The following is a 144,179-nucleotide window of genomic DNA, read 5'->3' on the forward strand; positions in this document are numbered from 1 at the left end:
CTATAGTACTCAGTAGGATGAGGACTAAAGCATTTACTAACCCACTTTGAGGGTGGCTTTTCTTTCCAGCTGATACTACCATTTAGCAATCCCCCCGTGCTATGCAGCCAGGAGTGAATGCTGGATGGAAAACCAGAGGTAGGAACATTATCAATTGTTGTTCCCTTTTCTCAGACTCAGACTTGTACCTTTAAGAATGTTACTGGTCTGATGGCCACCTTTTAAAGTACTCATGAGGTCCCCCTTTCAGGTGAGCCTTCCTCCTATTCTTTAGGAGTGAAACAGAAGCTGGTCAAAGGACTGCTCATGCTCTCTCCAAGACAATGCTAAACAACTCTCTGGCCTTTTCTGGAAGACATGGTTCTTTATTACCCTGGCAGTCAGGCCTGAGCTGATGTAACTATGTGACTTTAGACCTGGGCACTAAGGGGTTTGCTGCAGTTTGAATGTCATTGCTATTGGGAAAACTTAATTAATACAAAATCTTCTGGCACCCCAATAGAGAAGAGAAACTGTTTTATTATTAAATAAGCGTAAACCAGAATCACAATCTGCTAAACAGATAGCTGAGAGAAATCTCGCCCTTTTAAATAGGCAAGCAGATAAAACCCATTCCATACATGTTTTCAAGGTAAACAATGGCTAGTCTTTGAGTAAGAGGACTTGGCAGCATCATTTGTCACACATAGTTCATCCTAAATTCACTCGGCAATTGGAGTGACCACTGTGTTAGCTAATAACATTTATCCAAAGGACAAATAAACTTCTCAAATCTTTACGACAGGAGATAGTTTTGCAGGTTGAACTAGGAAATGGCTCTATCTTCCTTGATGGTTACATTTCAAGGAGATGGCCCCAGGTCCTGAGAAAGACATGGTTGGGTTGTAAAGGTGGCAGAGCTTTATCTACCCTTTTAAAAAGGATTTACATACATTTCAAGAAAGAATTTATAATGACAAACTTTCTAAAGTAACGTTCTAAAAAAGGGAGTCTTTTCCCTTATTTTCAATAGGGAGAATTGTTTCTTATTGTAATGCGCATTCCCACCTGGACCAGAGGGTTGAGGTCATGGAGGCTCCTTACCCCCTCCCCTGCCCTTGGAATGTGGGTTTGACTTGCCTTTCCTGCTCCCAGAGGCTGCTCTGAGGACATAGCCTTTGATGTGAGGTGATGTTGAAAACGCCTGCAGGTATACACAAGACTGAGCCCAGTTAGGGCCGCTTTCTAAGATTTGGAGGGCTTGTGCAGGGACCCATCTCTCTTGCTGTCCATTCACCCAAGACAAGCCTCATATGTAAGTTGCTTTTGCTATTATTAAAATTGCTACCTACTGACATGGAGTGGCCTGTCTCTTTCTTCAGTCTCATCCTGCCTCTGGGACAGGGGGCTGGTTTCTGATCCACTGTTAGAGCTCCCGGGACAGCTGGGAGCTTCCACTGCTTAATTGCCAAGCTGATTGAAACTGATTGTCACCCTCTTCAACTTCCTCCCCTGAGGCAGAAGCTGTGGGCCTTGGTTTCATCAAAACACAACTTTGTAAACTTATTTTGGACATTTCATATTAGGTGTCTGTAGAACTCTCTTAAAAATATGAAACAGCACCGAGCTTAATTTCTAGACAATGCTTGAGCAAGGCATTTTGCAGGTATTTTGCTTTTTTTCTTCCATGGGGAGTTTATCTTCTGGGTGATAATCTTGTTGAACTTGGGGCATCTGGGTGGCTCATTTGATTAAGTGTCTGATTTCAGCTCAGGTTATGATCTCACGGTCCTGGGATGGAGCCCCGCATTGGGCTCCCTGCTCAGCAGGGAGTCTGCTTATCTCTCTTCCTCTCCCTCTGCCCCTCCCCCTGCTCATGCTCTCTCTCTGTCCCTCAAATAAATAAAATCTAAAAAAAAAAAAAATCTTAATAGTTACAGCCTGTGGTTCCAAGAGAAAAAAAAAAAACCATTGTATAGTGATTTCAGGGTTTCCCTTAACTCTGGGTTACCTACTGCTCAGTCCCTAAGTGCAGGATCATAGTGAGAATTTTCTGTTGTTTTGTATGTGCCAGGCCCTGTTGCAAGTGCTTTAAATATATTATTTCATTTAAGCCTGAGTAAAACCTTTTGAAGTTAGCACTCTTAATACCTGCACTTCACAGATAAGGAAATGAAACAGAAAAAGTTCTTAATTGGCTAACTGTGACACATCTAGTGAGCCTTATAGCTCTGCCCGAGGCCCAGGAGTCTGACTCCCACGTCTATGCCCCACTAACACAGAGAACAATGCAATGGCTGACAGCTGGAGCCCCAGAGCCAGCCTGGGTGGCTCAGACTCTGTCACTGTTAGTTATTAGCTTCTCAGTTTGCCTAATTGTTCTGTGTCTCAGTTTCCAAATGGGGATAAGAATAGTATAAACCACAAATGCCTGTGAAGACTAGGACACACGCAGGGTGCTGAGCGCCGCCTGACACACAGAGAAAGTTGAGAAATATTAGCTTTCAGGAGTAATACATCCTCAGGCATTGAAGTCAAACCCCTTGGTTCCTGCCTAATTGAAATAACTCCTTACATTTGGAAGTGGCCTCTTTTTTTCATGCCCCCAGTCTATTCTTTAGTCATGCTGAACAGTGCTACAAGTTCTCTAAATTATATTTATGCCACTGCCTTTACAAGATGGCAACAGCCTCGATGCTCATTCGTTCAGCAAATATTTGTGGAAGGCTCACTATGTACCAAGCTTTTGATAGAAGGGTGGCTTAAAAAAAAGACACTCACCTCCACACCCTAGTATATAAAAGAGAGGGCAAATGATGTGAGGGTTGGTACCTTAGTGGGGGAAGACAAATATGGAAACAAATACTATGAAGACAACAAGCAGTTTTTTGGCCGTCACCGATGGGTTATATATACTACTGAAATGAATGGCAAAAACACATTTTGGGATGTGGATGGAAACATGGTGCCCCCTGAATGGCATCGCTGGCTTCCCTGTATGACCAATGATCCTCCAACAACAAGACAACCTATTGCTCGTAAATTCATCTGGACAAACCATAAGTTCAATGTGAGTGGCACTCCAGAAAAATATGTACCTTATTCTACCACTAGAAAGAAGATTCAAGAGTGGGTCCCACCTTCAACACCTTACAAGTAAAGACACTGGAAAACCGTTTGAACATGTGAAATATGGGGCTCTTCATGCAATTGCACTTTTACTGCTTACTATTCACTTGATTAAAATTGTTTGATTTAAAAAAAAGAGCTGCAAAAGGAAAATTCGGAGCTCTATGAAAATGTGTAGTAAGGGCAAAGGTGATGGACCTGGAGCTGGTAAACTTCGGGGCCCCTTAAGCATACAGCCCTTCCAAGATGCCAGGGCCATTTATTTTCCAAAATTTGCAAAAGTAAAATATCGTACCATTAGTGGTTAGGATAACTGTTTTCATTCCTACTTTTATTTGTCTTTGTGCCCTGCTCTCTCTTTCCCTCTCAGAATCATGAGAAGGGTTCCAGGTTTTACACAGGCCTTTGGGGAGACCTCTCTGGTATTCAGTTCATAGTGGTTATTTTTTCCCTAGCTGGCTTGTTCTCTTGAAGTCCAACCCTCTGCCAAGGTGTACCAAGCTTGGTGCATAATCAGTTAAGCCAAGTACCCAATGTCTTCCCTGCCTGAGTATATTTTATGGCTCTTCTCCTCTGACTGGTGGTAAAGTGTGGGTCTACCTAAAATGTGTCCAATCGCCTTTCCTTCCCATGTATAGCATAGTGGTTGTGGTAGGCAAAATTTTAAGAGGTCCCAATAATTGCTACCACCTGGTATTCACCCCAGTTATAATCCCCTCCCTTTGAATACAGATGGGACCTGTGACTTGATTCTAGCCTACAGAATATGGCAAAGGTGAAGGGATTTTGCAGATGTAAGTAAGGTCCTAAATCAGCTGATTTTTAGTTCATCAAAGGAGATTACGATTATTCTGGGAGGGCCTCACTTAATCAGGTGGTTATCCTTAAAAGAGGGACTGGAGCCTCTCTGAGGTGAGAGATTCTCCTTGCAAGCTTGATAAAATAAGCAGTCACCCCAAGGAAGCTCATATAGAAAAATTATAAGTGACCTGTAGAAGCTGAGGGTGGCCTCCAGCCAACAGTTAGCAAAAGCTGTGGGCCTCAGTCATACGGGCACAAGGAAATGAATTCTGCCAATAACCTGAATGAACTTGGAAGCAGATTCTTCTCCAGGTGAGTCCAGATGAAAACATGGCCTAGTGGACAACTTGATGGCAGTCTTTTGAGAGCCTGAGCATACCTGGATAGTCCTAGAGTCTGTCTAGGACTATCTATGAGCATATCTGGATTTCTGACCCATAGAAAATGTGACATAATGAATATGTATCATTTTAAGACACTAATGCTGTAATATCTCTGTGGAAACAAGATAGATTCCCATCCAAAATTTAGTTTGGATGTTAAGACTGATGATGCCACATACACACACCACACACCATGAGAATATAAAAATGTTTATTATTTATGTAGTGAGACTGTTTGGGAGGACAGAGCAGCCCTCCTGAGCTGATTTAAAAATGGTTTGACAGAGCAAGTATTATGGGCTCAATTGTGTCCCCTTCAAATTCATATGTTGACGTCCTAACCCCTAATACCTTACAATATGAGAAATAGATCAAATCATCTATTTTAGAGATAGGGCTTTAAAGAGATAATAAAGTTAAAATGAGGTCATTATGGTGGCCCCTAATCCAATTTGACTGGTGTCCTTATAATAAGGGGAAATTTGGACATAGAAATGTAAAGAAAGAAAACCATGTGGAGACAGTGTAAGAAGGCACCATCTATGAGCCAAGGAGAGAGGCTTCAGAGGAAACCAATCCCACCAACATCTGGATTATCAGATTTCTAGTCCCCAGAATTGTGGAAAAAAAAAATTTCTATTGGTTAAGCCACTGAGTCTGTGCTACTTTATAGTGGCAGCCCTGGAAAATTAATACAGTAAGGAAAAAAGAGTGGCTTGGGGGGTTTTATTGTGGTTAGGGGCTGGTTAGGGGTCAGAGTGTGGGTATCCATGTGTGAGAAGGGGCTTGACTGCAGCGCCAAAGGAGAGAGTTATCTGGGCTTTTCTGTCCACTTGCCCAGCTGACCCAAGACATAAGAGAAAGGGAGGTATGAGCCTTAAAATTTACCAGCAGTCAACATCAACAAATGAGGACAGATTTTTGTTACAGCTAAGGTGGTGGTAATTTGTTACATTCGAACAGGAAAAAAAAATACAGTGGTAAAGAGCTCAGGCTCTAGGGCTTAACTGCTGGAATCCCATCCCAGCCCTACCACTTAAAGGCTGTGGAGCTTGAGGCAAGTTCCTCACCTACCCTGGTTTATGCCTCTGGGAAATAGGGAAAAGAATAATAAGTCTTATAGGGTTGTGAGAATTAAATGAGGGTGGTGGATAGTGTGGCATCCCATTCTTAGATCCCTTGGGCCTTACCACTTCAAGGCAGCATGTATACCAACTACAGTGCCTACATTTCTTTTCTTGAGATCTTTCACTGAAACCCTGAGGCCAAGTCCACAGGAGAGAAGGTCTGGAGAATCAACATCTACACCTAGCAGCCCTCAGCCATTGAAAAAGGAGTGGTGTGTAAATACTCCAGCTCCCTCATTTCTCAGGTGAGATTTCTCTGAGGCAAGTCTGTTAGCCCATTCAGGCTGCTATAACAAAAACCATAGACTGGGTGACTCATAATCAGAAATTTATTGCTCGCAGTTGCAGAAGCAGGAAGTCTGATGCTAGCATGGTCAAGTTCTGGTGAGAGCCCTCTTCTGGGTTGCAGACTGCCCACTTCTCCTTGCATCTTCACATGTTGGAAGGGATGAGTTAGCTCTCTGGGGAGTCTTTTATAAGGGCACTCATCTAATCACTTCCCAAAGACCCCACCTCCTAATACCATCACCTTGAGGGTTAGGGCTTCAAACTATGACTATTCAGTCCATAGCAGCATGTTTTCTCCATCTTCTTCCAGAGTTTCCTCTGTGGTGTTAGCACTAATTGCCCACAGTGTCTGCTAGCTGAATAACTTATCCTGTATTGCCTGCCTCTTTTCCCTACTGGTGATTCCCAAAGTTCCCAAATGAGTCACTTGCACCGGATCCTTGTTCCCTGATCTGCTTTGGGGGGACCTAAGGTGAGACAATGAGTTAATACTGTAAAGGCACTGTCAATGCCCTCCAGCCAGAGTCCACCAGGGACACACCTACGATCAAACCAGTTGGGTTCATTAATTTTTGCAGCAAGGAAGGACACCATAGTTTACCATGGTGTGTCTAAGTAAAAGGGTGTTAGAAACCTGTTACAGGATTTGGACTTTGGTTGGACGACTAAAGAGATGGTGTAAGGAAGTAGGCGGTTCACCCTAGGTTGGATGCTGTCAGAAAGCAAGGGCAATTTATGAAGGAAGATCTGGAGTGGATCTGGAAGGAAGATAAATTTTATCTGGAGTGAAGGGATACTAGAATGAAGTAAAAGCTGTAATTGGTAAAGAAGTAGTCACTCATTTTAGCCACGAGACAGGTATTTTGGTGGGTAACAACCGTGATCTTCTCTTTGTGCTTAGACAAAGTTATAAAGTTGGCTTGCTTTGTCTCACCTTCTGATCTCGGAGTCAAGTGGTGAGGTTGGTATTCTGTGAGATGCTTTATATTTAAAAGGAGATTAGCATGGACTACCTGTGAGTGCCAGGCCAGGTTCTGAATGTCTGCTTTATGTTCTTCTTTCTCACCACTTTGTAAACTCTCACTGTCACCTATCATCAGCCTGAGCTTGGGGCTTCACATCCATCCTCTTTCAATCGTCACAATAATGCTGAGTCAGGTATGAAAAGTCACATTTTAGAAGTGAGGAAGAAAATGTGATCTGAGTTTATGCAGCACGTCAACAGGTACCTGACATTAAGATGGAGAATGATGTACTAAAGGCACGCCTTGGCTTCTAACCTGTGTATTACTCCCTTTGCGAGAAAAGCAAAGGTGGGACCCTAGGTCAAAGCTCAGCTGCCTCTGGGCGATAGGGGGCAGCGTGTCCCGCGGAAAGTCAAAGCCGCCCAGAAGCTGCACGTTTTGTTAGATTTCAAGCGCTTCGCCCCTGGACAAGGGAGGCTGAGTTTTAAATCCAAGATGTTACTACTCTGATGATGTATGATTCGGCGCCACACCAACCACGAATTAGACTAGAGATACGGGGCGCGGGGCGTCGCAGTCACTGAGAGCCGCCCCGGCTCCCCTCTCTCTGCTCCAGCTCCGGGCCACCCCAGCTCCCCTCTCCGGGTCCCAGCCCCGGCCCCGCCTCCGCTCTGGCCCCGCCCCCTGCTCCCCGCTCCCCTTTCCGCCCCAGCGCCTCGCGCCCGCCTGGCCCGGCCGAGCTTCCCGCGCCCGCTAGGCCCCGCCCCCGCCCCCTTCCCCCGTCCCCGGCCCGGCCCGGCCCCGATCCCGCCCCCGATCGGCCCCCGCCTGGGCCAGGCCCTCGCCCCGGAGCCCCGATCGCGCTCCCGCTCAGCCCCCGCCCCGGCTCCGGCCCCGCCCCCGCTCCACGGCCCGGCCCGGGTCTGCCCCGGCTCCGTAACCCGGCCCCGCCCCCTGAGCCCTGCGTGTTTCCCAGACCAAGTCCTGGAGGTCCAAGATGGCGCTGCTAGGCCGGGTCTTCCTTGTTCGGGGCCACGGTTCTCGGCGGGTAAGGCGACGCTGGAGGGACTGAGGGCCCGGCTCGCCCCCAGCGAGCGCCCTGCCCGTACGGGTCTCTGGGACGGCGCCCGGGGGCGCGCACAGCGAAGATTCGACCCCGGGATGCGGGGAGCCAGGACAGGGGATTCCGGGGGCGCGGGGACCCGCGAGGGAAGTGGGAGCCGGAGGATTGGGGTTAAGAAGGAGCAAAGTCACATTCTGCTGTCAGAGAAAGTGTGTGTGAAGTGCATGGTGTGGCTCTCAAAGTTTTCATGTCCCTGGAAGCTTCAAAATTGTGTGTAAATAGGTAGAAAGACTGGAGGACACTGCACACGTTGGCCCTTTGAGGGGTGGGAGAGGAACTGGGGTGGGAGTGGGGTCCGGAGGGAGCACTGGCCTTATATCCTCATATGAGTCCTTGTTTTATGAGGAAAATCCATTCAGGTGTTAGTGGTGCAAATTAAACATATAATACAAACATATTCACTTAATTTTTATAAGAAAAAAACCCAAACCCAGCTGTCTAGACTCCCCTTCCTAGAGATAAAGCTGGGAGAGTTGTATCTTAGGCTGGCTTCCGCCTCTATCTCCCCCATGCTTTGGGAGAGGCCACTTTTCGTTTTGTCAACTTATGTATGTCCACTGGACCCAGAGTCTAAATAAATAATGCAAATGAAGACAGCTGGAGAGGATAAGAAAGAGAAAGGAAGATACAGAAAACAGTAATATCCAAGACAGTCCCTTCCCCCAAGCAAATTAAAAAATCTTAATAAACTAAACTAAACCAAAAAGTTCAATTTCCTTAGCCGGGTAGAAATTATTCTGCCAGCCATGAAAAAAAACCCTTTTTTAGTCCAACAGAATGGGCAGCCATGGTGTTCTTTTTGAAAACCGAAGACAGTAGTTACAAATGTGAACATGAGGAAATAGTATGGATAAGTCTCTCAAGTAAGAGAACTTTCTTTGAAAAAGTGGTATTTGTTCAACACTAAGGTTTTGTTGATACTGTTTTCCTGTAAAGATTTTGGTTATAAGTCATTGTGAAAGAAACCTGTGTTTTCTGGCTTCTTCTCGAACTTTCTCTGTGTACAACAGCTCTGTGAGGTAGAAGAGCCTTCAGAGGTCATCGTCTCCCCTACCCCTCAACAAATCATTAGGACTGTAGTAATAGGGTCACACAGACCATACCCCAACTCTTCTGACACTATTAGACAGTACAGTATGAGAGGGAGAAAATGAACTCATTTAAAAATTAACTGTAATCTGACAATTTTGAAATTCTTTTGCTTAAGAAAAATAGAAGTTTTGAGGATCAGGGTTCAGAGCCAGCAAAGGCGCCTTTTGGTGTGTTTTGTTTTCCTGGCACATGCAGCCTTGGGTTTGAATTCCTGGGAGAAGCATTTTCACATCTGTGAAGTGGGAGGTTGTTCCAGGGAACATCCTGTTTTTGTGGGCAAATACTAGTTATTATAATTAAAACTCCTAATTTGAGGATATTTGTTACCAAGAACCAAGAGAAATGTTTCATTTGTTAAACATCATATTTATGAAGTGTTATATTAAAATTGTGCTGTTTAGCTAGTAGGCCTCAATTCAGTGCAACAAACATTTATTTTGATCTCCACAAAGATCATTATAAAACAGTTTTTGCAAACTGGCTCTGTGCCCGGCCCTGGGGTTGCAAAGATGGAAAAAAAAATGACCTCTGCTCTCAAGTTGCTCTTGGGAAAATGTGCACACATTAAGTTGTTTATCAGGAAATGCTAACTAAGTGCCTATTAAATGTTGGGCATTCTTTGGAGATAACTTGGTTGAAAAGGTATCTGTACTATCGTTAAGCCTCATATATATTTTTCAAGCTATGGATAATCATGAGTGGACATGGAAATCAATTTTGTGGAGCAAAATGCCTTTAAGAAAAATAGAATAGAGTATGAAATACCAGAATTCATCTCATGTAGTAAGGTTAAGTTTACTTTGTGAAACCTGTTTTTTTTTTTTTAATTTCCCATTCTTCCTTTTGTGGATTAATTATTAATGTCTGTGATGCACACTGCCATACTTCCTTTCCTTTTGTTTTTATCAAGAGATTATAATAACTTTAGGATTTTTATAAAAATGATACCTGACTAATATGAATTCAGGTAATATGGTTAAAAAAAAGTAACACAAGACCCTAAACTGGCCACCCAGAAATAACCAGTCTTGACACTTGGTGAACATCATTCCAGGTGTCTGTGCTGGTAAAAAGGATGGGTGCATAGGCATAATTTTGCTTGGATGGATTATGTTTGTTTTCCCCTTAGAACTGAATCAACATTGTTTTCATTGTCTTCTAACACTGAATATTGTCAGGGAAAAATGGAAGGCCAGTGGATTTTTTTTTCCTTGTGTGTTTTGAGTTTTCTTTCTTTCTGAGCTTTCCTATCTGAAAAGCTTAAGAAATCTTTCTGTACCCAACCTAAAATTCCAGAATAGAAGCTTCTTGGAGGCAAGGATTTATATCCTCTTTGTTCACTGCTGTATTTCTGGGCCTAAAAGAGTGCCTAGCATAGAGTAAACATGTAATAAATACCTGTTACATGAATGAATGTGTGTACTGTGTTGCAATATAAAGTGTATTTTTTGCTCTGCTTTATAGAATACATAAATGTCTGAAAAACGGTAGTCTAGTAGGTCACACAGGATATGAGTACTCTGAAAATGCAGAGGTACGTTAGAATGCATATATAAACAAAATGGTGTGTGCCTGGAGGAGGCAGGGAAGGCTTCATGGAGGAGGTGGCTTCCAGGGCTGACTTTTAAAGGAGGACTTGGAATATATGGGGCCTCAAATATGATCTAGACCTAAGGAATAGCATATATCAAGAAGTGACGGAGCATAGCCTATTTCTAAAAAAAAAAAAAAAAAAAGTTAATATTGTGGAGTTTAAAATACAGGGTCAGAGAAGAGTGCAATGGAGATGAGACTGGAGAGGTTGCTGGGGTCAGGGCATGGTGGGCTTCACTCACTCATATGGCAAACTGGGCATTTACTATGTGCTAGGCAGGGTACTAGGGATATGAGGATGAGAAAGAGCTGATTCCTGCTCTCGGGAAGCTTATAATAGAATGACATTATGGTATAATATGGTAAGTATTATGATGAGTGTTCTTGATCTCAGAAGAGGTCCAAAAATAAAGCATCTCTCTTCTCCAGTTTGGAAAACAAAGAGTAAAGATAGAGGCCAAAGTATCACGTATTACCATTCCATGTGAGAGCCAACTGGCCCTGTTAACTGGACTTTCTGAATTAGGCAGACTTGCTGCCTCAGAAGGACAGTAGAATTGCTCTCTGAGGGCAGCTAACTCTCAAGAGGAGGAAGGCTGAAGGCCTACTCGTGCCCAATTATTGTCTCAAAATGTACCAGTCAGATAAACTATCTCTGGAGACCAGGAAACTAAGGGTGTGGAAAGAAGCCCGGACTTACACTAACTGAGCTCCCCTCTGGGAAGGAAACGTCAGGACTGGGGAAGAAGCATTTCCCACTCCCAGTGGGAGGAGTGTACAATTTTTATGGAATATATTTTGGGGTACACATCTAGGCTGAGACCTGAAGGATGAACAGGAGTTAGCTGAGGGGAGGAATATTGAGAAAGTACTAGGTGGGAGAGTGGCTTGTGTAAAGGGCCAGGCTAAAGTGTATAGGTAGAGGGTAGGGAGGCAGGTGGGGAGAGGCTAATGAAGCTAATGAGCAGCCAGTGTGCCACATTAAAGAGTGAGAGCTTTGTCCTGACAGCATGGGAGTGGGGGTAAAAACAGAGGCATGTAATCAGATCTGGGTATTCCTCTCTTCATGGTGGCCTCAGATAAGGAATGGCTGTAGATGCAGAGAAACTCAAAGTCAAGTGAAAGTGATACTTAGGAGGTAAATTGAGAGGCCTTGGCAATTAGGAAGATTGGGCCATATTGAGGTGATATAGCACCATCACAATTGTGAGCAGGGAAGTAATATTACCAGGTAAGACTTGAGATAGGGAGACGGGAAGTCAAAAGTGATAGGAGTCTGTACTATGGGCAGCATTAGAGCTATGTAGGACTAAGACAAACTGGACTTTGTGGTTTGGATGTACTCTGAAATTAAGCCCAGATTTCTGTCTTTGGCCCTTAAGCTAAGGGCCATGCCACTGAGAGAGGGCACTTACCAGGGGTACTGGTTACAGGGATGGAGATAAGAATGTTAATTCTGTCTGGGAGTGTTAGGGAAGGCATCGGAACTCTTAGAACTACCTTTGAATGATGAATGTTGAGTAATGTGGGGATCGATTTGGTATAGATAGGAAGGTAGGAAACAGTTTATGTTTGGGGAACCCTGTGTATTTTGTTTTCCTGAGTGCAGATTTCAAGGGGGTAAAGCAGAGGGAAAAGAGGCTGGAGAGATGGACAAGAGTCAAGTCACAAGGACTTGACATGCTGTGTGAAGCTAAGGAATCGACTTCATGCAGCTACCAGGGAGCTATAGATCGATCTTAAGGTGAAAAGTAGCATGAGCAGATTTGCAGTATTCTGGAGGGCAGCATCGCAGACGGGCTGGAGAGGGGAGACACTGGAGGCCAGAGACAAGAGATGACAAAGTATGACCTCTGTATTTGTGGGTGACAGGAGATACGGACCTGTGAAGTCAAGTGGTGGATAGAGAGGAAAGATACCGACTGGGAGGTAAAATATGTGGGACTGGAGATGAATTGGATGTATCAGGCGAAGAGAAAGAGGCCTTGAAGGAGTCACTAGAGGGAGTCCCATAGATGAATGGTGGTTTCAGAGCTCAAATATGCATGTGAAGAAATTTCAAAACAAACTTCCTCCCAAAACTATAAAGCTGATTTTAGAATATTAAAAAATATGTACATCTACACAAAGATCATTATAAAACACATCAAAAGGGGAGGGAATTTCTAAAGTTAGGGTTGTCTACAGCCCATAATAAAAGGCATTCCGTCAAGGTTTGGCAACCCTTTGTTTTAAAGAAAATTCCAGGTAGAAAATGATTAGCATTCTCAGCTATCCTATGCTGTTCTCTCCCTGAGGTGATGATTCACCTTGGAATCAGAAATGCCTGGGTAACCTTCAGTTTGTTTCCTGGAGTGGTGGGGGGTGGGAGGGATGGGGTGGCTGGGTGATAGACATTGGGGGGGTATGTGCTACGGTGAGCGCTGTGAATTGTGTAAGACTGATGAATCACAGACCTGTACATCTGAAACAAATAATACATTATATGTTAAAAAAAAAAAGAAGATAGCAGGAAGGGAAAAATGAAGGGGTGGAATCGGAGACGAACCATGAGAGACCATGGACTCTGAAAACAAACTGAGGGTTCTAGAGGGGGGTGGTGTGGGGGGTGGGTTAGCCTGGTGATGGGTATTAAAGAGGGCATGTACTGAATGGAGCACTGGGTGTTATACGCAAACAATGAATCATGGAACACTGTATCAAAAACTAATGATGTAATGTATGGTGATTAACATAACAACAAAAAAAGAAATGCCTGGGTAAATATAAGTAAGTTAAGAGTAATGGGACAACTATACTTTGGTCCCTTCCAGTCTGGAGAAACACCCACGCTGCATTGCATCAGTGGTAGAACTGCAGGCTTTGGCAATTATTGAATAATGTTGCCGTTTACATTTAGCCCTGAGTTATTTTCTGTGCTCCAAAACTGTATTTCCAACCGCAGGTTAGGTGTGTTCACCTGAATGTCCCACAGGTGTTGCAGGTATGGCGTCTCTAATACAAAACTCAATGTCTTCAATCCTCCAACTTGGCTCTTCCTATGTCAATCCTGTCATTTATAGCAGCACCCAACAAGTAGCCATGTCAACTCTCCCTTCTTGCTCACCACTTCCAGCTGGTTGGCTTCTGAATTCAGGCTGGACTACATTTTAAATTTGTGTGGAAAGTGTTGTCTTTATTTCTCCTGCCCTCGTTACTTCAACCCTAGACCAACACCTGTCTGACTGGTCTCTGTTTCCTTTTAGCTCAGAGTTAAATCTTACTTTCTAAAACACAAAGGCAATGCAAAGAGTAACAGAATACTGAGGTGTAAGGGAGAGAGGTGGAGAAGTCTCTCTCAGCTGAATGGACTTGATGTTTTCAGGAAAGTGGGGGGCCTCTTATCTGCCTTTGGTGAAATAGGTCAACATGTGCTGAGGTTGGCTTTGAGGCAAGAAATAATTGGACCAGACAATATTAAGTACAGTGATAATTTATTATCTCCTCATTTTTGGGGCCCTTCCTACCAGGAAGTAATTTCGTTTGCTAACTTCCTACCCCTTCTGATGATGGCATCCAGGTCTAAGCCATCATTACCTCTTGCCTGGCCTGCTACAGAAGCATCATTCCTGCTTCCAACCTTACCTCCTACATTCCTTCTCAACATAGCATGCAGAACAGTATAGAGTAGCCCTCTAAACACATATGTTTCCCCACAGCGTTTATTAGCTTTTAATATGCTAAGTATATATTTTGTTTAATTTATCCCCACCCTCTAAAAATAATCTCTCAAGTAGAATATTGTATCTGTTTTGCTCACTGCTGTATTGCCATTTCCTAGAAGAGTGCCTAGGGCATAGGAGATGCTCCTTAAAAACTTGTTAAAAATAGATAAATGAGTTAACTCCATACCAAATCATAATATGTTTATCTCTAATATTTTTTCATATATGCAAATTCCCAAACCAAAACAAAGCCTTTTTAAGAACAGGGGTGTTATTTTTTTGGCTCAGAAAAGATAGTCATGTTAGTTATGACTAATGTGATGGGCATCAGTGAGTTTACTCAAATGAGAGGTAAGCAGGAGTGAAGACCCCAGTTCAAAATTTCAAACTGCCTGCTAATTTATCTCCTTGATTTCATCTCCCTTTATTGGGAAGTATTCGTGAAGCATCTGTTTGGTCCACATCTAACTGCAGGCAGGTAAGAACTGTAATAAAAATGGGAAATATACCCTGAAGCTCAGAGCAACTACTTTTTCAAAGACTCATGTTCATTGCTATAAGGTGTATCATTACTTAAAAATGTAATTTCTGTCTTGCTACGGGCAACAACTACATAATTCAGCCTAGCCACTGCAGCTTGGAGTCCAGCTTACTTTCTTTTATATTTGCTCAGCCTTACCTTCAAGTTGCTGTGGCAATGAGATCTGTGAACTGCAGAAGCTTAGAATATCAGTGGCCTCTGTGCAGTGCCCTGCTTTAAGTGAAGGAGAGGGTAGAGGTACTCAAGCAATCCACACATGCAGAGAGCTTGAGTACAACATGGCCTGTGGCAAGCCATAGGTGTGGGTAGAGTTTGGGCTCTTCAGTTCTTTTACAGTCTGTAGGATTGCTATTGGTATTCGTGGGCGGGACAATTCTTCATTCTGCAGCACTGTTTCTGTGCTGGAGCATCAAGTAGAGCATCCTGCCCAGCTCCCTCTTGTATTTCCAGATGGTTCCAGCTAAGAGCCACCTCCACTGTGCTGAAGTGGTAGTGGTCTAGACATTGAAAAGTGCATGCAAGGCACAGACATGTGCCTTCTAACAACTGGACAAAATACATTGGGGAGTAGTTACTGGAGGCTTACTGTGTGCACAGACTATCGAGTTGCATTGAGAATGCAAAAATACCCATTTTTCAAAGTCATCCTTTGAAAAATAAGGTTGTCAGGTCTTTACCAAGCTGACATTTTTATATGACAGTCAAGGCCCAGTCTGCAAAGCTCTTATCCTGTGAATTTGAGTCAGGATAAATTTATTCTTTTTTTTTTTTTAAAGATTTTATTTATTTATTTGAGAGAGAGAATGAGATAGAGAGAGAGCATGAGAGGGGAGAGCGTCAGAGGGAGAAGCAGACTCCCCGCTGAGCAGGGAGCCCGATGCGGGACTCGATCCCGGGACTCCAGGGTCATGACCTGAGCCGAAGGCAGTCGCCCAACCAACTGAGCCACCCAGGCGCCCAGGATAAATTTATTCTTTTTTTTTTTTTAAAGATTTTATTTATTTATTTGAGAGAGAGAGAGAACGAGAGATAGAAAGCACGAGAGGGAAGAGGGTCAGAGGGAGAAGCAGACTCCCCGCTGAGCAGGAAGCCCGATGCGGGACTCGATCCCGGGACTCCAGGATCATGACCCGAGCCGAAGGCAGTCGCTCAACCAACTGAGCCACCCAGGCGCCCAGGATAAATTTATTCTTAAAAAATATTCATGTTAACCTAAACTAACAGGTACTTAGAAACCCCACAAAAATAGATATGTCATGTTTCATTTTCCTTAGAAGTATAGCTCACATATAAGTGTGGAATATATAGTACTTACACTTTAAATAACATTCTTCTAACAGTGATCATATGCTAGTGTTCTTGCTGTAACTTTGTTTTCCTCTATACCCTTATTATATTGTGTGCTTGCATATATGATTTGATTTTGTGGTAACTAGTTTTTTAAAAATATTTGCTTATTTGAGAGAGAGAGAGAGAGAGAGAGAGAGTGTACAAGGGGGGTGGGGGGGCAGAGGGGAAGCAGACTCCCGCTGAGTGGGGAGCCCTATGCTGGGCTCTTGATCCCACAACCCCAAGATCATGACCTGAGCTGAAACCAAGAGTTGGACACTCAACTGACTGAGACATGCAGGTGCCCCTATGTTAACTATTTTTAATAAAAAACTAATTTGTGAACCTATCCAACACTACACAATACAAAAGGATATGTAGTGACTGTACAGAAAGTCCCTCTCCCAAGAGATTAGTGCTATGAATAGTTTTTTGTGGATCCTTCCAACAATTTTTGTTCATACGTCAACATATGTATGAAAATATTTTCATTAAGAGACACCACACAAATGGGAACATTTTATATATATTTCCCTACCTTGGATTATTTTCCTTAACATGTAATGCCTTGCATTGTTGGTATTCAACAAATATTTGTTGAGTGATTGAATAACCATATATTGTTATTAGAATAGAATATATTCTATTAAAAGATACACAGTATTTTGTTATATGGTTGTACCCTAATTGGTTAGGTATATCTGCTATTGAAATGCTGATAGATTGTTTTCTAGTCTTTTTGATTACAAACAATGCTTTTGTATATTATATGTTTGACTATTCTGCATCCCTTGCATTTCTGAGTCCCTAGAAATGAATTTTGAGATATGCTCGTCAACTTGCAAAAAGCCAACTGGGAATTTTGATAGGAATTGCATTGAATCTGTAAATCAGTTTGGGGAGTATTGCCATTTTAACAAAATTAAGTTTTCCAATCCATGAACACAGGGTGTCTTTTTATTTATTTAGGTCCTCTTTAATCTCTTATGAGCTTTTAGTTTATAAATCTTATACTTTCATTACATTTATTAGTAGGCATTTTATTCCCATTGATGTGATTGTGAATAGAATTGTTAATTTCATTTTCATCTTAGTGAATATCTTTGAACATAGCTTTTCCCTCCCACCCAAATGAATGAATATATCTGTCGGATTAATTCCTAAATGTGGAGCTGCTGGGTTAAACGGTGTGTATATTTTGGATAATATTTTGATATATGTTACAAATTGGCCTCCAAAGAAGTTGCCCCAACTCCTATCAACAGATTTTAAGAGTGACTTTAATAAGCTATTTTTTGTATTATGTATTATGAAATTTTGAACCTTACCAATCTTGTGAGAGAAAAATGATACCTTCTTTAATTACATTCACCCAGTTACAAATATGGTTGTATTTTTTGCATGTGGACTATCTTTTTAAGGCCTTTGCCCAGTTTTTCTATTTGCAAATAACTTGTTAATATTCATATATCAATAGATTTGGATTTGGGGGGGTTAAACTAATTTTTAAGATGGCATAATTTAGAGTCATTGGAAGTGACTATTTCAACTTGATGAGACAGAGAGCTGGATTTGTAGCCATAGCTCCATAAGACTCTACTTGTCTGCACTTGTGTACTTTTGATGGCTTTGGAGTCTGGCCAGTCAGGTTACAGGCAATAAAACAAGCATTTACTGAATGTCTAATTGGTGTTAGAAACCCTATTATAGTAATGAATGGAGACTGTTCTGTCTTCCTGGGTGCTCACAGTCTGGTGCAGAAAACTGAGATCCTGCTGGAGGGAGGGATTCATTTGGCCCATTTTTAACAGACACATGTTCAAAAGTGTCAACAGTTTTTGACACTTTGGCTTGGTTTTGAAGGCTGGTTCTGTTAGGTTGACAAATGAAGTGGGGGCAGTTCAGGCAGATGATAAATCAGGAGCAAAGGCCAGAAGAAAGTTTTGCAAGTTTCAGGAGTGCTGCGGGGTTGGTAGGTATTGGAGTATACTTCTGAGTGGTGGAACTGGTTAGAAGTAGGGTCAGGAATGTAGGTTGAAGGTAGGTTGACTTTTCTACTTGAATGTCATGCTAAAGAGTTTAATTTTTGTATTTTTGACTCTGGAGGACATCAGTGTTGTTGTTTATTTATTTTTAAGATTATTTGAGAGAGAGAGGAAGAGAGAGCAGGAGTGGGGAGGAGGGGCAGGGGGAGAGGGAGAAGCAGACTCCCTGCTCAACAGGGAACCTGAGGTGGAGCTCGATCCCAGGATCCCGAGATTATGACCTGAGCTGAAGGCAAATGCTTAACCAATTGAGCAATCCAGCACCCCATGGACATCAGTGTTTTTGAGGTATGGGATTTTAATGTGGAGGCCCAGTCAATTAGTAATGGTGACAATCATGGTAAAATTTCTAAGAGTTATTTAAATATTACCTTCCTTAGCTCCACAAATTCTGTGTGAGGGTCTGTTAATAATGATTTTTACAGATTTGAAACTCAGTTTTCTTAATAGTATACCTAGAACATTAAACGATTATTTTTACATTGGTATAAAAAAAAAGAAAAATCATTTTTCCCCTTTCTATTGTGTATTGGATTCTTGGGTTTTATTTAGATGAGGAGTCATGTACTCAAATGCCTCAAGTTCTGGATGGCCCTATAAATGACAGTGGTTGCCCAGTGAAAAGGGTTCACTTTACCTGTGTGTGTGGGGACTGGTTGGAGCTCAGGTGTTGTGTCAAGGGGGCATTAACTCAGTCTTTTTTTTTTTAAAGATTTTATTTATTTATTCATGAGAGACAGAGAGAGAGAGAGAGAGAAGCAGGCTCCCAAGGAGCAGGGAGCCCGATGCGGGACTCGATTCCAGGACCCTGGGATCATGACCTGAGCCGAAGGCAGACGCTTAACCATCTGAGCCACTCAGGCGCCCGCATTAACTCAGTCTTATTAGAAGCTGGACCTAAGTGTTGCTAGAGCTTCTGATTTTTATCTGAATTCTCCCGGTATCCAAATTTTGGCTCAAAAATTTTAAAACACTGGGCAGGCCTAACAAAACATCTGGCTTGGATCACCAATCTGCCTTTATTGTAGGCGTTTATTCTAGCATTCGAGACCAGCCAAGATACTTAGGTAATTTAAGATTAAATCTCAATGCTATATAGTCTTCATCCTCTAGGGAAGAGACAGTCAAGACTCTTAAAAGAATTGCCATTCTGAGGATTAGAAGTATAATCACTTTTCATTAGTTTAGATGCTATCATTTAGGATCACATGAAGGAGGAAGATACTGTTTATATGATGTGGGAGAGTCATGAGTATGGAGCAGAAGGCAGATGATAGCTGGGTTTTTTGGGGGGAGGGGAGATTTTAGAACTTCTGATAAGTAAATTTGTTTGCCAAAATCAAAGACGTTAGAGAGTTTTAAGAATTTTAGATTTTAAAGCTGTCCAGAGAAAGACAAATACCGTATAATTTCACTCATATGTGGAATTTAAGAAACAAAACAGATGAACATAGCGGAAGGAAGGAAAAATAAAATGAGATAAAAACAGAGAGGCAAACCATAAAAGAGACTCAGCTATAGGGAACAAACTGAGGGTTGCTAGAGAGGAGGTGGGTTGGGGGGTTGGGGTAACTGGGTGATGGGCATTACAGAGGGAACTTGATGTAATGAGCAATGGGTGTTTCATGGAACTGATGAATCACCAAATTCTACCCCTGAAACTAATAATACACTACATGTTAACTAACTTGAATTTAAATAAAAATAAAAAAATAAAGATGTCCAGAGAAATCAATCTTGATATGAAAGATATTTATTTTCAGAAGACAACTTACTTCTAGAAAAAATACAAAGCAAGATTTGAAAACTTAAAAGTCTATTTTGTATCCACTTTTTATGACTCAAAAAGGCCAAAATGCTATTTCAGGTTATTCAGGATCCTTCTTTGTAGAAGTAGGAGACCGAATAAAACATGATTCTGTGAGGTCTGTGCATACCTATGTGTCTTAATATTGAAATGAACAACTTGTTTTTAGGCAAACAGATGGATTGAATTTAATTTTTAATAGCATATATGCTATGAATTATCAGAAGGTAATATGAATTAAAATAGCATATCAATTTCTTCACTTTTGGTTTGGTGGGAGAAATCAGTATTGTTTAGATCAAATAAAATACAACAGGTAAGCCTGTGCTATGTAGTAACCTAATACCTTTAGATACTAAGAATTATTATCAAAGTGATTATATTTTTGCCTCTATATTCTTTCTTCTATTATTGGGGAGGTTGGGAAAATGTTTTAAGATAAACAAAAAAATGTATATGCAAATATTTTATTTATTTACTTAATTTATCTTTCATAAAGCACCACATCATATTCCCTATACAAATCAACACTAAATAAATAAAAATTCATTTTAGAGCCTTGAACAATTAGAACACATTTTTTTCATTTTTGGAATGAAACATTTCATCATTATTTCATCCATCCATAATGGAAAATGACAAACTCACCAGCCTACTTGTGCAAATTTCCTGATTCATCATCTTAATGTAATAGTCCTGGAGGTGGTGGCAGCCTTAAGTAAAACTGCCATTTATGTAGAGAAAGATTATTATTGTAGGTTGCTTGGATTATTATGCTTTGGCAAAAGGATACAAAAAGAAAATGCTTTGTCAACATGAAGCTAAAGGAACTACAATGACCAGCATGGAACATAAACAGACTTACAAATTTATCTTTACCAATTATTTTATACATGTTTTCAAATTCTGTCTTTCAACAACACTTTTTCCTGATTATAAAAGCAAATCATACTTATTGAAAAGATTTTGAAAATACTAAACACCAACCAAACAAAAAGCAAAAATAATCATCCATAATCTCATCGTCTAGAGATGATAACTGTGTAAGGAAAGTAGTGGATGGACTCTGAAGTCAGACACATCTTGGATTTGAGTCGTCTTTTCTACTTACTATTTGTCTTTAAAAGTTAGTTACTTGACTTTTCTATGTTTCAGCTTTTTCATCTATAAATTGGGGATAACAATAGAATTTACCTTATAGGATTGTTGTGAGGTAATACATTGAAAGTCTTTAGTAGACCTTTGCACATGGTAAATATTGAATCTACTACTTACTGTTTTTTTGTTAGTCTTTTTTCCAAGCATATATTTTTATTTATAGTTAAGGACATGTATACTTTTTCCCCATATAACATTGTATCATATGCATTTTCTTGTGTAATTTCCAGTTGATAAACAGCCTTATCCTAAATCATTGACCACATTACCAGTTGTTTCTTTAGGCTAAATTTCTAGATATCCTAAACCAACTGATGGCAGCCCGCTTAGCTTACAGGAATATTCTAGCAGGAAATGATAGATTCTGGAGTTTTAATTTCCAACCATGACCTGATGGGGAATATCATGTGCCTCTTTGGTGTGATCATTAAGCTCTGTGGGAGTTCAGTGAGTAGTGAGGAAATATATAAGATGCCGATGAGGGAGGGCTCTGGAGCCTGTCAGACCACATTTGAATCTTGGTTTTGTGACTTGGGCAATATTTTTAACTTCTCTAGGTCCCTCCTGTCCAGTGAGGTGTAAAAATAATATCTATTTCATAGGGTGGTGAAGATGAACTGATTTGATATCAAATTCTGACATATGGTAAGCACTTAATGAAATTAGCTCTTTATTGTTTGTTATGTTCAACACTTAAAGTTTGTTTTTATAATTAAATGTGAGAGAATGGCAGTGGTTTTCACAAGTAATGTGAGAATGTGAATTGTAAGACATAAGATAGGGCAATACAAATATTTTTAGTGTAAAATGTTGTTATTTTTCCATTTCAAATGTAACAAATAATTATCTGTTCTAAATTTATTATCCAGAAGATAACATAGGAAGAGGCATTTGATTTAATAAACCTTATGAGGAAATTTTAATAATTTTTTCAGTGATTCAAAAATGGAATGTGATTTTTATCCAAATTATTCTTGTTAAAAGATGAATATGCTTTATGTTATTTTTTTTGCATCTTTTTTTTCAGAGTGCATCTTTCAACTAGGATCTTTTTTTATTTTTTATTTTTTTATTAGTTTCAGAGGTAGAATTTAGTGATTTATCAGTTGCATGTAACACCCAGTGCTCATTACATCAAGTGCCCTCCTTAATGCCCATCTCCCAATTATTCCTTCCCCCCACCCACCTTCCATCCAGCAACCTTCAGTCCTTCAGTTTGTTTCCTAGAGTTCCGCATCTCTTATGGTTTGCCTCCCTCTCAATTTTCATCTTATTTTTCCTTCCCTTCCCCTATGTTCATCTATTTTGTTTCTCAAATTCCACATATGAGTGAAATCATGTGGTATTTGTCTTTCTCTGACTGACTTATTTCACTTAGCATAATACCCTCTAGTTCCATCGGCATCATTGCAAATGGCAAGATTTCATTCTTTTTGATGGCTGAGTAATATTCCATTGTGTATATATACCATCTCTTCTTTATCCATTCATCTGTTAATGGACATCTGGGCTCTTTCCATAGTTTGGCTTTTGTGGACATTGCTGCTATAAACATTGGGGTGCATGTGTCCCTTCATATCACTATTTTGGTATCCTTTGGATAAATACATAGTAGTGTAATTGCTGGGTCATAGGGTAGCTCTGTTTTTAACCTCCATACTGTTTTCTAGATTGGCTGCATCAGAGTCCATTCCCATCAAGAGTGTAAGAGGATTCCCCTTTTTCCACATCCTCGCCAACATCTGTTGTTTCCAGAGTTGTTAATTTTAGCCATTCTGGCCAGTGTGAGGTGGTATCTCATTGTGGTTTTGATTTGTATTTCCTTGATGCAGAGTGATGTTGGGCATTTTTTCATGTGTCTGTTAGCCATTTGTTTGTCTTCTTTGGAGAAATACCTGTTCATGTCTTTGCCCATTTCTTGATGGGTTTTTTATTTTTTGTGTGTTGAGTTTCTTAAGTTCTTTATAGATTTTGGATACTAGCCCTTTATCTCATAAGACATTTGCAAATGTCTTCTCCCATTACATAGGCTGCCTTTTAGTTTTGTTCACTGTTTCCTTGCTATGTTGGTGCTTTTTAAAGTTAAATTTAAGCAGAACCCCTGTAAATAATAATACTAGCATTTATAAAGTGCTTGGCATATACTAAACAATGGACTTGGTATTTTACTTATATTTACTCCTGTGATGCTTACAGTGTCCTATGAGTTAGGTTCTTTTATTGTCTCCATTTATAGAAGAAACTGAGGCACAAAGAGGTTAAATCACTTGCTGAAGGTTATACAACTAATGAGATAATTCTGTCCTATGTAATCTTGCCCCAAAGACCATGCTTTTAACCATTCCACTATGTTACTTAACATTCCAGGACAAAAAGAGTCATAATTGATTAAATACAATACCGATATGTTTACAGTGAGTTTTTAACCCAAGAATTTGATTAATAATAAATTCAAGAGTAAGTTTTTTGAAATTCAACTATTTTGTGGAAATGCATTTATGAAAATTTCAATTAATCTTTTTTTCCCTTTCAGTTTTTCAGTTATGGAACAAAAATACTGTATCAAAACAATGAAGCTTTTTGGTCTAAATTCTTCCTACCCCTTCAAAAAGCCATGCTGCCGCCTAATAGTTTTCAAGGAAAAGTGGCGTTTCTCACTGGGGGAGGTACTGGCCTTGGTAAAGGAATGACAGCTCTTCTGTCCAGCCTAGGTGCTCAGTGTGTGATCGCCAGCTGGTAAGTCACACTCAGCGAGTTGCCTGGCAAGAGTCTATTATAAAACAATTCTGTGCCATGATTTTGAAAACACTCTTTGCCAGAGTCTTTTGTTTTTCATCTTAATTTCCTATGAAATATCCTTTAGATTATTTAAATAAATTTCCTTGGAAAAATCAGTTACAATTTGTAATGATAGAAATACAGATGGACCGTGATTTACATTGATTCAATTTAGGATTTTTCGACTTTACGGTGGTGTGAAAGTGATACATACATTCAGTAGAAACTGTACTTGAAATTTTGAATTTGGAACTTTTCCCAGGCTAATAATATGTGGTAAGATGCTCTTTCATGATGCTGGCATTGAATCGCAGCTTCCAGTCAGCCACTCAATCATGAGGGTAAACAACCGATAACACAACTGTTTTGTACCCAGACAACCCTTCTGTTTTTCACTTTCAGTACAGTATTCAACAAATTTACATGAGATATTCAACATTTTATTATAAAACAGGCTTTGTGTCAGATGATTTTGCCCAACTGTAGGCTAATTTAAGGTAGGCCAGGTTAAGCTATGATGTTCAGTAGCTTAGGTGTATTAAAATGCATTTTCACATGATGGTATTTTAAACTTATGATGGGTTTACCAGGGATGTAACCCCGTTGTCATGTTGAGGAATATCAGTAATGATTGATTGTGGAACTGATGATGTATACATTTCCCAAATTCAGTGATAAAATTTTTTTTCTTGTACCTGAAGCTTAAGGTTAAAGTGCTGTGTTGAGGCTGCTCAGTAGGAGTGATTATAGTTCAAAGGATAGTTAGCCTTGTACTAGGATAATGGATATAATCCTTCCATTTTCTGTAAGATGGGCTGATGTTTCAAAACATCTCTTGTAATAAATGTAGGAAGGATAAGGCCATGTAGATGGAATTTCTTACTTGGGCATATCCTGGGACCCTATAACTATGTAAGTCTAGAACTTTAGAGACTGGTCAAAAAAATCTACACCTTCTTCCTATTTGGAATAGTGTAAAAGTTTTAGATAAGCTGAATAAGAATCTGAATGACAAGTCACTATGTAATTTACAAAGGGCCAAAGGAATTTCTTTCAGATGTTTCCTTTAATGCAAATTGGCCAGAACATTTTTTTAAATATTATGATGTTTTTACAGATATTAAAATATTATTTTCTTTGTAACACTACATAATTTATGTTTATGGTTTATTTTTCACATTTATCTCAAGAGTATAAAACAATGCATATAGTGCTTTTTTATCCTTAAATTCAGTCTAAAATCTAACAAACTTTATACATATCAGGTTTTATATAATATTAGTTCACCTTGTGTTTTCTTTCTAAAGGAGGCTCGGGCAGGGGAACAGAAATTATTGTAATTAAGGAAATAATTTTATTTATTTTATTTTTCATGTTTCAAGTTTTTATTTAAATTCTAGTTAGTTAACATGTAGTGTAATATTGGTTTCAGGAGTAGAATTTAGTGATTCATCACTTACATGTAACACCCAGTGCTCATCACAAGTGCCCTCTTTAATACCCATCATGCATCTAGTCCATCCCTCACCCACCTCCCTCCATCAACCTTCAGTTTGTTCTCTATAGTTGAGAGTCTCTTATGGTTTGCCCCCCCTCTCTTTTTTTTTCCTTCCCCTATATTCATCTGTTTTGTTGCTTAAATTCCACATGAGTGAAATCATATGGTATTTGTCTTTCTTTGACTTATTTCTCTTAGCATAATACTCTTAGTTCCATCCACATTGTTGCAAATGGCAAGATTTTATTCTTTTTGATGGTTGAGTAATATTCCATTATATATATGTGTATATATATATACACACACACATACATACATACATACCATATTTTCTTTATCCATTCATCAGTTGACAGACATTTGGGCTCTTTCTATAATTTGGCTATTGTTGATAATGCTGCTATAAACAACAGGGTGCATGTACCCCTTTGAATCAGTATTTTTGTATTAAGGAAATAACTTTAAATCTGTGTGTAGATATAAAACAACTAGTCTAAAAGTAAATAATTCAATAATTGAGTATTAGATATATAAAAATTGTACAAATTTAACTTTTAGAAAGTGAATTCATTCAAACTGATTTGTTTGTAGATATAGCCTTTGTATTTTGTCAAGATTGCATCTGTTTAAGCTATAGATTCTCTTTGTTTTTTAACGTATGGAATTAAAAAGAAAAAAATATGAAGTCATTTCAGAACTCATGCAAAGTACTGTGTGTTTATTTCTAGGAAGATTGATGTTTTAAAAGCGACTGCAGAACAAATTTCTTCTCAAACTGGAAATAAGGTACATTAAAAAGAGTTATTTAAGGGCGCCTGGGTGGCTCAGTTGGTTAAGCGACTGCCTTCGGCTCAGGTCATGATTCTGGAGTCCTGGGATCGAGTCCCGCATCGGGCTCCCTGCTCAGCAGGGAGTCTGCTTCTCCCTCTGACCCTCTTCCCTCTCGTGCTCTCTATCTCTCATTCTCTCTCTCTCAAATAAATAAATAAAAAAAATCTTTAAAAAAATAAAATAAAAAAATAAAAAACAGACATAAAAAAAAAGAGTTATTTAATTCAGATTTAGGAATTAAAGCATGCTTAAATAACTTATTCATGTTTTTGGTTTAAGAAGCTTGAAAAATTTAGGATTCCTTTTTCTCTCTGATATTTTTCAGGTTCATGCAATTCAGTGTGATGTGAGGAATCCCGAAATGGTGCAAAACACTGTGTCGGAATTGATCAAAGTTGCAGGACATCCTGATGTAAGTGTAATGGTGATGAGGCCAAAGTATGAGGTGTTTGATGTTGATGCCACCCACCAAAATGCGCTAAGGATGCACTAAGGAAATAAAATATTGATGTGAGCAAGTGCTGTGTTGAGAAGCATGTATTTTTTTGTCCTTAGGAAAGAGCCAGCTTTGCTTAGAGCAGGGAACAGATTAGGTGAACTGCTACACCATTGCCTTTCGGAAATACTTTAAAAATGCATTTACAGTCATAGAGAACAAACTTGATTTCACTTTATTTAATAAGATTATGAAATAAGAAGAGCAGTTATTCAAGAGCACAATACCTAGTTTAAGTGATGCATGCTCTTTGCTTTTCCTAATAACTTTTGATTATCTCTATCAGTAGAGGAGAATGATACAAGTAAAGAAATCTATAAGATACTCCAAATTTTTCCTTTTAAGACCTGAGATGTGCATGTGTATTTTGCTGTTTTTTGGTTCACATATTGGAAAGAAGCAATTTCCTCCAGTAGTCTCAAAGAGAGCACTGTTCTAAATTAAAGATACTTTCAGACAGACCAAGAATACTGAATCTGCTAATAGAACTAGGTAGAATCTTTATTGATAGTGAAGAAACATGTTTATCAACCAAGAGTTTCATTGGGTAAATTAAGCCAAACTGTCACCAGAAATTAAAAGACATTTTGAGATTCCTTGAAATACAGTATAGACAAATGGTAGATATGCTTAATCTGTATTTGTTTTCTTAATGATAGATTCTACCCTAATTTTGAGACAGGGATTAGGATTCTGAGATTTGGTAAATAACACAGGAGATTTTCACAGGCTCAAAAAAAGTAAAACCAAACCAAATCTCATGGTATTATTTTATAGCAGACTATCAACTTTAGCTTTATTGTATTATTTGGGTTAATAAGTTTCAGAAGTAAAAACTCTTCAGGGAAAATGTTCTTCCTTATCTAAAAAATTCTATTATTTGCCTTACTCATTTATTAGATTGTGATAAACAATGCAGCAGGGAATTTTATTTCTCCCACTGAAAGGCTCTCTCCTAATGCTTGGAAGACCATAACTGACATAGTTCTAAATGGTACTGCCTATGTGACACTAGAAATTGGAAAGCAACTAATTAAAGCACAGAAAGGTATGTTTATTAATTTTTCATATATTTATCGGGTCCACACTGCACACAGGTTCTATGATAAGCCCTGGAATATTTTCAAAAGTCAATAGGACAGTGTCAATACCTGTACAACTTGTAGTCTAATGGAGAAGAAAGATACTAAAATAATTACCACATGCTATGATATGAGCTATAATAAATACATATTTTGTGTGTATTGGAAACCCTGAGACAGGAATGACTAACTCTCCCTAGGGATGATTATCAGGTTGAGGAACAAGGTACAACTTGGGCTGAATTTTCAAAGATCTAGATGTGGAGAAGTGGGGGTGGAAGGAAGGTGGGAGGTAAATGTAAATGTCCATGGAAAGAGGCCTGATGGAGGAGAAAAATGAGGTTTAGGGATTGATGACAAATGTGATGTGGTTAGAGATGAGGAGGGAGAATGGTGGGAAATGACTATTTGGAGGTGGGTTGGGTGTAATTAGGAAAGTTCCCAGTACCAAAATAGAAAATTTGATTTTAATTCTGAAGGAAATGGGGAGTTATTTCCTTATGGATTTCTCTTGAAGGTGTTTCATGAAGAATGTGACTTGATTGGAAAGGATACTGGCAACAGTGTGGAGGATGGAAAAGATTAGGGAAGCCATTCCGAAGGGTTTGACTTTTCTCTTGGCATGTGGCTGCGTGACATGCGGGATAAATTAGGAGACATTTAGCAGACAAAATCAACAGGCCTTACTGATTAGGTGAGAGAGTTTGTGCTGAGTGAATCGTTGGGATGATGATGACATCAGTGTGGTTGAGAACACTGGGGAGAATAGATCTAGAGGGAAATTCCTAGAACATTTTTGTTTAGTACTATGTATAAACCTTATAAAAGTTGATGCAATATAAATAGTAAATATATGTGTAATATATGTATGTATATACTTATATGTCTAGAATCAGTGTATACATGTTCATTTAAGGGACACTTACTGATGACTTTTGTGTAGCAGGTCTTGTATGCCCAAATGACGGAGATGGACAAAACTCTTTCCCTGAACAAGGGGAATGGGTTGGTTTGGGACTTGAAAGTTAGGGGTATTTCTCAGGGTGGAGAGTATTCTGGGCAACGAAAAGGAAGAAGAATCCTTGTGTTCCTTGAAGGATGTCCTTTGGGTCTTGAGGGAAGAGAAGGCATGGAGCTGGCCAGTTTCCTTCCTCTGGTCAGAAGTCTTTGCCTCATTAGATTCAATTTCTTCTTCTTTTTTTAAAATTTTTTTAAAAAGATCTTATTTATTTATTAGAGAGAGAGAGAGCACAAGCAGGGGGAGTAGCAGGCAGAGGGAGAGGGAGAAGCAGGCTCCCCACTGAGCAAGGAGCCTGATGCGGGGCTCAATCCCAGGACCCTGGGATCATGACCTGAGCTGAAGGCAGACACTTAGCCAACTGAGCCACCCAGGTGCCCCATCAATTTCTTCTTCTTTACTGTGTGGATAATTTTCAAGCCAGCTGGAGAAAGGATGTAGGAACAGGCAGAAGGTTACTAGAGAGGTGCTAGCTGTTTCTGTGCATGTATAACCTCCATCCTTTCTCCATGCACTCATTGAAATCGAATCCCCACGTCCCTCATTCCCACTACAGCAAAGTGAATTATCAGTTCCATTTGGAGTTTCCATGATTTTTGTTTGTTTGTTTTTGATTTTGTGGGTGTTTTTTTTTTTTTTTTTTTTTGGTGGCTTTTTTTTCCCCCCAGAAGAGATGGATGATTGGGAAGGGAGACAGAGAAGAATGGGCTGCCTCTTCTCCCTCTCTTTCTCTGTCCAAGGATCCTTGACCTCTGTGTTTCTTCTCTCTCCTTTTGACTCTGTCTAATTTTCTCTCTCCTTATCTCTTACTCATTTCTGTATTTCTTTCTCTGTCTCTGTCAGTTCTTCACTCTTGGTTCCCTATTTTGCTCGGTCTCTCTCCTCTTTGTGTTTCTCTGCCTCATTGTCTCTTTTATTCCTTCGCTGACTCTTGATTTCTGTCTGACTCTCCCTTCGTTTCTCATTATTGTCTTTCATTTTAACACACTGTGATCTATTTTTATTCACCACATTGGATTAAAATTCTATGGACTTCATTAAAAATATATTAGCTAAGACTTTTTAAAAGATGGAAGCCAGTTTTTATTCTTCCAAGATTCCTGTCAGTTATTGATGCCATAACCTGACAGAGTTTGAAGGACTCGTACCACTAGGCTCTGGAGAGTACAATGCACAGGGTCTGACCTGGTACTAGAGCAACAGTTAAGGAACTCAGGTGTTAATGATCTCTGAAGGATGTCAAAGAGGAAGTCAGTTCAGGGGGTAGGCAATCTATGATAATCTGTGGTCAGAAGTGTGTTTGCTGGTCTGGAATCTAAGAAGTCAGTCAAGGTAAGATATCCAGGGAAGTCAGACTAGAGAAGATAAGGGTGCCAACAACTGAAAGATAGACATTTGCTTGCAGGAATTGTCGATGACATACACTCGGAGAGTGGATAGCAGATGACGGAGGGTCAAGAGAGCAGTGGCCATAGCTAGAGAAGCTAAGAATTAGAAGGACATTATTAAACTATGTTTATAAGTAGCATTGATGCAAAATTAGTAATTATGAACAAATGAAAGATTTAGGAAACTCCTAAAGACATTAGCCCAATGTGCTCTTATAACCACAAAGGTCAGTAAATACGTGACTGATCCTTATTGAGAAGGATATTGAAAATATTATGCTGAGGTCCATTCATCTCTAGGATATCATGTATCAGTATAAAAATTAGTGAACAGTATGGAAAAGAATACCTAATTTTATTAGAGAATGAGAGAATTTGCAATGAGAGGAGACTACAAGAGAGACTAATACGGTGTTTTATTTAAATCTAGTCACAAAGGATAGGTTAAATATTAAATTTTTCTATCAAACCCTGGATCATTAGAAACAAGAGATACCTCTTGAAACTCACAAGAGGTGATTTTAGGACATGTAAGAAGTATTTTTTAAAAAGATTTATTTATTTTTTTAGAGAAAGAGAGAGTGTGGGTGGGGTGGGACAGGGGAGAAGGAGGGAGAGAATCTCAAGCTGACTCCCTGCCAAGCATGGAGCATGACTTAGGGCTCGATCCCGAGATCACGGTCCAAGCCAATATCAAGAGTTGGATGCCTAACTGACTGAGCCACTCAGGTGCCCCAGGACAGATAAGAAATACTTTCTTGAGGTAGCACTAATAATACTTTATACTACTGTGGTACTTTTTAATTTACAAAATACTTTCATATTATAGTATACAAACAGTATGAAATCAAGATTATTACAAGCTGATTAAAGAAAAGAGTAAATCAATGAATAACATAACTTGCATGTATTAATTTTAGTTTGCTAAAATTGAGATACAATTTATATAGTGAGATCCACAGATTTTATATGTTCAAATTGAACTTTTGATAAACTTATACACTTAGGTAACCATTGCCCCAACCAAGACATAGAACATTTCCACTGCCACCAAAGGTTCCCTCTTGCTATCTTCTACTTACTCCTCACTATATATATATAGTATACTTTTTTTTTTTGAGAGAGAGAGCGAGCAAGCCTGAGGGAGGGGAGGGGCGAGGGAGAGGGAGAGAGAGAATCCTAAGCCGACTCTGTGCTGAGTGTAGAGCCAACAATCTCATGACCTTGAGACCATGACCTGAGGCAAAAATCAATAGTCGGACACTTAACCAACTGAGCTACCCAGGCACCCCCACTATCTTAGTTTTTAATCCATTTTTATTGGGTTGTTTTTTTATTATTGATTTTTAGAAATTCTTTGTTTAATCTGGACTGAATCCTTTGTCAGATATAGTATGTATTTAGAATATTTTCTCCCAATCTGCTGCTTCTCTTTTCATTTCCTTCTCACTATCTTTTGGTGATAGTGCAGAAGAAACTGCATTTTGACAAATCCACCAAACTGTTTTCCAAATTGGCTCTAGGAAGTTGCATTCCCAACAGCAATTTATAAGATGCATTTGCGCCACATTCTGGCCCACACCAGATCGGTTCTGTTACATTTTAGCCTTCCTCAGTTTGTGTAGTGGTCCCTCGTTTGTGATATTAACTTATATTTCTCTAGTAACTAATGAAGTTGAGCATCTTTTCATGTGATTATTCATCAGTTGTATAAAGTCTTTGAAGTGTCTGTTCTAATCTTTTGTCCGTTTTCTTATTAGGTTGTTTGTCTTCTTGGTGTTGAATTGAAAATTTATTTAACATATTCTGAATATAAATCTTTTATCAGATGTATGTTTTGCAAATATCTTTTCTCAGTCTGTGATTTGTCTTTTCATGTTCTTAACAATGTCTTCTGAAGATAAAACATTCTTAATTTTGGTGTTCAACTTAATGAAATTTTTCTTTTATGACTCATGCTTTTTGAGTCCTAACTAAGAGATCTTTCCTTAATCCAAGGTAACAATTAATTTCTCTATTGTTTTCTTCTAGAACTTTTATAGTTTTCACTGTTACATTTAGGTTATCCATTTTGATTTAATGTTTGCATTTGGAATGAGATAGCAGTCAAGGTGAATTTTTGGCATACATCTGTCCATCCTTTTCTCAGTGAAATACTTTGGTCCTATTGTGGAAAATCAGTTGATGATATAAATGTAGGTCAATTTCTGAGCTCTCTGTTCTGTTCAACTGATATATCTATCATTATTGGATTACCTAGCTTTATAATACATACATATATCATATATAGATTACTTTAGCTTTATATTAACTTGACATCTGATATTATGAGTCCTCCAACTATTCTTTTTTTTCAAAATTGCTTTCATTGTTGTGTTCTTAGCATTTTCATATAAATTTAGAATTCAGTAATTTTTACAAAAGAGTGTACTGAAATTTTGACCAAGGTTGTGGTAAATCTATAGATTATATTGGGGAGAAGTGACATTTTGACAATAACATCTTCCAGTCCATCAGCATGCAGTGTCTTTCCATTTGTTTAGGTCTTTAATTTCTGTCAGCAACGTTTTGCTATTTTCAGTGTATAGTCTTATATAAATTTTGTTAAATTTCTGCCAAATAGTTTTATATTTTTGGTGCTATTTTAAATGATACTGTTTTCTAAATTTTATAATTATTTGCTTCTAGTATTTAGAAACACAATGGACTTCTTTTTGTTTATTAACCTTTTTTCTATGAGCTTGCTAAAATTACTTAATAGTTCTTACAGCTTTTTCAGTAGATGCCTTAGGATTTTCTATATTCTTAATAATTGTGAAAAAAGACAATTTTTATGTCTTCCTTTCTAATCTGTATTTCCTTTTCTTGCCTTATTTTACCAGCTAGGACATCCAGTACAATGTTGAATAGCAGTGGTGAAAGCAAATATTTCTTCTTGATAGCAGGAGGAAAGCACTCAGATAGTCATCATTAATTAAAAATTTACCTGGAGGTTTTCATAAATGCTCTTTATCAGTTGAGGAAATTTGCTTCTGCATGTAGTTTGCTGACAGTTTTTTTAAAAAATCATGAATAGGTACTAAATTCGTCTAATCTATCTTTATTGAGATGCCAATTAGTATGGTAAATTCCATTGATTAATTTTTGAATTTTTAAACAAGCTTTGCATTATGAATCTAAATCCTGCTTGGTTATGATATATTATCCTATTTGTATATTGCTAGATTTGTTTTGCTAAAGTTTTCTTAAGGCTTACTTTTTCAGCTTCCAGATATTACTTTTAATAGAGTTTCTTAGAGCCATGACAATGCTTGTTCAGTTCAGGGATGAGCCAGATATTTGAGGGGAATTTATATGCAGTTGTTGCATCCTCCTTTCCACCTGCTCTGGCAGTTCTCAGCTCTGATTTTTGTGAACAGATGATGTATTGGCTACAGCCCTGCCTTTTGAAATTGATCTCATGTTTAACCTACATCCATATTAGATGAGTGTTCAACATGGCATGATATACATCCTATTTGGCTGTTTATCAGAATCTCAAATTACTTGATATTCAAATGAAAATATTGGCCACATATCCATGATTGTCTTTAAAAAACATATTTGTTTGGATTCTATCTAAATAAAACAATTTTTTCTTAAATTTTATTATAGGATAGACTACCCAGATATTATACTTGATTTTGGACTAGCTTTGGTAACTGAGTCAAACGGACTACTTCATACCAAGAAGCTATAATTCCTTCCACATAAGATCATATGAGAATTCTGTAGTCATTACTGCAACTTCTGTAATTATTAAAGATAGATGATGACCCAGTGGGTGTTAGAATACTGAACAAGCAAAAAGCAAAACATTATTTATAAGGAAATGTTTTAATTTTAACCAAATTTTCTTCTTCTCTCTCTCCCCCTCTCCTTCCCTCCTTTCCTTTCATCTTTCCTTCTTTTTTAAAAACACCAAACATTTATTGAGTGCTTATTCTGTATCAGGTCTTGTTCTAAATACTGAACATTTATTAACTCATTTAATATTTGCAGTGACACTGTAAGATATGACCTATTTTATTCCCATATAGTTACAGGTGGATCAGAGTTAGTCTTTTTTAATAGATGACGTAGATTTTTAAATTCTCATTTCTACAGATAAGAAACTATGGTTTATTAAATACCTAATAAGCATTAACTATTATTGTTAAAATTGACAATTGGAATTTTTTTTTTTTTTTAGAGAGAGAGAGAATGTGTCTGAGCGGGTGGGGGTTGTAGAAGGAGAGGGGAAGAGAGAATCTTAAGTAGGCTCCATGCTCAGCAGGGAGCCCTGTGTGGGGCTGTGGGGCTCAGTCTCAGGACCCTGAGATCATGACCTGAGCCCTGAGCTGAAATCAAGAGTCAGATGCTTAACTGACTGAGCCACCCAGGTGCCCCTACAATTGACATACTTTTAAAGTCTAGTGAGAAAAAAGAAGGAACTGTAATTCAGTTTAAGTCATAGTCACTAGTTTATACGTGATACTTAGACACTTAGGGAGTTGTGATGTTTTTACCTTTACTCAGCTTTCTCATCTATAAAACAAATTGCGTAATTAATTACTTCTCCAAGATTTAGTAATAAAACAAACTGGTAGCTACAAAAGCTTCATGAAAAATATAAATTGCTTGACCAATGTGCATGTGCTTTTTCATGCATGTGAATAAACATATGGTAGCCTAGATAATTTAAAGAATTTGGTGGAGATAATTTTCAGAGCTTCGGAGTATCTAAGAGTCAGGGATAGTCAGAAGCAGTTCAAGACAGCTTGAACCATGTGAAGCCTGTATGGGGGAGAGGGAGGGAGTGAAAGGTCACTGTTTAGGCAGATTAATCATATAAAATGAGGGGAAAAAGGAAAGAGGAAAGTAAGAAACATCTCCAAAGGAAATTGTGGGTAGATGGGTGTCATTGGAAGAATTCCTGAGGTAATCTTACCAGCAGCCTTGTGTAGAGGAAGAGTAAATTGGACCAATTCACTAATTGAAGAAAGAATTTAAAAAGAGAGCATCCTTTGGTCAATAGATATGAAGAAATAGTTGAAAGCTTTGAACTGGGTAAAATACTTTATACCTTTCATATGCTGAGTTTTAATAAATTATCAGAAAACCAAAGGTTTTTAGTGATCTTGCTGCCCTAGACTCCCTAGTGTGTGAACTGTAAACACAAAAAGAAATTTTAAAATATTATTTCCAACCCATTGATACTGTCCTTGGCCAGTTCCTTTTCCCTCACTCTCTGTCATCTAGTGCCCTCACCCTGTCCTATCTTCACTTCCTTCCATAACCACCCCTTGTTTGGTTGTTCTTTTACATGTATTCTGATGAGAACCATTTGTCTCTAAGCCGTACAGAATCTTCATGCCCAACTCTAGTTCCACAACTCAATGAAAGATGCCTGTTCAGAGGCCATGATGCACACCTTAGCATTTCAAAATACGCATGCTGCATGTTGTTATTATTCCCTGTTGTAAGTCTTCTTGTCCCATCCACCAAGATTGGAAATGCTTTTACCTAACAGGATACATTACTCATATCCCACATGCAAACCCTTTCCGCCCTGTCTCCATTCCTCTCCCCATGAGTTCCTAACTCATTACTAAGCACAAAGGTGATGCTTCGTTTGTGAAATGAAACATTTTTGAGACCCACAAAAACAAGAGGAGTTGAGGGCATATTTAACACTTCGTTCAGTGACGTCTGTCAACTTCACTACTAGAAGAAAAGAAGACGACTGGTCATTTTGACAAAATCAAGTGGTATGGAAGCAGTGCTCCTTGTTTGACAAGCCAGGAATCGTAGATCAGGAGAAGAATGTGGCTTTCCTATCTTTCAGTCATATGAGTGCAAGTTAAATGCTGTTTAAGTTTTAAAGTATATTAGGACCATATGGGTACCTTTCTGTGTATTGTGTCCATTGCCTTCCTTAGAATAGTGGGTGCATTTAAAGAATGCTTAAAAACATTTCTAGGGGTACCTGGGTGGCTCAGTTGGTTAGGGGGTCTGCCTTTGGCTCAGGTCATGATCCCAGGGTCCTGGGATCGAGCCCTGCATCGGGCTCCGTGCTCAGCGGGGAGCCTGCTTCTCCCTCTCCCTCTGCCTCCCTGTCTGCCTACTTGTGATCTCTCTGTCAAATAAATAAAATCTTAAAAAAAGTAAAAAGTAAATAAAAAATAACATTTCTAGTCATCATTTGGAATTTATTAAGGTAGCATTAGTATCCTTTTTAAAATCACTTTTTGGGGGCACCTGGGTGGCTCAGTCGTTAAGCATCTGCCTTCGGCTCAGGTCGTGATCCCAGGGTCCTGGGATCGAGCCCCACATCGGGCTCCCTGCTCGGCGGGAGGCCTGCTTCTCCCTCTCCCACTCCCCCTGCTTGTGTTCCCTCTCTCTCTGTGTCTCTCTCTGTCAAATAAATAAATAAAATCTTTAAAAATAAATAAATAAATAAAATCACTTTTTTCTAGAGTTATCTTGCTAGTTTGATGGAACATTTAAAGTTCATTTGTTAAAATTGCTTGTAGCAGCCATATGTAGCTTACTTTGGTGTATTATGAAGATAATATAAAGGTAAGGTGATTTGGAAATTTTGAATCCTTTTTTCTTTTAAACTATGTATTTGGAAATTTCTTGGAGAGGCTATTTTGCATAGTGGTTAAGAGTGTAGGCTCTAGAATCACACTGTCTGTTCTCACCCTGGTTATACCTCTTAATACTCGTGTGCGCTTGGGCAAGTTACTTCTCTGTGCCCCAGTGTCTTCTGTAAATCAGGGGTAATGGTAGAACCTCCTCCAGAGGATTGCTATGATGATTAAGGGAACTAGTACCTGTAAAGTGTTACGAACAATGCCTGGTCTAGACTAGTGCTCAGTAAGTGTTAGCTATTAAAGAAAATACTAAGTTCCTCCAAGATAAGTGTATTTTTACTACCTCTTTTTACAAGGGGACCATAAAGTATCTGAGTTTGAGACCAGGACCTATAATTAAAATAGACTAGAAAAACCAGAGCCCTGATACCACTTATTGTAATTAAACTTTGCAAGTTTCAACCTATACGAAAGATGTGTTTTTATTAAATGTTCAACTGAAATAAGTCTTTACTCAGTAAATAATATATTTTTCAGAAGTTATTTTGTTTTTTAAAGTTATATAATCTTCCTTTGATTAACTCTTAGAGCACTGATGATTTTTAGATTTAAATTTAATCTGAGCTTCTATTGAAAAGTGGCTAAGAGACAGGGTCCTCTGTTCCCTAATCCAAAAGACAGAGAAGCACAGTTTTCTCTTCTTGCCATGATTGGCAGTAAGATTAATTGCTGACAATGATGGAAGAATTGAAGCTGCAAACGATATCTCAATTGTATGTTTAGAAAGTATAAGGAGTCCAGTGTTACTTATGTGTAATGTATAATGCCAAGAGAGTTAAGAAATGAGGATAGGGGGTGTGAAGTTTACCCTCTGGAGATTAGTACAGTTTAACTGAAGGATCTTAAGAAGAGATACATTCTCAGTGGAGTTTGAAGCATAATTGATGACTGAGGGGAGAGCCCAGTGAAGAGAAGTGTTAAAAGAAAAAGAAGAAAGAACCAATGAAAGAATTGTCTAGTCCCAGGAGCTGTGAATCAGAAACACAGGTGGAGGGTCTTAATCTGGGATATGGAAAAAGTTGATGGGTGATGTTGAGAGCCTAGGTGAAATTGCAGATGTATCTTTCCAATGGCATTCACCCACAGTTTGTAACAGTGTTAAAATCCCTTCCTTGTAAGAGTGGAGAAAGCAGTACTAGTATTGAGTTGAGGATGGATGGATGTCTTGAGACAACATGGTGGCTAGGCATTAAGTGATTAATTCGTGTAATTGTCTAGGTGGTAAATAAGCAAGTTAGAGCTGGAAGGAATTATAAGCCTAAAGAATATGAGAGTAAAAAACCCAGAATTTATAATGAGGTCTCAAGGAGCACGTGTAGTATGAGGGTGTGAGAGAACTGGAGGGACGGGATCTAGAGAATGAAGCACTGTATCTGTATTTTGGTATGATGGCAAAGCTCAGGTTGTGGCTCTATTGGGTAGCAGTGAAGGTTGTTGGGAATGGGGAGATCATAGAACTGTGAGATTTCTAATCTTGTCTACCTGGTTGTTGAATTCTATCAGGATGATGACAGAAGTTGGGTTTGAGATGTGACTACAGATGCTTGTGTAGGTTTAAGGCCAGGAGTCAAATTTCAGCGCAATTGGCAGAGTAACTGGGAAGACAAACATCAGTTGAAGTTACAGGTAGTAGTTAAAAAGCTGGATATTATAGGTTTCAAAATGGTGCTTTTTTCATGAGGGTAAAAGAATAATAGGTAGAATCAACAGCAACAATTAATTAGTGAGTAATCTGTAAAATCGAATGACTTTTGCGGGACACTCCCTATTTTCCTATTTTACAGATGTTAAATCCTCAGTCCAGAACAGGGAAGTGACTTGGTCACACAGCTGTACAACTAGTAAATAGTAGAATCAATATTCAGGCCCAGATATCTTTATACTATTCTACCTCTGTTGGTTATGGGAACTAAAATTGTTTATTATTTTAATTTTCATACCTTGGATTGAAACTAGATTTTAGAACTTTTGAATCTTTTGAAATTTGACATAATCTTGCATTTTATTATTTTTAATAGACAATGTGATTTTTTTAAAGATTTTATTTTTAAGTAATCTCTACACCTAACGTGGTGCTCAAACTTACAACCCAGAGATTAAGAGTTACATGCTCCACTGACTGAGCCAGCCAGCTGTCTCTGGACTGTGATTTTTAGTGTTTCTTTGTTATTATTTTTTACTGTTTTTAAGTAATGAAGCCACTTGCAGCTTAAAATCTGTGGTGATGAAGAGTTGGATTCTCTTATTACGGCTCCCATCACTGGGGGTGGTGTAATCCCAGACATCCACAAGTCTCTGACTGGAAAGAAGGGACAGCAGAAAACCATTAGAGCATTGTTTTAACTAACCCTCTTCCTCCTCGTCATTGTACTATACCTGGGACAGAAGAAATAATGGGGATATGTGGAATTTTAAAAAGAGGTGGACGGAAAAGCCTAGATAGTTCCTGTTAGACGTGGTAAGAGACATTTGTACGTTCTTAGGCTCAAAGTTTGATAAAGTACCTTTCCATGTGGCAGCACTTGTGTGTTGACTGGCTAGGTTTCTCCCGTGTGTTTTATACAAAAAAATGGAATAGATAAACCATTTTCTACAAAAAAAAAAAAAAAATGACAGGCTATTGCTCCCTTTCTCCATTTACTTGCCCCCAATAAATAACAGATTCATTTCTGCTTTTCTGCACTGGGATGTTAGAAATTTGGCATTTCCAAACCTCTTCTATAGGAAGTTATTCTAATTTAAAGAATTGGCCTTGGGATCCCTGGGTGGCTAGTCAGTTAAGTGTCTACCTTCGGCTCAGGTCATGATCCCGGGATCTTGGGATCAAATCCTGCATCAGGCTTCTTGCTAAGCAGGGAGCCTGCTTCTCCTTCTGCCTGCCACACCCCCTGCTCATACTCACTCTTTCTCTCGCTGACAAATAAATAAATAAATAAATAAAATCTTTAAAAAATGAAAAAATAAAAACATAAAAATTAAAGAATTGGCCTTTCTTCAAAAAGAAAAATATATCTATGACTAACCCTGGGAATCTGAGAATTCTTTATTTTTGAGCTTTTAGCACCACTGTTCATTTTTTTTTTTTTAAGATTTATTCATTTATTTTAGAGAGTGTGCATGCGTGGGGCAGGGGCAGAAAGAAACAGAGAGAAATCCTCAAGCGGACCCCACGCTGAGTCGAGAGCCCAAGATGGGGCTCTATCCCAGGACTCTGAGATCATGACCTGAGCCAAAATCAAGAGTCGGACACTTAACCAACTGAGACACCCAGGCGCTCTACCACTGTTCGTTCTTTAAAGTCCAGCTGTGTTGTTCTACTCTGCAGCATTAACCCAATTGGGATAGTACAGTTTCAAAGTTTTACCTCCTTCTTACACTCAGAGGCAGTGCTGTCTCATTCTAAGCCGTGGGCGACCCAGATCTTCTAGGCTGAGAAAATAAAACCTAAAGGGAGAAAGAAGAGAACAGTGTCTTTCAACTTCAGTATCTGAATTATATAAAATGGTTTAATTCTTCCTCTTTCACGCCTGAATAAACATTTGTTAAATCTGAATCAGAAGTTAGAGCACTTTCTACTGCAGCATTTGCTTTATATAAGTAATTATCACTTTTTAAAGTAGTTTTTATGATTTTGCTGTAAGAGTGATGCAGTTAAAGCATCTCTTGTCAATGTTCTGTAATTGTGTACACGATTGTTCTACATCCCTCCTTTTCCACAGAGTGATTTTGAAAGCAAAGTAATTTTCAGAGCTCTGAAAGAAACAGAGTTTGATATAAAAAGGAGTTACCATAATGATTAACCATTCTTATTTCTCATACTCTCAAAATGGCACTCCTGCCCCACTTTTCACCCCTCATGTCATCCAGGATGTGCAGAGTTTTGTTACTATTTTGGAAAATGCAGAGGGGAAGAGAAACTAAATATTTTTGTAGGAGGAATAAAATGTATCTGAATATTCTTCAAATTATTTTTCTTATCTTTCAAACTTGTAGTCCTTTAAATTTCTTAAAGTATGTACTGCTTTATAAAATATATATAGTTTCATCTTTTGCAAATATTAAACTTGCAATATTTTCTAGTGTAGAGGCTAATTAAGAAATAGAAAATCACTGATTTCTTAGCAGCTAAAGATTATTATTTTAAACTTTCATTCATTCATTCAATTATTGAGAACCTATTATGTCCCAAGCACTGTTGATTACTGTAAGTTTGGTGTCACTTTTTAATATAGCTTTATACAGTCAGTTATTTTCAAAAGCAATTTGGAAAACAAAAAATGTAAATGTTTACTGACACATTTACTGTTTCTGACAGCCATCATTTCATCTGAAGATTTGAGTTTCTATTTACTATCATTTTCATTTCACCTAAAGAACTTTTTTCAGTATTTCTTGTAGTGCACATCTGCTGGTGTTGAATTCTTGCAGCCTTTGTTTATCAGAAAATATCACTTTTATTTTTGAGGCTATTTTTGCTGTGTACTGAATTCAGGGTTAACAGGTTTTGTTTTTTTTTTCTTTTTCAGCACCTTCAAGTTATCATTCTATTGTTCTCTAGCTAACATTGTTTCTGATGATGTCAGTGAATATTTTTATTATCTGTTCCCTTATTTATGTTGTTTTCTGTTTCCTCTGATTGCTATTAAGATTTTCTCTTTTGGGTGCCTGGCTGGCTCAGTTGGTGGAGCAGGTGACTCTTGATCTCAGGCTTGTAAGTTCAAGCCCCACGTTGGGTATAGAGATTATTTAAAATAACATTGAAAAAAAGAAATATTCCCTTTATCCTTGTTTTTGAGTGACTGATTACAATATGCCCTGGTATGGTTTTCTTTGTATTTATCCTGCCTAGGATTTGTTTAGCACCCTAGATCTATGGATTATAGTTTTTGCCAAATATGGAAAATTTTCAGACTTTTTTTTCTCCAAGTGATTTTTTCTCCACAAGTTTCTCCAAGTGATTTTTCTGCCCCTTCCTTCTGGTCCTTCTGGGACACCAACTGTACACATGTTAGCATGCTAGATACTGTTCTACAACTCACTGAAGCTCTGGTTGGTTTTTTCCCTTCCCAACTATTTTCCTTCCGCTGGTCCTACATTTTGAATGATAGGTGTTGCTTTGTCTTCAAGAGCATATATCTTTTCTTCTACAACTAAGCCCATGCATTTAATTTTTCACTTTAGATATTGTATTTTTTTGCTTTAGAACTTCTATTTGGTTTTATTTTTGCATTTTGCATTTTACTTATTATACTCATTTTCCTTGAAATCTTCTAGCATGTTTACAGTATCATTTTAAAGGTCTTCGTCTGCTAATTCCATCTTTTCTGTTATTTCTGAGGCTCTTTCTATTAACTGATTTTTCTCCCAGTTACGCTTCTGTCTTTTTTGTGTAGTAAGTTTTGATTGAGAGCTATGAATGTTATGTTGTTGAGTGTTGTATGTGTATTAAAATTTTCCTTTGAAGTGTTTTGAATTTTATTTTAGCATATAGTTAAGTTACTTGTGGATCAGCTCCATCATTTCAGTGTTCATTTTTAAGCTTTATTTGGGTACATCTAGAGTAGCCTTTACTTTTGAGCTAATTTAACTCTTTTTTTTAAAGATTTTATTTATTTATTTGACAGAGAGAGACACAGCAAGAGAGGGAACACAAGCAGGGGGAGTGGGAGAGGGAGAAGCAGGCTTCCCGGGGAGCAGGGAGCCCGATGTGGGGCTCAGTCCCAGGACCCTGGGATCATGACCTGAGCCGAAGGCAGACACTTCACAACTGAGCCACGCAGGTGCCCCTAATTTAACTCTCCTAACAAGGCCTGGCCTTTCTGAATTCTCCACTGAAAGTCCTGGATGTTCAGTGAAGCTGCCTAGAACTCACTCATCTCCCAGCCTATGTGAGCTCTGGAAATTGTTCAGCTTATGGCTCCCTGGCGGTTCTTTGCCTGGTCTAATGAAATCTCCCCCTAAACATGTACAGCTTGATATTTGGCCAAAGACTCGAGGAGATACTCTCCAGATTTATGGAGCTCTATCTCTGCATACTTCCCTCCCTGGGGAAACTCTCCTCACAAATTCCAACTTGCTCAGTCTCCCCAAACTCTGATCTCCATCTCCTCAACTCAGTGAGAGTGCTGTGTTTTGCTCGTATTTCTCCTCCTTATCTCACAGTCTATATAGTGTACAGTATGTGTATGTATATACATATATATACAGTATGTGTATATTTGTAGTTTATACCATAGTATATTATGTAGTATATAGTATATGTATAGTACCTTTAGGCAAAAATCTGGGGTGACCTTAGGGCTCATTTCATTTTTCTTCTCTCAGGGATCATTGTCTTCCCTGCTTGCTGTACAGTATCTAAAAATAGTTGTATCATATAATTATATATCTTACACAGTTTTCTTGCTGTTTACAGGGGGAGGGCAAGTCCATCATGGCTGGAATTGGTCAAGTCCCTGCTCATATAGTTTTGATTCTAATTTATTCTTAAGATTTTATTTATTTATTTATTTGTCAAAGAGAGAGAGAGAGCACAAGCAGGGGGAATAACAGAGGGAGAGGGAGAAGCAGGCTCTCCATTGAACAGGAAGCCCAATGTGGGGCTCATCCCAGGACCCTGGGATCATGACCTGAGCTGAAGGCAGATGCTTAACCGACTGAGCCACCCAGGTGTCCCTGATTTATTCTTATTTAAGTGGGTGCTTAGTTAATGGAAATCCCATCCAGCTGATTATGCAGGGGGTTATAGGGCCGCGCCTCTGAGTTTTGGGTCACCGTCTTGACTCACCTGCCATAGGATTTCAGGTAAGCACAGACTGGGCCATCTTGAATGACAGCAAGATTAGCAATTTTATTAGATTACTCTCTCATTAATTTAGGGCTACTGAAGTTTAAAAAATGCTACATTTTTGTTAAATCCTCTTGAATCAGATCCTATCCTTGTAAATCATATTTTCCTGATGTGAATTGACTTAGCTGTATTGTTAATTACTATATCCTTTTCAAATTTCAGGAGCAGCATTTCTTGCTATTACAACCATCTATGCTGAAAGTGGGTCAGGTTTTGTAGTACCAAGTGCTTCTGCTAAAGCAGGAGTGGAAGCCATGAGCAAGTGAGTACTACTATGATAATCCCAGTACCGGAGATAGATAATGTACTTTGGTAGTTCATGGAGCTTAATTTCTCCTTTCTAGTCTCCATCCAGAGAAAAGTAAAACAAAGATTAACTTGGATTCACTTGGAAACAGACGTTCTAGCTCTTGGATAAGTCTTATTTGTCTATATCAGCACTGTCCAATAGGACTTTCTGCAGTGATGGAAATGTTTTATAAATCTACCCTATCCAGTTGCCACATATGAAACACTTGAATTGTGGCTACTGTCACTGAGAAACTAAATTTTATTTAATTTTAATTACTTTAAAATTAAGATTAGATAGCCAAATGTAGCTAGTAGCTGCCATATGAAATAGCACAGGACTATAGCCTTTTTGCTCTCCCATATATCTTTATCGGTGCTGTTTCTGATTTGTGTTAAACACACCTCCATCCTTATATTGTACCTGCTGTGTAAGATTAATAGGACTAACATAAACCAGTGACCACTTGCCAGATCTTGTGGCCTTTTCTCAGCAGCATATGATTGCTTTTCAAATCTATTCCCCATTGGCCTTTTCTACTGTCTTTGTTATAATGTAGGTTCTCATCATGGCTTACTGTAATAACCCTATAATGTGTTTCTCTGCTACCAGTCTCTTCCCTCTTTATTTTTTATTCATCTTCCCACCAGAATCATCTTTCTAAAAATATGTCTGCTTATGATACTCCCTAGCTAAAATCTTAGATCATTTTTTCATTATTATTTGGAATAAAAGCCAAACCTTAGTATGGTATTCTAAATAAACTTGTCCCTGGCCTTCGTTTATTCATTGATTAATTGGATAAATGTTTATTGCGTTCCTTTTGTGTGCCTGGCACTGAGCTAGGTCCAGGGATAGGTTATTGATAGAAGTAGAATAGTTCTCATCCTCCCCTGAGTGGATAGCATTATACTGTTTTTCTTGTGTTTTAATCTCTATTGAACTGCTCTGTATTTCCTTAAATATGCTGTGTGTTTTCATCTCTCTATGTCTGGCCTATGCTGCTGTTGGAATTTGCTGTGATATTTTCCCTGCTTTCAAGGCTCTCATCATATCACCTCCTCTAGAAGGTTTTCTCTCATTGCTTTAGAACAGAATTAGTTATTCTCTGCTCTGTGCACCCTTAAAACTTTGTTTATTCCAATCTAGTGAGACTAACACACTAATAAATAAATGCTATCCATTGTTATAGATTCTAAAATGAAGGTCATGTACCAATATGGTAAGGACACAGAGAAGGACATGCAAGGCTGTTTTCGAACATATTGTTAAAGCTATGTGACCTCCCCACTGGGATGTGAGTTCCGTGAGGGAGGGACCATACCTTATTCATCTCAGTATACTTATTTCTCAGCAAGATCTGGTGCGTGGCTGATGCTCAGTGTTTGCCAAAACATCATTGTTCTTTTCTTCCAGTAGTCCTAAAGTATTTTTCAACATTGAAATCAGTAACACATATTTATTTGAGATAAAAAGACGTATTACTATACTTAGCAGTGGAATCTTAGTGTAAATAGAGGTAATTACTTTTTTAATGTCAGGTGGCATTGGAAATAGGAATTAGAACTTGACTATTTTGGCATCATTTGTACAGTATCAGTATTTGTCTTGTTGGGACCTTTGATCTTAGAGGTTTCAGTGTCGTGTCCTTTAAGAACTGTGATTCTGTGCTGCTTGTTTTTTGTTTTGTTTTGTTTTGTTTTATTGCATAGCATATTGCATGGAGTAGATACTCGGTAAATGTTTACTTACTCTCCAGCCTGAGTTCCCGTCAATCCTCTTCTCATACTTTATAGGACACAGTCATACTGGATGAGGCCTTGTAGATCACCAAATACTGCATGTTGTTTGTACCTTTGTCCTTTACTCATACTGGTCCATATACCTGCGTTGTCTTTTTTCTCCATCCGACACCCTATTATCTCCCATCCTCTTTTCCTCCCCCTTGCTTCCCACAATAAACTCCTAATCCTTCTTCAAGTGTCAACTCAAATATCACCTCTTCCAGGAAGACTTCCCTCTTACTCTCAGTAGACTTAGGGTACTTTTTCCTATAAGCAGTCATGGTGCACATTACACAGTTCCCAGCACAGTAACTAGTTTATTATACAACTAAGCTAACCTCCCTTGAGAGAGAAGGACTGCTGTCTTGAGAGGCAGAGAGTGCCTTCCTTTGAGGGTAAATAACACTTATAAAAGGTTAACACATAGTAAATACACAATAAGCATCTGTTGATTTAACAACACAATGGCTGACATATATCGGGTGTATTGTGCTTTGTATCTCAACATGCAAAACAAGCTAATGAGGTGGATTTGTTATCATGTTATGGTAGTTCTTCAGAATATAAGCTAATTTAACATGCAAAACAAGCTAATGAGGTGGATTTGTTATCATGTTATGGTAGTTCTTCAGAATATAAGCTAATTTAACGAGAGCTAGGACTGGAAAAAGTGTATCTGTTGCACCTCTGAGCAGAGATAGGATGGCTTTTCCTCTAGGCAGGTTTCCTTAATAGGTTGCTCAGTTTTTCACAGGAAACCATAAACTGTGCTCAGCTTGTAATTCTGTTAAGACCTGAAGTTGCTACTTCCCTAGCAGTTTGGAGCAGGTGCACTACAAGTAGGTGCCAAGGGTAGGTATAGTCATGAATTCTGTCAAAAGCGTCACTCAGAAGCAATTTTTATGTATGATTTGCCTGAAAGAGATGCAGTCTACCCATTCTCTAAAATGCATCCATGGAGTAAGATAGATTAACAGACTGTACTTGGAGCACTTGCCCCCTATCATATAGAATGAGTTTTGCTGAATTGGCCTTTGAAGTGATCTTGTCAGACTATATTAATTGGTATGTTACAGTTTCATAAGACTTATCTCTTTGTATCTATTGCAAGGACACAGTATTGTCTTACTGTCTTATACAGTTTTCATTTTAGAAGTCTTCTTGAAAGAAATTTTTTTTTTTTTTATCAGGAACAATTGTGCTTTTTCTTTGAAATTGCCTTGCCTTTCCCTCATGGGCACTGCAAAGTGTGTAGCTGATTAGGGCTTACCTTTTTTGCATTGCATCTTGGAAAGAATGGATGCAAATTTGTGACCCACCTATTGTGATTGTATAGAATGGCACAAAACATTTAGGTATTAGCTCCATTCTTGGCTCCTTTATCTTTCCTTATCCATTTTTCAATTCCTTTCTCCTTTCCTGCTTCCTTCTTTTGTCTGTGTCTCTCTTTCCTTTAAACGATTTTATCTTCCTCATTTACGTTATATGTATTTTTTAAAGTTGTTACCTTAAGTCATTTTTTAAAACGAGATTCAGTATATATACACACAGAGGTACATATGAGTATAAAGTCCTAAAACGAGTTTAGATAATAAAAGTTAGACCTGTCTATCAAGTAGACTTTTAAAACAGATTGCTTCATGTTTCCATGTTTGCTATTATTGTTATATTTTGCTTCTCGATATTTAGTAAGATTTTGTTAGATTCCTATTTCCCTTTGAGTGCAGTGCAGCAATGTTATTAAAGCCTCGTTAAACATGGATGCAGTTAATATTTTATATCTATGTAATCCATCTCTTGCTTAAAAGTACTCATGATGTTGCAAACATTGTAATGCAATGTACTATATATAAGTAGTACATGTTGCACTGAACTCCAGAAAATGTGGGGGAGGGGCATGATTCTCTCACCTCTTTATGCTAAATTAGGATACTTATTCTAAAAATGTATTTTGTTATTAGACTTAATTCTAAAATGTAAGTGGTAGGTCGTATAGCATTGTGATTAAGGACACTAAGATACAAATGGTAGATATTACAGCAGAGTCATTGAAGGCACAAACTCTGGAACTAGACCACTTGAGGTTTGTCACTAGCCATATGACTCAGAGCAAGTGACTTAATCTCTCTGTGCCTCAGTTTCCTTGTCTGTAACATGAGGAATGATAATAGTACCTACTTGTTGGGGTTGTAGTCTCTGGCATATAGTAAGCATGCAGTGAGTCTGCATTATTAGTATTTTTGACATATAGTATAATATTTTAGAATATTAAAATATTGGTGTTTATTTTAATTTTTAGGTTTCTTGCAGCTGAATGGGGTAAATATGGACTGTGATTTAATGTGATTCAACCAGGGCCTATAAAAACAAAAGTAAGTTTTAGTTTGCCTATTATCTCCTGAATGATTAAGGAATGAAATATTGACTGACTGTTGTGTGCAGGACTTGTCAGAGATGCCTGAGTTTGGATCCCCAGTGTTAGGGTAGTGGGCTTTATCATTATCCAATATAAATAAGGAGGTGGGCAGGAATACAACAGCTATGTAACTTCTTGATAAGATCTGTTTCAATGTCTTAATCTTCTGGGATCTTTTGTGCCATCCATTTTGGTATTTCGTCTGATTTGCTTCAGTAATCTGTTATTAACCTATATTTCTTAATCCTCACCATATTTTATGGATTCTTACTTTGACGTCTCTTTTTTAGTTCATAGAAATGTAAGTATATTTTTATTTTAAGAGATGTTCTAGAAAGTTGTCATACAGGCTTGGTCTTGCTATAGTTAGCATTTTCTTCGACTCCTATCTGTGCCTTTCACTTGCAAACAATTATGCATGTCATTTAACTCCCATTTCTCTCTGATTACAAATCTTTCTGATGGCATGCTTTTCTCCTCTAGTCAGTAATGCTTACAGATACTCATTGCAACTCATAATGATCACTAATGCTCTTATAGTTAGAAGGCCCACAGGTTCTGTGTTCTCTCACATTGCCCCAGATAACTTCACTCTTACTTTTTGTTTTTATGTAAAGCAAGAATTTACAATCCCAACTGACCTGTAGCTCCGAAGGCCTAGGTGAAGTATGATAACTTGTTTTGGTTGTATAAATAACGTTAGAAAATAGTGCGGAGGAGCATTTGGATTGTAGGTAGTTCTGGGTGTTACATGGACATGGCTGCATTCGTTTATTTAGCAGTTTAAAGGGTGGAAAATGGGAAGAAGAACTACTTGAGTGAGTGAATCTTGATTATCTTGTTTGACACTCCAATAATAAAGAATCTAATACAATTAATGGGAAAATAACTCAAAAGCATACATTAAAGCACATGAGTCAGGGCAGCCCTGTGCTGAGCACTCTCTGAAGAGAAACCTGGAGTCACAGAAGCTTCTTTTTAGGACCTCAATCTCCAGGAGAGATCACCTGCATTTTATTTATTTATTTATTTAAAATATACTTATTGAGGGACTGCTATGTGGGAAGGTACTGAAGGTGCATTTGTTACAGAGTACTTGTCATATCAAGGAGTTTACAGTGTAACAGTACAGGAATCCGTTGTACACAAGTAACAAGCATGTAGCTTTAAAGAGATTAAAAGAAAACGGAAGTGTAGAAACTCCATAGCAATCCCGACAGAGCCAGGATCAGGACCTGTTGCTGCTCTTTGTCTCTGCTAGTTTATACCCGCCCAGGGAGGGCAGGAGGGCTGGAGGGCTCACAAGGAGCCTCTTGAGAGCTTGCTCTGTCTCTCACCTTCTTCTACTCCTTTTTTTAAAATCAGTGCACATGCATACTTCATCTTGGTCTGCACCTTCACATCATTAACAGAAGGCAGACATTGGTTGGCAAATTTAGTTACAGGGGTTTTTTTTTTTTTTTCTCAAGGATCTACTTGTATTTAATATCCCTACATACTTGTTTTCTTCCTTTCTAATTGTTTTGAGAAGAAAGAAGAAAAGGAATTTCCTTTTAAAGCTTTCCTACTTGAGTCACTTTTCTGTGATTATTCAATCAAACATCATCAGTACCACTGTATCCACCACACTAAGCATGTACAGATTTCAGAGTACTATCATATACATTTTCTCACTTAATTCTTACAACAATTTTGTGAGGTAGCTAAAGACAGATCTCATTTTATAGGTGAAGGTAAAAAGGTTATATTTTCTGGTGATTTTTTTAGTCAGTATTAGGTAAAATGACCTGTTTTGAGCTGACATGACTCTGGAAGAATTTGGCAAAATTCTCTATTGTTTACAAGGCCTGGGGTATGAACAGGCTGCCATAGTAATATTCCATTTTATGCAGACTTGCTTCTTAAATTTTTTTAATGCAACCTAACTATTTTCTTAATTTTTAAGGGTGCCTTTAGTCGTCTTGACCCAACCGGAACATTTGAGAAAGAAGTGATTGCTAGAATTCCTTGTGGTCGGCTAGGAACTGTGGAAGAACTTGCAAATCTTGCTGCTTTCCTTTGTAGTGATTATGCTTCTTGGATTAATGGGGCAGTAAGTATTGTTTTCTCTTGACTTTTTGGGGAGGTGGATTTGGGGTGAGAAGGCATTTTGTGGAACCATTCCTGACAATATTGAATATAAATATGATTTAAAATAATTTTTAGGCTGTAAATAATATAAAAATATTAATACAGATTGTTTAGGCTATGGAATTTGTTTGTAGATAAATTAATTTTATCAAATGCCAATTACTCTGGTAGACATGCCAGATGATCTTTACTATTGGGTAGAATTTGAAATTGTGGAGATGGGGGAAAGAGGATTCTAAAATGAGTAAATCAGATTAAGTTTAATCATGACTTTTCTTTTCAAACTTTGGGTTTTGATTGAAAGTGCCAAGGAGATGTTCTATTCAATTAAGATGGGAAAATGGCTAATGGTTCAGAAACTTTTCAAAAGGAGTTAGTTTCAGAGTTTTTTTTTTTTTTTTTTTCAGGTCATTAGATTTGATGGTGGAGAGCAAGTATTTATTTCAGGGGAATTCAACAGTCTGAGGAAGGTAATGCCATTTTATGAATATAATATAATATTAGCAGCTAAGATACCAAGCTTTAAAAATAGGCAAGAACCATATAAAATTGCCTTTTTCTGTTTGTGTTAGGTTACCAAGGAGCAGTGGGATGTAATGGAAGGACTCATCAGGAAGACAAAAGGCTCCTAAGACCACTCTGGCCTTCATCTTGGTTACAATGGAAATGATGCAATCTATGATCTTTTGAATCATTTTCAAGTCTAATAAATTGTTAATTAACAAACACGGACTGAGTATGTATCATGTGCCAGGCCAGTGGTAGTTAGACATTGTATATTCAGAGATATGAAGGATGGGATATTTTCCCTTCAAAATTTTTTTTTAAGAATTGAAAAAAGGCAAGTAAGAGAAGGCTTTGGTAGAGGTAAAATGCTTGGAAGTGCAGTAAAAGCAGCAGATATTATAACCTGGAAAAATCAGGAGAATCTTAATGGTGGAAGTAGCCTTGAGTTATGTATTAAACCATGCCTGTGGTTATAGGGCCTAAAAAAAAAGAAGTAGAAGGTATACGGCCAATTTAATGGACTCTGCCTTTCCATTATATTTCCTTTTCACTGGACTTGTGAAGTATCTTCTGTAGAGAGCTCAATATTAATTCAAACAAACTTTTGCCGGGACCTATTTTATAGCCTGGCGTTTTATTTGGTGCTGAGGATACAACATGAAACATCTACAGCCTTTGCCTTCTTAAAACATTATCTAGAAGGATAGAGAGACCTATAAATAATTATTTGTGATGCAATGTGATAAATATTATTCCAGCAGTGCAAAAGTGTGAGGGAAGAAGTAATTCATTCAGTCTCCAGAGTGTAGAGAAAGTGACATTTAGGAGATCTCATTCCACCTCCGCTTTAAAAGAGGAGTAGATTTCTCTAGGTAGAGAAAATGAACAAGCTTATAAAATATATTTGTGTATAACTGCATTTCATTTCATATTTGGTTTGACTATTTTATCATCCCAAGAATCAAATAATAAACCCACAGTCTCAAATGTATATAGCTATAATTTTGAGCTTATATTAAAAAAATGGTCTATTTTGCCTTCACAGGAATCACTCATAAACATGCTCACTAGACTCTCTCCATTGCTCAAATTACCAAGAGAGGGGACCAACTTCCATCTTAGCTCCTTTGAATAGATCTGCAAAGGAATCTAGTTTTCCTGTTTGACTATATATGCTGTAAGCCCCACATGGAAACACTTAACTACATTCAGAGTTAATTGTGTACATAATTTACATTAAATCGTGTATATAAATAGGTAATGTTGTAGGTTTGCAATAAGTGGCCTTGACATTCTCTATCTTACTGGGCTTTTTAAACACATTTTTCTTCTATTAATCATCTCTTAGTGTTTGCTTCATTATTATATATATATATATTTTAAGATTTATTTATTTAGGAGAGAGAGAGCAAGGGTGAGGGGTAGGAAGAGAGGGAGAGAGAAACTTTAGCAGACTTCCTCGCTGAGTGTGGATCCTAGGGCCCTGTGATCAGGACCTGAGCCGAAACCAACCAAGAGTGGGACACTTAACCGACTGCATCACCCAGGTGCCCCCTCGTTGTTGTATTCTATTACAAATGATGAATGAGGAAGAAAAACTTGTAAGCATGGAAGAGAAAGCCAGAAAAGAGAAGTTTTTCAATTGATTGAAATTTCTTCCTAAGAAAGAAATGTTTTTAGGAAGTCTGAATGAGAAATTATTGATGAATAGTCACTATATTTAATGATAAACCTTGGGGCTCTGACCATATCAATGTTTCACCTTAAGAATTGTTACTTTGTCATTTTACTTAGTATCTTCTTGAAGGGTCTTGCTTCCAATACCTAATGGAAGAGTTAGTACTCAGTAAATTAAAGTGAGGACTGTTGGTAACAATATCACCAATCTTACAATTAATAAATGAAAACACCTCCAGGAAATGTTTCAGGCATGCAGTAACAGCTGTTAATATATTGTTCTTGTGCAAAAAACTAAAGCAGCAAGAATTTAAGTGACTTTGAATAATAGAATTTAGAGCTGGGAAACCTTAGAAGATACGTCTTAACCCCTTCATTTTATAGTTGAGGAAACTGAGAGCTCGGTGAAGTTATGACTTGCCTAAGGTCACTCAATTAGTCAAGGTTGTTTCCTTCCCAATTTGACTATTTCTTGGGATCATAATTTAAACCAAGAGGCAATAACAGGGTCTTTATGAGATATAGCTCTATTGCAAAGGCCTTCAAGGGGAAAAGCTTATAAATTTATTTTGTTCTTGATCAATTTTATTATTTTGTTTATTGGACATAAAACTATTTATTAGGCTTTCATAAATTTATTCTGAACTTCAATCCCTTTAGCTTGAATTTTCTTCTGAAGCCTTACATTTCTCAACTGTGAGGTAAAATTATCCTTGTTTGGAAACAGAATAAATGATGCTTAGTATAAAATCTCAATTTGCCCTGGCTGCAGAGGAGCTCTTGCCTGCTCTGCCTCAAACACGCTCTCCCCTGGACCCAGGCTCTGCCACGGCAGCTTTCTTTCTGTTCCTTGGGGTTGTTTGACCTAGAACCTTTGCACTAGCAGCTTCTTTGTCATAGGAATGTGCTTTTCCTGATCTTTGGAGGGCTGGCTTCTTCAGAGAGTCTTCCCTAAATTCCTGCTCACACACCATTAATTTTTTAAAACTTTATTTGATGTATGACAATGTACACAAATCATGAATTATCACAAAATGATTACACTTGTGTAACCACCACCCAGGTGAAAAACAAAACCACTAGGAATCTAGAAGCCTTGCTTGTCTCCCATTGTGACTTCCCTTCTATGAAACTATTGACTATCTTGACTTCTAACACCACAGCTAAGCTACTTTTGTTTATATAAGTAGAATCACACACACTATGTATTCTTCTGTTTCTGGTTTTTACCTGTGTACCAATTGTTTATGTGCATTCTCCTTGCTACATAACATTCCGTTGCATGAATATACCACAATTTATATATTAGTTCTGCTACTGGAGACATTTGGGTTTCTAGTTTGCAGCTATGCCAAATACAATGATACTGTACACATTCCTCTTTTTTTTTTTTTTTGATGACAATACAGACCTTTCTCTGTCAGGTTGATAAAACCTAAAAGTGAAATTGCTGGGTTATAAGGTGTGTGTATATATTCAAATTTGGTAGATACTGCCAAAGTGCTTTCCAAAATTATCTTGATTTAACTTTTTCACTCAGCAGTAAGAATTTCCATTGTGCCACATCCTCACCAATACTTAGCATTCGAAATCTCTTTAATTTTAACCTTTCTGATGAGTGCATGGCAGTATCCCATTTGTTTTAATTTGCATTTCTCCTAAGTACTAATAAAGTTGATTGCTTTTATTTATTTTCGCAGTTTAGAGATCTTTTTTATTTGTAAAATGCCTGTTCAACTTTTTTTTTTAAGATTTTATTTATTTATTTGACAGAGAGACACAGCAGGACAGGGAACACAAGCAGGAGGAGTGGGAAAGGGAGAAGCAGGCTTCCCGCTGAGCAGGGAGCCCGATGTGGGGCTCAATCCCAGGACCCTGGGACCATGACTTGAGCCGAAGGCAGCCGCTTAACGACTGAGCCACCCAGGCGCCCTCCGCCTGTTCAACTTTATTACACATGTATTGGGTTATGCTTTTTAAAATTTATTTTTGGAGTAATGTTTATATATCTCTGGATATGTACCTTTGTCAATTCTATGTATTATAAATTGTTGGAGGAGGTCATCAAGAGGACATGACCGCTGGTTGACCCGAGAGCTGCACCTGGGGTATCAGAGGCTTCTCACCCCTCCCCCACCGTTGGAATGTTGGTTCCACGTGCCCTCCATTTCCAGCTGGAGCGTTTTTTCAAGGACACAGCTGGAGACAGCAATGCGTAGTTGAAACCACCTGGATGGTATAGACGTGACTGAAGCCAGTTAAGGCCTCTATATAAGCTTTAAGATACCGGTGGCGGGTGTGGGCGTTTACTTGTGGGGCTGTCCAAGACAAACCTCCTAAGTAAGTTCCCTAGCTTTTTAATCTGGTACCTCTAATTTGGAGTGGCCTGCTTCTTTCTTCAGTCTCTCCTTGCCCTCTGCCTATGGGGAAAAATTTCAGATTTCACCTGGAAAACTTCCGAGGTTTTTCGCCAACCCAAATATCTTCTCACATTCTCATGTTTGATTTTTCATTTTCTTAGTAGTGACTTTTTGGGGACTAGAGTTCTTAAGTTTTTCCAACTTATTTTTTCATAAGTTGTTGTTAAGGAGTCCAATTTTTCAATCTGTTTTCTTTTTTTTTTTGTAATTGGTTGTTAAGGAATCTTTCCATGCATGGTGGATGGGAGATACCCTAATACGTTGTTGTTTGCATACCTTTTGCATTTGGATTGATAATATACCTGCAATGAATTTTGCTTGTGATATGAGGTAGGCATGTATGAGCTATTTGTCCTGTCAGATTCATTTTCCACTCTTCTCTCTGTTTTCTGCTCCAGGACGCAGGCCTTCACTTAAAGGTAAGTGGGACTGATTTAGCTGAGTTGTAAGAGTTTCTTTCGCTGATAGTGCTCAGGAGTTAAAAGTTCACCATAATAGGCCAGGTGCTGGATTTATGACCATTATTATTATTATTGGCTCTCTATGAAGTCCCCCAGATATACTCTTCTCAGACCTTATGTAGCTGTTGTTTTTCTTTCTTTCTCGGTGCTACAATTTTAAGAGTACCAAACCTGCTCTTATTTTGTATACTTCATAATGAACAGCTATGTCATCTGTAATGAACAGATGGATGTAGGAAATCTGTATATCCCTCCTACTTCTTTGGAGAAAATCTTTCATGAAGAAGTATTTGATCATGTCAGTTGGGCAAGGAACTCCCCAATACTTGGATTTTTTTAGGTTTCTTTGTGAATCTTGATGTCAGAGGCTCCTGTTAAGGCATCCAATAATTCGCTGAATCAGGCAGATGGACATTTATTTAGATTTCTTAGGCCATAATAACTTGAGCATCCTACATTTTCACCTGGATTGATTACCGATTACATGTCAACTGACTTTTTGAGGAAGAAACAAGAATACAAGAGATTAATTTTCCTCTTTATTTATTCTTAGTTGTTAAATTCAATCTAAGGTCAGTGCTTCCATTTACACACTAGAAGCAAAGCCAATCTAACACATCACTTGATAAATTTTATGTTTTGGCAAGTCTCTTTTCTGTTCATCTTTGGGGGAAAGAGATACTTTTATTTTGTTTGTGATTTCTATGAATTGAGAAAAGTAGTGCTGAATTTATAGAATTGGGGACATTTAAATTGACCCAGAGCCATTAACTCTTTGGTGGTAACTTTATAAATTTCATACAGACACATATCTCTTAGCTCTTTGCTTCACAATCAAAGAATCAAATTACCACCCATTACATGTCAAGTGTAACCAGCACAGGATGTTCTAGCTACAAATCTATGAAACTGACTTGGATGTAGGTCAAAAGAGTGTTTTAGAATCTCCCTTGCTAAATAAGTTAAATGATTACATTAGTATTTCTCTTAAGATGTTATTTTAAACTCATTTGAAACTATTTGCAGATAGAAATAGAGCTATCTCGAATGCTGATCTCAATACGAAATATATAGAATTTACAGACTACACAAAATTATTGATATAACATTCAACAATCAGGGTGCTATGAATTTTACATTAAAATTTAATTATGTAGTAAAAAATAGAGTTGTTATAGCTAGAAAAAAATAGTTTTGGAGGCAGCAGATACCCTTGGTGGAAACGGACAGTCCTACATAGAAAGAAAATTCAGGAAGTATGCAAAGTAGACACCAGGATACTTGGCATATATAATTTAATCAGAGATCACACAATATGACATAAAAACAGCAATTGACTAGAATATAATCTGCAACACATGAGAACAGTTTAGAAAATGGATTAAGGTCATACTCTCTGACAGTAGGCTTCTTGGAAATACAGATACAGAATCAGACAGATTTATGTTTCATCTGGTGCTACCTTTCCTTGTCATCAGATTAACTTGAACCAATAGCTTGGTATGGATTCAAGCAGTAGATGTATTGTTGATTAATTAACTAAGTCTTGTCTAGTGAGACTGTTAACCTCATAGAGCCACAAATAACTAACTATTGATCGATATTTTGGTATTTTTAGATGCAAAAGCACATTCTTCCTAATAATTGGAAATACAGCTTAAGACTATTTTGTGGGACAGACCTATGATTGTCTGAAATGGTAACTTGTTAGGTATAATTCTCCTAATCAGTGACAAATGTGCATTTACACATCAGAGACTAGAATTTTATAGATTAATCCTAGTGGAATTTTCAGGGAAATCTTGTCCAACTATTTATGAAAGCAAGAATATATTCGGTTATTTTTTTTTCAGTTGGGTCTATTGGCTGGCTTAAGCCTAAGACTTTCTCCTTTTTCAGTCATGTAGTTACAAAAACTGTACATTACAAACACTGTAGAAACAAGCTGAAAAGAATGTGCCACATATCCTGGGTAATCATCTATATGCAGTTAAATTTACAGATACAAAAGAAAATATAGCCTACTCCCTTATAGTGCACAGTTATTTTTTAGATACAATGTATCACTAGTAAATGGTCATGGTCACCAAATCTAGTTGTCTCCAGCAGAGAGAATGAGAGCAAGATCCGTTCGGTACAGCTTCCCCCCATCCGATAAAGCCATTATGCTTTTCTTGTATGTTGGAATATTATTAATATCCAGATCCTGTATAGAATATAGATGGCATTGTTATCCAGCTAAATATGGAAGTTAATTAACCACTGTCAAGTGATAAAATGTAGGATGAAAACTGCTTGTTACATCAATCCATTCAGAGCTAGATTAAATTCTTCCCCAAATGTGAATAATCACAAAGTTGTTTTAAAATCTATTTATCAGTTATACTGTTGTGGGCCAGTACCAAATCAGGTTAAGAATTGAATTCTACTTCTCTATAAATCTTTAAAGTAGATTTCCAAAAAAGGATGTGTGGTACTTCTGGATGGATCCTTATAGTCTGCTTAAGAAGTAAGTGGCATGGTCACTAGATTACCTGTTTATTCTTCTCACACAGATCCTTCAGTAAAGCATCCAATTCATTTTCATCTATGTATCCATTGCCATCCTGAGGGAGCAGAAATAAATAAACCAGTATACAACCAACTGGACAATAATGGGGAATGTAATAAAATAGCTGATTCTTCAGAAAGTCTCCCTACTGCATACTTGGCAGATATTCCAACATCTTAATGTCAGACCCTCAAAATTCTTAATTGCTCCAAAGGCCCAAAATACATGTGAATTGCCTCTCATGCAGCACCTTACATTTATAAAACACTTTGAACTTTTTGAAGTACTTTCATATATAATGTTTCACTTTATGTTAACAGTATCACCTGTTGAAGTCCTTAGTTGGCCATAAATATGTCCCTCAGGACCCTGAGGCCTGGGGAAGCCATGTGCTAGCCTGCGTCACACCAGGTAGTGGCAGTGTTGTGCCAGAGCCCACAGACGACAGATTTGGTCCAGGAGGAGAGAAATTAGAAGAAAATAAAGGATGGTAACTATTGACAGATGTTACCATCTATTACATGGGGGAGGATTCTGATGGATATTTTCAACTAACTTAATCCTCATCCAACCCTGTAAAGTGGGTATGATCTCCAGATTACAAATGAGGAAATTGAGGTTTAGAGGAGTTTGGTATCTTTTTCAAAGCCTGAAAATAGATAAATTGTAGCAAGGGACTTGAATCAAGATTCATCTAATTGGGACATACTGTACTACATTTCCTATGACAAGAATAAATTGGCTGAGTAATTTTAATAGCTCATGTTTCTTTTAATATGGACCTTGAGTTTGAGGGTTTCCCCCCTGCCGCAAGTGAGGATCTTCCAAATTCTTCTAAACAATCAAATTATAGATAAGAAAGAACTTTTACCTGATCATATAACTCAAAAGCCTTATTGAACTCTTTCCCACACATTTTGACTCCCTGGATGATAAAGAGAGCAAAGGTTAAAATGCTACTATTATATTTAATTGCATTTCCCTTGGCAAATCTCCCACAGCCTAACTTTTCAAGGAAAATATTGTTTATGGTAGGGAAAAGAGAAATACCTGAAATTTAAGAAGAAAATTCTCCTGTACAGGTAGTAACCTTTTGAGAGAGAAATATTAATAGATTAGATTTTTTTTGGACGAGGATCAACTTATTATAATACCTGTATACTTCCTAAACTCACCTGGCCATCTCAGTTAATTCCAGCTTCCCATCATTATTTGAATCAAATAATTTCAGCTGAAAGACAGAATGTTATTATTGTAACCACTGAAGAATGATTTATTGCAGGAAGAAGAAAATTCAAAGTAAAGCACTTTGAGTTATCAATTACTCGTATAGACAGTAAAATTCTAGAAACTAGCTTTTATTAAACTTGGAGTGCAAATTTTCAGTTCTTTAAGTTGGGTCAATTGCCAAAGTTTGTCAGGACAATATAGAATAGTCAAACAGGGTAGTAGTGATCTTAGTTAGATTCTAGAATACCGTAATTTATATTTCTTGCAAATATGTATATTTGGCAAGATGTGGGAGAGATGGTGTCTGGCAGTATATAGCATACTCTAGAATTCTCCAAACAATGATATGAAAATATTTGTCTCCCTCTTTTAGAGCGTAAAAGTACAAAGAGAAGCAATAGGCAGATAGTATGAATAAATTCTTAGAGAACAGAATTTTTGACTAATTTTCAGTTGTTTTATTTTCCCTTGGATACTAGATACCTCCTCATCGCACTTACATTCACATCCTATACCAAGACCCATCCAGATATAAATAACCTCATACCCTTATCCAGGAAGCATGCATATTTTTAGAAAGTAGCAACTATTGCTTATACTATAATACATGGAGGGCCTATAGAGGAGCTGTATTAAAATGAAGTTTGCATGCTACACAACATTATTTTTGTTTTTTTCAAAAAGGAATATGATCAGGGTCATAATGGTTATAGGCTTAGTGAAGTCTCTTTAGGGAGAAAAAGAACAGTCTATGGTTTGAAATGTAAGAATTCTTTGTAGGAGGGAGATTTTTTCAGGGTCTGATACACGTTTTATAAACTGTTGACCGTAAGTTCTGATATCATCAAACTGTCTACCCAGACACTGGACACTTGATCACGCAATTTAGTGTCCATAGGGGAATATTTCCCTATGTATATATTTAAATCTTAATTAGTTCCCGATTAATTTGCATCTCGGATTTGAACTGGTTTAGGACATTGAATCAGATATGCCAGGCCAATCCAACAGGGGGAAAACTCCCATCTGAGTAGTTTTTAAAAGACTGCTTCAAATTTCTACCTCAAAAGGAGTCTTTGCTTTAAATAGACATCCCATAAGGCTGGCACAAAACAAAATTGAGGAATGTAGGTTATTGTCCATTTCCCATAAGTGGATCAAAGAGGATGCTTCCTTGCAATGAAAAAGTTTTAATTGTTTTGAAATTAAAGATTAGTCCCACTTTATAATATTCTATAGTGAATAAGACAATAGTAAAGTTCTAGTGGTTTCTTTCCCCCCCTGCATAAAAGTAGGCTGACAGGTTGAAAGTAAACCTCATAACAGGTTTATAATCAAACCTTGTATAAAATGACTTTCCAGGGTAACTAAAAAGTCTAACTCCTTTATAAAACTAATAGAACATAATTTTTATAATATACACTTGTTTTGTGGGTTATTTATGTAAATTTGTAAGGTAAGAATTCACTGTACCTTTACAGTACTTAAAGCATATATAAATATATGTACTGATTTGGACAATTTAAAATTTTGCCTGAATTTCAAAAAATTAAAATGTTGCCAAAATATTGGCCCATAGCTGAATCAGTTTGGCAAAGGCTTTTCCTATAGTCCTAATGCTATGAGTCAAAATGAGGAAACTACTACTTGAAATTAATGAAATTCATGGGCACTGGATTATTCTATCTAGAACTTCATAAATTTTTTCATCCCTAAAACATTGAAGGTCTATGTGTAAAGCAGTTTCCTTGGCTCTATTATCAATATTCTTTTCTTTTAAGATTTTATTTATTTGACAGAGACTGCAAGAGAGGGAACAAAAGCAGGGGGAGTGGGAGAGGGAGAAGCAGGCTTCCCGCTGAGCAGGGAGCCCGATGCGGGGCTTGATCCCAGGACCCTGGGATCATGACGTGAGCCGAAGGCAGTCACTTAACCAACTGAGCCACCCAGGCGCCCCTCTATTATCAATATTCTATAAGAGATCTTGGTTACGCTATTTATCATAGCATCAGTGTCAGGGTACATTTGGAACTCCTCACCCAAGCACCAAGACAGTATTCTAAAATACCCATTTTTTTTTTTTTAGTCACTCAATGAATAAAGTAGCAGTAAGTTTTGTTTCAACTCTAACAAAATTTATGATTTTGTGAGTCATGATAACGGATTCAGAACCTCCAAAATGTTTTTAGTTATCTAATTTATATATCTACAATGTAACTTCCATGTGTATAAATTATATAATTTAGTGATACACTGGCTTTGTAAGAAAAATGAATGATCTTTTGATAGATATAAATTATCTACCTCCACAAGAAAGGAAATGCTCATGTGTTGAAACTCAAATCCAATGACGACAGCACTCAGCCTTACAAGGTGTAAATAAACATCCTTAAGTATTTCACTTTTCAAGTGAAATGATACCTGTATACAGGTATACCCACATGGTTTATTTCATCCTCCATAGCCTTGAGAATTAACAAGAACAGTAATATTTCATAGGGTTTTGGCTACTATCTAAGATCAGTCTTACCATTAGGTCTGTATACTCAGCTAGCTTTGTATCGTCAACAGTCTTGTTGGCTTTTTCCAGCAGGTCTTTTAGAAAGTTCTGTTAAGACAAAGAATACTCAGATAAATGTCACAAGTAACTTACAGTCTGTTTCCATTTCAGCCTGCCTTGAAATGGAACGTCCCAAGAATGCAAAGAAAGCCTCTTTTTGAGGCTAGAACTGGGTAAGGAGAGGACCTTAGAAGGGAGATTATTCCACTTGGTTCACTTGGTATTCCAGCCATGATGCTGCCTTTGACAGGTACGATATCTGCCTTTTACTGAGACCTGATCTGTTGTGGTCTATGTTATACTGCTTTTATGACTTCAATTAAATGTGTATCTGGATTGCACACTGTGTAGGAATGTGAGTACAAGCTTGTCTACCAGCCAGCCCAATGGGTGCATTTGTACATAATGATGTCTTCATAAAATCTCATATGGCTTTTTTCTAAGAAACACAAGGGCCCTCTCTCTGCCTTTGTAACATGAGGGAAAATTATTAGTAAGCCAGATGGAGAGCTACCTCTAATTTCAAGTGCGTTTTCTGCCTCACAAACTGTATTTTCACATCAGCTTATAGACAGTAGGAAGCTTGTTTCTCTGAAGGGCCAGTCACGTAGCTTTTGGGCTGAATGCAGTCCCAAACACCTTGGTTAGAATGCTTCAGCTGGCTGTTCAGAGTAAGACAATTGGTCACAGATGATGATCTCTAATCCTTGAAGGGTATGAGAATCATATTAAAATAGAGATTATTGTGGGAAGGATGAAAAAAAGATAATTATTAATTTGACAGTTGGAGTTTAGGAGGGAGTTAATTTTAAACAGAAATAAATCAAAAGCTTTACAAAATCCACATAAATGACAGTGTTAGCACTTAGGCATATAATATTCAATTTTGTCTAGTGCTGTTCATTTGCGACTCCTTTATTTTTTTCAAAAAATGAATTAATGCAGTTATGGAAAACTAAGTAGATACTGTGTTTGGATATATTGAGGGATTGGGTTTCTTTGGTTCTACAGTGGTTTATCTTCTTCCCAAATGTACCTGTTCTTCTGGGCTGATTTAAACTTTATTCTTTTTGAGGAAGGAGACCTTTTTCTTGGTTTGATTAAATGTATTTTCATTTCAAGCATTCCATTTCAAATCCAAAGTGAAGCATGGAAAATTCAAAGTTATCTATTGGGGGTGAATTTTATTTTTGAGCCTTATGAGTCTTTTGTCAGAGATTAATTGGGTTAAAAAGCCTCACCAGAGACTAAAATGGTGGTCACAAAAATAGCCTGGGAGAAACCTCGGGACGCTGAGATTCAAAGTCGTGTCTAAGAGCAAGTGATGTTTTACTCTATTATGGATCTTAAAATTAGCTTTCTTGAAAGATCCATTAAAAAAGAATACCAACTTCTCTTCAAAATTCCCCAGAGAGGAGGACTTCTATTTAGAATCTCTTTCTGAGAATAAAATGTAGAACAAAGAAGGTCAGTATTAGAAATGAGCTAAGGTTTTCATGATGAACTTGAAATGATTTTTAAAAGATTGTTTTTTTTTGTCCTATGGAATAAAAACACAATAGCTTAACTGTCACCTTGTGCGCTCCAGGTTGTGCTGCAAGTTTGTATAAAATATATTGTTTTCACATTAGAAATGTTTATATTTCCAAGAGGCTGCTGTTGATTGTGTTTTAGCAATTTTACAGTGGTGCAAATGTCCTAGTTCCATCTCTAAAATTGTATGTGACTATATGACTCAAGCCGTGTTAAACCATGATGAGGAAACTGGGTTTGATATTCCTATTTCTACAGTTGACAAGAGGAGAGGTAGCTCTTGATGACTGAAGTTTGGAAGCATGTGGTGTTGTGGCGGAAAAAAATATTATTAGCATTATCCGATAGTCTAGATTCTTTCATAAGCAGCTAGGTAACATTGAAAAATTATCTAATCTCTCTGAATTTCAGTTTCTCTGTATAACGGGAATAATACCTGCTTTGCAGGTTTTCTGAGAGGATTAAATCTTAAAATAATTTCAAGCACCTAATATTATACCTGCCACGTAAGTATTAATTTGCCTCCCTTTTAGTTACTCTTTATCCTGAAGGTGGACGGAAGAGGGTCTCTGGACCGAGAAATCTTAGGGTCGATTTAAGGAAACGAGAGAAAGAACGTTGCCATACTTCTGAAAGACTAGTAAATTATTGAGTTCGTGAATAATACAATGTATTGTACCTGGTGTATTTCACAAAATCTTTCACATACAGAATTTTACTTGAGTTTCACAATAAATCTGAGAGGAAGGTGTTATTGTCCCCATTTAAAAGATGAAAAAAACCAGACAGAATAACTTGATTTTTAAATCTCTTTGCCTTCTCCTTTGTGTCCTTTCCTCCCCCACCAGCTCCTCTGCACATCTGGGAGAGATGAACTCACAAATTCATTTTCAAAGTTACAATCTTTCAGAAGTTAGATTATATTAGGACTTTGTTGTTCTTGTTGAGAGGCAGGAGGTTTTATGGAATGGGTAGGAGACTTGGAGGCAGAGGAGTTTGGGTTTAAATATTGCAGCCCAGCGTCTTCTTTCTGTGTGGCCTCCGTATATCACTAAACTCCTCTTAATCTTTTTCCTCATAAGGGTAGTACTAATCTCAGAACTCTCACGAAGATTAGATAAAATAATGTGCATAACATATAGTAGGTGTCCAACCATTGTTTCTTTGCTCTTCTCTTGAGAGAGAAATCTATTTATATTTAATTTATGAAGTAAAATGGCAAATTTCAATGAAAAGGAGCATCTTATTTGGCTCAGGATATTGTTATATCTGTCTATCTAGCATAACCATTTGTTTATACCACAGAAAATGCTAATTTTTTTGCATTGCTGAGTAGAATTTGAAAAAGTACTTGAAGTCCCTTTTTTTAATCGGGTACTTCATTAACAATGTGGAAGAGTGGGTGAAAATGTGCCATTGCTCAACAGAAGTTTCTTTTGTGGGAGGTTTTTTAAAAAAAGTTGGAGTTCGTAATTCTATTTAAAGGGAAAAAAGTTAGCACAGGTTTTTGTTTGCTTACCTTAAGCTCCTCAGTTTCTATGAAGCCACTGTGATCAGTATCATATTTTCTCCATGTCTGTAAGTAATTTTGGATAAGGAAAACCAAACACATTAAAAAAAAAGCCAACAATTTTCCTACACTAAGCAGCTTTCTGAAGACCTCCCTCCTGGACAGAGGTCTGTTTTACCTTCATGAATTCCTCACAGGACTTGAGCTGCTGGCCTCGGAAGAGCAGCAGGAAGTTCTCTTCTGTGGGTAATACGTGAGCCAACTGAAAAAAATTTAAAAAGTTGTAAGGGAAGCAAGCCTCTGTCATTACTTCCTGCTAAAATTTTCTTGAATATACTTATTAGAGGCAGTTTTATTGCCTAGAAAACTAGGAGAGGAAAAACGTTTGGGTTGACTTTCCCTTTCTGATACTTTGTTCCCTCAGAGAGCCATTGTCTTTTCCAATGCTTGGGTGGCCGTGCGTGATGGGGCTGTCTGGTCAGTGAGGTGGCCGCAGCAGTTGTGCTCAAAAAGTTCAGATAGCACTGGTTTGACCACTCCTCCTCTGCTTGAACCCTTCCTCTCTTCTGTGCCACAGAGCAGTGTTGCTCTCCTCAGGGTGCACAGAATGCGGTATATGTGGGGACATATATGTCCCATAGGAGGAAAGAAATTATGAGAAATGCGAATGTAGGGTAAAGGAAGGAAGGGAAAAAAATGCATTCCCAGATCTGAGGGGAAAGCCTAAGAGAAGCAGGGTCTTCAGACGGGTGCCTGGGTGGCTCAGGGGGTTAAGCGTCTGCCTTCAGCTCAGGTCATGATCCCAGGGTCCTGGGATTGTGCCCTGCATCGGGCTCCCTGCTCAGTGGGGAGTCTGTTTCTCCCTCTCGTTCTGCCCCCCCCAAATAAATAAATAAAATCTTAAAAAAAAAAAAAAAGATAAAGTGAAGACAGTTATAAGGCAGTGAAAAGAGAGGTGGAAAAGACAATTCACGATGAAGAGTGGAAATTGAACAGTAATAGGAAAAAACAGTTCTCAAACTGTTGGTTTTAGCTAAGAGGATGTCCACTGTCAGAATCCAGGGCTTGGGTTTATGATCTCTATTTCATGACCCTATGACCTGCCTCCTTAGTTCTCATTTTGTAACTTTAGTACCCCCCCTCCTTTATTTATTTTTTTGGCACAAAGGGCTCCAGATCCCATTTTAAGATGACTGTAATCTATCTGTTACATGCAGGGAGGGAGGGAGGGAGCTGGATTGATGGCCCCACTGCAGGCATGGGTTCTATTCCTGGCTCAGCAGCTAATTAGCTATGGTCCCCAGCAACTCCCTCAGCCACTTCTGGAACTTAGTACCCTCATCACTAAAATAAGGAGTTGAAGTAGAAACCAAAGTCTCTTAAATGTACTAGGTTCAAAAGGACTTTGAGAATTTGTTAGAATCACTCTGTCTTCACCATTAAAGAATGAACCTATGCATACTATGTTTCATCTAATTTCCTTGAGGTTCACGCATGGACCCTTGTCCCTGGATTTTAGACCAAGCACCTGTGGTATGGATCAACTTAAGTTCAGTATTAGTTCCAAAATTTCTACCAAATTATAGGAAAGTTTATCTCCCCCGTCCCTTTAAAAAAAAAAAATTTCACCCATTTAGGTATATTAAAAATTTTTAACATAAAATGGATCATTTCAATTTATATGCAAGTAATCTCTGGTTTTTTATGCCCTTATAATATGTCCTTTAACTTGTTTTTAGGTCTTTAAAATAATACCTCAAATTAGATCCATTCAGCTTATAGACATTACATATGGAGGTGAAACTGAGGACCAGGGGCATATATCTTACTAGAATGTTAACATGACTCTGTCAGAAGACATTTTCTTATTTTGGAATAAAGGTCCCTAGTATAGTTGTGCAATAACATAAGCATTCATATAGGAAATAAGAAATAGCTAATGCCAATTCTTTTAGTTATTGGTATGTAACTTGTCAGATACCACTTTGTAAGCTGTTGTTGAACCATCCATTTCGGGAGGGCAGGGACCATGCTTTGTCTGCATCTCTTGAATGCCCAGGGTGGTGCTCAGCACGTTATATGTCTGACATAAATGCTGGCGATTGGTTGATAATTTTACTTCATTAAAAATACCTACCTAACATGATTTATAGTATTTGTTTTTACTATCTTCATTCCAATTTTCTATATTGCTTGAATTTTAATAACTGTATTTTCACCAAAAATAATTTTTCTTAAAAAATTATACTTATCAAAATCTTCCAAATACATGAATAGAGAAAAAAAATAAAAGAATGAACTAGTAAGCAATTACTAAATGTAAAATAAGGGAAAATTCAAACATCTTTGTTTCAAAAATTAAAGTTCATATAACTTGCATAAAGTTTAGAGTTCTCTAAAATGCCAAACATAGAGGCAGTAAAATTGTTCTGCATATATAGTATAAATGTGTATTTCTTTTCCCATGCCATTTTGGTCCTCCTCAGTTTCATTATTTAAAAAGATACAGACTCTATCTACATGCACATTTTCAATCTATTAATTTGAACTGTTAATGTTAAACTGAATATAGAGCCATCCTATTTTAGACATTAGAATGCATCTCAAACATTTAAAAGATTATAATAAGACAAGCCAGCCGCTAAAAGAGAAGCAATGAATATGTGTGGATAGGATGTAACTATAGTGAACATAAATCATGTTTTTAAAGGTTTGTTTCACAATGTAATGGTTCTGCTATTGATGCTTTCATCAATATATTGGGAATCAATGTTTAAATTTCAGAGCTGGGTGCAGTAACTCTCCAGATCTAGTGTTTTAGAGCATATCTACAAAGTAGGAGAGGTCTTTTATTGAAGGTGTCAAGTAAGGCTGCTTTATTCTCACATTTGCTAAGTCCCTGCTGTCCATGGAAGTATTCAATACTGCCTGATCCAAGGTTATTGGTAATTTCTTAATCCTTGGGCTGCTTGCCTGCTCTTTTATGAACTCCCAAAACTTCGTTATGGGTTGGAAAAGAAGGAAGAATATCAAGGCAATAAGTAGAAGGCAGATAGTTGTGACCAGAATTCCTCGGAGCTTCAGTTGTGAGAACTGGTGCCTGTCACTGAGAGTGGGGATGTAAAAGTTTGCCTGTCTCCCCTAGATATATGAAGACTACACACATCTTGAGGATAGGGTCTATGTCTTATTACTGTTTCTTTGCCCAGAACCTGCAAAAATGTCAGTGAATACCTTACTGAACTTATGAATGAAGGCAATTGACTATTGTCTAGGGTCAGCATAGGCTGTAAATAAAGTTCCTTTGGAGATAATTATTACTGACTTATTACTGAATTGTGGATAGGTTTGGGGTGGATATTGTGATAATCTACCCAGAGCTCCCTTTAGGTGCTGGGAGTGTTATTTTGGGAGAGCCTTTGGGAGATTATCTAGGCTGAAGAGAGCTGCCTTCCCAAAGACACTGTGTCCTATGACTGATCCACATGAAGAGAAAAAGGCACAGCCCTCTCATTCAATTTGGGACTTTTGTGAAGGGCCGTTGCAGCTTTCGAGCCCACTGTAGGGTTAGCTGAAGCCTCTGTTGAGACTGTATTATGGCCCACTCTCTCCCTCTGCCCAGTCCTGTTCTTTTCATTTCCCCTCAACAGGTATGGTCCCAAGAGCACTTCCTAATAAATTTCCTTATTGATAATTTTCTACTTAGATCTGCTTCCCAGGGAACTGAACATGTCACAGGGTTTTTACATTTTTGTTCTATTCCTAGGCATAATGTAGAACCCTCGTCTTATGTTTTGGAGTAGGTTGAAATTCTTTGCTATATCTCATAGAGGTATGATTCAGAACCTACTAGGCACTGTGCTGGATACTGGGGATTCATAGTCACTGTGGGTAAGAACCTTATAGGGAGGCAGATAATTTCAAACATTATTCCCACAATTTCAAAAAAGGAGATGTAGTGATAAATCTAAGTATTAGGTGCTAATAGAGCACACACAAAGGGAAATTTTACTAAAAACATAAATGAGCTAAATAAGTCAAAGCACACATGAGGCATAATTCTTAAATCCTGAAGACATTCATGGTACATGCTAACCTCTTTCAACACATATTAACAAAGAATTCAGTTCTTTCATTTGGGAACCAGAGAAGTATTTTTCCTAGGCAATTAAATGATTCCAGGAAATTTGGAAGGCAAACAATCTTATATAAATTTAAGGCTAGTTGAGTTTAATATTTGAATATGAAAAGTTATATAAGAAGTGATTAAAAGTCTTGGCCTTCAGAAGAATGGTGTAGATTTTCAGTTTTTTTAAAAATAATCATAGCAAATACATTTATTGAGCTTTTTAGTATGCCAGGGTTGACGTATTTGTTTGACATGCTTTATCACATTTGATGTTGGTACTTATATACCATCCTTATTTACAAAGAAACAGGCAGAGAGAATAAATGAACTGCTATCATTTAGTTTGAACCAGATTTGAAATCTGACCGTCTGACTTTCTTGACTTTTGAGGCCTTTGTCTTTAACCACCACCCTCCATTAAAATCTCCAATCAAAAACATTTTCCTAATCATTTAAAAATATTTATCCAGAGGGAAGTTTTTAACCTGACCTTTACTGTCGATCATTTCCCCAAATTCTGAGGTGGTAAAGTAGTCTGCCATGAAAAATTACATTCACTATAGCTAAACTCACGTGCTCAAATCCTACTGTGGAAGAAAAGAGGGAAAGGAGTGTCTGCTTCCCTGGGAGAGATGTTACAGTTTTAGTATTTAAATAGCTTTTAGATCTTTTTTTTTTTTTTCCAGTGGATTCACTGACCTGGACAAACAGATACAAAAAAATTGAAGAGGATGGTAGTTTCCCCACACGTTGCCCAAGGGATCAGGTGAAAGGCTTAGAGAGTTGATATCCAACTAAGGGAAATATCTATATTTACTAGAAATTTCTTCTTTGGTACATATATTACTGTTGAATCATTGAGTCTTCCTTTCTAATTATTTTAATCAGCCTTCCCTGCAATAGAGCTATTAGTCTGAATAAATTTAGAACATTTTTTGACTGTCATGGTATTTGTTACAGTATCTCAGAATTTCAGTGCTCCTGTTTTGAGTTCATATTAACAATCTCTTTATAAATGAACTATATTTGTGTGAATTTTAAAATCTAAAGACATGAAATTTTAAAAGTTCAGAAGAACGACATCTATATACTCCCCTTCATTTTACATATTTCATCTAGAAATATGCATGCAAAATGCATGTTGTTGGAAAGGTCAGTCCACTTCAGGATAGAACTTTGAAAATCACTATATTTTCTGATCTTTTGAACAACATATTTCAATTAAAGTCAAATCACTTTAGCTTATTTCCAATAGGAAAGCGGACTACCACATGAATATCATTTGGTTTACCTTGATTAGATTTTTTTTTAAATTTTATTTATTTATTTGACAGAGAGAGACACAGGGAGAGAGGGAACACAAGCAGGGGGGAGTAGGAGAGGGAGAAGCAGGCTTCCTGCAGAGCAGGGAGCCTGATGTGGGGCTCAATCCCAGGACCCTGGGACCATGACCTGAGCTGAAGGCAGCTTAACGACTGAGCCACCCAAGTGCCCCTACCTTGATTAGATTTTGAGGAGCCCATCATTATACCTATTAAATATATAGGAACAACTAACTTCTTTTCCCTTTGAACACTAAAGCTACATTATCTTGATGTGAGTAGGTAGATTATTATAAATTTTGGAAAACATGGGGTTTCCCATTCCATCATGGCTGGCTGGAGAGTGCGTATTTGTGTCCCATATTATACATAGGATTTCTTAGCAAGTGATAAATGTCAAGTTGGAAAAAGAAAAGATGAACTTCATTTTATACAACTTCCTGGTGACACTGGAGGACATGTTATAAATTCGGGCATTCCCACTCTTCCTTTCCTCGTTTTCAACATGTAATCTGTAACTTTCAATTTCTTCTTTCCAATGATTTTCAGAACCTCTTTACTCTCTTCACTCCTACTTACCCACCCTAGACCAAATCAACATGCCTATGAACTCCTGCAGTGGTCATTCTTTCTGTTTATCCATTCTAATTCTCTTCTCTCCAACTAATCACCACTCCACCCCTTCCCTTGCATGTGGCTGATAAATCAGATTAATGAAAAGAATTCTGGAATCATGGTTAGATCTAGGCTTGTATACACATGTTGTCACTCCCTGACACTGGGACCTTGGACACATCATTTAACCTTTCTGGGTTTCAGTTTCTTCATCCTAAAATGAGGAATTTTGGCTAGTTTTTCCCAGAGTCCCATCCAGCAAAAAATTCTGTGTCCTGGAATAGTTAAGTGAGACACATAAGAATGTATTAGAAAGTTTCTCTCCCTTTAGACTATTTCTTCTTCAGCTGATCTGAAAGTTTTGCCCACATCACGTTTCAAATGCTTTGACTGGATAATTTCGCTATATTTTGTGCATCCTTTTTTTATTTTTAAAGATTTTATTTATTTATTTGACAGAGATAGAGATAGCAAGAGCAGGAACACAAGAAGGGGGAGTGAGAGAGGGAGAAGCAGGCTTCCCGCGGAGCAGGGAGCCCGATGCGGGGCTTGATCCCAGGACCCTGGGATCATGACCTGGGCCGAAGGCAGACACTTAACAACTGAGCCACCCAGGTGCCCCTATACTTTGTGCATCCTGTTCAACTAGGCTAAGCTGCCCTAAGTAATCAACCAATTGAAGCTTGAAACTATTTTCTCTGAATGCAGAAAATGCTCAGATTATTTATTATTTAAAGAAGGTAGAGTGGTTTAGAGGAACATGGCTGGGTTCTGGATGTTTCACCATTTATTTCTTATTTTTTCTTTAACTTTAGTCAAACTCTATTGAAGCCTTAGGTTCCCCAGCTATAGAAATAGGTCCTTATATTATATTTAGGCTTGCTTTATTTTGTCATGAGGATCAAATGAGAGAATGTATTTTAGAAATTGTATATTGTCATACTAATATAAATTTTCTTATTGTGATTACTATAAAAGTTCCTCAATTCTTCATTTTAGCCTTCGTTAACATCTTTATCCTCTTCTGTTACCTACCTTTTCTCACACACAAAACTTTTCTATAATAGTTCATTATCTCAAACTTCTAGAGGAACTTCTTTCCTCAAACCTCCAGGACAATGCATCTGCTAGTGACCCCCAGCCTCTCATTCAAATATGCCTTCAAATTAGAATTCATAAGTGATTATATTATATAATGTATAGTAAAACCTGGATTCAGAACATGCATTGAGTCCTTTTAAAAGTGTGACATGCCTGTGAATTGGATCATGCTTTTTATACTATTGTTTAATCTACTATCACTGAAGAAATCAAGTAAAATAAATAGCTGAGACCATTGGAGTCCTTTAAGGTAAAGTATGTTAAATATAAGATGATGGTCCTTCCTCTACTGGAATTATAAAGTATGCCAAACTTTGAAATAACCACATCTATAATTTCACTGATTTTTGATTTTCCAACTCATTTTGAATAGATTTACCTCATCTCATTTATGGTCATTTATTTTCTTATCCTTAATGATTTCATATCTTGATTAGTTGCCCTCTATGTCAGTCTGTATGTCCCAGTACTGTTAATTTATCTATTTATATTGTAATGAGTTATACATAGGCAAAGGGGAAAGTGTATACTCCAGGGAAATGTTTTAATTACAAAGGTAATAATAGTATGTCCTTTCTTAACTCCTTTTGTAGTAGCTGCTTAAAAATAAGTATTTCACAATGACGTGACAGATGTCCTATAAGATCAATTAATTGAAAGCCAGGTTAATTCTCTGAATCGAAGGTAAGTCATTACTACATGTTGTTGACAGAATACATCACAACCTAATACACTAAAAGTATTATAATATAATTATACTTTTGATTTGGCATATTTTTAAATATAACTTTATTGATTTTTTATGGACAAAGCTGTCCACTCAATTTCTCTAATAGGTTGCAGAGATAAAGTAGCTGGGACACCTGAGTTTCAAAAAGTACAGTAAAGAAAGTAAAGAAAGAAAGCTCTTGCACAAATCTGAGAATGCCAAAGAACTGATGCATAATCAAAGTCTGGCCTCCTTGATTCATAAACAAAAGTTGTCCCCCATAGGAATAGTCCTCGTCAGAAGATAAGATTTGACACCCACAGTTTTATCTTTTAGAGACTCAAAAGAAATCTTTTCCGATAACACATCATAAAATATTCATTAATTATAGTTAAGTTCTTTGGTTCTTTGTTTTTACTATGGTCAACTGCCAGTCTAAAATAGAATTTCAGGAACCAGGATGCAGCTTTTTGCCATCGTCATAGGGATTACAAATACATAGAAAATTCTACACTGTTAATAAGAAATACCAATGAACCATGTACTTGGCTGGTGTTTTATCCAAGTGAGGCAAGGTAATGTAATGGCATAGGTACCCATCCAGAAATGTTGGACCTGGGCTTCTAACTGTACCTATGCCAGCAAACAGGTGCATGACCAAAGGCAAATCATTTCACCTCTCCACATTTTGGTTTCATAATGTATTAAATTTAGGCTCTGGATTGGGCAAACTCTAAGGTCTCTTTCATTTCTGGGCATTTTGATTTTAAGTTTTGAAGAGAAGATAACATTTTTACTTAGGCAAAATAAGCCTCTCCAAATTGGTTTTGCCATATCCTGTTTGAGTTGGATTCAAGTACAAAATGAAGCTCATTGATTAATAGTATGTCAGAAAAATGTGTAAGTTCCTTACCTCTACAATTCCTATTTTTCCATCATCTCTCTGCCCATACTGATCCACAAAGGTTTTCATCTCTGGTGATAACTCCTAAAATTATATAAAAGAAGGTAAGAAGTTTATTTTAAAAACTATCAATTATGCTTCTTATGGTGTTAATAACTTCTGCAAAGAAAAACTGGAATTGAAACCCTTTAGAATTATGCACACGGATGAACGATTCTCATGAAAATTGAAGATATAACTGATACACAGTATTTACTGGTTTCAAATGAAAGGGTTCTGATTATCATTTCTGAATCAATTACATATTTATCTTCTATTAGTTTTGAGAATATGCTATCCTTTAAAAAGGTAGTCAGAATTATTGAGTTCATAACTTAGTGAATTCAAATAAAATGTACTTTAAACATTGCTTGCTTCAGGAAAGATTCTTTTGTATTGCTACAACTAATTGCCCTATAGCATTTTCTTTATTTTAACATGTTTTATCCATGGGAAGTAATAATAGGTGTTTTCAGTTTGGACAAGCAAAAAATGTGAATGTTGAAGAGTGCCTCACATTGTCACTCTTCAGTGTTTCCAGTGTCTTTGTGTTTCCAACACAGAAGTGGCATTTACTGATTAAATAAATTGAATAATTAAATTAAAAAATAAGATAAAAGACGAATTTGTACTTTCATTAGAGATAGACAATTTTGATAACCCTAGTGTAAGCTATTGGTTATACGTTTAGGATCTTTGCCTCCCAGAATAATTTAGGGAGTGGTTTTTCCAGTGTTTCCATTTTTTTCTGAGATATTTTCTCTCCCATATTTTAGTACAAGAAGATATGTTTAAGGGGGACAAAATGAATGCTTTCATCTCATTTGAATTATTTTGTCCAATCTATTCTATTGCTTACATAATCTCTTCACATATTGACAGAGGGCCATGAACTGTAAACTAGTGATTTGAATATAGAACTAGTATTCAGAAAGTTGAATTTATACCCTTGGGTCTCCAACATAGCCCATTTTAGATAGCCCTGTTGCATTAACTGAAGCCAATTTAAAATAGGTCAGCCTTTACTAATGTCCTATTCTATGTCCTTGGGAAAGTGTATTAAGGTCTCAGTTTTTTTTTCATAACTAACAAGATGGTATTATTTTTCCCATGAGTTTGCTTTAGGGATAGGTAGGTTAATATAGTTTAAGAGTTATATTGAGGCTGAATATCATTACTACTAATTGTTGCAGAATCCTTTTTGAACCAAAGTAAATATCTTTAGTAGAACTGAGGTAACAAATGGTAATCAAGCAATTTAATTATAATGTAGTCTTTAAAACAAAACTCTTGTATGGATTAATTATATGCATTTGTTAAATTTTATTACAGCAATAACTAAGAAAAGGAAAGAGTTCACCCCTTGACATTAGTGGGATCCTCAGTTTTGTTTTTTGCACATACCTTAAAGTAAACAAAAAAGAATTTGATTTTAAACCTTAAAATCGTATAGTATCACTAGGTTAACTAGCAGAATTGACATTTAGTCTGTGAGTTTCTTGAGTGGTAATTATGTCAAAATCTACATTTTAAAACAGTACAAAATACAAAGACAATGATAATAAAATAAAGCTTTATAAAAATGCACATTTAAAGACAATACCATGTTTAGTATAAAAGAGTAATTTTGAAGATATTTGGGTTGTTATATTTCATTACTGTTATATTCATTTGGGGTGCCTGGCTGTCTCAGTTGGTTAAACATCTGCCCTCAGCTTGGGTCATGATCCCAGGTCCTGGAATTGAGCCCCATAGCTGGCTCCCTGCTGAACAGGGAGCCGGCTTCTCCCTCTCCCTCTGCCACTCCCCCTGCTTGTGTGCTCTCTCTCTCTCTCTCAAATAAAATCTTTTAAAAAAATGTTATATTCACTTATAATTATATTAGTGAAATTTTTTAAATGCCAAACAGTGCTTCCATTAATACAATGAAATTTGTTATCCTGTGGCCAGAAATGAAAAGAAACCTGGTTTTTAAGGTTAGTCTTTATGTTCTAAAAAAGAAGAAAAGAAATTTGTAAAAGGTTTACTACTACAGACATATTTGTCCAGTATTTGAACCTCTCAAACCAGATCTCAATTTAGATTTTAACTATCCAAAGCCTATACACATAACCCAGAAAAATATTCAACAATCAATGTGTTAAGCAGTTTGATATAATCTTGTACTTGTGCTAAAGTCTGCTATTTTTGGATTAATATCTAATAATTAGAATTTCCAGTAGTCTAAAATTGGAGCCTGGGCAGTAAAAAAAACTTTAAAATCTTAGAACTCTAACTGAAGTTATTTGTTTACAAAAAAGTACAAATGTTAACATGGGAAGAGAAAAAGAAAAATCTGAAAAAATGTCATTTCTAAACATTTGAATTTCTAAATTGAAAATAAATCACAATATTAGAATTATTTCTAGAAAAATTAAAATATAATCATTTAGCTACTGGAAGTGTCTTACAATGTTTTAATTTGAAATTTTATGGCAAGTAAGATTTTTCCAAACAGATATTTTAAATATATATTTTTAAATGAAATAAGGAAGTGTTTTTACTTTATTAGTCAAAGATATATAGAGCTATAATAATACATGAATTTATTTATGGTAATATATAAGGAGGGGAGGGTGTACAGAAAGTACATAAAACATTTTCTATTTTATTTGATCCCAATCTACAATACCTTCACGTTTATATAATATTAAATCTGGGTAAAACAATCCCCAGAGTGTTATCTGGTTTTAAATCCATTTGGTCCATGAAAGCAACCGATAGTTCTGTAATGCATTAGAATGCATTTTACAGTCCTCTGGTAGTCTTTTGAATATGTTATACAGGGACGTGTATCACACAATTTTCAATTTAGATAGAACAAAAAGGTAACTCTATTAGTAACACATATTTATAAAATATCTATCTATATATCAGTCCTTGTGGTGGTGATCTGCTAAAGGATCACACACATCTATGTTTTCCTCTAAAGACATAAAAGTTATATATAATCTGTAAAGTAAAATTTCTAGCCAGTAGTTAAAAGGCCAAAGATCATTAACGTCTAACTAGACCAAATCCAACACAGTGTTCTGAAATGCAGTCTTACATAAACCCCAACACACTAGTAAAATTCTTATCCTATTTTCCTCTGTACAATCATCCCATCTATGTTCTAAAGCTCGGTATATTTTATTTTTATGCTGAAAACATCTTAACAGGTAAATTTATGCCCACAGGAAGTTATTCATAATTGGTAAGAATTGTCATTTATTTAATTACTTAATGGCTTAAATCACAAATACAGCTTGTTTTCAAGACCCCATTAATTGTTTAAAGAAGCTTTGCTTTTTTAAAATACATGAAATTCTTAAAATTGTTTTACTTTTTACATCTCTGACTTTTGGGTTTCTCCCTCTCAACAGAAATGAACAGCTTTCTTGTTAAGTTCTTGCTCATTATTATGTTGCAAGTTGTCCAACTTTCCCCCAGTGAGAAAGGTCAAGACAGAACATTTTCTTATCTGTCCAACCATATCTACCTCACAATAATAAGTAGCAATAAAACAGGAGATCCGTAATCTGCAGATCTGTTTCCTGATCACCAAGGGGCAGAAATGTATTTCTACCCCCCCCCCACTTCTCACGCAGTTAAAGAGAAGTTAAAAATTACTTAGTAGAACTCTATCGAAGAGGAGGTGATCTGCTAAACGATCTCATGCACACACACTTTTAAGCATTATTAAAGCGAGTACAAGTATAGAATCTATATTTTAAAAACTCTGATTTCATAGTGTAAGGTTTTTCCCTTTAGGGGATCTCTTTCTTTCCCCCTTTCATCTTCCCCCTATACAATTTGGAAAGGTGCTTTTTCTCTCTCCTTTCTCAGTCAATAAATCTACATTCCCTCAGTCTACAGTCCCTGGAAACCACTTGATCTCGCTGGCTCATTATGAAAAACTCCAGAATATTTATGTTTTAAGGTTGAAGGTCTTTTTCCTTGGTTGCAAACTTAAACCTACCAATCCAGCTTTCTTCCGTGCTTGCTGGAGTTCCTGAATCAAGTTCTGCAGCTCCTTTCCTTCCAGGTAGCCACTCCCTGCAAAGACAAAGAGGCACCCAGGTATCATACATCTCATTCTGAGTTTCTGCCCCTTTCGATTTCCATGACAGTTATAGTTCTGGCCACCCGCGAAGCCCTCTCTTGCCTCTACATTGATTAACCCTGAAAGGATGCGGATGCGGAAGCCCGGCGGCGCTGCTCTCTCGGTGTGTCAAAGTTTGGACCCACTAAGGGCAAAGGAGGATGGTACAGATGTTAAATGTAGCCATAGAAACTTCAGGGTGCAGTGTCCCCCAATCTCTGCTTGTTCTCTCACTCCCCTCCTCTCCCGCATTCCTACTATTAACATTCTTGGAGAGAAAAAAAAAAGTTGAAGGTTTTGGGATAACAGAAAAATATATATAAACTTTAAAGTTGATGGTTTTTGGCAGCCAGCCGGAGAGACAAGATTAGAGAGGTGGGGGAAGAAGTAAAGAAACGAAGGATAATAGGATCAGGAGGCTCAGGGGAGGGGAAAGGGTGGAAAAGGGCAGGGACAAAGGGGTCTTCAAACAGTTAAAAAGAGAGAAGATAATCACCGTCTGCGTCGAAATGAAGCCAGATCTCGAAAAACTGTGAGGCTGTGATCAGGGAGGATTGCAGGTGGGATTCTGCCATTGTACAGCCGAGTGTGTGTCTGCGTGTATGAGTATGCGTGTGTGTCAGTGCGAGTGTGGGGTGAGCAAGAACCTCAGGGTGTGTGTGTGAAAGAGATCTGGGCTGCGGAGGAAGACGGGGGCGGATGCTGCCGGGAGCTGTCCTCGGTGCTGCTCGGCTCAGGCGGTCCTCCGGAGTTCTCTCTCCACACCCCGCACCCAGTTCTCAGTATTTATTCTGACGGCCGAGCCGGGCCACGCCTCCTCCTGCCTCCTATTCCTCATTCCCGCCTCTAGCTCGCATCAACCGTTTTCCCCTCCCAGTTTTCTCCTCTCCTCGCAGGAAAGCTAGCTGGAGCAGGAGTTTTAAAGTGTAGGAAGCAGCAGGTGGTGGGAGATCCTTAGCTCAGAGACTGAAGGCTGAAAACAGACACCCTTTCTCCCACATTCTCCTAATCATAAAGTATCCTCATTCCTGAATATTATAATGAAATAACATAAAGAGGTTTTGATTTTCAGATGCAAGAGGAAAGCTGATAAAGAATACAACCATATAAATAATGTGTGTGTGTGTGTGTGTTGTATGTGTGTGTGAGGGAGAGAAGGAGAGAGACGGAGGGAGGGAGGGAGACTTCTCCGAGACATTTTAGTATTTGTTTAACCAAAGGCAGGAGAAAGCTTGGCAAGTATTAGGTTACTTTGATTAATGTGTACAATTAATTTATTGGTATCAACCACTCTATTTTGTACTGGAGAGTCATCCTAGGAATGTTTCTTAAGATGGTTTATATGCACAAGACCTGCCAACATGATGAAGTAGGATTATGTGTTTTTTTTTTCCAGCTTGAAGTACACTTATAACTAGAAAGTGATAAAATTAAATTATAAAATCTTAAAATGGTAGGGAAGGGAGTGATCTTAGAGATACTATGGTTTACTTCCTATGAGTTTAGAAAGAGTAAGCCAAAGCAAAGAGAAACCAAGAATCTGGTCCAAGTTTATACCTAGGTGATTTAGTGACCCAGCCAACACCCCATTTGGAGGCCTTAACCGTATATCTCTTCTTTCTATGACAAGCAATCTTTGTTGAGGAAATTTTCAGGAACTGGAAGTGACCATTAGAGCTGGAAAAACCTACCTCACTGATTGCATGTTACATTTTAAAGATGTAATAAATTTAGATAATTTATTATTTACATAAATACTTCTAAAGTGTTTGGTTTTGAATCTTTTGAGACCCTAAGGTCCTCTAAAGGCATATCTTAAGTATCTGATTTACAACGGTACAAAAGCAAAATGAACAGCAGAAAATCCAAATATAGCCAATATAGACTTAAAGTGAATTCACCAAGTTTTATTTTTTTAACCTTGTGTAATTAAGTATGAGAACCCTCAGATTTATGTTTCTCAGACTACAACTCTACCCAGTAGTGGATTCATGGAATTTTTTATGTGTATCCTTTTCAGAGACCCATTATTTGAAAGCTGGTCTCTTTCAATAATCTTCTCAATGGAGTTCTCTCTTCTATAATACTTGGCAGGCAGTACACAAATTATTTGCATTTTAGTTACCTTATCTGATTCTCACTTTTAGTGACTGAGAGTGTTATGCGGAGCAATACTATTATTCTTAGTTTACACAAGAGGCAAATAACTGTTCTTGGAGTAAATAGGTGTTCATTAAATGTTCAGTTATTTATATTTGTATTCATCCAGTGAACATTTATTGATACTATGTCAAGCATTCTGCTAGACATTGGAAAATAAAAGACATGGTGGCTGCCTTCTTGAAGCTTAGACTTACGGGGATATGGTCACATGCACACAGATGACAGTACATGTGGATGTAATAGAAGTATGCATAAGTTAATATGCCTGCATAAGCCTCCTTGTTTTTCTGCATGTGAGAGTTGAAGCTTAAGTTATCTCGCTTTACTTAGATAACAAGCACAGAGAAAACTTTGTTCCATGGAGGGCACTTCGGGTTATAAGGTGAAATGATCATAGGAGTGAAAGACTAATTAGCTGATGCAAGTTCTTCATAACTCCTGGAAAACTAATGCTAAGAAATTTCCTGTTTGCCACCATATTAGCAGCAGGATCTTTGTATGAAAAATATGGTATGTGAACTTGGAAGCAAATACTGGAGGATAAACCTTGAAAAGAGGGTGAAAAAGTATTGACTATGGAATGCCTTGAAGAAGCTCTCTGACCCTTTCTGGTCCTAATGCTAGCAATGTCTTGACTTTGGGTACAGTTCTGAGACAGAAAGGCTAGGGAAAAAAAACCACGTGAAATCAAACAAGCCAATGAAAAGAAAACTAACATTTATATGCCTTTTGTTAATTACAACTAATTTCCTTCCTGAAACCCACTTCTTAACTTAACCCCTGATGGGTGCATGGGAACACACATACACAAACTCAGTATAAATTCTTAAATAGTTCCACCACAACTTTTTTTTTATGAGTTTCATTTTAAAATATTACATGGCTTAAAAAAAAAAGATGTACGTGAGAAAGCCATCTCTTTTCCATTCCATTTCTCTGAAGCTATGATGACTTTAGAATTTCCATGTGGCAATGTTTAGGTGTGGTAATTTCATGGTGGGAGAGTGAGAAAGGAATGGGTTTCTTTCTTGTAGCTGTGTACAAATAGCAAGCACACTTTTTACTTTTTATGTTCATGTGGAGTGGCATTTAAGGGAACTAATGTAGATTATGGAGGTCTAAAGCCCCCTTTTAAATCACCTCTTAATACTGTCACTACCCTGAAGTAATCAGTATTAAATGTCCTATGCTTATACAAACATGCAAATATACACGTATGGGTTTATTGTTGTTATTTGGTTCACAGAAAAGAGGCTATATTCTGTATATTACTCTAAATTTTACTACTAATTCAAGGACATCCATCTAATATTAACATCAGCATCTAACTCATACTTTACTAAATATTAAATACTTTAATATTTTTATTAACCATAATTATAGACATTCAGATTATTTTTTTTAATGTGACAAATACTGCTGCAACAAACACCTTTATCAATTTATCTTAGATACATGTGTTTGTAATTACAACAGGACAGAGTCCCCATTAATTAAAGAAGTATGCATATTTAAAATTTTAACACATTTGAGATTATTTTACCCAATTTGTAGCAACTCATATTCAAATGAACAGAGTCTGAGGATGGTGTACACTCATTAGTTATGAGTGTTATTGCCTTTTAAACTTTGTGTTAATCTAATGGGTAAAAATAGGTTATTATTTCTCTTAATTTGCATTCACTATTCTTAAAATTTGCCTTCTGTTTTTCTAAGGGATAAAAATTCCTCTCATACATGTGCATGCTCACTACATATACAGAATTTTTTTAATAGCAGAAATGTAATTTCATAGACAATATTTTTCCTCAGGACTATTATTGGTCTATTATTCCACTCTCACTTCAGAAGAATATCTCTTTTCAGACTATTTTCAGCCATTTCTAGAATAAATTCTACTCTATGGTGCCAGTAAAGAAATGTACTATATAGATTTGAAGCAACTTGGTAAATACTTTTCACTAGTGTTCCCAAATTCTTTGGTTCCTTAATTAAGGTAAGAAGGGTCTTCTAAAATGCATGGGAATCCTTTCATTTCTAGGATTTTTGAACTACAAATGATTTTAATAGTAAGAAAGATTTTTCTATAAGATTGGAGTTTCTAAAATCATTGCTAACAGAGCATTTTTATGACTTGCTTTATAGTCCTCATTACCCAACATTAAGGTGAATGGGTTCATGATCTGGTATTGTCGTAAAAGTAGAAGTAATTTATTTGCAAAAAAATTTTCCAGGGTAATTAAACTGCATTTCCCATTTCATGTTACTGAATTACCTCATCTCCATTCATATTCAGACTACTGCAGTTCCAATTCACTATGCAGATTGGAATACTCAGAACTTCCCAGGTTTAATGAATGCACTTAGCTTCCATTCAGAAAAGGAAACTCCCAGAAATCTTTTAGTGTGGATCCAATTGCAAGGAGAATATAGTGTATCACTTTCTCTTTGCATTCCAGCCCCTCATAGAAGTATCTTTAATAAATGAATTAAACTTTCTTGGGGGGAGTTCATGGTTTTACCCACTTATATTCTCTGAAGGATATCTCATCATCATCTTGCTATTTGATGTGCTTTTCCCAAGGATTGGAGGATTTTGCATAGATTTAGTCATGGAGAATTCTGTACTTTGGGTTAGCTAGACAACAATACGAAAGAACTATATTTCATTCTGGGTGTCACAGTTTTAGAAAAAGAGGTGACCGAATGTAGCTCATATAGGAGACAGTAGAAAGTTTTGGAAACAATGGTATGTGGCAAATTGTGGAATGAAATGGCAAAGTTTGTCTTGGAGAAGAAGTCGCCTGTAAGTATTTGCAAGGCTTACATAAGGAAGAGGGGGCAGACTTTACCAGAAGGCACCAGAGGTGGCTTTTTGTGTAGTTTCAACAGACTTCTCTTTTGATTTGAGTTCTCCCCCAAAGATGGGCACTACTACATGGGTGGTACAATTTCCCCACAAGAACACTCACTCACTTGTTCAGAAATATTTATTGACCTCAGTATATGATTCAAAAGGCTACAGTGGTGAAGAAGACAGAGTATCTGTCTTCATGAGGGTTACAGTTTAGCAGGAAAGAATATGGAGGTCAAGGCTGAATGGCAAGCCATGAGGAGGGTTGTTGAGGGGATACACGCACTGGGGAGATTTTACTTTATAACTTCTGTCATCTTTCCCAACTCTTCCATTCTATAATTTTGTGCTTCTACTTGGCCTGTTGTTTTTGTGATGAGCAGTGTGCATTTGCAAAATAGATACCGAGTGAGGAGTATAGGCTATGGCCTTGAGCAAAAATGATTTTTCTTAGTGATTAACTGGCCTACTTAGGATAATTCTGAAGTCCATGACCTCATTAAACCCATTACTTAACCTTTTGAGCTACAAACACTAGTAAATACTGTTCAAATATTTTCATTTTCATTAACAGTCTTTTTATTTTTTTGGACACAGAATCCTTTGATTTATGAAGATAAAGGGATATAAAACAAATAGATTTTATCAAGTTTTTTTCCCCCAGATATCTAAAGTTATCAGGCTTCTGCAATTGATAACTTACATCAATTCTAAACTTCATATTGTTTCACATTTTAGTATCTCTGCTAGCATTCCACAATTGTCAAGTTGAGACATGATAATCAGGTATCTTCAATCAATGGTATTTTAAACTTGATGAAATTGAATTTCCTTGGCACAATTTTAGTGGGTACCTATTTACATGAAGGATAGAATTTAAATCCCTCAGCCTAGAATCCAAACACCTATACAATATACTTCAGTCTTATTTCCAACACCATTCCAACATTCCCATAATGTCCAAACTCTCCAGCCACAAAAATCTACATATTTGGAGTATATCTTTGCTCATGTTATTCTCTTTTTGAGGGGGAAATCTTTTCCCTTCAGTATTTTCCTGGAGTGCTGCCCATCAGCAGCTCCCCACAGGTGTAGATCTTGCTGGGCTGCTCTTTATTGGTCTCTCACACCACATAATACCTCTGTCTGTAAAGTAACTGAGTAGCTTACTGTTCTCTATCTTCTCTGCCTGGCCTTTCAACTGGATTATGCAGTTATTTATAAAGTGGTTTTAAAGGCCCAGATAAAAGGAACTATATTCAGGAACTATATTTGGCTACTAACAGGAAATTTATCACATCTTGATTTTAATCTGAATTAATGCCTTACTAGAAGAAAGCTATTATATGTTAATATCTTTGAATTTATAATTGTACTTTTTCCCCCCAATGGACCTTTGTAACATTTAAAAGTATGCAAGGTAGAAAGTTCTCAATACATGAAATGAATTAAAAAATTAGCCTTTAAAAAATGTCCCAGGAAATTGAAAATGGATAACTAGTTAATCAATGAAATGAGTATGTACTGTTCAAGAATCTCAGTCATTAACAATGTCTGATATCTGACTTTTTCTAGAATAAATGTCTTTCCAGTACACTTGTTCTATTATATTTTGTGCCCCATCTGTACTGAATCTTTTTTGGTTCTTCGGGACTCTTTTTCTCTAAGGTATTTGCATATGTGCTTCACTCCTCCATTTCCTGCTTCTTTGCCCCCTCCCCTTTCTTCTCCTCTATCTCCTTTCTCCCTCTCCCTTTTCCTCTCCTTCTCCCACTCCCCCTTATTTGTGCCTCCCCCTCTCATTGCACACCTTAGAATCTCCAGCACCATTTGAATAGATCTGGTGACAGCAGACATTTTTGCCTTGTTCCTTAGGGGGAAAGTGTTCAGTATTCCTCCATTAAGTATGACATTAGCTATAGATTTTTTTCACAGATACCCTTAACAGTTAAAGTAAGCTCATTTTTATTCCCGATACGATGAGTTTTTACAATCATGAATTGGTATTAGGCAAAGAATATGTGGGATGTGTGTGTGTGTGTGTGTGTGTGTGTGTGTGTGTGTGTGTGTGTGTGTGTGTGTGTGTGTTGGAATATTAAGTCATAAAAAAGATATCTTGCCATGCAACAACATGGATGGACCTAGAGGGCATTATGCTAAGTGAAATAAGACAGAGGAAGACAAATACCATTTGATTTCACTTATACGTGGAATCTAAAAAAAGCAAATGAAAAACAAAAGCAGGAACAGACCCATAAATATGGAGAACAAACTGATGGTTATCCGAGGGGAGTGGGAGGTGCAGGCTTCCTGTTATGGAATGAACAAGTCATGGCGATGAAAGGTACAGCATAGGGAATATGGTGAGTGCTATTGTACTGATATTGTGAAGTGACAGATGGTAGCTACATTTGTTGTGAGCATAGCATGATGTATAAAGAGTTATCAGATCACCATGTTGTACACCTGAAACTAATGTAACATTGTGTGTCAACTATACTGCAATAAAAACATCATGAGTTGGTTTTGGATTTTGGCAAATACCTTTTTGTCCGTTGAGATGACCCACATAGATGTGCAAACCACACATGTGGTTCTTAGTCCTTTGTTTATTAATATGGTATTTACGATAATTGATTTTTTTGGGGGGTGTTAAACCAAACTTACATTCTTTTTCTTTTTTAAGATTTTATTTATTAGAGAGCACAAGCGTGAGAGAGAAAGAGAGGGAGAGAGAACATGCAGGAGAAGCAGACTACCAGCTGAGTAGGGAAGACCACATCTTCTTTATCCCAAAAGCTTTGATGTGTTTTACTGGGATCATTACTTGAGCCAACGGCAGATGCTTAACTGACTGAGCCATCCAGGCGCCTCACCAACCTTATATTCTTAGGATCAAACCAACTTGGTCATATTGTATAATCATTTAATATATTTAATTCAGTTTGCTAATATTTTGTTAATTTTTAAAACCTTAACATTTTATATTTTTGTGAATATTTTTGCATCTATATTCATGAACAATATTTTTTTATGATGTCTTTATTTGCCTTAGGTATCAGAGTCCTACTAGCCCTATAAGATGAGTTGGGAAGTGTTTCCTCCTCTGTTATGGAAGAATCTTTAAAGGATTGGTATTTCTTATTTAAATATTTTCTAGAATTCATCTATAGAGCCCCCTCTAAGACTGAGATTTTCTTTTGAGAATATTTTTTCATTACTAATTCAACTTCATTACTTATTATAGGCCTATTCAGATTTTATGCTTTTCCTTGATAATTTTTTTTATAATTTGTATCTTTCCAGGAATTTTCCTATTTCATCTACGTTGTTTAATTTGTTGGCATAAAATTGTTCATACTATCCTATTATAATGCTTTTAATTTAGGTAGGAATGCTAGGAATGTCCCCTTATTTTCCAGATTAGTGTAGGTAAGAGTTTGCCAATTTACTTGATACTTTCAATGAATTCCAACTTTGGAATTCATTGATATTTCTCTATTGGTTTTCATTTTTTAGTTTAATCTAAATTAATCTTTATTATTTGTTTCTAATTTAATCTTTATTTTCTTTCTGCTTGCTTTGAGTTTAATTTGCTTTTTTCTGGTTGTTATGGTAAAAGTTTAATTTGAGATTTTTTTCTAATTAGATATTGGTATTTAAAGCTATAAAGAGGGCACGTGGGTGGCTCAGTTGGTTAAGCATCTGCCTTCGGCTCAGGTCTGATCTCAGGGTCCTGGGATCAAGCCGCACATTGGACTCCCTGCTCAGCGGGGAGCCTGCTTCTCTCTCTCTCTCCCTCTGCCTCCAGGTCCCTCTGCTTGTATTCTCTCTCTCTGCCAAATAAATAAATAAAAATAAAAATAATAAAACTATAAATATCTCTCTAAACACTGCTTTACCTGCATCCCAAAAGTTTTGAATTTCACTTTTTAAAAAAATTTTATTTTATTTTATTATGTAATGTTAGTCACCATACAGTACATCATTAGTGTTTGATGTAGTGTTCCATGATTCATTGTTTTTGTATAACACCCAGTGCTCCATACAATACGTGCCCTCCTTAATACCCATCGCTGGGCCAACCCATTCCCCCAACCCCCCCCCCTCAGTTTGTTTCTCAGAGTCCACAGTCTCTCATGGTTCATCTCCCCCTCCTACTTCCCCCCCCTTCATTTTTCCCTTCCTTCTCCTAATGTCCTCCATGCTATTCCTTATGTTCTACAAATAAGTGAAACCATATGATAATTGACTTTTTCTGCTTGACTTATTTCATTTAGCATAATCTCTTCCAGTCCCATCCATGTTGATGTAAAAGTTGGGTATTCATCCTTTCTGATGGCTGAGTAATATTCCATTGTATATATGGACCACATCTTCTTTATCCCAAAAGTTTTGATATGTTGTACTTTTGTTTTCATTTTGTTCAAAATATTTTAAAATTTCATTTGTAATTTTTTTATCCCATGCATTACTTAGTAGTGCACTGTTTAATTTACAAATATTTCCAGTTTTATTCCTGTTTTTAATATCTAATATAATTGTTATGGGCATAGAATATATGTTGTATAAATTCAGTCTTTTGACAATTATTGAGACTTGTTTTATGGTCCATCAGATAGTCTATCCTAAATAATGTTCCATATGCATTTGAGAAAAAACAAACGTGTATTCCACAGTCATTGGATGGTCTGCTTTAACATTGTAAGTTTGGTCAAATGGTAGATATTGTTGTTTATATCTTCTATATATTTGTTGAATTTCTGTGTAGATGTTCTTTCAACTGTTGAGTGTGGGTCATTGACATATTCAACTATTCATGTTCAATTATCTCTTTTTTCTTTTAACTTTGTCAGTTTTTGCTTCATGTATTTGGACAATCTGTTCTTATGTGTAGTCCTTTATGATTGTTATATATTCCTGATATACTGATGATTTTATCTTTATAAAAATTTCCTCTTTGTCTCTTGTAATATTTTTTATTTTAAAGTCAATTTGATGTTAATATGTCACTCCACTCTTAGGGGTACTTTTGCACATTATACATGTTTTCTATCCTTTTTCAACCTATCTGTAGTTTTTGAATCTAAAGTATTGTTCTTTTGGACAGCATATTGTTGGGTTTTGCTTTTTTATCCAGTCTGACAATTTTTTTTTCCAATGTATGGAAATAAGATTTAAAAAAAAATCAACTTTTTACTGTTATTCCATTATTCATTAAATGATAACATATTCCTTATTAGGAACTGTAGGATGATAGGAAAAGCACAGGCTTTGCATTTAGGAATACTAGCTTAAAATCCTGATTTTGCTCCTGGTTAATTTTGTGATCTTGATTAAGAGTAGTTCTAAAGTATGTAAAAATGGTGATATTTCTCTCATGGTATTGTGAGATAAAAAAGGAACCACAGGTAAAGAGCCTGGTAGGGTGTTGACCAGATCAAATAGTCAGTAATTCAGTTATAATAAGCATCTATAAAGGTTAACATATTAAAGTGCTTAATTAGATTCAAGATTCTTATCTTAAGATGCATTAATCCCGAGTCATTATAATTGACTGGGGAAACCATTCTCATGTCCTTTATGATAGCAAAATTCCATGGAAATTTTATTGGTGCATGATTATTAGATGGTTATTGTTAATTTCCATTCATGGTTCACAATTCATTAGCTAGAGGTGCTGTTTTGAATGATCTTTTGATTTCTGCATTTCAGACAATGCCAGTATGAAGTAAACCATGAAGGTGAGGGCAACTGATCATGATAAGAGTCCTTTGTTTTTGAGGTACTTGGTGATTATTAAAACTGAATTTAGTCTCAGCGACTTTGAGGATGTCCCCTTCCAACTAGCTAGGACACAAAAATGAAGAAATCTCCTGGGGAAAAATGCTGTCATGGAGGATGAAAAAAGTATTTTAAGGCCCCTACAAAAATTACAAAAATTGTTTTGTAATGAAACAAAACAAAAGCAAACAAAAAGAATCCACCTTACACAAAAAAATTTTTATTCTAGCACCTTTGCTAGTGTATCTATTGGAAACAGATCATCAAGAATGTTCTCTAGCAGTAGGGAAAATTTGAAAACTGAATTCTATTTTGTTTCTTGCAATAATAGAGCTTTGGTATAGTAAGGGCTAATTCAGACTGAGAGATTTTACATTATGGGCTTAATTTCCTTGAGGAAAATGTTAAAAAAAAAATTTTCCCCCCTAAAACATCATGTATGTGCCCAGGGAGAGCAGTGATGAGCAGTAAACAAATATCTTGATAGATAGATGGAAAGAAATTAGAATGTGCTTAGAGATACTCTACCCAGTACTATGGTGTTTGGTGCCATGAAAATGCAGATTAACTAAATCACCAATAATCATAATGTTAATGATGATGAGCATTGTTTAAAAATTATTTGAAGATGAGTAGAAGCTTTATCTATAAATAGGTACTAAGTATGTGTGTATGTGTATGTGTGTATATGTATATATATACACACATACACATACATGCATATATATGCAAGCATATGTAAAGAGCCATTTTTCTCTTTATGAAATATATTTGTACTAATGAAGTCGAATTTAAAATGATTTTCCATGAAGCAAATCCTATTTTCTAATCTATCCCATTCATATAATTAGAAATGTTTTTCTGTGGAAGATAATGAAACTGAAAAGCAAATACTGGTCTGGAACTTGTTAATAAAGATTTTTTTCAAATCATTATGTGCCCTCCACTGTGTAGAAGCTGGGGATGCAATGCTAAATCAGAAGATCTCTATTTTCAAGGGGTTTATTCTTTAGTTAGAGACACAGAAAAGTAAACAAGGAATTTCAACACAATGTAATGTATGTTATGAAAAGATAATGTTAAGTACTATGGGAGAGTACAGAGGGTACCCAGTTCAGTCAGCTGGGGCAGAGCAATTTTCCTGGAGGAGACGGTGTATAAGCACATGAAATAAATTTCTAGGTAAAAGTAGAATTGAAGGTAAATACAGGGGTCCTAGTGATGGTGGTGGATGCAGGGGGATGGTGGTGTTGGTGATGGCAGAGGGTGTTCTAGGCAGGGGGCCTAGAGGCAAGAGGGAGCATAGAGTGCTTGTGGCCCTGCACATTTTAAGTATCGCTAAAGGGTTTAATGTGGGGGAATGGAGAGGTTGATGGTAAAAAATGAAGCCAGAAAAGTAAGCAGGAGCCAGAATATGAATAAATCTATAGTCTATGAATGGAGAATTGCTGTTTTGTGGTGTGCTGGTAAACTGCTCTGTGAATAAAGTGCTCTGTTGTATATTGTTTGTCCATTTCTGTAGTGTAAGTACTCCCACTGTAGCCAGTTTCATGCTACCATTGATTTAACCATTGCCTTGCAAAATTCCTCAATCTTTAAGTGTTGGCTCTTGATAGCCAGTTAGAGCCAACTCCATCCAACACACAGCTGCTAGATACTGGATCTTGATTGGTGGTCTGATACTAGGATGGCACCTTTAGAGAGGGAGGGAGGCAGATGCACTGGTTATTGTAATCCATCAGTGGTTTTAATAAACTTTTGTAGGTTGTAACTGAACCCTATCTTCCCAACACCAATATATACCTATATACTCACAAAAATCATCTCATTTTACTATGTGACATTTTGAATTCTGTGGGGGGACAAAACTAAGAATCATAGAATTTTTAGGGATCTTTAAAATTGTTGGGCATAGTTCTCTCAGATTTCAGGAAACTGAATCTCAGGTTACAACTAACAGTTGCAAAGCCAGGTATATAACCTGTATGTCTTTTTCAGCCCTTCTCAGCTCAGACATTAGCCATCTTCAGCATCCTCCAAACACTACATTTTCTTAACAGTGTCAGTCACTAAATTTTAGTTATTTACTCCTTTTCTAAATATATATGATTCAACTGAACTACAGTATCATCCTTTATCGGTTTCATAGTTCTCTCTTCAACATTTTAGGTTTCCAGGTTAAGCTCTTCCCTAAGTTTGATTTTTTTTTAAAAGCTGGATTTTTCCAATAAATATACATCTTCAGTTCAATTAGTAATTCTTAAAACAATGTTAAATGTCCTGCTTTAACTGTTAAACACAATTGAGAAAGCTCGAGTGGAGAAATTTCCTTAAACGTACTCATAATTTTACGTTTGCCATTGTTCTATCTTTCTTCCTGTTTTTCCAGGTTTCCTACATCGTTTTCTTTCTGTTTCAAAAACTTCGTTTAACTATTCTTTTAGAGTAGGTCTGCAGGTGACAAATTCTTAGTTTTCCTTCATCTGGGAATGTCCTTTCTCCTTCAGTTTTTACCAATACCTTCACTGGACATAGAATTTGGGATTGATCTTTTCTTTTAGTGCTTAAAAGAGGTTTTTCTACTTCTGGTTTCCAGGGTTTCTGATGAGAAATGAGCTCTCATTCCAATAGTTTTTTACACTGTAGGTAAGGTGTCTCTGTTTGCAATTTTTTTCTTGCTCTGTAGTTGTCAGAAATTTGAATATACTATGTCTTGGCATGGATTACTTTGGGTTTATCTTGTTTGTTTTGCCTCTTTAATATGTAGGTTTTATATCTTTTACTAAGTTTGGGATTTTAGGCCATTATTATCTTTTTTTAAATTACTTTCCCAGGCCTGACCTCTTTCTCCTCTCTCTCGAGGACTCCAATGGCATAAATATGTTTTGTTATAGTCTCTTTTGTTATAGTCTCACAGGATCTCAAAGCTCTATTTGACTTTTTGTTCAGTCTATTTTCTACCCATTACTCAATTTAGGTAATTTTTATTCTATCTCCAAATTCATGAATTCTTTCCTCTGGTCTCCTATTCTGCTATTGTGCCTATCGCTGAGTTAAAAAAATTTTTTTGGATTAATTTTAAAATTTCTTTTAATTCTATTTTATACCTCCTATATCTTTACCAAAACTTTCTATTTTTCCACCTCGGCGGTATGTTTTTGCTAATTTAAACATTTTTTATGTGGCTGCTTTAAAATCCTTGTCAGATAATTCTATCATCTGGGTCATCTCTGTGTTTGTGTCTGTTGGCTGTCTCTTCTCGTTCATTTTGATATTTTCTTGGTTCTCAGTATGAGAAGGGATTTTCCGCTGTATCTGGACATCTTGGGTATTTTATGATGAGACTATAAATTTTATTTAAACCTGGTGGTGTCACAGGCCTCTTCTGACACTGTGCCTGTGGGCAAAGTGGGATGTAGTCTCATTATTGGCACATGAGGGTGGAAGTTGAGGTTCTCCACTCAGCCTCTGTTGACAGCCTAGAGTGCAGGTAGAGTTCCTTGTTATTGCTGGAGATCAGTGGGAATTGAAGCTCCTTTCCAAATCTGCACTGATGCCACTGGCTGTGAGGGGAGGAGAGGTTGTTATTGCTGCCCAGGTGGCCTGCACTGACACTGTGGGGAGTGCTGCTCACTGCCATGCAGGAATGAAAGTTCTACCTCTCCACTCCACCTTCTTGAGCACCACCCCAGTCAGGGGGTACCTTGTTATAGCCAGGAGAGGGTGGAAGTCAATATTTCTTTCTTTCTTTTTTTTTTTTTTTTTAAAGATTTTATTTACTTATTTGACAGAGACAGCAAGAGCAGGAACACAAGCAGGGGGAATGAGAGAAGGGGAAGCAGGCTTCCCGCCGAGCAGGGAACCCAATGTGGGACTCAATCCCACGACCCTGGGATCATGACGTGAGCCGAAGGCAGATGCTTAACGACTGAGCCACCTAGGCGCCCAGAAGTCAATATTTCTCACCTAGCCTTTCCTGGCAGGGGCGGAGTGTGGCCATAGGTTTCTCTTTTCTCCATGATGTTTGGTTGCATGCAGTACGGTGGTTATTGTCTAAAAGTTTACTGTTTTTCTAGGCAGCCCCTCTTTGATCCTTTGGTTAGAGTTGTCTTCTCTCTCTTTTTTTTTTTTCCTGCCCTTATTGGCATTTCTGGATTGTTGGATTGTTCAGCCCTTAATATGTCCTACACTATCTGCCTGCCATCTTGCCTTTTATTAGAAAGTTACTTTAGAAGGCCAAATGGATAGACAATTTAGGAATTTTAAGGTGAGAAAAAGATTAAAAGTCAAAACTCTCCAGAAATGGAAGCTGGGTAAGTAGATATTCCGTGTCATCGGTCATTGAAGATGAAATTCAGGAAACAAAAGGGGGGTTGGACTAACTGGCATTTAAGGCCCTCTCCAACTCTAAAATTCTATGATATTTTGAAACTAGTGGCTTGGAAAGTCTTCCCCACTGAAGGGGATTTTGACATTGGAGCACCACAACTTGAACATCCATCCCATGATCTTTCCGTATCTTATCTACATAGTCCCTGTAAGAGTAACATGGAGAGAATGGGGGATGAGAGGGAAATGGGGAGAGAAGAACATTCATCAAAAACATAGAATGAATATATTTGAGTAGTGTTTATGGACTCGAGACTGGGCTATGTTATCAGCATGTTTACATGTTTACATTATGTTCAGCTGAGATCACTGTGACTAGTTATAAAAATATTCCCAATATTTAGCCCAAATAAATTTTGTATATACTAGATAATCTTCAGGACAAAAGAAGGCATTGGCCTTTATGTAAAATAAATGCGTTTGGTAATTTAAAACAAAAGTATCTTGAGTTCAGAACATTTGGATCTCAACTAATGAAATATAAGGTTTTGCTTACATGTACATAACATAATTCCATTAATGTATTTGTTAGTATCCAAGAGGTCATAATTATCCCTTGAGAAAAATAGTCATTTTAGTAACACATTGGAGCTAGAGGGATCTTTACTAAGGAGTAACAGCCCTGAAAAAAATACTGGAAATTCTGGATTGTGTAATTCCAAATGCTTCTATTATGGAAATAGGTCAATTACATGTGATTCAAAAACAAATATATGATGGGCATTTCAATAAAATGTTATATGGAAAAAAGCAGTAACTAAAGTACAGAGCCTGAAAAGGTTAACTAGTTCATCACTTGACCCCTGTGAACTTGAACTAGGTCAGTACTGCCATGGGGGATGATAGGGAAACTAGTTAGTGTAATTAGAATGTGCTAGTGTGAATTTGTTACTCAGCTGTGGAATTACCCCCAAGAGATTAATTTACCATGTCATCACCTACACTTATTTTCAGCTAGCCACTTTGGGGGCTCCAGTAACACGACAAATTTGGCATTTTCATTAGCTTAGTGGGTGTGACGTGTAAATAGAGAATTATTTCCTTTTGCAGTTGTCAGAAATTGTGAAATGAGAGCCCTTGCAAAACAACTGAACTAGGTTTCTTTTTATTTGCTGAGGAGTTTTGTTTGTTAATAGAAGACTAGATTTTTCAATATTACTTTGTATCCAATCTGTGAACCTTATATGATTATTAGTAATGTTTTATGTAGGCAAAGATTAAGTGACCAGAAATCGTAGCCTGGTTAGGAATTTTTTGGTTATTAAGAGTGTCCTAATAGTATAAAATTTAGGATTCAGTGAGAGAGGATTGACATGTGATGAAAATTAGAATGAACAGGATTTATCTACCTATTTAATCTGTACATAAATATGAACTATGTATGTTTATGTATGCAAATATATATCATATAATCTACATATATGCATATACCCATAAATGTACATGCTACACATGTGTGTGAACTGTTAAAATATGAACTGAGGCATTGAAAATTTTTAAGAGTTGATCAGACCCTTTAAAGGGTCTGGGATTGGGTAGCCTTCTGGATTTTCAAGTTCCCTCTTTGTCTTGGGTCTTTCCCAAACCCCGTACCTATTCCTGGAATTTGTCAGTTTCTCCCAGATCAGCAATGGGTTGTCCACTATCATAAATGTCTTGTTCCATGGGCTCAGCATGGATCAGCATCCCCTACTAGGGGCTAGGGGAGGACTGGAATGTCTTGGCTTTCATTCCTGAAGTAAATGCGGCTGGATCAGCACCTTCAAAGGTAGGGTTATAGATGGCCTTTCTCATTCTTAACTTTCTAAGAATTTATTGTACTTCCTCCATAGATTTCAGGGTCCCATGTGCAGGGAGATTATCCTCATTGGGACAAGACTCCCTGCAGGCTAGAAAAATCCAATCTATGAGGGAGTGAGTACCCTGAGTCCACTGAATGCCATGCACTTGCTGCCAGAGGGCAGGGTATGTGATAATGTTGCCCATCTTCTCTGCTTCCTGCCCAGTTAGAGAAATGCCATTGTCCCCCCATATCCCATGGCATACCAACCATGCCCTAATAATTTCCCTGGCCTTTTCCTGGAACTTAGCAGTTATATCAATAAGCTTTGCAGGGGTATATATTCTTTCATCATGAATGTTTCCTGAATTGGAGCTGTCTCACTGGCTCGGGGTGTTGTTACTGTGCTTTTGCTTTTCTTTGTATTAGTGGTTGGATGGCATGGGGCATTTTGTCCATTTCACTGTCCATTACAACACCCCCTTCTATGCTCTCCTCACTTTTCCAGGAATTCCATCTTTTAGCATCCCCTTCAGGTCTTGTCACAAGCACTGAGACCTTAATTCAAGGTAGTTTGTACCCTCCTAGCTTTGCAAAATGACACAGTAAGGTCTCCAACTTATTTTCCCATTCTCCCACCTGTCTTCCAGGCCTGAAGCTAGCAAAGAGCAGTGGACATCTGCATGTCCTTCTCTTACCTCAGCTCTTCTTTCAACTTTCTAATTCAAGTTTCAGCCTCTCATTGGGTATCTCTGGACACCACGCTGTCCACAGTAGAGGCCAGCCCACTGTGGCATCCATTCATTTCCCTTCCTTGCCACAGTGTGCTATGTACAGTTCCTTAAGCAAGCACATTAGACTGGCCAGCATTTTCAGGTGATCCACAAGCATCTAGCATACAGGCCACTCCTCTCCCCATAGAGGCTGATGGCCAACTTGGGATATGCCCTACAGATGTCATTTCCCCAAGACCCATTTCTTTGGTCTCCTGGATGCTTGCCAATTGTTGATTTTAAAACCCCAGGAACTTTCCAGGTGAAATCTGAAACTAGCCCCCATACATGGAGAGCAAAGGGAGACGAAAAAGAGGTAGGACTATAGAGGACTCGACCTGCATTCAGTTATGTCCCCATCTAGATGGTCTTAACCAACACATTGCTCTTTCAAGTCTGCATCCTTGAAAATGGCTCCAAATGTGGGAACAGTGGGCAGAATATACATTCCAAGGACAGGGAAGTGAGTGAGGAACCTCTCATTATCCAGGTGAGGCTCACAGGTCAACCAGCAGTCAAGTTTTCTTGATGACCTCCTCCAATGGTCTGCCAATCTGAATTTGGAAAGGAAGGGACAAAGTAAAATTTTTTACCTTCCTCTCTCAAGCAGGCACCATAGACAGATCCAAGAGAGCTGACTTTGATGAGAAGTCTCACCCTTTGCTGGCTTCTGCCAGTTTTCTCAGGATGTCTGCAGGCTCTGGAGTGAGTGGGGTATCCCAGCAGTTCTCATCCTAATTAACAGAAACTGTAGAGGAGGAGAAATAAATTTCCTTCCATACTTGATGGTGAATCTTTGGCTGGGACTCCCTTTTCTCTAGGACACCTCATAAATGGGTAAGCTTATCTAGTTAAAAGTTCTCTACTGTGGCCCCTGTAATTCAAGATTTTCTTTGGTAAAGTTGACTTGTTCGCTTAGCCTTGAAATTTTATTCATCTAAGGCCTCACCCCACACTGAATACAGTCCAGCTTAAATTGGACCATTTCCAATTTCTAAGTTGGGCCCAGTCTGACTTCAGGCCCAGTCCAGTTTCCCATTCAGACCTAGTCCATCTCAGGACCCAGTCTGGTCTCCAAGTTGGACCCATTCTGTCCCTGGACCCAGTCTGATTTCTAAGTTGGCCCAGTCTGACTCCAGCCTGTTTCTGGACCCAGTTTGGGAAAAGAAATGCTCAAAGTCTGAATGCTCATAATGCAAAAGCTGTGGAGCTAGGATCTGAATGGGACTTACCCATGACCTTCAGAGACAGTGAGAAAGTAGCGAGTTCAAGGGGCTCCACCGGTACCTGCATCTTGTTGCTTATTGTTCCTGGGGACCTCTGAGAGTCTCTTTTGGTTCCCTCCTCTGATATCAGAACTGTTAAAAGATAAATTGAAGTATATTAAATATTTTAAGAATTTATTTGAACAAAAATTGATTTGAATCAGGCAGCATGCAATCTAACAGAAAGGAGCTCTGAGTTGCTGTACAAAATGAGACTTACAGACAGAAGGAAGCAGGAACAAGGAAGTCATACTACACAAAAAAAGCAGATTGGTTATTGTAAGGTTACTCTCCTTTAGAGGATGGCAGAAGTCTATTAGGCAGATTAGCGAACTAATACTGATTGGGCAATTCCTGACTGACTAGTTTAAGATTACACTTCCAGGAAATGCTGAAACTATGATTAAGTTAAGTCTTGGTTTGACATGGGCTTAGCATAAATACTCTATTTTGGGCTAGTTGTCTTGTTTTTAACAGTATACATATGTAACTTTACATATACATAAAACTTTGACCTGAAGTTTTCTTCCTGTTAATTTCTCACTTTGGTAGTGAAGCACGATTTTGTTGTTGTTATTACTTTAGCCTTACATGTTAAAATAATTTTGCTTCTCCTTGTAAAGTTCTGCCATAAAAGAAATGTATACTTTTAGACTTTTTTCTAATTTCTCATTTTCATTGCTGTGAATTTTACCTAAAAAGGCCTTATTAGATGAATTCCTTGATAGTAGTCTGAATTATCTTTATTCCAAATAACAGTATGAATTCAAATTTAGATTAGATGGATCTTATTGCCAACTCTTTCGGGGAACCATCCATCAAATTAGAGACAAAATCAGCTCCTTTGACTTAGCTCTAAAAGTTAATTTTAAAACTTGATGAAGTAAAAATTTGAAACATGTACTTTCACATATCTTTAAATTTGGAATTTAAAGTCATTTTTATTTAATACAAACTCCCAAATTCAAGCAAGCTGTGCTACTGGCATATAATCAGGTCTCTGAAGAATAAGAGTTCATACAGTAATACTAGCAGGAGTAGTACTGTGTAAAGAGAAAAGGGTAAAAACAAATGTAGTTTCAATATTTCCTAGAGTGATAAATATTGAGATTTTTCATCAACTCTCCAACCCATGTTCCCCAAACCACAAGTTTATTTTTTGTCAATTATAACTGTGAAAATGTGTTTTCCAAGGTGAAAAAAATTAAGTCTGACCTATGAATTCTAATTTTGGTGATTCCCAAATTAATGATATTGTCTTGAGCAGACATTCCATCCCTCTGTCTCATCCCTCTTCTTACAAATTGAAGAAGTAAGAATGGTCCATTCTTTAATGTATTGGTGCAGACTAAGACTTTTTAAATTTATAGGAATTGATAGTCCTTGAACCATAACTGAATCCTTCCAGAGGATAGAAAGTCTATTCTGTAGTTAAAACACCTCTTTATTCTCTGTTGACCTTTTTCTATCCTTATTCCAGCATTTAATGACCTTCACTTAAAATGAAACTTTCCTTACAAGTAGAATTTAGATCTTTTTCCTTCTGTTCTTGCTCCGCTGGAGAAAAGAAACACATAGACTTTAAAATCAGAGTGTCTCATATCATTGCCTAGAAAGACTAAATGGTTTAAAGTGTCATTAATACTTGGTGATATTTCACTATCATGGCATGGTTAGAGCAGAGGACATTTATATAAATTAAGCAAACAATTGCTGAGAAAAAGTACATTTAATGAAACAGTATCTTTGAGTTTTGTTTGCTTATGTATTTTCTAATCTACAAAATGTAATTGTCAATGCTCCCTATTATCATTAGTGCAAATTAGAAAGTGAGTTTCTCTAATCTGTGATTTATTAATGGGAAAAAGTTGAGATTACATTGCTTACTGGGAAATAGGCAGAATACTGCAACCATAGGAACCTAGAATAATAGAGAATACAGTACTGTGATTCAAGAAGTTCAGAATAAACCAATGTACCAGGAGCAGTAATCAGGGTAATGGAAAACAGTTCCCTATAACAAGATGCAGTAGCTTCTTTATGCCAGTAGGGTATTAATAATGCCCTAGAAGAAGTAACTGGAATTCTAAATGAATTGTTAATTCCAGGAGAGCATCAGGTGAAGCCAGCCATTTTACCATCTCTCCTTTTCTTCCATCAAGTTTTGGTGATGTTGGAACAGACTGCTATTTTTGTTTTTAGAAAAACTCTTGAGAAGGGGGTGCCTTGGTGGCTCAGTTGGTTAAGCATCTGCCTTCAGCTCAGGTCATGGTCCCAGGGTCCTGGGATGCAGTTGAATTGGGCTCCGTGCTCAGCGGGAAGCCTGCTTCTCCCTCTCTACTCCCCCTACTTGTATTCCCTTTCTTGCTCTCTCTCTCTGTGTCAAATAAATAAATAAAATATTAAAAAACTCTTGAGAGGGAGATATTTTATTTAGGATGGCATAATTTCTCCCAGTGTCTAACTTTGTTCCCTCTTGTTTCTTTAGCAGAAATAGAGATAGCAATAAAATGCTCAATATTTTATATTCTTTCTTGCTAAGAAAACTGAGTCTGAGGCAGACAAAGTAATTTTCCCCAGCCTACTCTGAAGCTGAATCAACTATTGATAAACCTGAAATAGGAAGTTTTATCTTCTTAATATTTTTTTTTGTCACTATAGAGAATTTAAAAGATTATTAGCCAAGTGCATGGAAGAGATGGGTTATTATTTCCAAATCTTATACTCTGAGCACCTGGGTGGCTCAGTTGGTTAAGCATTTGCCTTCGGCTCAGGTCGTGATCCCAGGGTCCTGGGATGGAACCCAGTGTTAGGCTCCCTGCTCAGCAGTGAGTCTGCTTCTCCCTCTGCCTACAGCTTTGCCTGCTTATGCCCTCTATCTCAAATAAATAAGTAAAATATTTTAAAAAAGGCTCTTTGTTAACCAGAGAGCCTTGGGCTCCACCTACTTGTACTACTTTTTTAAAATAGAGTGATTCATATGTAACATTCAAATAGATTTGGAGATAAAATGAATTTATGTTGCTGAAAATGTCTACACTGTACTTACTGGCTGGTTTGATCTCTGTGGTGGCAGCATGGTGAAGAGGGAAAAACCTAGTTTGGGGTCAGAAACTTGGGTTTAAAACTTGAATCCAGCATTTATCATCTTTGTGGATTTGGAAAAATTATTCCACTTCTCTTATGCTTTTTTCCTTATTTGTAATATAGGGATAATAAGATTTAACTAAACTGTTGAAAGATTTAAATGAGAAGGTTCATGTGTTCCTCTTAATGTTCTCTTCTCCTACCTTTTGTCATACTCAACTAACTGAACATTTATTGTGAGTTTCTATTCCTCCACAATATTTCTCAATAATCCAACCTAATTAATCATTTTATCCCAAGACAATTAGAGTTAACCAATGTGAGAAAATTGACAGTGGAAATTTACTCAAGAACCCTATTGCTTTGGCTTTTAAAATCAAGTAAGTGTTAGCTGATTTTTTTCATCAAATTGGCTGCCTTTTTCACTATTTAATCAAAATGACAAATAGGCACTTTGGTTATTGAGTAGACTTAGGTGTTAGGAATATTGCTTCTGTAACCTGGGGTTGCATCTGCAAATTAGTTTACTAAATAGAAATAATCAACTAAGAGTTTGTTTATGGAACTAAATTGTTCATCACACAAAATGAATTTTGAACACAGCGTTTTTTTTTTTTTTCCTGGCATGAGCAAAAGAACATCGCTGCCAGGAAACAGTCTGGGCCTAACATAGGATTACTCTCTTTGTGAATTTGCAAATCGGTAGAACTGCTCAGCCATTGGAAAGGGGAGATAACTCTGCAACCTGTACCTAAGAAAAACTGGCATTAAAAATAAACCCAAATTCAAATAACAACCAACATCCCAATTTTCTTCTATTTAATGTAATAAAGCAATTAAAATGATATTGTATAATCTTCTCAAAAAAAAAAAAGCGTCCCATATCTTCCAGATAAAAATATTCCACTTGATATTTCTGCTCTTGGAGAATGTGTTGTAAATATACTGTTTCAAATATTTTTTATATTTGTCACAAAAATCCCTTTTACTAGTCTATCAAGATGAAACCTGAGATTGATTTAAAGGATAATTATATAACTACGAACTTTTTTTAGACTAGACATTATTTATGTAGGAGACAGTGCTGTTTTACTAACTGTTGTGTTTGAGGAGGTAAATATATGTTTGGAACATAAAAATATTTTACACTGCTAGACATAGAACATTTATTTAAAAGATGTACTTGGTTGGCTGATTGGATATATTTCATAGAATTGTATATAGGTTAATATACACTGTTAAGTGTACTCCTTTTTGTATGAAAAATGTGCACACCTTTTTGTGATATTAGTAAAATTTTATTATAAATGAAAATGTTACAGTAGTTTCATAATGTTTGAGCAGACTAACAAAATATAGTCACTTGGCATACACATGCCCTTCCTTCCTTCCTTCCTTCCTTCCTTCCTTCCTTCCTTCCTTCCTTCCTTCCTTCCTTCCTTCCTTCCTTCCTTCCTTCCAAGTTTAAGTAAACTCTACTCTCAATATGGGGCTTGAACCCATGACCCCAAGATCAAGAGTTGCACACTCTTCCAACTGAGCTAGTCAGGCCCCCCTTTACATATGTTCTTTCCATTAAAACTAATGTGTGTCTTTGACAGAAAGAACAAATCCAGTGCTTTTGATCAATCTAATGAAAATTCACATTCCTTTGATCTTGTAAATTACCTCCATGGGTAGCTAGAAAATGTAAACGAGCAAATGAGTAGGTATGCCCAAACCAGTTGAAAAGCCTGTAACATTAAACTCAGTCATTGTTATCTATAACATATTAAGTCACTGATTGTATTTTATCTTCTGCCGATTTTTGTTCAATATTAATCATCAAATCCATCAAAAACATAAACTTGATTATTTTTTCCTGTTGTATGTAGAGTTTCTTCGGTAAGCATTTCAGATACCTTGGAGCTATAAAGTTTGCTTTGTTAGAAGTTTTTTTTTTAAACCATCAAAACTCAGCTTTATTGTGGCTCCAGTATTAAAAATGTATTTTGCTTTAAATCACAATTTCTGAAACAAATAATACATTATATGTTAAAACAAAGAAGATAGTAGGAAGGGTAAAATGAAGGAGGGGGAATCGGAGGTGGAGACGAACCGTGAGAGACTATGGACTCTAAGAAACAAACTGAGGGTTCTAGAGGGGAGGTGGGTGGGGGGATGGATTAGCCTGGTGATGGGTATTAAAGAGGGTATTGAATGGAGCAATGGGTGTTATTATACGCAAACAATGAATCATGGAACACTACATCAAAAACTAATGTAATGTATGGTGATTAACATAATAAAATAAAAAAAATCACAATTTTATTCACAAGCTCTAAAAAGTCCCCTGTTACTGCTGCTCATAGATGATACAAATATTTTTTTATTTAGGTCAGTGATTTCATTGGAGAAACAGGAGTAAAATGTGAGTCAAATGACTCCAAAATAGTAAAATTTGATATTTCTTATTCATTTTTGTTTCAAAATGGAAGATATTTTCCTGATAATACAAATCATGGTAAAAATTATGAAACAGAAAAATTTGAAGTTCCCTTGTAATCTCACCTTATAAAGCTATTTACTATTAATGTTTTAGTATATTTCCTTCCATCCTTTTAAATTATACATATATATTTACATATCATAACTATACATTATATATATATATATATATATATAAGAATGCATGTGCTTATTTAACTTAAAGGTATTTTGTGGACTCCTTTTCAAGTTAATACAAAAGTGATTGTTTTGAGAAGTTATTTAATGTTATTTCCACGATGAACATTCCATTTTTTCTTTATGATTGTAACATTTCAATAAACATCTTTGTATTTATACCTTTGTTCTATTATTTGACTATTTTCTCATATATTACTGAATCAAATAGTATGTAATTTTGAAAGATAATGAGGTGGCTCTCCTAAAAATTGTTTTCAAACTACATATCAAAACTATTTCCGTGTCTATTGTCTCATACCATGCATCTTAAAACTGCCAATCTGGTAGGTTATAAGACAATATGATTTTATTATTTTTATTTGAATTTTTTAAATTAAGGAATTTTTCATATTTCATTTGTATATCGCAATATGATTCACCACCATGGTATTAGCTAACATCTCTTATCACATAACATAATTATAATTTCTTTTCTGTGGTGGGAAACATTTAAGGTCTAGTCTCAGGATCTTTGAAGTATATAGTTAGAGTACTTTTGACTCTAGTCACCATGCAGTGCATTAGAACTCCAGGACTTCTTTGTCTTTTAGCTGTAAGTTTGCACTTTTTACCAACATCTCCCCGGCTCCCCTGTTGCCCAGTCCCTGGTAACCATCATTGCACCTCTCTGTTTCTACGAGTTTGGCTTTTTTAGATTCTACATTTAAGTGATATTATTCAGTATTTGTCTTCTTTGTCTGGATTATTTCATTTAGCGTGATGCCCCAAGTTCCATCCATGTCTCAAATGGATGGATTTCCTTCTTTCTTATAGCTGCATAATATTCCATTGTGTGTATGTGTGTGTGCATGCGCGCGCGCGCATGTGTGTGTGTGAGTGAGAGAGAGAGAGAGAGAGAGAGAGAGAGAGAGTGATCAGTCACAGTTTTATCCATTCATCTGTTGATGGATGCATAGGTTGTTTCCATGTCTTGGAATAATGCTGCAGTAAACAGGAGTGCAGATATGTCTTCTAACAGGTATGATGTGATAATCTCATTGTGCTTTTGATTTGCATTTCCCTGATTATTAGTGATGAGCATTTCTTTAGGTATCTATTGGCTGTTTGTATGTCTTCTTTGGAAAAATATTCAGGTTTTTTGCCCATTTTTTAATCAGATTTTTTTTGTTATTTAGTTGTATGAGTTTTTATGTATCTTGGATATTAACCCTTTATTGGATATATGGTTACAAATATTTTCTCCCACTCTGTAAGTTACTTTTTCATCATATTGTTTTTTTTTTTTTTTTTTGCTATGCAGAAGCATTTTCTTTTATTTCTTTTCTTTTTTTATTGAGGTAAAATTAATGTTATACACTTTCATATGCGTAGCATAATGATTCAATATTTGTATATATATTGTAAAATGATCACAATAAGTCTAGTTAATACCTGTCACTATACATAGTTACACATTTTTTCTTGTGATCAGAAATTTTAAGATTTATTCTCTTAGCAACCTTCAGATATACAAAGATTATTATTAACTATAGTTATCATGCTGTGTATTACATTTCTTTTATTTATTTTATATCTGGAAGTTTATACCTTTTGACCCTCTTTATTCATTTTGCTTACCCCCCATCTCCTGCCTTTGGCAGCCACCAATCTGTTCTGTATTATTATAACATAATAATATGGTACATAATCTTAGAATCTTATATACTAGGGATATTGCCTGTCTATTGTATACACTATGATGTATTTCTGCTATCTTTTAATTTTGTTCATAATGGTTTTGCCTTAAAAAGCTTTTAAATTAATGTATAGTTATATAACTTTATAGTTTTGGATTTCTTATACCTAAGAAAGATCTCCTCTTTTTTCTTAAGTATTAAAATAATATACTCCTGTTTGACTATAGTAATTTTATGTATAAAAGAACTTAAATATTAATACATCTGGATTTTGTCTGAGGCAGAGACTCAATATTTTTCCAAATGTTGGGAAAAATTATATTTATTCATTTTTCCGTCTGATTTGAAATGCCACATTTATAATATGATAGTTTCCATATATTTATGGATTTGGATCTTATTTAGTCTTTTTCACTTCTATATTCCTATGCCAATGATATATTGTTTTAATAATTGTAGCTTTTAATAAATTTTGCCCAGTAGAACAGATACTTCTTATTTTTCTCTTTCAAAATTTTTTTATCTTTCTGCTTTGTGCGTGCTAAAAAAAAAAAAAAATTTTATATTTGGGATGGCTGGGTGGTTCAGTTGGTTAAGCATCTGACTCTTGATTTCAGCTCAGGTCATGATCTCAGGGTTGTGAGATTGAGACCCATGTCGGGCTCCATGTTCAGCATCTTAAGCAGGCTCCATGCCCAGCATGGAGATTCTCTCTCCCACTTTCTCTGCCCCTACTGCCTTTCCCCTGCCCCGCTCTCTCTCTCTCTCCCCTCCAAAATTTATTGTCCTCATAAATTTACTGTTCTTCATGAAATTAACCATAGTTTTGGTATATTCCATACCATTACTACATTCTATTTCTATTAGTTCTTTAGGAATTTAATTAAAAGTGCATTGAATTTATAAATTGTACTGGAGAAAACTGAAACCTTTACAGTATTGAGTTCTCCCATCTAAAAATCTTTTATGTGTATCAGTAAAGTTTTATAGTTTTCTTCACAGGGGTTTTATGTGGTTCTTTTTAGGTTTATTTCTATGAATAATATAGCTTATATTTCAGTAGGACTGTGAATACAACAATTGAATTCAAACATCTAAAAATTATTACTAATGCTTAGGATTTACTAATTTGGTGTATTAATATTGTAATTTAGTCACTAAATTTTGTTACAGATTTCAGAATTTTTACTCTTGCCTTTTTTTGGGTAGAAAATGATATCATTTGTAAATCATGATAATTTGTTTGCTTGCTTATCTATATGTACCTGTCTTCTTTTTCTTGTTTCATTGTATTGACTAGAAACTTCAGAGCAATATCAAATAATGGAAATGATAACAAATATCCTTGTTTATCCCTGACTTTTGTAGAAGTGCTTTTAATTTTTTTCACTATTAGGTATGATGATGCTAATTTTTTCCTGTTAGACTGAATCACATTAAGGAAGTTTTATTCGTAATATAGGAATAGATAAATTATATGTAATGTTTTTTATCAGTTTTAGAAATAAATGGTTTAATCTATAGATCTGTCAACATAATGAACTACAGAATTGAATTTCTTAAGTTCAGTTATCTTTGTTTTTCTGGAATAAAGTCAACTTGGTCATGTTGCAATGTGCTTTTGATTTAATTGTGGATTTGATTTGCTAATATTTTAATTAGGATTTTTTTTCCATTATACTCTCAAATGAGATTTCTTTGTAGTTATTGAGTATGTGGGTGGGTGTGAACTCACAGGTGGGTATACAAAATCAATTAGTTTTTTATTAAAGTTATACTAGCTTCATAAAATCAATAGTGAAAACCTCTATTTTCTATAACAATTTAAATGACTTAGAATTAGTCTGTTCTTTGAATTTGTCTGGGATATCATCTTGGTCTGGTGCTCTAGGAGAAAGGTAGATGTTTGATAATGTTCTCATCTTTATAATTCATTATATCAAATCTGCAGTTTGTTATTCAAGTCTTCTGGCTTGTTATTTTATGCCTACTTGGCCTATCAACTTCTGAGGAAGTTTTCAGTTTCCAGTTACGCATGTGATCTTCTTTCATGTATTTATGATATTTTTCTTTATAAATTTTGACTAATTATTTGGAGCAGAAGTGTTATTTTAGCTTGGATTCAAGGGCAAGCAGTTTCTAGAAAGTTTAGGTAAGAGAGTGGGAAGTTGGGACAGAGAAACTAGGGAGGCTACTAAAGGGTGCATTAGCAAGCAATTTACCACTGTGAGCAACTGTAGCTTACTGCCTCTGGGAACTCCCAGGAGCCAGTGTAGAAAATGAACTTCAGAGTTATCTTTGCCAAGTTGGTGAGAGAGCTGGGATATTTATCCATCCACTGTAGTCAATTGGTTGAGACCTACTCGAGGTTGTCAGTTATTCTCCAGAATTTCTGGCCTATTTTGTCTGCAATCAGTGTGGGCTCTGGTAACCAAAGAAAACCAGCATTAAGAAAAGAAACAAATAAACATAATTCAGGTGTCTGGCAGTTGGAAGTCCATCCTGAGTAAGAGTGAAACAGCATTTGCTACAGTGTTCACAAATGTTACAGGTTTGTGATACTTTGTACCTTTTAATGAATTCATTCATCTTATATTAATTCATTCTTTTATTGAACAAATGTTTACTTTCACACAAAAATAATAGTTCACTGGTACATAATTCTAGAATCATAATCCTTCTCTCAAAGGAATTTCTCAACATCTGATTCATAGGCTGGGTTTTCAGAGCAATACTCTTCTGAAAAATCATTACTTCTATTGATTTAACTATTTAGCCAGTCATTTTTTTTTAAAGATTACTAAAATGGCTGCCCTTCTCTTGTGCTCTTTTTAAAAAATAGATGTTTACCCCCCAAAAAAACAAATACAATTCAATATTCTCACATCTCATTGAGACTTCTACTTAGAATTTTTAAAAAGTTCTCTCCTGTTTCCAGAATTACATATTCACTGGTAGTTATTTGTTCTAATCCCCCAGTTTGGTCACCTTCTTTTTTGGCTTCTGATTTTCTTTTCATTTTTAAGTATCTGCTGTTGTCATGTTGATAATGATGAAAATGACTAACTTAGATTCATAATTAATGTTAGCAGGTAGATTAGTAGTTCCAGACCTTTCCATGGAAGATCCAATTTTAAAAAGTGGAGAAAGACATAGTATTGTTAATTTTTATATTTAATATATAAGTTAATTGAAAAGCTATTATTTACTATTACAGTTTTATGAAAGAAAGGATATTTTAATTCCTCTGAAGTAGGAAAGATATAATCTCTTTCATAGTACATTCTTACAACATTGATCTTTATTTTCTCTCTTCATAGTTTAATGGAAGTTTTCTCTCTCGAGGGGTAGGGACTAGGTGCTACTGTGGTCACAGTTTCACCCTCAGGCCTCACTTATAGTTATCTGTTCCATGAGCAGTGGAGGATATTTTCAGGTGGCTAAGCTCTCGTTCATTCAGGTGCACATAATTAAGTGAAGCCTGGGTGCAAATGTTGTGGTTACATTCTATACCTGAGGGGCTTTGGTGGGCTTCCCAAAATCTATTAGTTTAGTCTCTTTAATGATTCCTCTAACCTGTTTTGGTCAGAAAAGATACTCTCTTGACTTCATGACTTTTTTTCCAGCTCCACAAACTAGTACTAGTGGAAGTTAGTACTACCTTTCAGAATGTTCTCCATTTACCTTTGTGGCTCACTCTGTGCTTGTGAAGTGGAGTTTACACCCTAGGTTTGGTGAAGTTTTTATTCTTCTTTGCTACTGTTTTTTTAAAGCTGTATGAAATTGGGGCCTTTCTTGGCTTAAGTATGGGTTAAAGTTTAATAGGCTCTTTTTGGTGGATATTGAGGTGTTTGTGTATCCTATGGATATTTATAGGTTACTTACCTCGGGCCTTCATAGTTACCAGGAATGAATGGTCTGGATATTTTAGGCAATTAAGAAAAGCATGTATTCAATAGGAAAGAGAGGAGGAAGGAAACTTACTGTTAGTTCCTACTAGGTGCTAGGAAGTGCTATGTTCATCAGGTTTTTCTAAAACTCAAAAGGTAGTCATTTTGAGGTAGGGATTGTTATTATCTTTGACAGAGGAAGGAATAGGAGCTCAGTTTAAGCACCTTATTCTTTTTCATGTAACTAGTTAGTGGCAGGACTTGGATAGAACATAGATCTCTGACTCCTTAATCCTTATTTTTTTTCAACAGTGCACTATCTTTTCTTTTTTTTTTTTAATGTTAACAGATTTCATGTTTATTATAGCACTCTACCTTTTCTAATGAATTTATTGAACTGCCATAATTCTTTACTGCATATTTAATGAGCACATAGCCAAATAATTACTAATGACTTACCTGAAAGTTATTTTTTTTTAAATAGGGTTTGTTTATTTTAGACTCCGAAATACTAATCAAATTCTTCCTTTGATTCTAGTTCCTAGGATAAAAATAAGTTTAAACTAATTGGTGTTATTAATTACTTTGAACATTTATACATAATTTCAGGGACTTCATGAATCTCTCTGTTGTCCATCCATGAACCCAAGGATAAAGTCTTGTCTTAGAAAGAAGGGATTATCACATTGGTCAGTTCTTATCGTATGACACTATGTCTCCCTTGAGACTAAACATTTAATGATATAAGAAAAGATATTGTTAGATCCTAGCAGTTAATGGGAAATGTAGCTTTTCAAGACCTATATTTTATATACTACTTAATATGCTCTTTCTGAGACAGTTAGTATATATATGTGACATACACTATCACCTGTATTTTTTTACTCCTTATCTTTTAGTTCTCTAAGCTCAATTACCTGGCCTTTCCTTAAGATTTTCTCTCCTGGACCACACTGGCCTAGATGTTTACATGTTAAATTATAGTTGAATTTGATGACCTTACAGATAATAAATTGTTGAATCATAATAAACTTGCTAGCTTAGCTTTTTATTTGGAGAAGAATTTCAGGTGGCCAAATCCTTGCATGCTGGTTTCTCATGGGATATAAAAGTCTGATATTCTTTGTGCTTGTATATGGATGTGTAAGAACTACTGCACAGACTTATAATGAAAACTCTTCAAGTTGTTTTTGACTGCATATGATGAAAAAAAGTGCTATTAATTTTAATGGGGGAAGAACAGTATGTTGATTTTCTGTCCATTTGTGAGACAGGTTATACAGGCCATTACTGAAATACTGTTCCTTATTAAAATTCCTTTACACATTGAAATATTTCATTGTCTGTTGATGGTGGTATATTCATATAATGTAGATAAGTTATGGATGAATCCATTGTCTCACCATTTCTTTAAATGCCAAGCAGTGCTTTTGATGGATAATGGCTATGCATAATTGATTTGCTTAAGAATTTATGAGATCAGGCTCTGCAGCCAAATGTAAGGTTAGGAAGATGTAGGGTAGTTGGACAAGGTTCTGAATTCATGTGATACAAAGACCTGACTCAGCACGGAGACCACAAACCAGCCTTGGGCTAGATGCAGCCCCAGCTCTTTTGTTGTTTGGACTGAACAATGTTTTAAAAACAATTTGAACTACTTCTCAACATGTCAGTTTTACAGAAAATCCTTGGGTTTTGCCTTTCATTGCAAAATTAGAAGCACTGGCATCACTGGCCGGATTTCTTGAGCTAAGGATCAGCAGCAGAATGAAACATAGTTTCCTTTTTGTTTATGTGATTGAGTCATAATTTCAGTTGCCATAAATCATTGCAGTTCTATTGTTTTCTTTTGTAGAGAAGAGGAATGATTTCTTGTATTTTTATCTTTATCAAAAGAGGGAAAATGAATGATAAGCTGAGAGGTTAGCATGTGGGAGACAGCATACATCTTTGCAAAAGTGAAGATTATTCCTATGTGTTTAATGTGCAAAATGTGCTTTTGTCCAAAAATACAACTTAAAATGCCATTATGTAAGCAATCATGGTAAGAAATATGATCGATAAATGGAAAACTTATTTGATGAGAAACTTAATGATCTGGGAAAAGATTCCAATTTTTTTTAAACTGGGCTTGCTTTTAGATTAAAAAAAAATCTGAGTAATACTGCCATAAAATTGAGTTAAGTAGTACCTATGAAAATACAAAATTGGCAGCAAGACTTAATTCCAACAAGAAATGTTAGCTCCGATTGTCAAAGAAATAGCTGATATCTTAAAAGATAAGCGGGAGGAAGAAGTTAAAATATTTATGTCATATTCTGTTGCAGCTGACAAAAGCCCAGACGTAACAAATATCATCTGGTTAGCAGTATTTGTACATGTTATAAATGAAAATATACATGAGACTGAAGAAATTTTGAATATAAAGCCAATAAGAGGCACAACATCAAAAAACAAACTGTGTTGAGGAAGTCTTGAAATGCTTAATGGAGACTGGCTAAGAAATATTAGGGAGTGACTAATATAAGGTGGCACCTCCATGGAAATTCAGGTTAACATCAAACTTCTTCTGAGATGAAAATCTCAGATGGTAAAATTTGGAGGGACACATTGTAATTTGCCAGGAATTACTTTGTACCAAATGGTTAAAAAAAAAAAAAAAAAGACTGTCTTGGTTGGAATAAGTGACACAAATTGGAAGTGCTTCTGTGGTATGAAATGTAGAGAGCACAATGCTGGATTTGATGCCCTGGAAGCACAATTGAGTAACTTGTCTGTTGTATGCAGAGTCTAGTAACTTAGTTGTGACATTTTAATTGCATTGAAAAGTTTCTTATTTTCAAGAGTTGAAAGAAATTGGTTTGCTCATGTCATCTTGGGAAAATTTCTACTTCAGCTCACCAGAGACTCAGGGATGAATCTTGAGCTTTTTGGTTAATGTTACAACCCATCTAAACCCTTTAAAAGGAACTTCACAAGTGGTTACTAATGAATTTATGTGTCCATGTCAAGCAAAACTGTATGTTTGGGAAACTCATATGAAAAGGAATATTGTGGTTTATGTTCCTTTGATGAAAGTGGCTCCAGAAGTAACAGTTATGGATTAAACTATATTCCCCCAAAAGGAACTGAATTCCAGAAGATATTCTCTGATTTCAAAGTTTATAAAGATGTACTAACATTTAGTTTTAATCAAATTAAGCTCTCTCAATTAACTTTAATCATGAGAACAGAGAGCTTCAAATGGAAGTTTCTGAATTGCATAAATGTTTTCTGAAAACTGAATAGAAGTTCTAGAATACTAGAATTCTACAAATGACTTTGTATGGTAATTTTCTTAATTGTAAAAAACCATTGTGCAAAGATTTTATACATGTCCAGATGTGCTTATGTTTGTGAACAGCTATTTTCTTAATAAAACTCCCTACTAAAGGCTGAATTCTGTATCAATGTAAAATACTCAACTAGGCATGGCCATCTTGGTGTAGAAGAGAGGATGAATTTTCCAGTTCTAAATCAAAGAAGCAATTCATTAGGAAAGACAAATTTAATACTTAATAGCTTCTCTTTATTAAATATATATATTTAAGGTTCAATTTAAAATATAATCCCAACTATAATACATGTTTGCATTATTATATATATTCAAACTGTAATTCAATTAAAATAAACAATATTTATTAACAGTTAATACTTTTTTTTTAAGTCAGTCTTACTTTACTCTTTTATTGTCTTCCTGGAACCAAAAGGACTTGAATTTGAGACCCTTTGCTCAGTATTTCATCTTAGCAAATGAAAAGCAGAAATCTGGTTTTGCCCTCTACACACCTTTCAAATAATGACTGGAAGCTGTTGCTGATTGACTTTTCTCAAGAGGCACAGGCTAATTACTATGTTTACCATGACAGTGGCCTTTGGTGAAGTAGTAGACTACTTACTTCTTCATTTACCTTTCCTCAAACCTGCTAAAATTGTTGGTGTTCCTTTCAAAATGCTGCACATTTTAAGTAACTTGAAGCAAGTCTTCAATCAAATGGAAATAAATTATAGATTCTCACTAAAGTGAACACATTCTAATTTTGAGATTTTAGAAAAAAACACATATAAATAATACTATCCTTAATATTTTTATTACAGTATCACCTGTATGTATCTCCTGTAACAACACAATGTTCTGTGTACTTAATGGTCACAATTACTGTTAGTGATTTTGATTTTCTTGATTAGAATATCAACTCCACAAGGACAGTACTTTACAAATGTTAACTAATAACATTCTAAATACCCAGTAGAGTTCCTGGCATACATTAGATACTCAATAAATGTATGATGAAATGTTTTTTAAAGATAGCTGAAAAAAATCCAGTATTTGAGTAATATGTATTAACCAGACTAGGCTAAATTGCATTCTTGTTAATAAACAACCTCCAAATCTTAATGGTTTAACATACAGAAGTTTATTTCTTGCTTCTGCAACAGGTCCCTGTGGTTGATAAAGGACTCTGCACCCAGGTTGATGGAGGCTCCAGTCTTGTGGTGGCACCATCTAGAATTGAGGTCTCCATTCAGACATCATGTCAGGGGAAGAGAGAGACTGGAGAATCATATACAGGCTTATATGATTATATATATATATGATATATTATATCTGGCCAAAGATATAAGCCTACTTATATCTTTGGCCAGAAGTGGTTGTATGTCTTCACTGAGGTGCAGAGAGACTGGGAATATAATACATAGATATAGATAATTTATAATATGTAAATAGAATATTTGGATATTTGGTAAGTGTTACTGTCTCTGCTACAAATAAACCAGTGACTGCTACTATAAACCAGTGACTAATTGTTACCTGAAGTTGCTGCATGTCACTCCTAAGACTGTTGTTAAACCCTTTGGTACAAATTTCCAGATAAGAAAAAAAGTCATCCCCTAAGAGGACTGTAAGGCAGGCTGCTATTATCACTCATTAGGGACTCCTGGAAATTTACAGTAATGTCACACTGTTTAAAGTGCTCTTTGAACTATATTTGACTGACAGTACCACATGGGCAGATTGACCCAAGATAGTGAATTCTGTTGGAGGCTAAAAGGGTGGGTCTCCAAAGTGGATCCAGAAGTGAATTCTGATAGATTATCTCCCCCTTTTCAAGGAAGGGTCTTCTTTCTTCCCTGAAGTAAGGAATCTCAGAAGTTCTATAGAAACTATTTCTAGTTGTGGATCATTTTGCTGGTTCTGCCAAGGATGCTGGAATTATTCTCCATACTGATGATCGTTTTGGGCCCTGATTCAATGTTTTTCGAAAGGTAGTCAGAATCTCATTCCTGGAAATGCTATATCTTAAAAAAAAAAAAAAAAAAAAGAAATGCTATATCTTGCATTGACTTATCAAGGGATTTCCTTCTCTAAGGAGAAATGTGGTTCTAACTCCTAAGTCAATATCATCACTTCTTTACATGTTTACAAGAAGGAATGTAAAGTTCTAAGACATCTTTCAGGTCTCTGTTTCTGAGCAAAATCTGTTTAATATGTATAATTTCTTTTTAGGCTATTTCTGTAATAACATGAAGACTCTACAGAATGATTTATAACCCTTTGCATATAGGTTAGGAACAGAATCATTCACCCAATAAATGTTTATTGAGAAGAAAGTGCGCATAAAGAATGAAGATAACTGATGATAATTGTTGAATAACACAAAGATGAATGGGATACAATGACTACCTTTGAGGTGCTCAAATTCTGGCTAGAGAAAGACATGTCAGTGGATAATTCTGGCACATTGAGATTACTATAATTTATGAATAAAGTGAAAGAAAGGAAGGAGAGCTTTTTCCTTCTGTATGGATTTCAGGAAAGACTTCTCAAACATTGCAGCTGACTTGTTAAAGTAGGTACTTTCTATTTGAGGCAGAGAATATCCCAAGGCAGAGGGGAGCACTGTAAGGAGAAGCCTGGCCAAAGTTAAGAAGGCATAAAAGTTGGTTACATGTATGGGAACCTAGGAGAAAAACAGTGGGCCATGCAATTGGGTTCTTATGAGGGGGGAGTGATGTAAAATAAAGAGATGTGTGGTTGCTACAATAATGGCTTCCAAGGAATCATGCTTCCTGGAAGACTCATCTTGTATAATATCTTCTCAGATTGACTAGGTTTGACCATGTGATATATACAGAGGCATGATAAATGTTCATGTGGGAGACATGCCTGCTTGGAGCCCTGAGACTCTCATGGTTGAAGAAGCCCAGATTATCCTCCTTGAGGATGAGTGATCCCATGGAAAAGAAGTAACAACATGGAGAGAGATTCTAAGAAAGTAGGCAGACCACATGTAGACAGATCCAAGAAACAGATCCAAGAGACAGGGAGAGAGAGATATTAGAGACAGAGCCAGTGAGAGGGAGGGAGGCACCATGTATAGAGAGAACCCATGAAAAGAAAGGGACCATGTGAATATATGAGTTTATGACAGGAATTCATCCCTAGTGGATAAGCAGGCTGAATTTGGTCATATGTGAACTTAGGCAAGATTAGCAGACGCACCAACCAGCCAACACACAGAATTGTGAGAGGTAAAAATCGTTATTATAGTTTTAAGGTACTAAGTTTTGGAACAGTTTCTTATGAAGCAATAGATAAGAGATACAGAAGGTAAATTAATTTATTCAACAAATATTGAGTTTATTGAGTATCTACTATGTGCCAGGAACTCTGCTGAATTGAGATGATATTTTGCAGGGCCTTATGTTTCACGAAAAGGAGTCCTATTCTTTCTGCCCTATCTCTAGCCATTATAAATGCCATGGCTATTGTTTTAAGTGAGGTCTTAATCATATCTTGCCTATTATATTAATGTTCCAATTGTTCTCTTTCTCATTCCAGCCTTCCCCCCCCCAAAAAAAAACACAAAGCTGATCCATGTTATTCTCCTGCTTAAATCTTTAATGGCTTATTGTAGACTTCAGGTCAAATTTTAGTCTCCTTTGTATGCATTTTCTAATATCATTTATACTCTTTTACCCAATGTTCAATAACTTGTGTTTCCCTAAATATGCAGTGCTTACTCAGGTATTACAACCTTTGGATGTGTTGTCTTGGCCTGGAAGGCTTTCTCTCATTTGTTTGTCTGGAAAAAGTTTTTAAGATTTCACTTATTTATTTGACAGAGAGACAGTAAGAGAGGGAACACAAACAGGGGGAGTGGGAGAGGGATAAGCAGACTTCCTGCTGAGCAGGAAGCCCAATGTGGGGCTTGATCCCAGGACCCCCTCATGACCTGAGCTGAAGGCAGATGCTTAATGACTGAGTCACCCCAACGCCCCTGTCTGGAGAAAGTTTATATATACTTTAGGACACAGGCAAATCTATACATCTTTTTCAATACTTCCAGGTGGAACTGATCACTCTCTTGCATTTTATACTACCACTGATCATTACACATTACTGTAATATCTCAGTACTTGTCACACTATGTTCATATGCTGTTTTCCCTTCTAGATTGTGAGTTCCTTGAGGATATGGGATTCTATCTTTCTTATCTTTGTATAGGAAGCAGTTAATGCCTAGTACACAGTAGGTATTCTATAAACGTTTCTTGAATAATGCCTTTAACTTATAGGCTATAGGAAATTACTATTGTATGGGAAGAAATTTTAGAAAATTGATTCAGACATCAGTGTGGCAGAAGAAAAAACAAAGGCAAATGAACCCATTTATTAAACCATTTAAATACTTCATGGTCAAGGTGAAACATGAGCATTGTCAAAAGTAAGGTAGTAGGAATATGAAGGAGATCTACTTAAAAGACCTCTTGGAAGTAGAATGGCCATAGCATGGTGGAAATCTAAATGTGGAGGAAGAGGAAGAGTGAATATTTTGAAAAAGATTTTGTGTTGTCTAGCTTGGACAAATGGGTAGATGGTGATGCCTTTAACTGAGATAGAAAATAACAGAAGAAGAGCAGGTTTAGAGAAAAGGAAGGCATAAGAAGGAGATAAGTATCACCATACTGCCTGTTCAGAGTGAATTTCAAGGATTTGGTAGCTCTCTCTGGTTAAGGGAACTAACTATAATGAGAAAGACTCTGTTAAGCAGAAGGCTGGAAATCATTGTGGTTCTAGGAAATCTTTGTGAAAGATGATCTGTTTGGACTAGTCCTCAGAAACTCAGATTAAAGGAAAATGAACCTAGATCAGTAAATTATATGATGAATAATCTTCAAATTTCTCCCAGACTGAGCTTGATATGTAGTCTAATAAAGAGTTGGGTTTTATGGCATAAGCTTTAATTGCAATTTCTTTAAGAAATTTATTCTTTAAGAAAACTGGCTGTCTATTTATACCTAAATACACAATAATAGTTCCATTTTAGTGATTGCTATGACTGAGGTACCTATTGTAACACAGAATAACAGTGGTCACTGACTTAATTGGAAATGAAGTTGGTAGCTCTTATCATTACAGTGGCATGATAGAAATGATTCTCCAGAGATTTTATCCATGTATTACAATATTGCAACATAGAGTTCTCTCTCTCTCTCTTTTAAAGATTTTATTTATTTATTTGACAGACAGTGAGAGAAGGAACACAAGCAGGGGGACTGTGAGAGGGAGAAGCAGACTCCCCGCCGAGCAGGGAGCCTGATGCAGGGCTCCATCCCAGGACTCTGGGATCATGACCTGAGCAGAAGGCAGATGCTTAATGACTGAGACACTCAGGCACCCCCATAGAGTTCTCTTTTATTCTTTAATCATTTATTGTTCAACAATTGTCCAATTGTTAGAATACCAAACTGGAGTCCTTTCCCTCTGATTAGAGTCTGAAATTTTCTAACAAGACTTTAGTTCTGTGTTTCTTACATCATCAGGGTCATAGATGAAGAGTTTAGATAAAACATTGCCTATGACAACCTCCCATCATGTTAGTTGCTCTGGGAAAATTGGCTTTCCTTTTTTGATTTTTCTCATAGATAAATTGAGGTAATAACAGATTCATGAGAAATAAGCTTACTGGAGAAGGGAGTAAAGAAATGAAGCCATATGTTATTTCTTTAGATTATCCCTTAATTTAAAGAAGAGACAAAATCAAATAAGGGCTTGTGGGATATCAAAATAACATGAAACCAACATTTCAAAGCCTTGAGCTTGTGATAATAGTGCAGCAAAGAAACACTTGATGTATCTGCAAAGCAAAAATTAAATAGGGGAAATAGTGGGGATCAAAACAAAAATTATAAAGGCTGAAGACCAAACTTGGAGCCTTTTTGTTGTTGTTTTTTGTTTGTTTGTTTTTTTAACCAAATCTCTGATTGTATTGCTATACGAACAAAAAGAGATAGGAGGTAGATTCTAATGATAAAATATATCAAGAAGCAGTAACATGTTGGTAACTGCTATTGTGTCTCTCATTGTTTTGCTTAAAGTTTAAGAAGTTGAGTAGCAGTGGAGCCTCACAATAGATTTATTCCCCTTCTCCTAGTCACTACTGCAGAAGAAAGACAGCTCATGACATTCTTCTGATTCCTACAATGGTATCATATACAGTAGGCTCTGGAGGCCAAATGAGTTAGCTCTCAGAGGACATAAATGTCATCACCCAAATAAAGTATTTACACAGCACCAACATATAATCCTGATGTAGCTGGAAGCCTGTGTCTTGCCAGGAGGATGCATCTGCCCCCATCCCTCCTGCAGAGACTGCACTTGGGATACTGTACACCACAGTCTCCTTATACTGTATCAGCAAGTTGGAGCAGATCCTGTAAGTGGATCCTCAGCTGATGCTTTGGTAACACAGTAACATATAACATCTACTCTTTGTAATTTGGGTAGCACTATCTTGGAGGCTAGTGATAAGTTAGGTGATAGTGAAATGTAGTCCCTTTGGCAGTGCGTGTGCTGTGTCAGTTTGTTGTGAAGCTGAATTTAGTTGCAAGGTGAGTAGTCCTGCCTGTGCAATTACCAGTAAGTTAAATCAAGACAGAAATATTCCTTAAAAGAGTTGCTTTTATTAAGTGGAGCTTGTCACTGGCTGTGACAGATATGGACACTCTATTTCCAGAGCATGGCAAAGAGTGAGAAACCCTTAACATAGCCAATATTTGTGAAACGTTTTTTGATTTTAGCCACTAATGTAACTTCACATTTTTGCTGCTACATTTTGTTTTTAAAATAGTTGACTAAGTTTAAAAATGTCTTTTCTAAGAGTAACCATGAGTTGGTTATTATAATAGTTTGATGATGGGTTCATTTTTCCATTTTATTTTTGTGAATGTTTATTTTTTTTTATGAATAAGATACTGAGAACAAAATGTCTTCTAGTCAGATTTTTCAATAGCCACTGGCCTTATACTGCTGCACATTCAAATTTGCAAATTTGAAACTACAACTTTTATATATAATGAAATCTCTGGGCAGGTACACACTTTTCATTATATTTCCACTTGCCTATTTGTCACTGATTTGGTCCTTTAATTCAGTCTTTATTATACCTAAGGAAAAAGGAGAATACATTTAATGGTGCTAATTTGAAAATTTAAGATCAAGATAAGTAAAATATAGTTCTTACTTTCCAGGAGATTACAGTCAATTTTTGAAGACAGATCTATGCCACAAATCAGACTTTTTTTAAAAAAAGATTTTATTTATTTATTTGACAGAGCAGAAGCAGTGCGAGCAGCAGGGAGAAGCAGACTCCCTGCTGAGCAGAGAGCCCGTTGTGGGACTAGATCCCAGGACCCTGGGATCATGACCTGAGCTGAAGGCAGACACTTAACTGATTAGCCACCCAGGCACCCCACAAATCAGACTTTTGATAAGTATTTTAGTAAAGGTGGTTCTGTGAGGGTTAATTCTAGTAGGCCTGGAAGTAGCCTGAGCTGTTCTACTTGCCTCTGTGTGGCACTGACCCCTAGTTAGTAAAAGCATTGTTCTGTAACCATGAATCTGAAGAGTTTTGGGTGGTTTGTATCATTATTTATTGATAACAGTGAGATTGAGAAGTTATACCTGGACTTGGTGACATCTCTGAAGACATCCCTATTTGGGCCAACTACACAGAATGAATATATCTACATGACCAGCAAAATACAAAACAAAACAAAAATCCAAGTGATAACTTCCATTTTGGGATCTCTGGTTCTAGAGTGCTCAGTGTCATGTTGGTGGTTTCTGATTCAAGAGAGTAAATACATACTGCCATGGTCCTTACAAAGGGAGGACAGTTGGATTTTGTACTTTGCCTCTCCAAATCTCTTACTGTGAGATAGCCTTTGGCTGTGATGCATATTCTCTCTTTAATGCTGTGGCTATATTCTATCATTTTTCTGCAATCAATTGTAGATGTGTAAGCACAGCCATTTTAGGTCATTAATGAGAAGGTCCAATATGGACAGAGCTGATGGAAAAGACAGTGATTTTGTGTGGGCATGCTACCTGTGTGTGTAGGCCCATAATTACTTCACATAGAAAGTTGGGTTGGAGAGATTAATATATATATATTTTTAAAAGGAAGATGGTGAAGATACTAGGGCTCAGTAGGCCAGAAATAGCTTGGGTAAAGGCATGGCACATTCTAGGAATAAGTCCATGTGAAGAGTATAAATCTGGAACTCAGGTCTGAGCTCAAGTCTAGACATAGTGTTGGGAGTCACTAGCTAAGGAAGTAGATGCTAGTGTACAAAGAAAGTAGGAGACAATTAGTATTTATCCTTGGTAGAGAAATATCAAAGAAAAAAGAGTTTCAGAAACCAAGGAGGGAGGCAGTTCATCAAAATAGTAAATCATCCATGCTACCCAAAGCAAACTCCAGATTTAATGCAATCTCTATCAAAATACCAATAGCCTTTTTCACAGAACTAAAACAATACTAACTCTGCATGGAACTGTGAAAGACCTCAAATAGCCAAAGCAATCTTGAGAATCCCAGATTTCAAGATACACTACAAAGCTATAGTAATCAAAACAGTATGGTACTGGAACAAAAATACACATATCAACAGAACAGAATAGAGAGCCCAGAAATAAATCCACACTTGAATGCTCAACCTACAACAAAGGAGGAAAGAATATACAATGGAAAAAGACAGTCTCTTCAACAAATGGTACTGGGAGTATGGGATAGCTACGTGCAAAACAATGAAAAAAATACAACTTTCTTATACCATAAGCAAAAATAAACTCAAAATGGATTAAGAACCTAAATGTGAGACCTGAAACCATAAAATTCTTAGAAAAAAAGCATAAGGACCCTGACATTGGCCATAGCAACATTTTTCTAGATATGTCTAGTCAGGCAACAGAAACAAAAACAAAATAAACCATTGGGAAAATATTAAATTTGGTAGAGAGTTCAAGAAGAATGAATATTGTGAAGATATTTTTGATGTTTTTAAGTGAGAAGGTTGAAGGCAACCTTCTGAAAAAGGTTTTAATTTAGAAAGGAGTGGAATAGAAATTTGGTAGTAAAAGAGAAGGGGAGACATGAGGTTAGAGCTCAAAGAGATAGAAGGTTGAGAATTTGTTTAGGATTGGTATAAAAACAAACAAACAAAAAACCCCCGAAATGCATGGAGACTGAGAGGAAAGATCTAGAGGAGGGGACAGGTTAAAATGCAAGAGATGGGAAGAATTGATGGGCAATGCCTTGGGCAAGGGGATGAGGAGGAAATCAAGAGGGTGCTGCTGCTTTTGTGAAGGAAGAGAAAGAAGAAAGTATTAGTTGTATAGGGGTAACTCGGTGGCTTATTTGGTTAACCGTCTTACTCTTGATTTTGGCTCAGGTCAGGATCTCAGGGTTGTGAGATAGAGCCCAAAGCTGGGCTCCACGCTGGGTGTGGAGCCTGCTTAAGATTCTCTCTCTCTCCCTTTCCCCCCTCCTCCCATCTTGCCCTCTCTTAAAAAAAAAAGAAAGAAAGAAAGAAAGAAAGAAAGAAAGAAAACATTAGTTGTATGGAAAATAAAATAGAACATATATTTTATGGGCCAAGCTGTTTGGGACCTTAGGACAAGTATTTTGCCATTTTAAATAGCAGATAGCATGTAGGTGTACTTTATCAAAGCATGAAATGTGAGAGGTGCTATGGGCTGTCCTAGAGTTTAAAATTCTCACCAATTCTTACCAATCAATATTTATACCTTCATAAGTAATAATCATCTTCCCCTGGCCTCAGACTTTGACCATCGTGCTTTGCTCTCAAACATTTTTTTAGCAATGGCTTTTCAGGACCTCAATACCTTCCGTTTCCATGTATAAATGTACTGAGATATAATACTAGGTCAGAGAGAGGCAGACTTTTTTTTTTTTTTAACAAATGTTTCTATCAGAGTTCGTAGGTCTCCAAACTACTCAATCTGTGTTACAATATTTTTTTGCTCTTCAAATTAATTCACTAATTCTTCTAAAATTAATCTTGACTATTACATTAATTTTCCATTTTTAATTTGTATCCTGTTATTTTGCACATAGAATTTTAATTAGCTTCACATATAATAATAGAAGACTTATGCTTTCAGCCAAAATGGAGTAATGGGGACTAGATTCACCTGCTTTCCAAAACAGCCCCAAAATGGGAAAATTATAAGGAGCAATAAATTTTTTTCTCATTTTTATTACGTTAATCACCATACATTACATCATTAGTTTTGTTTTTAAGATTTTATTTATTTATTCACGAGAGACACACAGAGAGAGAGAGAGAGAGGCAGAGGGAGAAGCAGGCTCCCAAGGAGCAGGGAGCCTGATGCGGGACTTGATCCCAGAACCCTGGGATCATGACCTGAGCCAAAGGCAGACGCTTAACTATCTGAGGCACCCAAGCGCCCTACATCATTAGTTTTTGATGTAGTGTTCCATGATTCATTGTTTGTGCATAATATCCAGTGCTCCACGCAGAATGTGCCCTCTTTAATACCCATCACCAGGCTAACCCATCCCCCCACCCCCCTCCCCTCTAGAACCCTCAGTTTGTTTTTCAGAGTTCATCATCTCTCATGGTTCGTCTCCCCCTCTGATTTACTCCCCTTCACTCTTCCCCTCCTGCTATTCTTCTTCTTTTTTGTTTTTTTTTTAACATATATTGCATTATTTGTTTCAGAAGAACAGATCTGTGGTTCAACAGTCTTGCACAATTCACAGTGCTCACCATAGCACATACCCTCCCCAATGTCTATCACCCAGTCACCCCATCCCTCCCACCCCCCACCACTCCAGCACCCTCAGTTTGTTTCCTGAGATTAAGAATTCCTCATATCGGTGAGGTCATATGATACATGTCTTTCTCTGATTGACTTATTTCACTCAGCATAACACCCTCCAGTTCCATCCATGTCGTTGCAAATGGCAAGATTTCATTCCTTTTGATGGCTGCATACTATTCCATTGTGTATATATACCACTTCTTTATCCATTCATCTGTCGATGGACATCTTGGCTCTTTCCACAGTTTGGCTATTGTGGACATTGCTGCTATAAACATTGGAGTGCACACACCCCTTTGGATCCCTACATTTGTATCTTTGTGGTAAATACCCCGTAGTGCAATTGCTGGATCATAGGGTAGCTCTATTTTCAACTTTTTGAGGAACCTCCATACTGTTTTGCAGAGTGGCTGCACCAGCTTGCATTCCCACCAACAGTGTAGGAGGGTTCCCCTTTCGCCGCATCCCCCCCAACATCTGTGGTTTCCTGACTTGTTAATTTTAGCCATTCTGACTGGTGTGAGGTGGTATCTCATGGAGGTTTTGATTTGGATTTCCCTGATGCCGAGCGACGTTGAGCACTTTTTCATGTGTCTGTTGGCCATTTGGATGTCTTCTTTGGAAAATGTCTGTTCATGTCTTCTGCCCATTTCTTGATTGGATTATTTGTTCTTTGGGTGTTGAGTTTGATAAGTTCTTTATAGATTTTGGATACTAGCCCTTTATCTGATATGTCGTTTGCAAATATTTTCTCCCATTCTGTCGGTTGTCTTTTGGTTTTGTGGACTGTTTCTTTTGCTGTGCAAAAGCTTTTTATCTTGATGAAATCCCAATAGTTCATTTTTGCCCTTGCTTCCCTTGCCTTTGGGGATGTTTCTAGGAAGAAGTTGCTGTGGCTGAGGTCGAAGAGGTTGCTACCTGTGTTCTCCTTTAGGATTTTGATGGACTCTTGTCTCACGTTTAGGTCTTTCAACCATTTTGAGTCTGTTTTTGTGTGTGGTGTAAGGAAATGGTCCAGTTTCATTCTTCTGCATGTGGCTGTCCAATTTTCCCGACACCATTTGTTGAAGAGACTGTCTTTTTTCCATTGGACATCCTTTCCTGCTTTGTCAAAGATGAGTTGACCATAGAGTTGAGGGTCCATTTCTGGGCTCTCTATTCTGTTCCATTGATCTATGTGTCTGTTTTTGTGCCAGTACCATACTGTCTTGATGATGACAGCTTTGTAATAGAGCTGGAAGTCCGGAATTGTGATGCCGCCAGCTTTGCTTTTCTTTTTCAATATTCCTCTGGCTATTCAGAGTCTCTTCTGGTTCCATACAAATTTTAGGATTATTTGTTCCATTTCTTTGAAAAACGTGGATGGTATTTTGATGGGGATTGCTTTGAATGTGTAGATTGCTCTAGGTAGCATTGACATCTTCACAATGTTTGTTCTTCCAATCCATGAGCATGGAACGTTTTTCCATTTCTTTGTGTCTTCTTCAATTTCTTTCATGAGTATTTTATATTTTTCTGAGTACAGATCCTTTGCCTCTTTGGTTAAATTTATTCCTAGGTATCTTATGGTTTTGGGTGCAATTGTAAATGGGATCGACTCCTTAATTTGTCTCTCTTCTGTCTTACTGTTGGTGTATAGGAATGCCACTGATTTCTGTGCATTGATTTTATATCCTGCCACTTTACTGAATTCCTGTATGAGTTCTAGCAGTTTTGGGGTGGAGTCTTTTGGGTTTTCCACATACAGTATCATATCATCTGCAAAGAGTGAGAGTTTGACTTCTGCTTTGCTGATTTGGATGCCTTTGATTTCTTTTTGTTGTCTGATTGCTGTGGCTAGGACTTCTAACACTATGTTGAATAGCAGTGGTGAGAGTGGACATCCCTGCCGTGTTCCTGACCTTAGGGGAAAAGCTCTCAGCTTTTCCCCATTGAGAATGATATTTGCTGTAGGTTTTTCATAGATGGCTTTTATGATATTGAGGTATGTACCCTCTATCCCTATACTCTGAAGAGTTTTGATCAAGAAAGGATGCTGTACTTTGTCAAATGCTTTTTCTGCATCTATTGAGAGGATCATATGATTCTTGTTCTTTCTTTTGTTAATGTGTTGTATCACGTTGATTGATTTGCGGATGTTGAACCAGCCTTGCAGCACAGGGATAAATCTCACTTGGTCATGGTGAATAATCCTTTTAATGTACTGTTGGATCCTATTGGCTAGGATTTTGGCGAGAATTTTTGCATCCATGTTCATTTAGGATATTGGTCTGTAATTCTCCTTTTTGATGGGGTCTTTGTCTGGTTTTGGGATCAAGGTAATGCTGGCCTCATAAAAATGAGTTTGGAAGTTCTCCTTCCATTTCTATTTTTTGGAACAGTTTCAGGAGAATAGGTATTAATTCTTCTTTAAATGTTTGGTAGAATTCCCCTGGGAAGCCATCTGGCCCTGGGCTTTTGTTTCTTGGGAGATTTTTGATGACTGCTTCAATTTCCTTAGTGGTTATAGGTCTGTTCAGGTTTTCTATTTCTTCCTGGTTCAATTTTGGTAGTTGATACATCTCTAGGAATGCACCCATTTCTTCCAGGTTATCTAATTTGCTGGCATAGAGTTGCTCGTAATATGTTCTTATAATTGTTTGTATTTCTTTGGTGTTGGTTCTGATCTCTCCTCTTTCATTCATGATTTTGTTGCTTTGGGTCCTTTCTCTTTTCTTTTTGATAAGTCTGGCCAGGGGTTTATCAATCTTGTTAATTCTTTCAAAGAACCAGCTCCTAGTTTCGTTGATCTGTTCTACTGTTCTTTTGGTTTCTATTTCATTGATTTCTGCTCTGATTTTATTATTTCTCTTCTCCTGCTGGGTTTTGGCTTTATTTGCTGTTCTTTCTCCAGCTCCTTTAGGTTTAGGGTTAGGTTGTGTATTTGAGACCTTTCTTGTTTCTTGAGAAAGGGTTGTATTGCTATGTACTTTCCTTTTAGGACTGCTTTCGGTGTATCCCAAAGATTTTGAACAGTTGTGTTTTCATTTTCATTGGTTTCCATGAATTTTTTTAATTCTTCTTTCATTTCCTGGTTGACCCATTCTTTTTTTAGTAGGATGCTCTTTAGCCTCCATGTATTTGAGTTCTTTCCAACTTTCCTCTTGTGATTGAGTTCTAGTTTCAAAGCATTGTGGTCTGAAAATATGCAGGGAATAATCCCAATCTTTTGGTACCAGTTGAGACCTGATTTGTGACCTAGGATGTGATCAATTCTGGAGAATGTTCCATGGGCACTAGAGAAGAATGTGTATTCCGTTGCTTTGGGATGGAATGTTCTGAATATGTCTGTGAAGTCCATTTAGTCCAGTGTGTCATTTAAAGTCTTTATTTCCTTGTTGATTTTTTGCTTAGATGATCTGTCCATTTCAGTGAGGGGGGTGTTAAATTCCCCCACTATTATTGTATTGTTGTCAATGTGTTTCTTTGCTTTTGTTATTAATTGGCTTATATAATTGGCTGCTCCCATGTTAGGGGCATAGATATTTACAATTGTTAGATCTTCTTGTTGGATAGACCCTTTAAGTAGGATATAGTGTCCTTCCTCATCTCTTATTACAGTCTTTGGTTTAAAATCTAATTTGTCTGATATAAGGATTGCCACCCCAGCTTTCTTTTGATGTCCATTAGCATGGTAAATGGTTTTCCACCCCCTCACTTTCAATGTGGGGGTGTCTTTGGGTCTAAAATGAGTCTCTTGCAGACAGCATATCGATGGGTCTTGTTTTTTAATCCAATCTGATAGCCTGTGTCTTTTGATTGGGGCCTTTAGCCCACTTACATTCAGGGTAACTATTGAAAGATATGAATTTAGTGCCATTGTATTGCCTGTAAGGTGACTGTTACTGTATATTGTCTGTGTTCCTTTCTGATCTATGCTGCTTTTAGGCTCTCTCTTTGCTTAGAGGACCCCTTTCAATATTTCTTGGAGGGCTGGTTTCATGTTTGCAAATTCCTTTAGTTTTTGTTTGTCCTGGAAGCTTTTTATCCCTCCTTCTATTTTCAATGACAGCCTAGCTGGATATAGTGTTCTTGGCTGCATATTTTTCTCGTTTAGTGTTCTTAAGATATCATGCCAGTCCTTTCTGGCCTGCCAGGTCTCTGTGGATAGGTCTGTTGCCAATCCAATATTTCTACCATTGTAGGTTACATATCTCTTCTCCCGAGCTGCTTTCAGGATTTTCTTTGTCTCTGAGACTCGTAAGTTTTACTATTAGATGTCGGGGTGTTGACCTATTTTTATTGATTTTGAGAGGTGTTCTCTGTGCCTCCTGGATTTTGATGCCTGTTTCCTTCCCCACATTAGGGAAGTTCTCTGCTATAATTTGCTCCAATGTACCTTCTGCCCCTCTCTCTCTTTCTTCTTCTTCTGGGATCCCAATTATTCTAATGTTTCGTCTTATCGTATCACTTATCTCTCGAATTCTGCCCTCGTGATCCTGTAGTTGTTTCTCTCTCTTTTTCTCAGCCTCTTTATTTTCCATCATTTGGTCTTCTATATCGCTGATTCTCTCTTCTGCCTCATTTATCTTAGCAGTTAGTGCCCCCATTTTTGATTGCACCTCATTAATAGCCTTTCTGATTTCGACTTGGTTAGATTTTAGTTCTTTTATTTCTCCAGAAAGGGTGTCTCTAATAACTTCCACGCTTTTTTCAAGCCCAGCTAGTATCTTTAAAGTCATGATTCTGAACTCTAGGTCTGACATCGTACTAATGTCCGTATTGAGTAGGTCCCTGGCTGACGGTACTACCTCTTGTTCTTTTTGCTGAGGTGATTTTTTTCGTCTTGTCATTTTGTCCAGAGAAGAATAGATGAATGAGAGAACAGAATGCTAACAGGTTAACAACGTCCCCAGCAAATATACTCTATACAAATCAGAAAAGACAAACCACGGGAAAAGAAAGGGAAAGAAAGAAAAAAGAAAGAGAAAAAAAAGAAAAAAGAAAAAGAGAAAGATAAAAACAAACAAAAACAGAACAAAACAAAAAAAACAGAATATGATCAAATATGATCAGACTAGTGTATAGATCAGTGCCACACACTAGATTTTGGGCGTATTTTGGTCCGTTAGAAGAAAGTGCCTCCTAATATTTTAAAGGAAGAAAGACTTATATATGTACAAAATAAGGGCTGATAAAATGAAGGGATGGAAGATGACTGTAAAGATGAAAATTATAAAAGATTTTATAAAAGGAATTGATAAGATAAGGTGTTTGAAAAAAAAGAAAGGAGATTAAAAAAAAGAAAAAGAAAAGGGAGAGAATATGATCAGGGAGGAGACTAGAACAAAGCCATACACTAGTGATTTAGGGTATATTTTGATCTGTTAGAAGAAACTGTATCTCAAAATTTTAAAGAGAGAACAACTTATATATATATTCCAAACATAAGGGTAACTACTATGAAGGGATAAATTATGACTCTAAAAAATGAAAAATAAAAAAATTTTTTTTTTAAAAAGGGATTGATAAGATGTTGGTTTAAAAAGGGAAAAAGAAAAATTCAAAAAAAGAAAAAAGTTAAAAAAAATCAACTTTGAAAAACTAATGAATCATGGTAAAACAGTCATGAATTCTATGTGCAGTATTCCCCTAGCGCTGGAGTTCTCCCGTTCTCCTTGATCGGTAAACTTGGTCTTGGCTTGAGGGCTGTTCTTGCTGATCTTCTGGGGGAAGGGCCTGTTGCCGTGGTTCCCAAATGTCTTTGCCAGAGGCGGAATTGCCCCGCCCTTGTCGGTCCGGGCTAAGCAATCTGCTCAGGTTTGCTCTCCGGTGCTTTTGTTCCCTCCAAGCTCTCGGTACAGCTTTGGAGGACCAGAGTGAAAATGGTGGCTTCCCAATCTCCGCCCGGAGGAGCTGAGACTTGGGGCCCCGCTCCTCAGTGCATCCCCAGAGAAAAGCAGTCACTCCAGTGTCCCCGGTCTCTGGCCGCACTCCGTGCTCACTCGGCCTATGACCGAGTGTTTCTATCCCTGGCACCTGACCCCGTGTGGAGTCTCCAAACCCAGCAGATCCCTGCGGTGTGCTCCCGCGCCGCCCCTCCTGGGGAAGGAAGGGGAGTCTCCCCGGCTCTGCCGCTTGTTGGGTCCCTGCTGGAGGAGCAGTGGCCCGACTGGGCCACGGATCACAGTTTATGGCCACCCTGAGCTGAGAGCCCACGCCTCGCCTCGTCTCTGCAGCTGGCTTCCCGCTCCGATCCCTGGGAGCTCTGCTGCCCTCAGGCACCCCCAGTCTTTCTGTGACCCCGAGGGTCCTGAGACCACACTGTCCCGCGAGGGTTCCAGCCTCCGCTTAGCCACTGGAGTGACATCCCTCAGTGGAGCCGACTTCTAAAAGTTCTGATTTTGTGCTCTGTGGCTCTATCACTTGCCAGAAGCGGCCAACGGAGGCCCCCTCCCCCTCCGTCTCTCCTCCCGAATATCACCTCGGATTCACTTCTCCGCACGTCCTACCTTCCAGTAAGTGGTTGCTTTTCTGTTCAGAGAGTTGTTGCTATTCTTCTCTTCGATCTCCTGTTGAGTTTGTAGGTGTTTAGAATGGTTTGATCCCTCTCCAGCTGAATTCCTGAGACCAGACAAAACCCGGGTCTCCTACTCCTTTGCCATCTTGCTCTGCCAGTCCAAGGAGCAATAAATTTTAAGACATTGGACAAAGGAAATGAAGGATAGTCATCCATGAGAGATGAAAAAAATGAGATGAATTCTGATTGCCCATTTTTTTTTTCTTGAAAGAGTTTCTAGACCATGGTATAGGAAGAAGGAACCCAGGTAGAGTAGGCAGACTACCTCAAAGATCCAGAACATTGCAGGGCCAGGGAGATCAAGGAGGCTAGAATTCACAAGACAGTACCATAAATGAGAGATCTGTATGAAAATCGAATTACTGAGATCTTCAGATGATCTTCTTTGAGTAGTCAGGTGATTATTGAGTAGTCAGGTGATTATTAATCAGCACATGTGTGAAAAACTACCTGACTTTGAGGAAAGAACTGCCTGAAAGTATTAGAGGTAACAGTGCATAGTGCTTATATAAGCCAGAATTAAAAACCTCATGATTTCTGGAATATTGGGCAGACTACTCAGAGGGGCCTTCGTAATGGGGAATAATTAACCCCAGACTGCACTCCAGTCTTGCCTAACAAATTTTTTTTTTTTTAAGATTTATTTATTTGACAGAGAGAGAAAGAGCACAAGTGGGGGGAGGTGGAGGAGCAGAGGGAGAGTAGAGAACTGCTGAGTGTGGAGCCCAATGTGGGGCTCAGCCTCAGGACCCTGAGATCATGACCTAAGCTGAAAGCAAGAGACAGAGGCTTAACAAACTGAGCCACCCAGGTGCCCTTGCCTAACAAATCTTAAAAGCAAGTTATGAATGGCACCTGGGTGGCTAAGTCTGTTAAGCATCTGCCTTTAGCTCAGTTTGTGATCCCAGGGATCATGGGATTGAGCCCTGTGTCAGGTTCCCTGCTCAAGGGAGAGTCTGCTTCTCCCTTTCTCCTTACCCTCCTTCCCTTCTGCTTGTGTGTGTACTCTCTCTCTCAAATAAATCTTTTTTTTTTAAAGCAAGTTTGAAAGGATCAAATTACTTCCAACAATAGGCACAAAAATATCCAGGAACTAGCAAGACAATATTTGCAATGTGCAAGTTTGTGTCCAATAAAAAATTACCACTTATATAAGAAAGCAGGAAAGTATCTACCATAATGAGGAGATAATCAAACCTAATCTGGAACTGACATAGATATTAGGATTAGTAGGCAGGGAAATCAAAGCATCTGTTATAACTGTATTCCATTTGTTCAAAAACTTATGTTGTGACATGAAAGCTATAAAAGACCCAAATTGAACTTCTGGAGATCAAAACTGCAGTGTGTGAAGTGAAGAATACATTGGATAGGATTAGCATCAAATTAGATATTGCACAAGAAAAGATTAATGAACTTGAAGGCAGAGCAATAGAAATAATCCAAAATAAAGAACACAGAGGAAAGAGAGTTAAATATTAAGAGAACAACACTGAACTATGGAGCAACTTCAAGTGGCCTAATATATGTGGAATTGGCATCCCTGAAGGAGAGAACAGAAGTGGGAACAGAAAAATATTTGAAAAAATAATGGCCAAAATTATTCCAAATTTAAAGTATAAACTCACAAGATCCAAGAATCTCCACAAACCCCAACATTCAAGAAGCATGAAAAATCTCTACCAAGGCATATCAGAATCAAATTTCTCAAAACCAGTAGTAAGGAGAAAATCTTAATAGGATCCAGAGAGGAAAAAATGGCATGTATAGTGAAACAGAGACAAAGATGACATCGTATTTCTTATTAAAAACGGTGTAAGATGAAGGTGGAACAGCATCCTTAAAGAACTGAAAAAATAAAAGATCCAACTAGAATACTATACCCAGTGAAAATTTCTTTGGTTTTTAGTAGTTTGATCTGGACACTGTTTTTTGGTATTTATTTTCCTATATAACTCATGGAGTTTCTTGTATATATAAATCTATGTTTTTTTTTTTTTTTTGAAAGTTGAGGCTATGCGGCCGTTATTTATTCAAATATTTTTTGGCCCATTTTTTCTCTTCCCTCTTTTTGGAACTTCAATTACACTGTGTTAGACCATTTTCTATTGTCCCACAGATTTCTGAGCCTCTATATAGTTTTTCTTAGCTCCTCTCTCTCTCATTTTCAGTTTGAATAATTTTATTGACCTATATTAAAGTTTGGTGATTCTTTTCCTATTTCCAATCTAATGATGTGTCCATCCAGTATATATTTAATAAATTGTGCTTTGCAATTTTTTCATTTCTGTTTGGTTCTTTTTTTATACTTTCCATTTCTTTGTTGAGATTCTCCATTTGTTTATTCATTATAACCATCTTTTCATTTAAATCCTGACCATATTTATTCTAGACTATTTAAAGTCCTTATCTGGAAATTCCACATCTGGGTCATCTCAAGTTTGACAAACTATTCTTTTTATTATTCCACGTCAAGCATCTTAATTTTTGGTTTCTTCACACATGGCTAATAATATGACTAATGGACATAGTAATTCCTATATTGCTTGGAGTCTGGGTTTTTCATTGCTTTGTCTTTCTTTAATGAGCATTGCTTTTTGTTCTGGTATATGGTAAAATTACTGGTGGATACGTCTGCTCCTTTTGAGAGTTGTTTTTAAGCCCAGGTCAGGCAGCTCTAACGCATTCTCTATACTAGTAATAGAGTAGCCATACTCTTAGGGCATGTTCTTTCTGTGTCCTATGTATCCTAGCACTGGGAAACACCAGAATCTCTATTCAACTCATAGCTCACCAGCACACATTGAGAGTTTTATCTTAATAGCTTAATAGCCGAAGACTGAAAGGAGACCCCATGCAGATTTCCATAGCCCTTTCTCTGTGCTATTCTCTGTTCTCTAGTACTCTGCTCTCCAAATTCTGCTACCTCAGCAACCCCAACTCCTTTAGTTTTTCAGGATTTTTTTTTTTTTTTTTTTGCTTGGACACCATCTCTCCATTTTGTTGTATAGAAAATGCTCTCAGAAAGAAAGTTGGGTTGATCTTGGGGCTTACTTCATGTATTTTCCTTCTCTTAGGGATCATAGACCTCTGCTATCTGTTATTTAAAAATTGAAATAGTTTTTCAATTTTTTCAACTCCTATGCATATATATTTTCATTTCCAGTATTTGTAGTGGTTGTATTACACTGGTATAAAATAATCCATTATGGCTTGAGATGGAAGTCACACTAGATTGTTTTAACTTTCAAATTTAGGTCTATGATCTATTTTACTGTTTTTTGTATGTTAGGAGATGGACAAGTTTTATATTTCCCCCAAACATATTCAATTAACCTAGAATCATTTATTTAAAAGACAATCCCCATTGAATTACAGTAGAGACTTTGTACTCTACCTTTTGAAAAATCTTATATGAAATATTTAAAAATTTAGTATCATTTAGATACAACTCATTGATTTTTTTTTCTCTTCTGATAGTATTTCTTTGTACGTGAAGATAGAAACCATATTAGGTGATGACAGCAATCACAGGACCAAAGCTTAAGAACTTCCAATTTTCTAAAGTCACAAAGCAAGTCAATAGCAAAATTGGACTTACCAGTGATTTCAGAATTAAATATTTCATTTCTCCTTTTTTTTCAGTTGCTGATTATGAACATATAAAATATTTAATTTGGTTATTCAGTTCTTTCTATAAATAGTCAGCCCTTTCTAAAAAGATAAACTAATTGTTATGATACTAATAGTAATGATACTAACACTAATAATAAAAACAACAAATATTCGGGGCACCTGGGTGGCTCATTTGTTAAGCGTCTGCCTTCGGCTCAGGTCATGATCCCAGGGTCCTGGAATTGAGCCCCGCATTGGGCTCCCTGCTCCGTGGGAAGCCTCCTTCTCCCTCTCCCATTCCCCCTGCCTGTGTTCCCTCTCTCACTGTCTCTCTCTGTCAAATAAATAAATAAATTCTTAAAAAAACAAAAACAACAAATATTCATTGATCTTATTATTGATTTTTTATTAGTTACTGTGGTGACTGGTCTCATCTCTACAAATGGCTTTCAACAAACCAGACCTCCTGGTATTCACACCCTTCTGTAGTCATCTCCTATACTGAATATAGGCTTGCCACGTGTAACCAGTATAATGCAGTGAAAGTGACGTTACAGTGAGCTCTGAGGGTGGATTATAAGAGGATTTGCAACTTCCACAGTATCTTCAAGCTTGTATCTACCACATAAGAAGTCTACTACTTTGAGCCCATCAGATTTGTGAGGATTCTCAGGCTGCCATGCAGAGAGGAGGAGAAGAGAGGAAGAAAGAGGATGGGGAACTGGGAGGAGGGGAGATGCGTGGGCCTGGCCAGTCCCCAGATGTTCCAGGCATGCCAACTGGGGTGCCAGACATGTCAGTGAAGGAGGTGTATTGAATATGGACCCAGTGGAGCTTTCAGCCCCAACTACCATCTGATTGCAACTGCATGAGAAACTCAGCAAGAACCATTATCGAAGCCTACTGAACTCATGGAACCATGAGATATAATAATAATTAAAAAAAATGTTGGTTTAAGCTGTTAAATTTATGGGTAATTTGTTGAGCAGCCATAGATAACCAGACAATTACAATAATGACTGCTGCTGAATGAAATAAGCTGTTTATGCACAATGATTATTGTTTACAGTGAACTTTGCCTTCAAAATGACAGATACTACCAATTATTTTACTATTAAAGAATTGTCATTATTTTAGAATTTTGAGGTGACATTTAATTGTACTCAATGCTTATCAAGATACACTCAGTTTGGGGGTTGAAATGACCTGTTGTTTCAGTTAAAATGTTGGCATAAATTTTTCATGATTTTATTGTAGAACTTAGAGATATATTTTATTGGACAGACAAAAAAAATTCCATGGGTTGACTTAAAGATTCAAAGATTGTTTCTTTTTTCTTAATGATGATTTCATTTCTACTTATATACAGATTGTTTTAATCAATATTATGTTTTCTATGATTGATTGTGCCAGAGAACACCAATGAAAGTATTAGTGCTTTTCTAATTAACCCCATGAATACGGTTGAGTTGTGGATATGGCTACTATTTTAGGAATCTCTTTCAAATTGTTTATTCCATGCCACATTGTTAGAACTGTTTCTCTGTTCAAATAGGACACTATTCTATTGATTTTTATGCCTACTGAGGGTATTTGTAAAATCTCTGAGCAGTTATACCTTCTGTTTTGACATTTCGATTTATATGTTTTTTACCAGTGTTTCCTATTCGTTGGTTATCTGTGTACCAGAGATGTTCTGAATAGCTGAGTGGAATTATTTCTTTTATGCCGGTAAAGTGACTTTGTTGTATATTACTGGTACTGGTAGTTATGGTACTAAAAAAAGCATTTGTACTAGTTATCAACTATAAAAAGATTGAAAATGTGATAAAACATAGGAATAGGAATTTTCCTTTAAGTAATAAGTGTTCCTAGTAAGTATAAAAGTAGTATATAACATGTGAAACAAGGTTTTGACTTACGTAGTTTACAATTTCTACCATCTACATTTTTTTTTAAAGATTCATTTATCCATTTTAGAGAGAGAGAGCACGTGCACATGAGCAGAGGAAGGGGCAGTAGGAGAGTGAGAGAAATCCTCAAGCAGACTCCCCACTGAGCGGAGAGCCCAATGAGGGACTGGTTCTTAGGACCCCAGATCATGATCTGAGCGGAAATCAAGAGTCAGGTGCTTAACTGACTGAACCACTCAGGTGCCCCAACCACCATCTACTTTTAAATTATGGCAGATACTGGTTTAGAGGTTATAGTCCAGGAAACAGATGCACACTATTACTGTCAACTGGGTAGGTTGCTATTTACATAGTACAAACTCCTAAGCTGTATTTCATTTGTGGTCATATACAATCAGAAACCTGAACACATTACATTTACTTAGAAGCCTAAAGTGCTATTCTGTAGTGAGCAAGTGATCAATCATCCCATGAATAAGTCTCTTAAAAACTTAAAAGAGAAAAAAAGAGGCTGTTGACAATACTTTCACCTATTTTGTGGTGGAAAACACTCTCCTTTATTCAATATAGGAAATAATTGGAAAGCCTTGCAGGATGTGGGTGAGATGAGACAGGAAACAGAATTCGGTGAGATGAGACAGGAAACAGATTTCTGTGAGACTATTTTCAAATATATTTTTAAAACAATGGTATTGTTGTGGATCAAACACTAAACTTGGTGTCAAATAACCTGTGGTTTATTGCTGACTTCTCTGCTCAGGCTTGCATTTATATAGAATCGTTCACCCAGAAAATCTTATGAATTATTAACTTGGAATCCTCTTCATTACATTCATCTGAGATAGATAGGATTTTTTATTTTCATCATTGTTTAGGTGTGGAAAGTTAAAGCAAGGAGGGAGGGTCACTTTTATAATCACACAACAGTAACATAGCCAGGAAGAGATTGCCAACTTGAATAAAACCCTGAATTTCAGTAAATTCAGACAATGTTTAGACAATATTTAATAAATACTTGGAAGTCCATCAGTGAACACCCACAGTAAATATAGCGATCCAGTTGCCCTCTATTTTGACTTCCTCATTTTTGGTTGTTCATTAGAACCCCCCCCAAATGTATCTTTTGTTGTTTGATGAGTGATTTCAGGAAGACGACTCTAAGAGATGGCCCAGAGTTGCCATGTTCAACTCATGCTTGTGTATATCTCCTTGTACCCCTGGGTATACACGGTCTTCCTATGCTTTCCTCTTTCTTGTAATACACCATGGAGTTACCTGCTACTTCTGGATTCACAAGGCACAGTAAAGCATTGCTCCTTCTGAATGCCTTACCCTCAGAGCTTCTGAGGGCTTTGTCAAAAATTATTATGCTTCTTTGGTGGTAAAAGATAAGGTTTTTCAGTGGTTTTATATTTTTGTGTGTAAAATATTCCCAAGTGCAATGCTTTTATGCTGCTGCCAGTAGGTAATATGAGCCAGGAGGCAGATTCCATCCTGGAAGCACTCAATGGAGTGCGTATATTGTAGTTGGCTGATACCAATCGATGAAGCTTTAGTTTCAAAGTGACACAGTTGTTTCAGAATTCACCTTGGGTTTAATGTTCCTATAAGACCAAACTCCTATGCAATGAATTCAAGTATTTGAAATGTTGTCTAGGTACTTACATATGTAGGCATATTAAAGAAAAAAAAAGTTATTAGATTATTTTAGAAAATTGGGAAAAATGCCTAGTTCTATTTAATGAAGTTACTTTGTCTTAAGAGAGAGACATCTTTTTTGGGTTAAAAAAACCAAAAGGAACATCAAGGTATTTAATGAATTACAACAACCTTAATGTAGGCAGGCAGCAGGGTTTCTGGTCAAGGACAACTTTACCTAATGTAGAAGTTATATTTTGATCTTTGCCTGGTTCATTGTAAGCACTATGAAAAATATGAAATATAAAATTCTTGAATGAAATACTTTAACATTCCTTATCTGTAATATTAGAGAGTTAAGATTTATTTAAAGAATTTTGTGAAGCATTTATATTTACTGTGATACATAAAATAATTATAATTTATAGTTTTCATATATTTGGTGTCAACTTCTCATCTTAGGAAAGAAACATGAAATGGCTTCCTGATGATTTGTGCTCCAGTTCCTAAAATTTGGCAGTTACCTGACTCTGAATAGTCCATAGGTCAGACTTTTAATGCCTGAATTATTTACCTTGAATGACTAGCTAGAGTTGCTCATGGATTTTTCTCTCATTAGCATGTGGTTCCAGTGTCCTTGGAGGAAGAATAAGGAGAACAAAAAAAGCAGGGCAACTTTGTTGAAATGGGCTCTTGGTTTTTTGTCATAGACTCTGTTCAGTTCCTAAATGGAAACTGGTTAGCAATAGAGGGTATTATTATTCATGTTTCTATTTATGATGTGAAATTTCTAAGTGGAGTCTCCTAGATGTGTTACAGGAAGAATAAGGCATGGTAGCAGGTTCTAAGACTACGCCTTTCTGCTGTGTGTCTGAGGACTCACTTAGATGGCTTTGGGGACTGGCAAGGGGGGGTAGGTAGTGATCAGTTCCTCTCTCTATTGCTGTCACAGTGGCCAGAGTGATAGAGGTGCATGATGTAGAGCCACAGTGTGAAGGACTGCCAGCTTATCCTTCCTAAAAAAACCACTTTCGTTTTTTACATTTTCTTTCTTTTACACTTATAATGGCCTCTTGAGTGCCTGCTGGATAAAACAAAAATTTTATCACCTGGCATTGAGACGATGTGTTCTAGTTAGATGAGGGTATATAATTTTGAAGTTCTCATTGTGGTCACATAAGTGGTTTATCACACATCTGAGTGACCGTGAATAATTCCTTAACCCTTTCATCTCAGTTTGATCATGTTTAAAGTGGAAATTATGATATCAAACTAATAGTATTGTGAAGATTAAATGAGATAATATGTGTCAAGTATATAAGCTATCTGACATATATTAAGTCTTTAATAGATGATAGTTATTTTTGTCATTATTACAGCTATTACTATTAGTGTTGTAGAAGGGATGTTGAACAAGCCAAATTAATGGAATTTAATCAGAAAATATCTTTTTTTTTTTTTTTTTAAAGTAGGCTCCACACCCAGCATGGAGCCCAACCCAGGGCTTGAACTCACAACCCTGAGATCAAGACCTGAGCTGAGATCAAGAGTCGGATGCCTAACTGACTGAACCACCCAGGGGCCCTGGAAAGTATCTTTATTCTTACTTTCCACTGTCCCTTTAAAAATTTACTTAGCGGTGGAACTCCTCCAGCCCCTTCTTGAAAACTTAGTACCATGAATTTCCTGGTCACTTTCAATAAATACAAAGTATGTTTACTCCAAGTCACAAAACATAGTATCAATTTGGTATTTTAGAATAGGCCCATGAAGTAATTACATTTTAAACTTGATTTACATATTTTCTCCTTTTCCCAGCTAGGATGTGCTGCAAGAGAGAAGTTTTCAGTTTAAGAAAGGGCAAGTGGAAGGATACTCCACTTACAAATTTTACATCAAATATAAGCATACTAAAAGTATCCTTGTATTGCTAATCAGTCCACTTGTAGAATCTAAGCTAAGAAAGCCTCTATTACAGAAAACCAAGAGTCCTCCTCCCTTTATTTTCCAGTCTTTGTAGTCAAGGGTTTTTTGTTTTTGTTTTTGTTTTTTTATCCCTCCTGACTGAAGGGAGAAGAGCAGGCCTTACATGCTGGTATTACTTTCCACCTCCCACCTGAAAGATGTCTAACCTGACTTGTTTCTTGTGTACTCTTTCAAATATTCTCACTGAGAATATTTGAGTTTATGTCTAGTGATGAGGGCAATATATTTTTCTCCAGCTGCTTCTCCCCATACTGCTCTCATTTTTTTTTTTTTCCCTTCTGTTTTCCCAGAGGTCTTCTAGGGAAGGATCGGAAATGGCTTCAGGCTATTTCTCTTGTGTAAAATACTAACATATCTTTGCCTTTAAAAAGTTTGGGATGATAAGCTGATCTCAAGGAAGAGGTTTATTTCTCTTTCTCTGCTACCGAAGCGGCCAGCGGGCCCATCTTGGACCTACGAATTTCCAGGCAAAATCAAATGCCAAATACCCCTGCCTTTTGGAGACACGTAAGACCCTTTCTGAGTGCTCCTATTGGAGCTCTTTTCACTAGGACTGTAGTGAGGGGTCTCCACCCCACCTCTCCCAGCATATGGACAGCTCTCTCTAAAAATAGCCTCCTCACAAAATCCTCTCCTCATCTCTACCGCCTGGACCCTGCTGTATCCTCTGTGTGGCTGACGGACCTTTAGACTCACTAAACAAGTTTTTGGTGATTTCTTTGAAAATTTGCGCTTTGCTCCTTCAGTGAACATTCAATATTATGTCATTTTTCAGGCCTTTTACTATGCCTTTAAAATCAGCTTTACTCAGTTTCCTATCTTTCCCTTAACTACAGTTTGTGATTTCTCCAACCTGTCTTTGTTTAGGCAGATCCTTCTGTCCTTCTTTCTGAACATCTTATCTCTGCCCCTTTTCCTGCCTCCAAATTATTACCTATCTTTGTTCAACCCATATCTTGTTGGATAATTTAGTTCAGAAAACTAGTTGATCAGAACTGTTATACTTCCACATAACATTTGCATTTTAACCCCAAATAGTGAATCCTGTGGGAATTATAGGTGCTTTGGGAAAAATTGAGGAAGTCGCTTTGAACCCTTCAAACCACAACAGTCAGCTGCCTGCTTAGCTTATGCTCAAGGATGGCTTCGTCAATTCCCCAGCTATGTGGGGCTGCATCAAGAATAACTATTCCTTCTCTCTCACCCTTGCTGTAATATCCCAAGAGAACTCAATTAGGAGAAATGCTAGTTGGCCTGCCGCGGGTCATTGTTACATTTGCTGAATTAGTTCTCATCTATCTGAATGTCACAATCTTAAGAGTTAGAATTGGGATTCAAGGTTAAATAAGTGATCTTACAATTCCTCTTGCCCCAGGGGCTGAGAAAGGAGACTTGGTAAATTGGTTGTCCTCAATCAGTAGAAGATGGAAATCTGCCTCCTTGGCTTAGAAATGAGAAAAGGAGAAAGAGAGTCAGCATTTTATATCTCTATTAAGAAAGCAAGTGAGGGGCATCTGGGTAGCTTATTCAGGTGAGTTTCCAACTCTTGATTTTGGCTCAGGTCATGATCTCAGGGTCGTAGGATCGGGCTCTCATCAGGCTCCTTGCTTCGTGGGGAGTGTGCTTCTCTTTCTCCACCTCCCTCTGCCCCTCCACCCCCAGTTTCTCTCTCAAATAAATAAATAAATCTTTTTAAAAGAAAATGAGTGAAAGGAAAGTACATATCTGTGTTGTAATGAGAAATGAAGGCTGCAATAAACTTGAGGTCAAAGGTATTTCTTTAACTTTGAAATAGTTTGAATGATAAGATTTCACTTAATTTAATTTTTGTCAACATAAAGAAAATCAAAGTACAGAAGAGGTGCATAATAATTTTTAGGTCATATTTTGATAAAATACAATTAGGCTTTTGAATATAATTGTTCTATAAATACATAGATTGCATTTATTTCTTAGTATACAGAAGCAAAATCCCTGGGACATTAAGTTTTACAGTTACTTCAATACATTTTAAGGAACAACACTTGTGTATACCCTGAATTTCAGTAAGGTTGAAGCATTAAAAGTGATCAAGAGAGTTTAGCTACATTCAAAGTCTGTCTACTTAATAGCAAGCAACTGTTTTTGGAAGGTCATTAGTGTTGCTTTGGACATAAAAAGGAAGAAAATGTAATTAATATTTATCAACTACCTAGAGAGACATAGCCACTTTCCAAATGCTATCTTCCTTTGCTTTCATTTAAATTTTTTTTTTTTTCCTCTGACAAGAGACTTCCCCACTCAAGTTCATGATCATATCCTGGTGGATCAGGTTAATCTGTTTCATAATTAATAATTTCTGTTCTAACACGTGATACCACAAACTAAGCACTAGCTATTGTCTGGAGCAAGAAGAAAAAAACAGGTATAAGATAAATGAATTCCTGTTATGTAAGCAAAATGTATTAAGGTTTTAATTTTCTATCAGGAAATAAATCTGGATCACTGATACAAAATTCAGAACTATCAATTTCAAACATAGGAATCACATAAGTTTGAAATGAAAAATTGTACATTTTAGTCCTTTAGCTGAGATAGCAATAATTTGGAAAGGGCCAAAAAAAAAAATACAAATCAAATGAATTTTTTTTTTTTTTAATAAAAGGCATATAACAAAAAGAACAAGAAAAAAGTAAATCTCAGCAGTATACCAACTGGTACAATGTGTAATTAAGGAAGGCTATAAAAGTTATCAGTAAGTCATTCAGTCATAGACTGGGAAAAAGGTTCTCAAGAGGTCGTATAATCTAGTTCTTTGGCTTAGAAATAGGATATCTCAGTCTCTTTCAATTCTGGTCCTCTGGCTACTCTCAAAGACTTCAAAACGGATTACCTGATTTTTCAGTTCAGTAACAATTTGAGTTTCTACTATGTAGCAAAGACCAAGGTATGAGCAGGATCAAAAAGATTACTTAGATCTGTCTCCTTATCTGAAGGAATTTATGGTCAAGTGGGACAACAAACATACAGACTTATAGTTATGATCCTATAATATTAATAGTTTGGTCAAGTATGCAATAACTTCCGGGATTAAAAAAATATTTCTTTCGTTGTCATTTAAGCTTGTGACATCTTATTCTGTGTTCTATATAAAAAAAGTGAAAAAGTTCTATCAATGGCAAGAAAAGGGAGAGAATATAGATGTGTCTGGTATGTCCCTAAAATATCCATTTGGGTATTTAAAAGATTTATAAGAAAAACAACAACAACAATGACAACAAATAGACCTAAAGGAAGAGGGAGGATAAGAAACAAAGGTCAGTAGGTAGGAAAGAGAAGAGCAGACTAGAAAACAATAAATAAAGCCCTTTTTATTTGTTTTCTGTTTATTTATATATATTTTTAATTTCTTTATTAAAGCACAGCACAAATACAGGAAAATGCCCAATCAGCTCTCTGACCTTTTACAAAGTAAACACAAGCTTGTAACCACCACGTAGAATAGGAAAGAGAACATTCCCAGCACTCTAGAAGCTTTGATTTTCCTCCTAGTTATTACCTCATGTCAAATGTAGCCAGGATTTGACGTACATCTCCAAAGATAAGTTTTATCTGTTTTGGACGTTATGTGGGAGTCATGTATTCTTTTGTGTCTGGTCTCTTTCATTTTACATTATATCTGTGATTTCATCTACATTGTTGTGGGTAACCACAGTCATTGTTATTCATTGTTGTGTAGTAGTCCATTTTGTGAATTTATTGCAAATTATTTTTCCATGTTGAATAATTTTGGGTTGTTTCTGTCTTTAGGCTATTACAAAGAATGTTTCATGAACATTGATGTATGTCTTTTGGTGAACAATGTAAGCATTTATTTTGGTTTTAGATCTAGGAATGGAATAATGGGTCATAAGTAATGCTCTCAGTAAGTTTACTGAAGTGTTTGTTCCAATTTACATTTCTACTAGCACTGTATAGGGTGAGAATTTCAATTGCTCTACATTCTTAGTAACACTCAGTATTGTCTGTCCCTTTCATTTTAGTCATGTGGGTGTGTAGGGTAGTTCACTAGTGTTTGCACTTTGCTGTGAAGTAATTAGGTTGATCTCCTTTTCATCTGCATAATGGGAATTCACACATCTTTTGTGAAATACTTTTATGAGTCTTGTCTATTTTTATAGTTGTCAGTCTTTTCTTATTATAGGAATACTTTATGTATTGGATACAAGTCCTATCTGATGTATATGTATTGCAAATCCTTTCTCCCGCTACACCTTGCATTTTCATTTTCTATATTTTGAAATAAAAACCTTAATTTTATTGCAGTTCAATTTATCAGCATTTTCCTTCGGGTTAGTACTTTTCATGGTTAGTATCCTATTTGAGAAATCTTTGCCTATGCCAAGGTCATGAAGATATTTTTGTATGTTATCTTTGAGATGAGTTACTTTTTGGTCTTTTACATTTAGGTCTATGAATCATCTGATTTGTTTTTTTGCTTATCATGTGAGATACTGTTTAACATTCAGTTTTTTTAAACAAATAACCTTAATTAATCATCATTTATTTTGCAGATTCTATTTCATTGCAGTAGTAATTTGCCTTAAATTAGATGATTATGTATGGATGGGTCTAAATCTGGACATTTTCTCCTGTTCTCCTGGAATCTTTGCCTATCCTCCACCAATCCTACACTGTTGTGATTATTGTAGCCCCATAATTAGTCTTGAATTTTATAATATACATCCTTTAACTTCTTCATCAGTTGCCTTTGCTCTTCTAAGGTCTTTGAATTTCCACACACATTTTAGAATCTGCCTGTCAGTTTCTATTAAAAAAGCTGGGATTTTGACTGGAATTGCATTGAATCTAGAGATCAATTTAGGGAGAACTGACATCCTTAAAACACTGAGTCTTCTAATCCATGGTATGGTACATCTTTATTTATTTTTTGGTGTTATTATAAATGGCACTTAAAAATTATTTTTCAACTACTTGTTGCTGGTATATAGAAATAGATATTTATATATTGATTGGCCTTGTTATCCAACTAAATTGCTAAATTCACTTAGTTCTAGTACTGTATCAGATTTTATTGTATCGTTTGTGTAAATAATTGTCATTCATAAATAATGAAGGTTTTGTTCATTACTTTTTTTTTTTTTTTTTAAAGATTTTATTTATTTATCTGACAGAGAGATAGCGAGACCCGGAACACAAGCAGGGGTAGTGAGAGAGGGAGAAGCAGGCTTCCCACCGAGCAGGGAGCCTGATGAGGGGCTTGATCCCAGGACTCTGGGATCATGACCTGAGCTGAAGGCAGACGCTTAACGACTGAGTCACCCAGGCACCCCTGTTCATTACTTTTTAGGTTTTTTTAAAGATTTATTTTAGAGAGAGAGAGAGAGAAAACACAGGGACAGGGGGAGGGGCAGAGAGAGTCTCAAGCAGACTCCATGCTGAGTGGGGAGCCCCAATGCAGGGCTCCATCTCAAGACCCATAGATCATGAAGTGAGCAGAAACCAAGAGTCGGAGGCTTAACCACTGTGCCACCCAGGTGCCCCACTTTTTTTTTTTTTAAAGATTTTATTTGTTTGTTAGAATGAGCAGAGGGAGGGGCATAGGGAGAGAGAAGCAGACTACCTGCTGAGCAGGAAGCTTGACCTGGGGCTTGATTTCAGGACCCCAGGATCATGACCTGAGCCTAAGGCAGATGCTTAACCAACTAAGCCACCCAGGCACCTCCTGCCTTTTTAAGTTTTAAAACTTACTACCTTTTCTTTCTTTATTGCCCTTGCTAGGTCCCGTATAGAGTAATGCTGAAGAGAAGTGGTGCTAGCAGCCATTTTTTTTTCTTGTTTAATGTGAGCAGAAAATCTTTTACCATTTCACAATTAAGTCTGATTTTTGTGGTGTTGTTTTGTTTTGTTTCTCCCAGTAGTTACCTTATATCAGTGAGAAGTTCTTTTCTATTTCTACCTTGCTTAAAGTTTAAAACATGAACATTGAATTTTATTAGATTTTATCTGCTTCTATGAGTTGATCATAAGCTTTCCCTTTTATTCTGCTAATGTTATAAATGGTATTGATTTTTAGTATTAAACCAACTTTATATTCCTGGTATAAATCCAACTTAGTTGTGATATATTATTCTTTTAAATATGTTCTTGAGTTCAATGTCCTAGTATTTTATATAAAAGTTTTTGTTTATGAGATATTGGCCAGTAATTTTTCTTTCTTATATTTGTATAATATTATAGTTATCAAGTTTA

At 36.9% G+C, this 144,179-nt stretch overlaps 2 protein-coding genes and 1 long non-coding RNA gene across 3 annotated transcripts; 2 read left to right on the forward strand and 1 right to left on the reverse strand.

Annotated features, from left to right (window-relative positions):
* The first annotated feature begins 7,585 nt into the window (after positions 1-7,585).
* Positions 7,586-51,027, forward strand: DECR1 (2,4-dienoyl-CoA reductase 1). The gene is given in 10 exon segments (XM_073892948.1): positions 7,586-7,720; positions 23,598-23,800; positions 26,069-26,126; positions 26,497-26,583; positions 27,568-27,715; positions 43,845-43,944; positions 48,055-48,127; positions 50,117-50,263; positions 50,709-50,771; positions 50,874-51,027. Coding segments are annotated over 10 exon segments (990 nt in total). The 5' UTR covers positions 7,586-7,669; the 3' UTR covers positions 50,934-51,027.
* A 3,977-nt stretch (positions 51,028-55,004) lies between these two features.
* Positions 55,005-112,632, forward strand: LOC141372811 (uncharacterized). Its single transcript, XR_012378251.1, has 3 exons — positions 55,005-55,324; positions 61,819-61,957; positions 112,500-112,632. It is a non-coding gene; the product is annotated as an uncharacterized lncRNA (long non-coding RNA).
* On the reverse strand, positions 56,648-78,455 carry CALB1 (calbindin 1). Its single transcript, XM_025871485.2, has 11 exons — positions 78,189-78,455; positions 77,570-77,646; positions 73,540-73,614; positions 64,929-65,012; positions 64,760-64,816; positions 61,678-61,755; positions 59,093-59,148; positions 58,968-59,007; positions 58,789-58,842; positions 57,901-57,972; positions 56,648-57,572 (listed from the first exon to the last, which is right to left on the reverse strand). The coding sequence occupies exons 1-11, from the start codon at positions 78,265-78,267 to the stop codon at positions 57,459-57,461; spliced, it is 786 nt and encodes a 261-aa protein (XP_025727270.1). The 5' UTR covers positions 78,268-78,455; the 3' UTR covers positions 56,648-57,458.
* Positions 112,633-144,179: the final 31,547 nt, after the last annotated feature.

This window comes from Callorhinus ursinus, unplaced genomic scaffold (genome assembly GCF_003265705.2).
Source record: "Callorhinus ursinus isolate GAN/ISIS: 27379988/994484 unplaced genomic scaffold, GSC_fseal_2.0 scaffold5, whole genome shotgun sequence".
NCBI lineage: Eukaryota > Metazoa > Chordata > Mammalia > Carnivora > Otariidae > Callorhinus > Callorhinus ursinus.

What these genes read in the sequence shown, in the direction of transcription:
- CALB1 (XM_025871485.2), bottom strand. Translation starts at nt 78,267, where the DNA reads ATGGCAGAATCCCACCTGCAATCCTCCCTGATCACAGCCTCACAGTTT. An exon ending in CCTGTGAGGAATTCATGAAG is followed by an intron (nt 64,817 to 64,928) that starts GTAAAACAGACC and finishes AATTACTTACAG; the next exon opens with ACATGGAGAAAATATGATAC. An exon ending in ATTTTCTTCTTAAATTTCAG is followed by an intron (nt 58,843 to 58,967) that starts GTATTTCTCTTT and finishes TTTATCATCCAG; the next exon opens with GGAGTCAAAATGTGTGGGAA.